Below are 120000 nucleotides of genomic sequence, written 5' to 3'. Positions count from 1 at the left end.
AGGGATGTTTGAAATAGAATAGGCTGGTGGTGTTGGCAGGAACACAGCTCGACTGCAAGAGTGGTAAAACAAAGAAATCATTATTGTTATTAACTGATAGCTTTTAACTGGTCCGTATAGGGAATGAATCTGGTCTCATGCAGATGAATAAGAAAACAAGTAAATAATATCAAAAACATTGACCCTGCAGTTTGGCAGATTAACAGCGTGTAGTGTGTAGTTCATGGTGGGAGTATAACAACTCAATAGTTGTACTGAGGACCCCCCAGGGGTCCCAGACCCCCTGTTGAAGACCCCTGCTCTAGACTCATAATGGCGACTTTAAGCTCGATGATTTTTAGGACGGCAACGCCAGGCGGACTACGGCTGCTATGACAAAATGGTTAAGCAAAGCCTCTGCGGCGATGGGTTCCCACCCCTTTCACTGAACGCTTTGGTTCCCATGGCGACGCGTACACGCAGCAGACGGAGTAGGCGCTACATGGGAAGGGACCTTCTGCCGTAGTAGAGAAGGCTAGGACGACGGCAGGTTTATCTATCGAGCGCGGATCATTTCCGGTTACCGTTGTCATCTGCCGTTGCCGTTGTGTTGCTTAAGGTCGCTAATAAGGAATAAGGAACCAACACATCGGTAACATTGACGTAACGTACCCATAAGTATGTTTCAGTATTAAACCTAATCTATTCTACACTGTAGAAGAGTTGAGCTCATTTTTCAGTGTTGTGATGTTTTTTTCAGATTTCATTTTTCCAGCCTCTGCACGAGAGCCTCAGACCAGAGAGGAGTTTCTGCAGTGTGAGTACATGTTGATCTGCCATCCTTGTATGAATATGTGAATGGGTGAATCTAATGCACAATCTAATGCAGTGTGAGTACATGTTGATCTGCCATCCTTGTATGAATATGTGAATGGGTGAATCTAATGCACAATCTAGGTAAAGCACATTGAAAAAAGGCGCTATAAATTAGGGCATTCACGAATAGTGATTTTTAGTATTCGAATTATTCAACCTCAAAGTATTTGAATAGTCGAATATTCGACAGGACTGGCCAAACTGTCAAATATCAAGTAAGCAAGAGGCAAACATTGTGAAAATAGCAGATCTACATGCTCACAACGCCTCGCGTTCAGATATTTATCTGTGGAACCGAGTCACATTAAATGTAATGCCTACAATTCCAAGTGCTTATCAGGGTGGGGGTCCCCAGTTCAAATATGTTTATTTTGGGGGTCACGGCCTAAAAAGGTTTGAGAAGCCCTGGTATAGAGCATTAACAAATTCCTCCACCAGCGGCATTGACAACTCATTCTTATGACTTCCTATCTCGCCAAGCTTTATATTATATTTAATTTTTTAAAGAGAAAAAAAAAAAAAAAAAAAAAAAAAAAGCGAATATTCGACTTCGGTGAACAACATCGAATAGTGACGTTGGTATTCGAATGTTCGAATATTTGGTGAATGCCCTACTATAAATGCACCATTTACAGACTCTCTCTCTCTCTGTCTCTCTCTTATATATATGTATATATATATTTATATATATATATATATATATATTTTTTTTTGGGGGGGGGGCTTGTTATAACTTTTTTATAGATTGGACAGTAGACTGACAGGAAATGGGGAGAGAGATGGGGAATGACATGTGGCAAAGGTCGTCCGGATCGGGAATCGAAGCGGCGACGCCAGCAGGCATCATAGCCTAGTATGTGGTATGCGCCTTGACCACCAGGCCAGTGGGCGCCCCCATCTCTCTCTTATATTTTCTGTCACGTGTTCTTCTCACAGATGCTCGGCCGCTCTCTCTGAACCTGAACACGGTGCACAACTGGGTGGCGCTGTCCGAGAACAACAGGAAGATGACGCACACCGAACAGGAGCCCCAGGGTTACCACGACGACGAGGAGAGGTTCATGGTGTACACCCAGGCCCTGTGCACCGAGGGCCTGACCGACCGCTGCTACTGGGAGGTAGTGGAAGAAATATCTAACAAAAATAGCGTCGTTGTCGGGCAGAAACCTCGTATCTCCAAGTTTCAGATGTGTATGTTCTTTCGCAAAGTAAAGCCCTGCTTCATCGTACAAGGCCGTCGCACAAAAGTAGTGAAAAAAGCAGATCTACAAGCACACAACGCCTCGCGGTGCGAGGCGTTGTGTGCTTGTAGATCGGCTGTTTTCACTAGTTCATCATTTTTAAAATGATAAATACAAAACGAACGGTTTTGGCCATACTAGGTTTTCACCGGACAACGATGATAGGCTAATGTGTTCACTTCCGGCAGAAAGCGTGAAAATCAGCACCTAGGGGGTATTTTTGTGTGCCGAATTCAAAAATTGACGTTCCCAAGCACTTTTCCCATCTGGTGGCTCTAATTCACTTACCATACTAGGGAAAAAAGACCCCCCCAAAAAAATCTTCTTTAAATAGCATGTGAGGGGTCTATCTAGGGGGTTTCCATGATTCTGAATCCATTGCAAGCATTTGTTTTGCACGAAAAACATTCCTTGGGCAAGAAATGGACCCTACACAACTGTGAAAAGTGATGACTCATCACTAAACCATAGTTTTTTTCGGGGGTCCATTTCTTGCCCAAGGAATGTTTTTGTGCAAAACAAATGCTTGGAATGGATTCGGAATCATGAAAACCCCCGGCCTAGATAGACCCCTCACATGCTACTTAAAGAAGATATTTGGCGGGTCTTTTTTTCTTTAAGTGAATTAGAGAAAAGTGAATTTGAGAAAAGTGCTTGGGACCGTCAATTTTTTGAATTCAGCGCACAAAAATACCCCTAGGTGCAAATTTTCACGCTTTCTGCCGGAAGTGAACTCCTTTTTCACATATTTCTCCCACTAAGGTGAAGTGGAGCAAGGGGGCGGTGGTGGCGGTCAGCTACAACGACATCGACAGGGACGAGGGCGAGTCCCTGTTTGGGCACAACATCAGGTCCTGGGCGTTGATTTGCATGAACACGGGCTTTGCGATCAAACACAGGAAAAAGGAGGTGACGGTGTGCGGCCCTCGTGAGTCCAGAGTGGTGGGAGTGTACCTGGACCACAGTGCAGGTACGCTGTCCTTCTACAGCGTTGAGCTGGACGGCATGAGCCTCATCCACAGAGTTAAGGCCTCGTTCAAACAACCTCTCCACCCGGGGATAGGGCCTTTTAAGGTGGGATCTACAGGAGAGCTGCGGGAGATATGGCCAAGTGGTTAGGGGGCGCATACAGAACACCTAGGGGCAGGGTTCCCACGGTCATGAATATTTTGAAATTAGAAAAATATTTTTCCAGTACTGTAAAAGTTTTGGAATTGATCAAGGGTCCTGGAAGGTCCTGGAAAAAATAGCTATGCATTGTCTTTGGTTATTGATTTTGTTAATACCTCTGAAATGGCAAATTAAACATTGGCCAAATTGTCTCATATTAGAGGCAGAAATTGTGAAAATAGCCGATCTACATGCTCACAACGCCTCGCGTTGCGAGGCGTTGTGAGCATGTAGATCTGCTATTTTCACAATAGAACCGTGTTATACAAAATTCCTCTACTCTTAGTGCTCGTCAGGGTGCTGGGGTCCCAGTTCAAATATGATCATTTGCGCATAGGAGTAAGTGACTCGTTATTGAGCTGAATTATTGTTATATAGTCCTGGAAATCGGGTTAAATATTCTGGAAAAGTCTTCGAAAAGTTTTGGAATTGAATTTGGTAAAGATGTGTGGGAACCCTGTAGGTGTGAGATATGGTATATACCGTTATACAACGAGGGAGCCATACGAAAACTCCTGTTGAATTGTTAATGCAGCAGATTCGTTGCAGAATTATTTACTATTTAAACCTACATTTTGGTCAACAGTAATTCAGTAGTTCTCAAACTTTAAAATGTCAAGGTCTCCTTAACTCTGACAGTATACAAATGGAACCAAATGGACCCGTAAGGGTCCATTTGGTTTCATTTGTATACTCTCAGAGTTACATACTTGTAAGGGTCAATTTAGACCTCGAAAAAAAGGAACCCTTGGACCCCACTTTGAGGACCACTGGTCTAAATGTCTGTTACTCCTTTTTCTTTTAGTTTTTGTTACCTTGTAGGTGGTTGTACTGTTACATAACTTGAAAAATAACCATAAAAACCAACATGAAAAAGAATCGTGGTAAGATTGTGTATCGTGATACAGCTTGGAAGAATATCGTGATATTGTATTTTTCCATATCGCACACCCCTAACCCTAACATACAGTACAGTATAGGCTCTAAGCACTGTTTCCCAAACAGTGGGTCTGGACCCATCTGTGGGTCACAGACTAATATTTATTGGGTCAAGTCTTGAGTAGTCTCACATTGCCAGACAACTATTCCACAACCTCTGAATGCTATGTATATGCTATATAGAGTCTGGAACTGCACCTCCCAAAATCCGTTCACAAAAATAGATATTTTTTATTTCTATTTCTGCTAAGCAGCAAGCTATGTAAGGGATAAATACTGGCTCCGCGGGGGTTGTTCATATATAACATCCCGACGGACTGATAACTCCCGAGGCGCTAGCCGAGGGGAGTTATCAGTTCGAAGGGATGTTATATATGAACAACCCCCAAGGAGCCAGTATTTATCCCGCTTATTACCCGGCTACTAAATCAAATTAATAATTTGACTCAAAACTAAAAACAAAACAAAGTATTTCCTTGTTTACAGACGGCTGGAAGTGTTCCACAAGTGTTGCGCTGGGCGTCCTCCCAGCGCGACACGGTCGCCTTGGAAAACAAGGAAGTGCTGATTAGATAAGGTCCATTTTCTGATACTACGTCGTCTATTTCTCACTTAAAATATTTTTAAAAACATTCTTCAGAGCAACGTTTAGTTGTAAATGTCGCTGTGTGTTTGTTTTCATGGCTGACATGTTGGATACAGCACAAGATTCACGCAGTGCAGCTTGACTGCAGCAGGTGCTCTGAGTCTTTGATTAGCCATCGGTCTGTTATTGAGCCGAGCGGTCTGCTATCCAGAAATAACAGACCTCTGATTTCAGCGCTCGACCAATCAGAATCAAGCATTGGAACAAGCCGGGTAATAAATATCGTCATTGTCGGGTGGAGACCTCGTATCTACAAGTTTCAAATGTGTTTGTTCTTTCACAAAGTAAAGTTCTGCTTTATCATGCAAGGCCGTCGCACAAAAGTAGTGAAAACAGCCGATCTTGTAGATCGGCTGTTTTCACTATAAATCATTTTTAAAATGATAAACCCAAAACGAACGGTTTTGGACATACAAGGTTTCCACCCGACAACGACGATTATAAATGCTTAGAAGGTTTATACTATGAAACATAGAAGTGGGGAGGAGGCTTCCGTTCTCCAGACTGCAGCCGCATTTGAAAATTGTGTGAGGAAACATTCAGGCCACGCGAGACTACGACTCCAGTAGCCTCGAGTAGTTTGTTTAGGAAAAAAAAAATGAGAACCTTATACATTTTCAAACAAAGAAACAAACACATCCAAGTAATCCCATACATAATATATACTAACAATTAAGTGAAATGAAAATAGCCAATATATAAGCTCTCAACATGGCACGATCTGCAATTTTCCCTTGTTTGGGTACCGGGTGAATGTGTCATTTCTCTTTTGGGTCCCTGGGTGAATGTGTCATTTCTCTTTTGGGTCGAAGGCTAAAAGGTTTGGGAACCACATTAATGCAGCCTGAAAGCAATCGCGGGTTCGATTACCGCAAGCCCGCCGGCCTTCGCTGCGTGTCACTTGCATGGATTTTAAGTATATTAATCAGAAGTATTGGTGGAATGCATCATGCAATTATGCTATAAAATAATAGTTCTATGCAACATGAATGGTTGTTATAATGTTGTAACACAGCTCTTTCTCCTTTTATGTAAGAATCAAATAAAGTTTCTACCCCAGTGAATACATTTTTGTTTTAATTAATCATTAAATATATCAACTCACTGCGTACTGTGCGTAGGCAGTTTGATCATTTAACTCAATGAGTAGGTTAGGTATAGGTGTAGCTTGATATACTAACAATGATAAATGATTGATAATGATTGATGAATGACTGAGTATAGGTACTAAGCAGTGTAGTTTGATCACTATGGAATTAAGGTCATTCAACCAGCTCAGGGCTAGGCAACATTAAGCAAGGTGCCAACATTGGCACAGGGGAGCGTGATCACTGGCACACTGGCAGAAATGTGGGGGAGATTTCATTTATTTTAGAATTAAATATTACATCCCATCACATCTCTATAGAAATGACAGGATGCACATAATTCTACATTCATTCAAACTGGGCAAGTTATTGCTAATGATCATTAAATATTATAAGAAATAAAGGTTGTACAGTATATACTGTAATGCAGTGTTTCTCAACCTTTTTTCTGCATGGGCACACTTTTCATGTCCCAAGAATCCATGGGCACACCAACATAATACGGGGGTGTAAATATCGTCACTGTCGGGAAGAAACCTTGCATCTCCACGTTTCAAATTTGTACGTTTCTTCGCAACTGCGAGGCGTTGTGTGCTTGTAGATCGGCTGTTTTCACTAGTTTAAATCATTTTTAAAATGATAAATACAATACTGTCTTTCAAGCAGTTTCAAGGGGCACACTTTACCCTTCTCAGGGGCACACTATAGTGGTTGAGAAACACTGTTGTAATGTATATGGACAATCAAAATGTTTAGCCTACGATTACAACAGCGAACTAAAAAAAACGAATGTTGTTATGTACAGTATATGGACAATCAAAGTGGTATGATGTGGCACACTGACTATCAACATCTGGTCTGTGTCTCAAACACTTGTCTGCCAGTGACGTCATCGATGGGGAATCCAAGCTAATAGAAACGACAGCCAGGCTTTAAGTAAACATACTTCGGTTCTTTCCACTACTGCCTGAACCTCTCAGTACTAGCACAAGTCAAGATGACATTCATTGTCTCTGCCAGGCCCAAAGGCATGGCCCAGACTGTTTTGCACCCTGCCCGTCCGCCCTTGTGTCCGTCTGTCTGTGTCCAGCTAATCTCTGGCACCGTTGAAACGATGGCAGCGAAACTGTAGGCTAAACATACACTCCGGGGTTCAAGAGCAGAACCTCTGCCCCAAATCTTTCACATTGTCCTGTTATAGCGTCAAAAGGAGGCCGATTTGTGCAAAATACGTTTTAGACAGCAGGCCTATACTCCTACAAAAACAGAAATCATGAAAATCGGTACACGGTATCTCTATAGTCATTAAACAAAACGGGTCAGATTTCTCATAGGCTGTTCCATCCTGAATGGCTAAGATTGGCTTCCAAAAGTTTTGCAAGAGTGTTCCGTTTTGAACAAAATGCCTCAAATCATGAACACTGCGTGAGACTTCCATTATATATATCAGGGTTCCCACGGTCATGAAATTCCTGGAAATATTTTGAAATTAGAAAAAAAAAATCAAGTACAGGAAAAGTTTTGGAATTGATTCTGGAAGGTCCTGGAAAAACTTGCTGTGCATTGTCTTTGGTTATTGATTTTGTTAATACCCCTGAAATGACAAATGAAACATTGGCCAAATTGTCAAATATTAGAGGCAGAAATTGTGAAAATAGCAGATCTGCATGCTGTCTTTGGGCATTGCGCATAGGAGTAAGCGACTCGTTATTGAGCTGAATTATTGTTATATAGTCCTGGAAATCGGGTTAAATATTCTGGAAAAGTTTTGGAATGGTTATGGAAATTAATTGGTAAAAATGTGTGGGAACCCTGTATGTGTGTATATATATATATATATATATATATTATATATATATATATATATATATATTTTTTTTTTTTTTTTTTCCTGCTTTAAATCCTATTGACTGAAGGAGTATAGCCTGACTGCAAGCGTCAGACTTTTCACACACTACGTTTCACTTCGTTTTGCACCACCCACCAACAGGGGGTGGTAATGTGCGGACTGATTTATCAGGCTACTATTAGTATACAGAATACAGGCAGCGGTTTCGTAGCTAGAGAAAACGAGACAAACCCAACGTCTCACGAGGAGTTTGTACGAGATCACAGTTATCTCTCTGGTGTTCACCTTCAGAGGTCGAGAACTTTGAACAAGTTATGGTCATGCATGGTGGAACAAAGCAAACATATGGTACCTTGTAATGTTGCCACGTAGGCAGGCAGCAGTCTTGGCTGGCGAGTTTGCCTTAACTCACAATAGTAATTTCTGTGGTCAGAGTACAGATATTTGGGTCACAGGAACACATCTTCTCATGTCCTGCTTGAGAAAATGTGGGATGGAAGCAGGGACATGCTGGGCCCCTGATTCAGCCAGGGAAAAAGAGTTGGAGAGGCCCTCATTGCGCGCTATAGGGAGAGATCTCTCTCTATAGCGCTGCTGCTGCTACTCAAAGATTTGTGATAAAGTGACAAGCCAGTGGGCCAATTACATGAGTTATATTTCGTCGTTGTCGGGTGGAAACCTTGCATGTCCAAAACCGTTTGTTTTGTATTTGTCATTTTAAACATGATTTCAACGGCTGTTTTCACTACTTTTGCGCGACAGCCTTGTATGATGAAGCAGGGCTTTGCTTGGCGAAAAAAATTACAAATTTGAAACTTGGAGATATGAGGTTTATGCCCGACAGTGACGATTTACTTTGTTGGCCGCCCAGCCCCCAAAATGGAACAAAGGCCGACATTGTATTTAATTTTTTTTCCTAATGGCCGGCCTGGACCGGCCGGGAATGAACCGGCAGTTCGGGAGTTGCCCCGCTTATCCCAATGGCCAGCACGTCCCTGGATGGAAGCGTTGCGTTGCAACGCGGTGTGAGCTGATATATATCGTCAATATTGGCAAATATATTTAGTGTAGAAGAGAGAAGAAAGGAGGGGTTGTGTTGGTTGGTTGAATATTTAGTTTAAAAGTAGGCCTATACAGCAGTACAAAAAAAAGCCAAATGGATAATCACAAAAAAGACCCAAAAGCTTGTTTCCATTTTGGTCCATAAACATTCAAACATATATCTAGAGTAGACAAACAACAGAACGACAAACAATGATCAATACAAAGGTGCATATATGCGGTTTAAACAATTCATGATGATTAAAAAAAAGTCTTAAAAAGAGGGATGCAAATAAAGACCCCATGCCCCATGGGACTGTTAATTATTTCAAAGATTGACTGAGTCTGGGGACTTCTTTCCTCTGATATCATGAAAGGGCAAAGATCACATGGGAGTGTTTTAGAGGTGGTCAAAAATATCAAAAAGCATAAGAATCGCAACAAATGTTCCTGTCCATTTCTAAACAAGTCCTTGTTTTCACCCACTGTCTGTCATCAAGACTAGGTCATATAGTGTAACTATAATCATTGTGATGTAGCTACAATAATAACATTCCTACATTTAAAGGAGTAGTTCACCACTTCATATAATAGGTCCTCACTAATGTTCATGATAAAATATCACAATTTTTTTTCTACTCCAAGTCTCCTAGGAGAGCTGTGGGAAGTTCAGAATCCATCGTCTTGTGACATCATCATTTTCCCCCCCAAAAAATGTAATCAATATTTTTGAAAAAAATATTTAGATTTATTATCGCGAGAACAATGGCTTCCACTTTAAAATTGCAACTTTTAAGGAATAGAAAGCCTGCAGTTTCTATAAGCTGGATTGGCAATTGATGATGTCACAAGACGATGGGTTTCTGACCTGCCCACAGCCCTCCTCTATTAAGCTATTTTTGAGTGAGGACCAATTATAATTATGAACATAGGTTGAAAAGTGGTGGAGTGCCCCTTTAAACATGCTTGTGAAACGTGGGTGGGGTTTGTATGTGTGTACAGTATGTGTGATTGTGTGTGTGTGTGTGTGTGTGTGTGTGTGTGTGTGTGTGTGTGTGTGTGTGTGTGTGTGTGTGTGTGTGTGTGTGTGTGTGTGTGTGTGTGTTTGTGTGTGTGTGTGTGTGTGTGTGTGTGTGAGTGTGTGCATGCATGCCTTACAGCAGATCAGCCCATTTCCCAGAAACGGCCTCCTGACTCAACTGAAAGTGAAAGCGCGCAGCTTGAGAGAGTGATGACCTAACGTTCAATGTTCACTGTGAGGACAGCTTAGATCATACATGGACAACTGGCGGCCCGGGGGCCACATGCGAATACCGATATATTATTGATTTCAGCTGTTACAATTCCAAACATGACCTGCTTTAATTCCTTCAGTCTATATTAGTAGCTTAATGACTAGTATTAAAATGTGTTTTTTATGTCCAATGTATTTATTTGTATTTAAGTTCATAAAGTTAACATGAGTATATAATTAAATGTGTTTGAAATTTATTCAAAATGTTACATTTCAGGATTCCAATTCAAAAATAACAAAAAATGATTCAGGATTCCAATTCAAAAGAAACAAAAATAGCCGATCTTTAAGCTCAAGAGCTTGTAGATCGGCTATTTTTGCTTCTTTTGTATGAGATACTAGAATGACAAAGTAGGACGTAGCAATATGCAATGTGGCCCTCTGCAGTGAAGGTGGAAATATAGTGGCCCTCACCATCATCAAAGTTGCCCACCCCTGGCTTAGATTATAAGGCAGTGGTTCCCAAACTTGGGGTCGGGACCCCAAGTGGGGTCCCCAAATTATTTTGTGGGGTCTCCAGATGATTAGTAATGTCCAATGTTTTTCTCACTCAACAGTAAACAAACTAACATACAGTATAAGTGTTTAAAGGGTGACTGCACATTTATAAAGTGACAATTTAAGGACTTTCAAGACTTTTTAATACCAAACTGGCCAAAGATGCGAACACTGTGAAAATAGCCGATCTCCAAGCTCACAACGCCTCGCACTGTGAGGCGTTGTGAGCTTGTAGATCGGCTATTTTCACAATACGTATCCGCGGAACCGAGTCAAACTAAATGTAATATAGCTACAATGCAAGTGCTTGTCAGGTTTTGGGGGTCACCACTCCCCAGCTCAAATGTGTTTATTTTGGGGGTCACGGCCTAATTGGGAACCCTTGGATTATGGGAACATAAACTGTTAAGGCCGCGACACCCCAAAAGGATCATATTTGAACTGTGGAAATCCCTGAATTCAAGTCTCCAATGGGGTGAGTAATCTATAGTAAAATAAATGCCGCTCTACAAGCACACAGCGCTTCTGCTATTTTTGAAAATGTGAAATAGTCCATTATTATCCATAATGAATACTTATACTTTGGAACTGTAAGTATTAGGCTTGTCACGATACTGGATTTCTAACTTCGATACGATATTTTGAAACATTTTGATACTCAATACCATTTTCGATACCACGCAACCACAGCGATTTTAATAATAATAATAATAATAATAGCTGGAATTTATATAGCGCTTTTCTGAGTACTCAAAGTCGCTTTACAACACTAAGTGTGTGTGTGTGTGTGTGTGTAAGTGGTAGGTAAAAACAACAACTTTAATAGGAAAAAAACTAGGATAAAAGATACAAAAGAGGTCTAAGAAATAAAAGAATAAAAACAAGAGTAGGTTCAAGGTCAGCTGGGAAAGGCGATGGTAAATAGGTAGGTTTTTAGGGCGGTTTTAAAGGTGGGGATGGAGGGGGCGTCTCTGATACGTTTAGGGAGTTCGTTCCAGAGGGTGGGGGCGGCTACAGAGAAGGCCCTGTCACCCCAGGTTCGGCGCTTGGGCTTGGGGACCACGAGGAGGCCAGCCTCACTGGACCTGAGCGAACGGGTTGGGACGTAAGGCTCGAGGAGGTCAGAGAGGTAAGGGGGGGCCAGATTGTGCAGTGCTTTGTAGGTGGTGAGGAGTATCTTGAAGTGGATTCGTTGTTTGACGGGGAGCCAGTGGAGGTCATGGAGGACAGGTGTAATGTGGTCTCTGGGGCGGGTGCTGGTGAGTAGACGGGCGGCTGAGTTTTGTACGTACTGGAGTTTATTGAGGGTTTTGGAGGTGATGCCGTAGAGTATACTGTTACAATAGTCCAACCGGGATGAGATGAAGGTGTGAATGAGGGTTTCGGCAGCAGAGAAAGTCAGGGAGGGGCGGAGGCGGGCGATGTTGCGAAGATGGAAGAATGCAGTTTTGGTTATGTTGTTTACGTGGGGGAGGAATGACAGAGTGGGGTCGAAGATTACTCCTAGGTTGCGGATGTGGGTGGAGGTTTTAACAGAGGTTCCATCGATGATGAGTGAGAATTCCTGGGTGGAGCGGGTGAGAGTGTCGGGGCCGATGATGATAATTTCTGACTTATTGCAGTTGAGTTTTAGAAAGTTCCTTTGCATCCAGGTTTTTATGTCGGTAAGGCAGTTGGTGAGGGTGGAGTGGGTGGCTGGGGTGATGGATGTGGTGGAGAGGTAGAGTTGTGTGTCGTCGGCGTAGCAGTGAAACTGGAGACCGTGGTGACGAAGGATTTGACCGAGGGGTAGGATGTAGATGGTGAAGAGTAAGGGACCGAGCACTGAGCCCTGAGGGACTCCGTGGGTGACTGGGGCAGTGGAGGAGGTGCAGTTGTTGATGGAGATGAAGTGATGGCGGTCGGAGAGATATGACTTCATCCAGGAGAGTGCTGTGCCGGATAAACCGAGGGAGGAGTGGAGGCGTGATATGAGGATGGAATGCTGGATGGTGTCAAAGGCTGCACTAAGATCTAGAAGGATGAGGATGGAGAGGGAGGTGTCGGCAGAGCGGAGGATGTCGTTGGTGACCTTGAGTAGAGCAGTTTCGGTACTGTGGTGTGAGCGGAAGCCGGACTGTGCAAAAATGTTTATTATCATTCAAAGAAAAATACAGAACTTCTTGAGGTAGATGGTAGTGCACTTTTTAAAGGCCTGCCTTTGATGTTTTCACATTCTAAGTACAAATAGGCCATTCAAATAACTAGGAATAAGTAGGATGGATACACATAAAAGTAACGTTGGTGTAAACCAACAACAGAGGTAAAAACTGAGTATCGATATTATCTATACTATGGAAAAGTCATATTGAAAATTGATACTATATTCAAAATCGATACTTTTCGATAAATCGATATTTTTTACAACACTAGTAAGTATATATGTTCATGCAGACACATTGTACTTTTACTCAAGTAAAATGTTGAATACAGGCCTCACAGCACTCGTAACAGCATATCTCCATATTGTGGTATTGATAAAACTCTCTGTTTAAGGCGGGCTCTAGGCGGATCACACTGGTCAGTTAAGAATAAAAATGAAACTAAACTCCACTATCAACTCGTGGTGTTGAGGAGGAGACAAGAGCAACCACTCTACTCTCATCTATTCCCCCTGTTCAGGTGAGTTACAAGTTTCTGTCAAATATTTATCAAATATGAAATCAAATAATCAAATATTAACCCATTTAGAACAGGTACACAAATTGTGTTTCATTATTTTATGCTTTAACTATTGAAAAATAGCAGATATACAAGCTCACAGCGTGGCACCGAGTGCCGCGCTGCGAGCTTGTAGATCTGCTATTTTTGAAAAATCATGAAAATTTGAATTTTGACCCGATTCTATAAGTGTCTTTTGAATCCTTCTAAGATTTTTTGAAAAACACATGTTTCTATGTCAGCAATCTGACCAGCCATCGTCAAAGAAAAGGTCCTTTTCACTTAACTGGAGCTCAGTTAGTCTGTTCTTGAGAGACTACTATGTCAGTGGTTTTCAAACCTTTTCATGTGAAGGACCCCCAAAATGATATTTATTTGGCCACGGACCCGCATCTCAAAATATTCAGTTCCAGGGACCGCCCAGAAGCAAAATTTGAGTTACAAACGTTTGCTTTGAAAACACATATATTCAAAGATTTGCACACATTTTCACGACTTTTTCAAAAATAGCAGATCTACAAGCTTGCAGCGCGGCACTCGGTGCCGCGCTGTGAGCTTGTATATCAGCTATTTTTCACTGGTTAAAGCATTCAATAATTCTAGGCCTAAATGGGTTAAATCAAATATAGGGATATATAATTTTGGGCGGATGAAAAGCATGTACGTAAAAATTCACATTTTTCCTGGAAATGGACAAAGAACCAGTGTTCCAGTGTGGTCATAGTTTAGTTCACAAGAAACAAATACTTGTCAGATAGACTTTGCCTCTTTCACTTAAACATCTATTTTTGTAAGTGTGTCTGATAAAAAAACTAATATATATAAACCACTAGAAAACTGTCGGGGTGCTCACAAAAGCAGCAAAAGAACTTCTGTAAAGTGCTTACATGTGTAATACATGTTAGCAATATAGTTGGCATAGTTCACCTCCTGTCTAATGATTAACAGGATATCCTGTAAATCATTAGCTCTGCTTCTTGTGGGGGATATCTCGTCTGCACACCTTGTAGGCTATAGTAAAAATAGTTTGATTTATCAGCTCTCTTTCTGTGATGCCAAACAGGGCCTACTGTATACTGTAGGCTACTTAATGACTTCCCAGCTAAAAGAGCTTTCTGAAGCTGGGTGGAGGTTGCTTGCTGAGCATGAGGCCTTTTCAGCTCCTTCCAATACACCGTCAGCCTCATGCCGGACTCTAACAGGTTACTCTCTGCTGTTTCCTGGTGCCAGGACAGAACAAACTCTCTGGTCAGCCATGAGGCTATTTTGTTTCCCAAGTGGGAGAACTTAGTTTGAATGTTCGAATTCAGGTGGTAAAAAAGAAAGAAAACCTTTAAGACTAAAGACCTAAAATCATGTCTTCTTTTTCAGTGTCTCCTCTGCAGATGAACGTCATCTTTGACCTGATCTGAACTTGAATTCACCAGGTAAGAATCCTACGAGAGAATCCTACGAGTAGGCATACGTTATGTGGTAGTAGTACATACCGGTAGTAATGGATGTATGGAATAATTGTTACGTTATGTCAATCCAGAAGCCAGGTTTAATGCTATTATTTAAAACACGTTCTTCCCTCATCATCTATTCTAATGTACTAGAGGTTCGCGGCCTTCGGCCGCTCACATCTAGAGTCCACGCCCGCTTCTTTATTAAAAAACGTTTTTTTTCAAAAAAAAAAGTTTTTTGAGAAAAAAAAAAGGAAAAAAAGAAAGCGGCAGCGCACGTTTCCGGTCGGACATATTTGACCGCCGGACGCACTGGAGAGAAGTGACTGTTATGCCTCTGCTATTTCTCTGCACTCAGTGTGGAGGCAGCAGCAGCAGCTGCACATGCAAACACAGTGGTGTCAAATTTCACTCTCTCTCTCTCTTGCTTGCCCGCCCCCCCTCCCCTGTTGCCTCCTCTCTCTCGTGCTTAGCGAATGAGCGGACGGCATAGGGTTATGGGCGGTATTCCTTACGTCCTGACGACTACCGACTACCTATGCGACGACTACCTATGCGACTACCTATGAGTTGAAGTCGATGTAAAGGGGGCGTGAATGGGCTTGGAAGTGGGATGCGGCAATAAGCCCATTGTAAATATAAGATAGGTTCTCTATGGCGCAATCATAAAAATGTATTATACATACATATTTTTTAAAAGTGTTGATTTCAACACTAGCACATTTTGTTATAAATGTAACATCGCTCTTATCTTTACCATGCAGGAACCTACCATGGTGCTTAGGGAACACATCTTGCTGACTCTGCAAGAGCTGCAAGAGGATGACTTCAAGATGTTCAGGTGGTATCTGCGAGAGCCCGAATACCTTGAAGGTCACAAGCCTATCCCCAGGTCAGAGCTGTCGAGCGCTGACCGGCTGGACACAGCCGACCTGATGGTGGAGGCGTACCCTGCTGCTGTAGCTCAGATCATGAAGAACGTCCTGAGGAAGATCAACAAGAACGACCTGGTGAAGACCTTTACCACAAACATATCCCAAGGTAGGTGAAGAGAGGGTAGATATACAGTACATTTACACATACTGTATGCAGGATATGAACAGGGGCGTCACAAGGGGAGGGAAAGTGGGACTGAGTTACTAGGGCCCAAGGTGGAGCCCCTCCTTAATTATTTTATACTTCAGCTATTGAAAAATAGCAGATCTACAAGCTCACAGTGCAGCATGCCGCGCTGCAAGCTTGTAGATCTGCTATTTTTTGAAAAGTCGTGAAAATGTGTGCAAATCTTTGAATATGTGAATTTTTTTAAGCGAACATTTGTAACTCAAATTTTGTTTCTTGGTGGTCCCTGGAACATATCATTTTGAGCACCACTGACATAGAAACGTAGGTTTAAAAAAAAAAAAAAAAACCTTAAAAGGATTTTAAATATTCAAATATTCATGTTCACGATTTTTCAAAAATAGCAGATCTACAAGCTCTCAGCGGCACTCCGTGAGCTTGTATATCTGCTATTTTTCAATAGTTAAAGCACAAAATAACGTGTAATAATGCGTTCTCAGTCTAAATGGGTTAGACCCTCCTCCGCCTATGAAGAACATTCATGGGGGGCCCGCAGTGAATCCTTGTACCCAGGGCCCAGAATGTGGTGCGACGCCCCTGTATATGAAATACACCTCTTTCAACAGGGCAGTCCAGAGATGTGGCGCCAGCTAGTGGTTCTGGACCTCCAACACAACCCTCACAGCAGCAGGTAAAACTATTTTTGGAGCTGTGTGAAACACAGGCTCCCTATACGTGGCTGTGTGGGTGTGATTAATATTGCATCCTACCAAGCATTATTTTGATTCACGGGCGCTGGGGCCTTTTAGCCCCAAAAGTTCTCCTCTGCCTACAAAATGATGTCAGACTTAACAGCCTCTATGCGTGATGAAAGATCATAATAGCTTATGACTTGTCTGACTTACTTCACACTCAACACTGCACTGACCTTGGAATAATGTGTCTATATGTGTCTCTCTGCTTCCAGTCTCCCTCCACTTCCACTGGATCTGCAGGTGAGATCAATATTTCAATGTTTTATTGTTTATATCAGTCATCCATCCATCCATCAATCTTTAACAACGAGTTGGAAAACACTCAAAACAAAATGTTATCCAAAAAGTAAAGGTAGTTCCGAGCTCCCAGACTGTGGTTACCTAACCTCGGTAAATAAAACCACAGCGTTGGGAAAACGGTTTAAATCGCTTATTTAGTCTCATTAAATTCAGAAAAGCCCCCGGCGGCAGGTGCAAGTACTGCATCTTTCCCATTGTAGCAAATACAGGCAACTGCCGCCGGAGGAGTTCCAGTTGAATGGGAAAACATTACAAAACTAGCGATTTAAGGGGTTGTTTCATGCCGTAGTTCATGTTTTATGTACCGATGTTAAGTAACCACAGTCTGGGAGCTCGGAACTACCTTTACTTTTTGATTAAAATTTCGTTTCGAGTGTTTTCCAACTCGTTGTTGCGGCAGTCCAGCGATCGCTATGCCACCTTTCTAGGACCTCATCTCGGAGCACAACAGTATGCAGCGACGGGTGAGGTTCTATATGGGGCTAGGCCTTGCTTTTTGTAAAACGGACAAGTACATTTTTAATGAGCTTGTCCGGGAAGATTTATTAGTTGTCCCAGACAACAGGACAAGCCATAATGTCAAGCCCTGCAGTTGAGGTCATTCTTCAGAGTTGTGTCGTGACGCATTTCTGATTTCTTATTTCCAGCGTCTGCAGGCGATCGTTCACGAGAGCCTCAGACCAGAGTGGACTTTTTGCAGTGTGAGTACATGTTGATCATGCACGCACACACACACGAGCACACACACGCCCGCACACGCATACACAGTACACACTACGATTTATACTGTTTTAAAGCAGAAATAAGCAGTTTCCTGCTGACATAAGCAGGAATCATGCAATTGCTTATTTTTATTTTATTATATTCAGGCGGCTAACAATGCTCCCTAAAGAAATCTAGTCTCTGTGGCGCTTCTAGGAGCCGCAGTCTACCTCCAAAATGATTATTATTTTATCTGTAAGAAGCTCTGTCATTAGCAGCTCATTGGTGCATGAACCAGCCGACCAGGGCTAAAAGGATTGACAGACAGGTCAACCAATCTGAACAAGAACAATTGGTCTGTTATTTTGGATGGGCACCCAGTTTAATCGACCAATAACAGAACTTCTCATAGATAAAAATAATAGTTTTGGAGGCAGATTGTAGCCCCAGGAAGTGTCACACACACAACATTTCTTTAGGAAGCAATGTTAGCCGCCTGAATAAAATAAAACAAATATATATTTTTTTAAATAAGCAATTGCATGATTCCTGCTTATGTCAGCAGAAAACTGCTTATTTCTGTTTTAATTTGTTCTGATCATACTTTTGTCTCGTGTTCTTCTCACAGATGCCCGGCAGCTCTCTGTAAACCTCAACACGGTGCACAACTGGGTCCGCCTGTCAGAGAAGAACAGGAAAGTGACGTTGACAGCACAAGAGTACCAGAGCTACCACGCCAACCCGGAGAGATTCACCTTGTACACCCAGGCCCTGTGCACAGAGGGCCTGACCGACCGCTGCTACTGGGAGGTGAAGTGGAACGGGAAGGTGGTCGTCGCGGTCAGCTATAACGACATCCACAGGGACGACAGCGAGTCACTGTTCGGAAACGACGACAGGTCCTGGGGGTTGATTTGCTCCGATCTAGGCTTTGCGTTGAAACACAAGAAGTTTGAGAGCCAAGTGTGCGGCCCTCGTACGTCCAGAGTGGTGGGAGTGTACCTGGACTACAGTGCAGGTACGCTGTCCTTCTACAGCGTTGAGCTGGACGGCATGAGCCTCATCCACACAGTGAAGACCTCTTTCACACGAGCTCTCCATCCAGGGTTAGGGCCTCATGAAGTTGTTGGTTCTGCAGGAGAGCTGCGGGAGATACGGTAGTCATGTTTAAATTTAGGCCTAGAATTATTGTATGCTTTAACCAGTGAAAAATAGCAGATATACAAGCTCGCAGCGCGGCACTCAGATCTGCTATTTTTGAAAAAGTCAAACTCAAATTTTGCTTCTGGGTGGTCCCTGGAACTAAATATTTTGAGATGGGGGGTCCGTGGCCAAATACATGTCATTTTGGGGTCCTTCACATGAAAAGGTTTGAGAACCACTGACATAGTAGTCTCTCAAGAACAGACTAACTGAGCTCCAGTTAAGTGAAAAGGACCTTTTCTTTGACGATGGCCGGCCAGATTGCTGAAATCTTTCAAAAAATCTTAGAAGGATTCAAAAGACACTTATAGAATCGGGTCAAAATTCAAATTTTCACGATTTTTCAAAAATAGCAAATCTGCTATTTTTCAATAGTTAAAGCATAAAACAATGATACACAATAATGTGTACCCGTTCTAAATGGGTTAAAGCCAGCTTATGTTCTGGGGTGCCAATGACCAAGAGGGTTAGGGCACATACAGTACCACACATAGGCTCTAATGCAGCCTGAAAGCAAGTCGTGGGCCCATAACGGCAGAAAAGCCCCGCCAAAACATATACAGTATAATTCAGCTGATGCTGATTATCAGTTGAAAACGTCCTCATTCATATAGGTTCATATAGATCATAGGACATCTGCTAGTTTCATTGAACCTGCGTGATTTGATCCATTGGTTTTGTCTTGGTTATCAACCTATTAAAGGAGTAGTTCACCCCCAAAATGACTTTTTTTCTATTGATTAGTCAACGCCATGGAGAGTAGAGTTCAATAATATTTTTTGGTTTTAGTCACATTCCTAAGACAAAAATGTGATAACAATAAATTTACCCCCATTCATTCCGGATGGTGACCCGTTTCGAAACGGGTCACCATCCGGAATCAATGGGGGTAAATTTACTCGAATCAAATTTTTGTCTTAGGAATGTGACAAAAAACTAAAAATATTATTGAACTCTAGTCACCATGGCGTGACTAATCAATAGAAAAAAAGTCATTTTGGGGGTGAACTACTCCTTTAAGCCCTTATCAGAGTCTGCGGTGAAGAGCCTGTCACCGCAAATTTCAGGTGATCAGCTATCCACCTAAAGTGAGAAAATCAGTGGAGGCCATCATAATCAGTCACGGTGAAGTCCTAACACTGTGACTGACTGGTCTAGATCGACCAATCAGTGAACGGGCTGATGGGTCGATCTGTCTGATACTAAAAACAGAGAGATGTGTCGGGTTCGCGATGGATAGCTCTTCACCGCGAGTAATGACGTAATGTTGTAGTTTTATGACTTAAAAAGACTACACCACGGTGGATAGCTTATCACCGCGGTGCTTACTATGATAGGGGCTTCATGCTGTCTCTTAAATTCATGTAATTGTGATATCAATCTTACAGACTATTAATGTCGTCAGTGATTATTAATGTAAAAAAAAGTATCCAAGGTGAAAATTGTCTTGATGACGGTTTTTAAGTATATTAATCAAAGTATGGGTGAAATGCATCATGCAATTATGCTTTAAATAATAGTGAATGGTTGTTAATGATGATAACACAGCTCTTTCTACTACTTTAATGTAAGAAATTAAGAATCAAATAAAGTTCTACCCCAGTGCATTCATCTTTGTTTTAATTAATGATTAAATAATAATACAACAGCTCACTGAGTAGATAGTGAACATTTAACTCTAAACCAGTGGTTCTCAAACTGGGGTTTGGGGACCCCCACGGGTGCTTGGAGGGGTTTCAGGAGGTCACCCCTGGGGGTGGGGGTCCCCAGCAAAATCTGTTAATACAGCATCACAATCATTTTAACCGCTTCATCCATATTTTATACGTTGGCAATTAAAATAATATCAGATGAACAAGCTCAAAGCGTGTCACTTTGTGCCGCGCTGAGAGTTTGTACATCTGCTATTTCTTTTCAATAATTTTGCATTCTAGAATCTTCTCTTGTGGAGGTCCCTGGCACAAAACATTTTCAGATGGGGGTGGGCAAGCAAATGCATATCGTTTTAGGGGTCCTAGTGTGCAGTGTGATCATTGAACTACTCACTCAGGAGATCACAAAGATCTTTAACTCTTAAGAGTGTAAAATGAAACCAAATAGAACCTTAAAGGACAACTTTGTTTTTTTACAACAAGGGTTCATATTTTAGATTGTAACAAGAGAAAAGAAAAAGTGAGCGTTAAAATGTTTTAATTTGCTTCGTTCTATTGTTTTATCGCTTTTACCGTACTAAAATGTGGGGCATGCGTACGCATGGGGGCATGCGTACAAGTGGCTAAATATGTCTTTTTAGACACAATAAGCCAGCAGTTTCTTTATTGCTATTTACAATAACACTTCTAGCCCCCATAAGTCACATCCAACCATGAAAGGTTGCGTTGCATCTTGGGAATGGGCTTATTCTGTGTACAATTACATATTTAGCCACTTGTACGCATGCCCCCAACCACTGAAATAAGAATCTCTAAAACAATAGAAAGAAGTAAATGAAATAATTTTAACACTCATCTTTTATATTCTTTAATTACAATCTAAAATATGAACCCTTGTTGTAAAAAACTAAAGTTGTCCTTTAAGGGTCCATTTGGTTTCATGTCACACTCACAAGAGTTCAAATATTGTTTAACATCTGCATTACTTAATTTACAGGAAGGCTACATAATTACAGAATGCAGAAGAACAAAATATTCTACGTTCTGGGTCTAAAGAGGCTATAAATCTCATCAAATAGTGGTTGCAGAATAAATAATGGTCCTTAATAAAGGTTGAAAACTACTCACTGAGTATCTAGTATTTAGTTTGTATGTTTTGAGTATGTAGGTCGTGTAATAGTGTGGTCACTTAATTACTCATCGAGTAGGTATAGTGTGTAGTTTGATCACAACAGAATAAATAGGTCATTCAACCAGCCAGCTTTATGTGCAACAGTGTTCTTTTGACACCTGGTGGACAAAGGGTGAAACTTCACGTGATGCTTTTTGAAAGGAGGTTCCATTTCTAGACATCAACATTCAGCAGACCAGAATCAAAATGTACACGTTTTCAAATAAATGTTGGGGAGTAAAAAGCAGCTTTGCAGTTAAGAGCACAACCCAAGATGCCATTCATTAATTCAAGTTATATTATTTTACTTACCATCAGCTCTACTGTAAATCAAGTGGCCGACACGTTTGTCTTCAAACATGAACACAAACTCAGAAGAATCCAGTCCAGTCTTTCAGGCGTCCACACCTTTGATAGATCTACTGTCACAACAGATTAGAAATCTCACTCTTGGGACATTTATTTGACAGTAAAAAAACAAGAAAACAAATTCAGGTGTAGAAGCATAATGTTTTACCACCATGTCTGACACCTCTTGATCTTCAGACAACCCGGAGCGTTGATGGAATGGATGAGAAGCCCTCCACATCACCGCAGGTTTATAATTAATAGTGTTAAGACCCTGGGGGCATTATGAGACCCCCCAAACACTCCTCAACATTGTCACTAACGCCACTAAAACTCAACATGTCACTGATGTCAGTGGTTCTCAACCTTTTCAGGCCGCGACCCCCAAAATAATCATATTTGAACTGGGAACCCCCACAACTTGCACGAGCACTTGGAATTGTAGGAGTTGGTTGGCATTACATTAAGGCCATGGCTACACGGAGCTGGATTTTTCATATATCCCGGTTTTTCAGTTATCCACATAGAAAAATATCTAGGTCCACACGGAGCTGGATATTTTATATATCCCGTTTTTTCAGATATCCACATAGAAAAATATCTAGGTCCACACGACAAAGATATCTAGGTCTAACAAGCACACACACAGTAAAGTCTTCAGAGATATCCGGGTTCCCCCTGTCTACACGGATCCAGTGAATCGGATATTTTTCAATCTCTCCACTTATTTATCCGGTTTCAAAAATATCCAGCTTTGCAGCCGAAACATCCAGCTTCGTGTGGCTGCAAGCCCCAAACGCATAAAAAAATGTCTAGCTTTAGAAATATCCAGCTCTGTGTAGCCAGCACCTTAGGTTGACTCTGTTCCAGCCGATCTGCATGCTCGAGGCATTGTGAGCATGCAGATCAGCTATTTTCACAATTTCAGCCTCTAATATTTGACAATTTGTCCAATGTTTGTCCAGAGGTACTACACAGGTTTGAGAACCACTGACTTGTCATCTAAAATAAGTCCGGGATGCCTCAACATCGCAGATCTTTCTGTGCATGATGATTCAATGAAACACAGTATAATATATACAGGTAGTCTGTCCCCACCTCAGTCAGTTGTTCCCAGAACAAACAGTGAGTTCTGATGCATGATATCCTGCTTTCAGGCCTAGAATTATTGAATGCTTTAACCAGTGAAAAATAGCAGATATACAAGCTCACGGCGCGGCACCGAGTGCCGCGCTGCGAGCTGGTAGATCTGCTATTTTTGAAAAAAGTCGTGAAAATGTGTGCAAATCTTTGAATATATGTATTTTCAAAGCGAACATTTGTAACTCAAATTTTGCTTCTGGGTGGTGGTCCCTGGAACTAAATATTGAGATGGGGGTCCGTGGCCAAATAAATATCAGTTTGGGGGTCCTTCACATGAAAAGGTTTGAGAACCACTGACATAGTAGTCTCTCAAGAACAGACTAACTGAGCTCCAGTTGAAGTGAAAAGGACCTTTTCTTTGACGATGGCTGGCCAGATTGCTGACACAGAAACAAAGGGTTTTCAAAAAAAAACCTTAGAAGGATTCAAAAGACACTTATAGAATCGGGTCAAAATTCTAATTTTCACCATTTTTCAAAAATAGCAGATCTACAAGCTCGCAGCGCGGCACTCGGTGCCGCGCTGTGAGCTTGTATATCTGCTATTTTTTCAATAGTTAAAGCATAAAATAATAATACACTATAATGTGTACCCGTTCTGAATGGGTTAATACAGAGTACAGCTTGTATTGTGGTTCCATTGCTTTGGTACAGTCGGTTTCCAGACACGTCCCCAGGCTTGCACAACGTTACACAGAGTACAGTTAGGTCGGGACAGTCCAACACAACGTCCCATCCTCTCCTAACACATTGTGGGATCTCTCCCAACCAAGTGAGACTTACAAAAAGTGTTTGGGCCAGTGGGACCCTCATCAGACGCCCGATGAAGGTCCCAACGGACCGAAACGTTGCATCTTTACCCCCTCTCCCCCTTCCCCCATTTCTTCTACCAATCAAGTTCATTACTCCGACCAGGCATGCACCCGTCCTTCTCCATAGGTGTGCAAAATGACTTTTTTTCCCTTCCTTCTCCATCTCTCCTAAAAGGGACATTTCTTTACAGTGTCTGGGTTCCCTGGTGGGGAGGCGTGGGATGCGGGGCCGTGTTAACGATGGGTCGTTCCGTATCGCAGTGCTGGACCTCTGGGGGTGGGGGGGTGGGGGGGGGAGGGCATGGGGGGGTAGTGTGCAAGTCTCTATAGAGGGCTGATCAGTCATTTTTTCAGTTCCTCTACCAGTGATGTCATTACGTGCGCATCCCGCATCAAAAACTCATTCAAGTCGCCCAGGGACTCATTCGTGTCATGGTCCTGGGGTCCCGGGGATGCGCCTCCATTGGAGTCCATGTCAAAATAATTTACCGGGTCGCGGTAAAAGAAAAACATTTTAAAATTCCACAGACACCACCATTGTTCATGGGTGAAAGCATCCTACTTTACCCTACGTTAACACAAAGTCTTAAACAGGCGATAGAAACGTCAATGTTTTGATTCCACTGACGTCCGACGCCATTTTGCGCGCCCAAATTCATTAGGGGCACATGTTTTAGTAGTTTTAGTAGTTCTAAGTTCAAGCATTAGCCAAATTGTAAAATACATATAAGAAATAGGCAAACATTTTGAAAATAGCCGATCTACAAGCTCACAGCGCTCGAAAACATTGTATTGAGGACTCATAAAACTTTTCTGGGACCCATTTGAATGACCACCTGTGGGTCCCGGGACCCATTACATTGAAAACCTAGTAACATCACTGCTCTACATTGTCAAACATTAAAAACAAGAATAATACATGGTAGTGTAACACTCTTAAGAACACCGTTGTTAAACCCCCCACAGCCAACGCGTGTAACAACCTACATTCGGAGGGAGGAATAGTTTGGCAGTGCTCTTTGCTCAGTGGAAATCGTTCCTTCTTCAAGTCTCTTCAGGATTTTTCAGTGCCTTCGGTACGCGGTTACACGTCACTGTGTGACAGAGAGTCTGTGTGAATGCCAATGATAAAACAGACAAAGCCCAAAGACAGCACGCTATTTGGAGGATGAGCAACACTACGGTAGTCCTCGCGCCAAAAGCAAACAGAACAGACCCACGAAGGGGACGAAATGAAACCTCTCTATAAACCCTTTAATGCAACGTTTCTTTTGTAACTTAAAAATGCACAACATGAAAGCAAAACATTCATCACTTTTTGAACATGGTTAAGCACAGCGGCAAATAGGCAAAGCTCATCTAAAACGTATAAAATGCACACAAAAGAAGACATTATTTCAGGGTTTGTTTTATGTCTTTTTGCTGTACACGTTTCCTTTAATTGATTCAGCATACAAGGCCTCTGTAAACCTCCATAGGCTAAACATATCCAATAGTCTCTATTTAAACCTCCATAGGCTAAACATATCCAATAGTCTCTATTTAAACCTCCATAGGCTAAACATATCCAATAGTCTCTATGGCACAGTTCTTTGCCACTCCGTCGAGAGAGAGAAAAATATAGATTAGCACAGACTGCAAACAAAACTAAAAATCTAACTACGTTTGCTTTATTTTCTTCCCATCATTTAAATATGAGGAGAACTTTGAAACTTCATCTAAAAAAAAAAGGGACAGAAAAAGGGCTTATCTGTTCTTTTGATTTCATGCATTTATCTTTTTAACCCATTTAGGGCTTGGAATTATTTTATGCTTTAGCTATTGAAAGATAGCAGATATACAAGCTCACAGTGTGGCTGCGAGCTTGTAGATCTGCTATTTTTTGAAAAATTGTGAAATCTTTTGCAAATCTTTGAATATATATTTTTGTAAAGCGAACATTTGTAACTAAAATATTTGCTTCTGGCGGGATGGGGGGGTCCCTGGGACAACATACTGTGAGATGGGGGGTCCACGGCCAAATACGTGTAATTTTGGGGGTCCTCGACACGAAAAGGTTTGAGAACCACTGATTATTTGGAAGACGTTTATAGAATCGGGGGTCAAAAAATATTCAAAGACTTTAGGCACCCATTTTCAAGATCTTTCAAAAACAGCAGATCTACGAGCTCGCAGCGCGGCACTCGGTGCCGCGCTGTGAGCTTGTATATCTGCTGTTTTTCACCAGCTAAAGCATAAAACGACGGTTAAAGTGGTTCAACTCGAACGTGACACATATTTGCCCTGGTCTGATTGGTTAAACTGGGTTGAGGGGGTCCCTGGCCCTCTCAGGACAGGCAGACCTCGGCCTTACAGATGGGGGGCGGGGCCGCGGCCGTGGCGACGTCGGCCGGCGGGGCGGCCGGCCCGCTGCCGCCGCCGTCGGCCCTCTCTGGCGCCGCCAGCTGGCCGGCCATGGTCCTGCGGAACAGACGCATGCTCAGCTGAATGAGGTCGTTGTCCACCACGGGAGCGCTGGGGTACATCTGCTTGGTCAGACCCTGAAACATGGAAGCACAGAATAAACACATTATTACTTAACTCTTTTACTGCTTCGGACGTTCCCGTTCGCCCCAATTTTGACCCTAGCTCGTTGCCAATACCAACGCTCGTTCATTTACTTACTTTTGATGACTGTAAGCTGATAACTGGTTCAGTAAAAACATCTCCCCTAACGCTGCTCTAAAATTTCCAGCGCACGTACAATAATGGAGTCCCAAATCACTTCCTGGCTGTTTTCTGTGGATCTGATCTAGAAATGCATTTCTATGCTCTGAATGGACGGCTAGCGGAGCGGCCCAATTGACATTCATTCTTTGCATAAGGCTGCCCTCTGCCGCCAGCTTGGCTAAAGTACACATATAATAGGTCCAATGAAAAAACAAATCGTTTGGAAATAATCAATAAATCTTTTTCTATAACATCGCAAATGTAAGCTGCTTTTTGCTGGCACCAGCCCCAATAAATAAATAATAAATCTGGCAGTAGAACTGTTAATACCAGTAAGATGCCATCTGGACAGTGATGTATATCAATTTACAATTTAGGCATTTTTAGCAGAAGCTTTTAAAGGAAGGGTAACAGAATGGGCTCTACTTTGTCTCCAATTAATTGTGATATAATTGTGAAAATATTTGCCAATGCAACTATACCCTGAAAGGGTTACTATTCAGAGCTGTAGGGAGAAGGCGGTCTCAACTCCCGAGGCACCGCCCAGCCGCCTCGGAAAGTGACGAGCAGAAACAGCGTGTCACTTGAGGAATGTTGGTCACGTGACCCAATGGAAGTCGGTGGAGAATTGGACGTGGGAATTACGATATATATATCCTAATAATACAGTAAATACATAACTTTGTCAGCGACGATGACCAACGATATGTATGCTATCACACGTTGTGTCATGTTTTGTAATTGTCCTGACTGATTTCGCTGTATTCATGCTGAAGCACAGCTCGCACGAGTCAAAGACTTTCTACAGTCGCGAGGGGCGGGTCTTAACTTCGCTCCAGGCTTTGTGGACAGCGGCTGCTGTTCGCTGTTCATGCCGCGATGAGAGGTTCATGTGTGGGATGAACAAGCCATTGTGACTCGGTGATTTTTATGGAGCTTTTCTTTCCCGGGCCGTTTCTGGGACAAATCATCATGACAAAATAAGATAAATAGGGGACAGCCGGACAGGGCGACTATTTGTGAGGATAAGTTAATAATAATTAGAAGATAGAGTTAAAATAAAACATTAAACCAAGCACTTTGACCGAGGCTTGCGCTCGCATCTAGGCTTGCATCTACGCTGGTGACTCGTGTGTAAAGTAACTAAGTAGCCAACATTTACTCAAGTACTAAACCAAGCACTTTGACCGAGGCTTGTCATCATTGTGAGTGGATGAGAGCCGCTCGCCCGCTCGCATCTACGTGCAGCCTGCTAGTGAGTCGAGTGTAAAGTAACTAAGTAGCCTACATTTACTCAAGTATTGATGTACTTTGAGGCGGAGATAGCCGCGACCAGCTCTTCTTCTAATCGGCTCGCCTGCAGTCGGTATCTAAGTAGGCTACATTTACTCAGATACTGTACTTAAGTAGGGCCCTACAATTTTGAGGTATTTTTACTTTACTGGAGTGTTTTACATTTTCAGTACTTTTATTTCTACTCCACTTCATCTCAAAATAAATCATTGTAGGCTACTTTTACTCCACTGCAGTTATTTAAAAAAAGTTATTAAAAATACTTTGTTTAATTATTATTACAAACCATTCATTAATCACTATATATACATCGGCCATTTGAAATTAGCCGATCTACAAGCTCACAGTGCGTGACGGACATTTTCTTGTAACGGTTTATTTCTACATTGTAGTATCGATACTTTTACTTGTTGATACTTTTACTTGAGTACAAAATATGAGTACTTCTTCCACCGCTGCGCTGTCAGTCCGTGCAGCCGTGCTGACAAGTAAACGGCGGGGGGGGGGGGGGGGGGGGGGGGGAGAAATGGGCGTGTCCAGCTTCCATTTCACCGAGACAAGAGGGCAAGAGAGATTCTCTTGTTTTCGTCATTTTCACGCGACAACTTTATTTCCGAAGTTATTTCCCAAAATGGCCACAGTTGGTCTTATTAATTTATAAACCTCAAATGTAACTATGTATTCTCAAACTAATATGACTCAAATATATGTAAAAAATACTTAGGGGGACCTTTAGAGACATGTGTCGACAGTTTTACAAGGCAAATTTCATGGTGCCTACACTTTAATCCAAAGCCACTTACAATAAGCAGGTAATACATCAATATAATAAGCAAGATAATATGTCAGTAAATCAACAACAATATAACAAATGCATAGGAATATCAATCTATCTAGAAAAACAATAGCATGGGGAGACCACGCACCTAATCAGTAAAGAATACTTTTCAAAAACCTAAAAATGCTATCTATCTTCATGTGTGGTCATCGAGGGAAGGGAGAGTGTTACAGTAGTGTTATGGGTTTAGGAGGAGTCTGAGGGGGTAAGTCTTCAGGCTACGGCGGAAGCTAGAGAGTGAGTCTTTAGTTCTAAGTACGACAGGGAGTTTATTCCACAGTTTCGGGGCCAGGAAGGCAAATTATATGACCAGTTACCCATATGGAGACTCCTGGAGATACTGTATGCTGTGAGAGCCCAAACATGGTTACTCAGTGACTCATGTGAAAGTCCTATGACGTCTATGACATCTGACATACAATCCCTTTTATGCCCATATATGGAGATCCCTGTCGGTAGAACCAGCCACACAGATATGGGCTGTCTTGACCATATATGGATTATGTTAGTGTGGTGGTATGTGGCTGATGTGGCCTCCATATATGGGCATTTCCATATTAAGTCCTGTTAGATATGGGCTTAATATTGATGCCATCAAGGATCCCCATATATGTTCATAAAAGGGATTATGTTAGCGTGGTCCCCCTGACATCACAGTGATGTCACGGACGGAGACATGATGTGCCGTTTCTCACACTAATAAAGCTAGTAATTTAACTACTACTGAAATAGAAGATATACAAGCTCACAGCGCAGTAACCGAGTGCCGCGCTGTGAGCTTGTAGATCTGTATTTTTGCTTTTAATCGTGAACATTTTGTGCAAGTCTTTGAATATTCTGACACGATTCTACAAATGTCTTCTAAAGTCAGTGGTTGTCAAACTCTTTCATGTCAAGGACCCCCAAAATTACATGTATAGGGCTGCGGACCCTCATCTCAAAATATGTTGTTCCAAACTTTTCCAAAACGTATCCAGAATATTTAACCCGATTTCCAGGACTATATAACAATAATTCAGTTCAATAACAAGTCGCTTAATCCTATGCGCAATGCCCAAAGACAGGTAGTGTATGCCAGTGGTTCTCAACCTTTTCAGGCCATGACCCCCGAAATAATCATATTTGAACCCAGGCACCCTGACGAGCACTAAGAGTTGAGGAATTTTTTATAACGCGGTTTATTGTGAAAATAGCCGATCTACATGCACACAACGCCTCGCGTTGCGAGGCGTTGTGAGCATGTAGAACTGCTATTTTCACAATTTCTGCCTCTAATATTTGACAATTTGGCCAATGTTTAATTTGTCATTTCAGAGGTATTAACAAAATCAATAACCAAAGACAATGCATAGCTATTTTTTCCAGGACCTTCCAGGACCCTTGATCAATTCCAAAACTTTTCCAGTACTGGAAAAATATTTTTCTAATTTCCTAGCTATACAACCATCTGTTTTTAAAATGAAAGGGGTGTAGAGCGTAGCGGCCACCTTGTCGTTCTTCAGCAGCTGCCTACGGATGGCGAAGTCCCTGCGTGCGCACAGGGCCTTGCAGCAGGGCCCCAGGTTCCTCAGCAGCCCCGCCCGCTCCACGCGCCTGTTCAGGGCCGCCATGTTCAGAGCTCCCAGGTCGTGTTCAAACAGCTTCTCTGCTTCTGGAAGGGACAGAGAGAACAGCACACTTTACACAAAACTAGAGTCAATGTGAGCTTGTAGATCGTCTATTTTCAAATGGCCGAAATGTATATATAGCCAGAATGTATATAGTGTTGAGGTGAATTGTAATTATAATCAAAATCTACAAAGTAACTATAGTAACTAAAATGAGCCAGTCTTTTGAACGGATCTTTGAAAGGAAGGGATCCCAGAGATCCAGCTCACTTCAAAGAGCCATAATTCCCATCTCTAACACAAACACAAAACAATGCAATTTTTATTTATAGAGGGTATGCATGTGTGACATCATCAGTGGCAAACAACTACTTTCTGGTCTTGACAGCCCATACATCCAAACAGAAAAGTCCTATCTGATTGCAATAAACAACGTTAAACGACATTTAACTCACTTTTCCACTCAGTTTGCCATTCACTTTATGCATGCGCAAACCCTCTATAGCACTTCACAAGATCAGTAGGGCCGATACTTAAGTTATTTGGTACAACAACAGTAAGTCTTTTAGTGAGGATTTTAGTTAATCCAACAGTGTTTGGTGAAATAGATTTGCACTTAAAGGACCAGGTCACCTCTGGGACAACCAGATCTTATTTTATTGTTGTGTGGGACACGATCAACACAATCCTGAGTTATTTTTTGTGTTCAATCTGTGTTTTTAGATATGTTAGTATTTCAGCATGCTACAACTGGTCATATGATGCATTTTGCATCATATGACCAGTTGTAGCATGCTGAAATCGGCTGAAATACTAAAATATCTCAAAACACAGATTGAACACAAAAAATAACTCAGGATTGTGTTGATCGTGTCCCACACAACAATAAAATAAGATCTGGTTGTCCCAGAGGTGACCTGGTCCTTTAATGATGAAGTCCATTTACAGACCTACTGCAGTGCCAACTGTAAACCACTGTACGCCGCCTCAACAGAAAATGATAGTGTATAGCATGATGGGTCTGCAACGTTTTTGACATGATGTGCTATTCTTTTTCTTCATAGTCATAACATAACTTTTCTTTCTCTTCTTTTGAAATATTTTCTTTCAGTTCAGAGTTTGAATGTAGAATTATGGGTGTCACAGCCCCACTAAAAGGAACCCCAATATGAACTAAGATAGCGAATCTGCTGCACGAGCATCCCACACCACCCAGGTATATCTGTGTCCAGCTTACAGAGAGACATCTCTCTTTACCTTTGGGGTCAGGGTTAAGCCTCGATCAGAGTCGACTCCGCGGTGGAACTCTAACCACCGCGGTGTAGTCTTTTTGAGTCATGAAACTACAACGTTACGTCATTCCTCACGGGGAAGAGCTTTCCACCGAGAGTCCCGACACATCTCTCTGTTTTCTGTTTACTATCAGACAGATCGGCTCTTCACCCCGTTCACTGATTGGTCGATCTAGACCAGTCAGTCACGGTGAATGGACTATGATGGCCTTCACTTATTTTCTGACTTGAGGTGGAAAGCTTTCCACCTCAAATTTGCGGTGGATAGCTCTTCACTGCAGACTCTGATAGAGGCTGGTTAGGGTGAGACCTCTCCTTACCTTTGGGGTCGTCCAGCTCTGCCTTGCACACCTCCCTGACCTGCTCCAGGAGCTCGGGGCCGGCCAGGCGCTTGGACACGCCGGCCCGGAGGAGCACGGCCCCCGGGGTGAAGCGCAGCAGCGCCGCACCGGGGGTCCGGGGCTCCTGCTTCTGCTTGGGCATCAAGCTGGACCAGTCCACGTCGATCACATCCACAGGACCTGGAGGAAGAGACACACCCACAGGTTCACTCCAAAGTTCTAGCTTTATACTCTTACACTGCGGCAGTGGCCGCTTGGCAATCGGAAGGTTCCCAGTTCGATCCCGGGCTCCCCCAGAGTTACTGTCGAAGTGTCCTTGAACAAGACTCTGAACCCTTAGTTGCTCCCGATGAGCAGGTTGGTGGTTGCATGGTTTCCTCTGCCATCGGTGAATGAATGTGTGAGAGAATGGGTGAATGTAATGCACTATCTCTGTAAAGAGCCTTGGATAAAGGCGCTGTATAAATGCACCATTTACCATTTACACTGCATTCATTTTCTTGTTTTACTTTTATACAAATAATTGTGATTAACAATTTAATTGCGTTTTTGTCGCGAGGATGTGTTTGTAATGACAACTAGTAACACATTCATAAATGTAAAAAAAATAAAAAAATAAAAAAAGAATTGACCGCAAAACAAATAGTGTAATATTGATAGGCTTATAGGCTCCATTCTATGCTATGAGAGCTGCTGGGTTCTGCTGGGGAAACTGGACAACAGGGGCATTTCTGCCTAATAGACCCCATGGACAGTCTTTTGGGATCAATATAAGTAGGAAAATGAGCCTAGAAGTTATTTAGGGCAGAGTTTTCCTTTAAAACACATAGTAAATGGTCCCGTGTGTGTGTGTGTGTGTGTGTGTGTGTGTGTGTGTGTGCGTGCGTTACCTGTGATCTTGTCCTCTTCCTGCGTCTCCTCTTTCTTCTGGCTGTCTGCCAGGATCTCGTCCAGTTCATCGTCACTGATTGGTTCGTACTCCTCTCCGCCCGACGCCGCCGACTGGCAGTCCTCCTCCTTACCATCGTCCTCTCCTGAGCACACAGACACAGGGTTCACACACACTTTAACAACGCTTCTTCAAAACATCTCCACAGGTTTTCCAATGTCCATGTTCAGGCGTATAGCAGTGCAATGATGAGACCCTTAAACCAGTGTGCTAATAGCCTCGGGATCCACACTTTTCAAGAAAGAAAATCCTGGGATAGCGTCCCTGTATCTGTGGCTCATGACATTTTAATTGTATAAATAAATGTATCCGTTCAGATATTTTATTTTACATCAGTATTGTTCATGTGAACTGGTTTGTTTAGGCTTATCCATTATACTTATAAAATCACAATGATTTATGACTCGTTTTCCACCACGGATCACTTTCTCATTTACTCAAAGCAGACAGCAGCAGGAGTCATGTTCCCTGCTGCGACCATTCCAGACGTCGGAGGAGCCGAGGTGTACGATTTTACTGTACACTGTACTTTTTCTTTCTTTTCTTACTTCTTTGTAACTTTGTAAATAACATTAAACTGCTGTGCTGCCTCCGGGCGACTGATTTCCACCCTTGGGATAATAAAGGTATCGATCTATCTATCTACAAAATGAGAAACAGCCAATTGAAAAATGGCAAAAATAAAAAAACCTACAATTTAGTTTTTTGACGATCTTTGTCTATGACATAATGGTTAATTTCAGGTGATCCAATTAAAGAATGTAATGTATAAGAATGACTACTCAGGTCATACGTTTCTCTCTCCCCACAGACAGTATATACACTTGTAGAATTATGTATTTAAAGGGTACTCCAAAAATTAAGAAAAACCTTGGTGAATGGAAGCAAAAATATGTCCACAAACCATAGAGGTATACAGTAATATAATAGAGGGCAGTGGCGTTTGAAGCACCCGGAAAACTGCCAGAAGTACCTCGATCGGCCTAGATAAGTAGCATAATTTTGCAGAAGTCTTGAGCACCGAGCAGGCACCCTGTTTTCTATCTGTTCAGTGTTATGACCATGACAACATGCTGGCTTCTATTGGAATCCAAATTACTTAAGTCTGAGAACTTTAAGCCATTTAGGCCTGAACGGAAATCTGTGTCACTTTAGAATTTGAACCTCTTTAACCATAATTTTATGCTTTGACTATTAAAAAAATAGCAGATCTACAAGCTCACTGCCGCGCTGCGAGCTAGTAGGTCTGCTATTTTTGAAAAATCTTGAAGATTTTTCCAAGACCCGATCCTATATCCTAACAGGTTTCTGAAATACGTTTTTATGTCAGTGGTGCTCAAACATTTTCAGGGCCCCCCAAAATGATATGTATTTGGCCACAGACCCCCCCCCCCCCCCCCCCCCCATCTCAAAATATTTAGTTCCAGGGACCCCCAGAAGCAAAATCGGAGTTACAAATGTTCGCTTTAAAGATTAGTTTTTTAGGGTTTTATGCCTTTATTGATAGGACAGTAGACTGACAGGAAATGGGGGGAGATGGTGAGAGACACGCGGCAAATGTCGTCCGGATCGGGAATCGAACCGGCGACGCCGCCAGGTATCCATGCCTATGTGGCAATGCCTAAGTGGTATGCGCCTGGACCAGTAGGCCAGCAGGCACCCCACAAGCGTTCGCTTTAAAAATATATATATATTCAAAAATGTGCACACATTTTCATGATCTACAAGCTTGCAGCACGGCACTCGGTGCCGCGCTTCGAGCTCGTATATCTGCTATTTTTTCAATAGCTATAGTATAAAATAATTCCTAAATGGTTTTTAATCCGTGCATATCTGACCATCCCTGCTCTCCCAGACCTACCGTCCACACTGTCAGGTTTGTCCACGGGGAGGCGCTGTTGCTCCCCCATAGGGAGGGGGTGGTGGTGGTGGTGGTGGCTGTTCCCCGGCCTCTCCGCCTCCAGGCCGAAGGCCTCCCGGGGCAGCAGGGGCTCGTAGTCGGGCCTCAGCATCATGTCCCCTCCTCCTCCTCCCCCTCCTCCCCCCCGGCCGGGGCCCCGGGGCCCCTCGCCAGCATGAGGCCCCGGCATGTCCAGCATCATCATCATGCGCTCCCTGTGGGGGTCGGGCCGGCCGTCACGCTCCCTCTCGCGCTCCCTCTCGTGCTGCTGCTGGAGCAGCAGGCCCTCGGGGAGCAGGCGCTCTCTCTCCCTGGAGACACACAGAGAGAGAGAGAGAGAGTTGGGACATTTTCGCTTGTCAATTTCATCGATTTCTTTTTGTCATTGAACCCTGGAACTTATAAATCAAAATTGCACTTCTGTTTGCCTTTTAAAGGGGTCATTACATAAAAATAAAAATAAAATAATAATAATAAGGCTCAGAAAAGTGAGTTCATTTTCCCCTGGACTAACGCATCGTCATCCAGGGGAGGATGTGGTTGTAGGGGAGGGTGTATCACCTTTGATGCCCCCTGTGGACAATATGCCTTCCGGTTGGTTCCAAGATTTCTAGCGGAAGTGCTGCGTTTAACGGAAGTTACGTTAGGGGAAAACCGGGGAAGCTCACTTCCTGGGAAGCTCACACGGCAACGCTTTATGCCTTATATTGTCACCAGGCTTTTCTCTTCGCAGATGAGTAAAGCCTGGCTACGCGAGGCTACCTTTGATGTTACTTTCCACTGTGTTTGCATCGTTCCAATGCACCATTTACCAGTTCAGTTGTTTCGTTCACCCTCACCTACAACCACCTCCTCCCCTGGATGATGATATGTACATCCAGAGGCAAATTAACCCACTTTTCTGAACTTATGTTCCAAAAACCACAGAATATTGAATGTTTGGGGTGTAATTGAGGTAAGGAAACAACAGACACAGGGCAGATATTACAATTAACTCAAATATGCAAAGAAATAACTGACAATGACCGCTAAACATCATCAAAATAAATAACGCGAGTGGCCATATTTAATCATTTTATACTTAAGATACAACGTGGAGATCTGATCTGCTCTCTCAAATACATTATTTATCATATACATGAATGGAAATTACTCAGTCGCAGTTACAATCAAAACCTCCACCGTCTGTCTGTCACACGTCACACTTTTGCCCTACTCATACAGTATCTCCGCCACCGTTGCCCCGATCCATGCCAAACTTTGCACACACAATCATTGGCTGCCAAACCACCTAATTTCTCACATGCCCCTCTTCTAGCGCCACCATGAGCCCCATTCTTGCAAAACTATTTTTTGGACACTGCTCCTACAGATTTTGCCCTATTTTGCCTACGCAAAGCGCTACACAGTATCTCTACAGTCATGTCATCAACATGGATCTGTCCCAGTTCCAATATTCCCTCCTGATTGGCTACCACTGCCTTCTAAAGTTTGTGTATGCAACCTGCCGGTCGCTTATCTATCTCCCCGATTAGGGAGTCTTACTGGTTTAGATATTATGTTATAATAACTGTGACATAGCGGCCCCTACCTCTCCCGCATGTCGCGCTCCCTCAGTAGAGGCTCTCGTCCCGGCCGCATCAGCAGGGGCTCGCGGCGGTCCCGTCCCCCGCCGGGACCCCACTCCCGTGGCTCGGGGGGCTCCCAGTCCCTCTGGGACTGCGGGTGCTGGGGGTGGGGGTGCGGGTGGGGGTGAGCAGGGTTCTGCTGCTGGAGCAGGAGCAAGGGGGGCTGTGGCTGGAGCCCCTGCTGCTGCTGCTGCTGCTGCAGGGGGAGGGGGGTCCCTGTCTGCTGCGGACCCCCTCCTCCCTGGGGCCGGAAGTCCTTCCTGTCCCGCTCCCGCTCAAACTGCTCCCTCTCGCGCTCACGCTCCCGGCTGTCGTAGGAGCCGGCGCGGGAGCGCGAGCGGCCCTGGCGCTCAGAGTCCGGGGAGCTGCGCCTGGAGCTGTGGCTGCGAGAGTCCTGACGGTCTGCAAGAACAGGGGGAGAGGAGACGGAAGATTCTGGTTTAGCGTTGTCAGGCGGAGACAGCCGTTCACTAACCCAGGGGTTTTCAAAGTGGGTGACGGGGCACCCTGGGGTGCCGCGACGGCAGTCCAGGGGTGCCGCGAGATAATTCGATAATATTTGGAATTTATATGGACACTTGAAAAAATATTTGGTATCATTTTAAACTTGAAGTACAAAGTTATTTGCATTAAGTTCTAACCAAAATGGCTATTATCTCAATGTTTTCCTCGCAACATAATCACTAAAATATCGTCACTGCCGGGCAGAAACCTCGGCTCGTATCTCCAAGTTTCAAATGTGTACGTGTGCTTTTGGTAAAGCAAAGCCCTGCTTCATCATACAAGAATGTCGCACAAAACTAGTGAAAACAGCCGATCTACAAGCACACAACGCCTCGCGATGCGAGACGTTGTGTGCTTGCAGATCGGCTGTTTTCACTAGTTTTTATAGATGATGATGATGATTACAAAACGAACAGTTTTGGACATAAAAGGTTTCCACCCGACAACGACGATATGCTATAAATATAAGGTGCTGGGAGTGAAAGTTATAATGTAGGGGTGCCTTGGATTAAAACAATATTTATGGTGTGCCCTGAGACAAAAATGTTTGGGAACCCCTGCACTAACCCACTTATACGTTATTTTACCTTTAAAGCTGTGAAAGGTAAAGCCTCCGTGTAATTTTAGTTGTTGCAATATATTTTTTTGTAAATTAACACATTCCATGGCATGCCGAGATCCCTCTTTCTAAATATAGCACTTTTGTGCCAAAAAAGAGATCTCTTTTCGTTTTCGGTCACTAGATGGTGCTGTTCACTAATCTATGAGTCGGCAATGGCTTCTGTGTGCCCTGCAGTCGCTGGGACAGTATTTTTTTGCAGGTCCTTCAGTCCGAATGCAGTGAAGTTACTAGGTTTTCAATGTAATGGGTCCCGGGACCCACAGGTGGTCATTCAAATGGGTCCCAGAAAAGTTTTATGAGTCCTCAATACAATGTTTTCGAGCGCTGTGAGCTTGTAGATCGGCTATTTTCAAAATGTTTGCCTATTTCTTATATTTAATTTACAATTTGGCTAATGTTTGAACTTAGAACTAGGATTTCTAAATACACTAGGCTACAGCCATTTAATTATATTTATATCACTGGGACCCCAATTTATATTAAATGTTAAAATACTAGAGTACAAATGGAACAGGTCCATTTGGTTCCATTTGTTCACCGAGTTACAGACCCATAAAGTTCTATTTGGTTCCTAACTATCATTTATCTGGGGACCCCCTGGAACTCCCTCAAGGACCCAGGACCCCACTTTGAGAACCACTAGTGAAAATATAGCAACTTAAGTAGAAGAAGTAAATTATTTTAACATGGACTCCAATGGAGGCGCATCCCCGGGACCCCAGGACCATGACATGAATGAGTCCCTGGGCGACTTGAATGAGTTTTTGATGCGGGATGCGCACGTAATGACATCACTGCGAATGTATCAAAACAGTATAATGGTAGTATGAGTCAACAGAAAAAAAGAGTGTTTTTGATGAATCCATCATGATTAGGACAACTTTGTTTTATTTACAACAAGGGTTCATATTTTAGATAGTTATTAAAGAATATAAAAGATGAGTTAAAATGTTTTAATTTACTCCTTTCTATCGTTTTAGAGATTTTAATTATTTTGATTTCAGTATGTGGGGGCATGCGTACAAGTGGCTAAATATGTCTTTTTACACAGAATAAGCCCATTCTCAAGATGATAGACGATAAAATTATAAAATGACTCGGTGCCGCCAGGTCTGCAAGAACTGGGAGAGGAGACGGAAGATTCTGGTTTAGTAGTCAGGCAGAGGCAGCGGTTCACAAGGATTAAATGGATTTAAAAGTGTATGTGAAAAATTAAAAATCGTTCTCAACTGAAGTGGAAGGTGGAAAGTGGAAGGACAACAATGATATCGTTATTATAGTTAGTGTGGTTGCCCCGCAGGGCAACACACTATTGTGATTGTGATTGGCACAGCCTTTCTCTCTAAGGGTTTTCCCATTGGATGATGTGTCTGAGGTACTCATCATCTGATGTAACCATTCACCCAATCAGACATCACAAGCATCCCCGTATATATACACCTTGATATTGGCTCCCCATTAGAGTCAACGACAACCACACTTGCAATTTCCAAATGCATCTTTCTAGTTATATAGTTCTATAACTTTGCCCTGTGGGAATGACGCTTTATACCTTTAAAGGTGATACACCATGAAATTTCACTTTTCCTATTTTAAAACCTTTTTTTGGGGTTCCACTAGCACCTTCTATCCTCACAAAGTCCCATTTCTGACCGTTGTCTTTCTCTGGTTTTGGGAAGGTGGAGGTTAAAAGCATCCCACGGGTTCTCAAAACAGGCTGTCCAGATTTGCTGCCGTTGCTGACGTCATCGACGGTTGTTTTTGAAGAAAAAGAAAAAAAAAATTCAACACATTTTTTTGGGTACTGCAGGTGGTACTGCAGCTGAAAATGCTCTGAGAGCCATTCAAAATGAGAGATGCTCTCTATTCAGGAGTGGTAATTTAGCCTCAAACCTTTTGAAAAACGTTTTTTTGGGACATAAACAATATGACATAAATACTTTTTAAATGCATGGTGTATCACCTTTAAGCATCACAGTGCATGTGTGTGTGTGTGAGTCTACCTGACGAGGTGCTGCGGCTGGGCTCTCCCCTCCTCAGCTGGTCGATGCGACTCTTCCTCTCTGCGCCGGGCGGCTCTCCCCCCGCCGCGGCCGCCCTGCCGTCCCTGGCGTCGCGCGGCTCCCTCTCGCGCTCTCTCTCGCGCTCCCTGTCGCGGGAGGAGGAGGAGTTGTTGGCGGCGGGCCCCGGCAGCCTCCCGCGGCGGGCCCTGGGCCCCTGGGGGTCCTCGCCCACCCGGTGGGCCGACTCGTTGGAGGGCGAGCGCAGGCGGCGCGAGGCGGAGCCGGAGCGGCCTCCTCCTCCACCTAGGGCTGTCACCATATGACATTTTACATGACGATTAATTGTCACTCAAATAATTGGCGATTAACGATTTAATTGTGTTTTTTGTCGTTGATAATTACATTTCTGTTTGGCTTTTAGGCTTTGAAGTTGCACATGGTAGATATGACACATAACCTAAATATACAAAGAAATTACTGACATATTTGACAACTTACTACTTAAAAAATAACTTTGATAGTGGAAATAGCCGATCTACAAGCTCACAACGCGTCGCGATGCGACGCGTTGTGAGCTTGTAGATCTGCTATTTCCAAAATTTTTGACCTTTTTTTTTTAAATATATGAAAATTTTTCAACATGGAAACGATTATGACGATTATGAAAAATAATCACGATTATGTCAAAAAAAATCACGATTAGACGATTATGTAATAATTGTGACAGCCCTACCTCCTCCCCCGGCGGCGGCGGCGGCGGCGCCGCGGCTCTGGTTGCTGCCCATGCTGCTGCTGCGCGCAGGGTGCTGCTCGGCCGGGGGCTTGCGCAGCAGCGGCTGGGACATGAGGGGCTGAGGGGTCCCCAGCAGCATGGGGGGCTCCTGGGGAAGCAGCGGGGCGATGAGGGGCCGGCCGGGCCCTCTGCCGTCCCGGACCCCTCCTCCTCCTCCTCCCGGCTGGAGCCCTAGGAGACCCCCTCCTGACCCTGGCCCTCCTCGCCTGGGCTGCTGAAGCTGCTGCTCAGTGGGGGTTCTGTCAGCGGGCAGCGGGGGAGGCGCGCTGGCCATGGCCGATTCCACACCTCCTACTCCTCCTCCAACACCTAGGACTGTTCATTATCAGAGTTTAAGTTGACCATGAATTGGCACGCGAATTAACTGCCATTAACGATTTGATTTATTTGTGTTCTTGGCTTTGAACATATTAACAAAAACAAGGCCAGAAGCAAAATGGAGGTCTATTCTCCATTGACTCCTGTTCAATACTGTAAAAAACATAAAACATAAAAACGTCTCTTCTGAATACAGAGCAAATAACGTTGAAAAGGCAGAAAACCGCTCTTTTTCACGGCTACACTCAATCATGATGGTCGGCCCTGGTTAAGATTTTAGTTTTGCGACAGTTTGTAAAGAAACTGACCTCCATTTTAGAATGGTCAGATTACATAACATGCACACGCACGTGTCTTCCGGGGCATAAACGACAGTCTATGGTGGCAGACAAAATGTTAAGATGTGACAAATAAATTACTTGATGTATATTTAATCATTTCACACAATGTATTTTTTTTTATAAATGCGAAAAATAGCAGATCTAAAAGCTTCCAGCACGTCACTTTGTGGCACGTTGTAAGCCGCTTCTGCATTTTTTTTTTTACATTTGAAAATGTATGTACATTTTTCAGCATGGAAATGACGATTATGACAACCATGATCGGACGATCATTACGTAATAATGATGACAAGCCTACCTCCTCCTCCTGCTCGTTCCGGCCCGACCTCCTCGTCCGACCAGTCGCTGAAGTTGGCGTCCATCTTGGGGAGGAGCAGCGAGGAAGGCTCCACGTTGCCCCCGGCGCCGGCGCTCCCTAGCGCCCCCCGGTGTTCCCCGGGCCTCATGGAGGAGGGAGGCGGCGTGCGCGGCCCGCGCTTCCTCTTCCCCGCTGGCTGGTGAGCAGCAGGGTCCTCGTCAGACGCGTCCGACTCCCCGCCTCGGGACCTCTTCCTCTTCCTGTCCAGGGCCTTCTTCTTGGCAGGGCTGTGGAACCAATCATGACATTTTACCAGGGGCATAGTTCCGCCGATTTAAAATGAGCCCAATACGGTACTAAAACTTCCTATGATTGGCCGCTAGTTGCGCTGTTTTCCCCCTGGCCGGTTGCAAAAAGAATTGTTCTCCATTGGATCCCATTCATTTCCCCTTTTGTGTTCTAACCTTAATTAACATTTTCATAAATACTTTATGGTTCCTATCGCTAGTTAAAAATTGCCTTTCAATCACGATGATATGCGTTTTGTGAAAATAAGGTCTCATTTATGTTACAATCGATGATAAAGTTGCGGGGGGCGTGGCCAACTAAACTGATACCAGCCGGCTGTGTTCTTCTTCGTGTGCTGTATTTCGGGAGGCTCCGACCACATTCTCCCATGTATCCCTGCGGTTGCACGTGACCGTTTGCAGCCAATAGCCTCCCTCGTTTGCATTTCAATCTATGATGGCAACACCCATGCCAAGGACCCATATTGTGCGCTGCATAGAAACCAATGGCTTCGCTTTGTCCATATCTTTTATACAGTCTATGCATTTTACTTGACGGTTAATTGTCACACAGATAATTGAAATTGTGTTTCCGTTGTTGTACATGACATTTCTGTTTTGCTTTTGGCCTTCGTAAACTAAATGTGCAAAGGGCAGATATGACAAATAACACATTTAATTACTTTAAACTTAACAATAAACATTACTCGTGGGAAATAGCCGATCTACATGCGACGCGTTTTCACCTTTAGATCTGCTATTGTAGTTTTCTTTGAGCGGTGCTCCTGGAAGGAGCTTTAAGCTCCAACATTTGGCTTTGTCTGGGCTCTGAAGCGTGGCCTACATCAAAGTTTGTCACATTGGCTTCGCGGATCACTTAAAGGACCACCTCACCTCTGGGACAACCAGATCTTATTTTATTCTTGTTTGGGACACGATCAACACAATCCTGAGTTAATTTTTTGTGTTCAATCTGTGTTTTTAGATATTTTAGTATTTCAGCATGCTACAAAGCATGATGCATTAGATGATGCAATATCATGCAACAACTGGTCATATTGAAATACTAAAATATCTAAAAACACAGATTGACCATAAAAAAATAACTCATGATTGTGTTGATCTTGTCCCAAACAACAATACAATAAGATCTGGTTGTCCCAGAGGTGAGGTGGTCCTTTAATGAAAAGCACCGCTCCCTTCACACTTCTTTTGAATTTTTTTAACATGGAAAGATGATGGCGATTATGCAAAAAAAGTCATGGTGACTACCGGTATATGTAGTAATTGTGACCTACTTCTTGGCTCCTTTGCGGGGGGAGTGCAGCAGAGGTTGGGGTGGGGGTCCCTCTGACCCGGGGACGTTGGCTCCGGGGGGCTCTGGGTTGAAGCGGTCCGAGGCTGCTCCTCCAGGGATGAGGGCTGTAGGGAGAGATCACGACAGGTTTACATCAAGGAAGCCAGCACGACTACAACTCGTAAGCTTACAACACCTTACTTTGTGACACTTTGTAAGCTTGTAGATCAGCCATTTCTGCTACTTCGGGAAAATGTTTGAAAATGTATTGAATGTAACATTTTTCAACATGGAAACCAATTCTGGCAAAACTGCACTTAAAAACCCACCTCTTCAATATCACTTTCCCCATCTAACTCCACCTCCCCCTTATTTCTTCTTTCCACTGTTTCCATTTTAGTTATTCTTAAGTGTCCCCCCCCCCCTCAATAAAACGAATGGTTCTATGAATACCGGATAACAGCCAGAGGCAGTGTTTTCAACACCTTGATATCCAGGTGTTGGTAGGTATGAAATAGAACCTTTTTTATTTGTTTTGTCATGTTCCCCCATGTCATGTATTTGAGCTGTGGGTAGTGTAGCTCTTGATTGCATTATGTATTAATATTATGTTCTGTCTGCCTGTACGTATACTCAGTTTCTACCTCTCTTGTTGGTTGAGACATGCATACAACATACTGTGTAATAAGTTAGTTACTATGAAAATACAGATTGCACAGCCTTATTTGTTCTTAGGAATGTGAAAACCCCAAAGGCAGGTTTTTGAAAAGTGCACTACCATCTACCTCAAAAAGTTCTGTGTTTCTCTTTCAATTAAAATAAACATGTTTGCACTAAAAGCGTGGTATGGAATATCGATATTTTTTTCAAAATATTGTATTGAAGTTAGAAATCAAGTATCGTGACAACACTAAATCAAATCAAATGTAAAGTGTCTTTGGGAACAAAATACGTAGTTTGGGTATAAATTCGAGATGTTATTATGACGCCAATGCAAAAATAATAATCGCTATTATCTGAAATAACTGCGTCAGAACTGAACCCACCTCCTCCGAGGGGGACTCCTCCCCCTCCCCCTGGCTCCTCCTCCTTGCGTCCTTTCTTCTGGCCCTTCCTCTGGGACTTGTTCCTCTTCTTGCCCTCCTCATGGCCCTGGAGCTCCTCTGGGGGTCCCCCCGCGCCGGGGGGCAGGAGGAGCAGAGGGGCTGCCGAGGGGGTCCCCGAGGCCACGGCCACCGGCGGTGGCAGCAGCCCTAGCCCCCCTGGGGGGCTGGCCGGCTCCCTCTGGTGGTCCCTGCTGTGACTGCGGGCGTCGCGTAGGAGGGAGGAGCCTCCCGCCCCGCCCTCCGAGAGCAGGAGGTGGTCCCCGACTCCGACTCCTCCTAGGGGTGCAACCATTTAACCATTTAGGCCTGAACACAGTATGACGCAATATTTTATGCTTTAAATATAAAAAAATAGCAGATATACAAGCTCACAGCGCGGCACCGAGTGCCGCGCTGCGAGCTTGTAGATCTGCTATTTTTTGAAAAATAGTGAAAATTAGAATTTCGACCCGATTCTATAAGTGTCTTTTGAATCCTTCTAAGATTTTTTGAAAAACCCAATGTTTCTATGTCAGCAATCTGGCCAGCCATCGTCAAAGAAAAGGTCCTTTTCACTCAACTGGAGCTCAGTTAGTCTGTTCTTGAGAGACTACTATGTCAGTGGTTCTCAAACCTTTTCATGTGAAGGACCCCCAAAATGATATTTATTTGGCCACGGACCCCCATCTCAAAATATTTAGTTCCAGGGACCACCCAGAAGCAAAATTTGAGTTCCAAACGTTCGCTTTGAAAATACAGTATATTCAAAGATTTGCACACATTTTCACGACTTTTTCAAAAATAGCAGATCTACAAGCTCGGTGCCGCGCTGTGAGCTTGTATATCTGCTATTTTTCACTGGTTAAAGCATTCAATAATTCTAGGCCTAAATGGGTTAATCATTTAGGCCTGAAAAATACCTAAAAATATTCTCTAAATCCTAACGGGAAAAACAGATTGTTTCTATGTCAGTGGTTCTCAAGCGTTTTCATGTCAATGACCCCCTGGAATTATATGCATTTGACCATGGACCCCCATCTGAAAATATTTGGTTCCAGTGACCAAAAGAAAGAAGGATTTGAGCTACAAATGTCTGCTATAAAAATATATATATATATTCAAAGATTTGCACTCAAGATTTTTCAAAACTAGCAGATCTAGAAGCTCGGAGCACTCGGTGACGTGCTGTGAGCTTGTAGATCTGCAATTTTTTTATCACGTATCCGTGTATCTCTGAAGGTCACGCCTGACACTGTGGTTCCCCTGACACATCACAGGTGATATCACAGGTGACATCACCTATGTAAACGTCCATATATGGGTATTTCCCAGAATCGCTTTATGCCCATATATGAAGATCCAGATGGCCAAGACATGGCCCATATCTGTTTGGCTGGCTCACATAGGGATCTCCATGTATGGGCATAAAAGGGATTGTATTTTTGATGTCAAATCGGAGCAGCAGGAGCGGTTTTGCAGTCGCTAAATCGCACTGTGGTGAAGAAAAAAAGAGTTGAGCCGGAAGGCAAAGCTCTCTTTCTACCGAGCAATCTTCGTTCCTTCTCTCACCTATGGTCATGAAGTGTGGGTCATGACCGAAAGTATAAGGTTGCGGGTGCAAGCGGCCGAAATGGGTTTCCTCAGGCGGGTGGCTGGTATCTCCCTTAGAGATAGGGTGAGAAGTTCAGTCACCCTAGACTAGAGGGACTTGGAGTAGAACCGCTGCTCCTACACTTGGAAAGGATTCAGCTTAGGTGGTTCGGGTATCTAGTACGGATGCCCCCCGAGCGCCTTCCTAGGAAGGTCCTCGATGCGCGTCCCACTGGGAGGAGACCCCGTGGCAGACCAAAGACCAGATGGAGGGATTGTATCTCCAAACTGGCCTGGGAACGCCTCGGTATACTCCCTGATGGAGTGGAGGAAGTTGCTCGGGATAAGGACATCTGGAGGTCTCATTTGGAACTGTTACCCCCGCGACACGATTCCGGATAAGCGGGGGTCTCCATATATGGGTAACTGGTCCGATATACATCAGTGGCCAGATGGCCAAGAATTCGCGCGACCTAGGTCGCATGTCGCCCTGAGGCGTCTTACTCGTAGTTAAGGCATAAAATAATGGTTAAAGTGGTGACGCAGATATGCGTTCCTGATCTAAATGGGTTGAATAATCGTCTGATTAATCAAATGTAAAAATAACAGTTATCTTGCAGTCCTACCTCCTCCTCTCCGGTCTCCTCCTCCCCTGCCCTCTGCTCCTCGGTCGTCGTGGCGACCCCCGCCGCCGCCGCGCCCCTCCCTCTTGTCGCCCGGGAGCGCCACTCCTCCCCCCCGCCGCTCCTCGTCCTTCCAGCGCCCGCCCCCGGGCCTCTCGTCCAATAGGAGTGCGGCGCTGGGGGGCGGCGAGCGGAGCAGAGGCTCCGCCGGGGGGCGGACCACCTGGCTGAGCAGGCGGTGCTTGTCCCCACCTGTAAGCACGCACGCACACACACACACACACACACACACACACACACACACACACAGTGTACAGCGTTAGCATCACAAACACCAACATCCTCATCATAGTTTTATGTGCATTAGACCCTCATTTCATATGATTTTCAAGAGGTGCTCCAAAACATATCCGGGCTCTGAAATGCGGCCTACATCTGGCCTGTGGCCTACATCAGGCCTGTGGCCTACATCTTGGCACGAATGGCTCAGAGTTTGTTGTACACCCAGCGCCATGCTTCACGTGACTCTTACCATGACATTAACTCATGAATAGCACCACTCACTTCACAATGGGTGTGTTTTACTAAAACACACCCAACACACCCAGTGGTGGTAGGTTTTCAGGTTATTTGTAATACTATATTGACTCTTGAAAATAAAGCATGGCATCGGGTGTTTTGCCAACTTTAGAAGCCATGAAAGGAGTTGATGATATTTAATGATAATATTTGTTACTTTTGACAGTTGTCATCTTCATAGATGGTGGTCAGCCACAAACTCACAGTGTCGACAACTGGCCAATAAAAAAAAGATAACAGTTCTGTTCAGAATTTGTCTTCCACAAAATATTAGAAAATGCTCAATAGTGGGCTCGATAAAGGTCCGGCTCAATAAGCAGGATCGACAAGTTGCTCATTATCGATAAGAATTAATTAGCTCCATCCCTACTTTTGGGAGAGCGCCCCTGGTTTAATAGGTCTAGTAGTCTAAAGAGCAGCGCACATCCCTAAAAGACAAGCATGACTTTAACATGTGGGTGGCCGTCCCTTTAAGAGGGGGTGTGCGAAAAGGAGCATGTGTCCCTTTAATAACATAATGTCCCTACTGTCAGGTGGAGGCAGACACACTGGGTTGGGGAGGAGGGGCTGGGGGTGGAGCTTGGCCTGCCCTCGACCAATCGGGCGCTCACTTTTCTCTTCCGCGCTGTTGTAGCCGTCGCTGTCTCCCGGCGTCAGGTCGCGCGCCGCGCGCTTGGGGGACGGCCGCGGGCTGGGGCTGCTCTCCACCCGGTGCCTCTTACGACTGGGAGGAGAGGGGGATAAGGGGAGAGAGGGGTATAAGGGAAGAGAAGGGTATAAGGGAAGGGAGAAACATAAGGGACGGAGAGGAGAAGGAAAGCCCTTTAACATGAGGCAATGTTTATGGTGACTGGTGCTTAACGTCTTTATGTAAGCCAGTTTCCGTGCACATAAGTAGTGGAGACACACAAACACCACAAAAAACGTATAGGGTAAGTTCAGGAGATTTTAGATGGCTCTGTACAGAATATTACTATCAAGCTGCTAACATGCATTCCAAACATGTTATGTCACACGTCTTGAGTTGACGCCATCTCGAACTAATATTCTCTGCAGATATGCAAGAGCCAAACATATACAGTAAAGTTCTAAAATCGAAGGTCAAAATGACAAATGTCATGATAAAACAATGACCTACAGTGAATACTAAAAAAAACGACTGCAGTCCTACAACAGGCTAGCTGGATCTGTGGCCTCACACACAGCTGTAGCTCAGGACTCACATAGCGTTGCCATCCAGGACTGGGGAAGGCAGGCGAATATGGATTATTTCTGTCCCAATTTCTAAATCTGTATTGTGCATTTTTTTTAAAAGGTAAAGACATATTCCTACAAATATCTGCAGTAAACGGTGTGTTTTATTTTATTTATTTTTTTGACAGCCTGTGCAAAACTTTCAATTCAAAGACACAGGAGCGTGTTTCCACGTTAAATTCTGCATACTTTTTAAAGTCTAATGCCTCATTCACACTACAGATATATAGTTGAACGTTTTGCTTGGTAATTCAATGTAATCTCAATGGAAACCAGCTTTAAAGGCTGGGCGTGTCGGCTGTCCTTGGAATCCAGCCTTTAAGGTTTCCATTGAGATTACATTGAATTACCAAGCAAAACGTTCAACTATATATCTGTAGTGTGAATGAGGCATCAGTTATTAAAAATGCCAGTCATGTTTTAGTATATTTAGGTTGTTTGCCATATCTGCCCTGTCTAACTTCAGAACCTAAAATCCTAACAGAAATGTTCAAATAAAACCAAAAAAAGAACCACAATTAAATCGTTGATCTGAAATTATTTGTGCAACAATCAATGGTAAGGTAAAAGGTCATAGTTTTTACAGCGCTGCTGATACGTGCCTGGTCTTGCGCTCCTCGTGGGCGTCCCGCGCCGGCCTCTCGTCCCGGGGGTCGTCCCTGCGGTCGCGGCGGTCCTCGCGTCCCTTCTCCCGCTCCTCCCACTCCCGCTGCCTCTCCCTCTCGCGCTCCCTCTCGCGCTGCTCGCGCTCCCTCTCCCGCTCCTTCCTCTCGCGGTCACGCTCCTCGCGCTCCCGCTCCCTCTCGCGCTCCTCCCGTTCCCGCTCCCTCTCGCGCTCCCTGGTCTCCCTCTCGCGCTCGCGGTCCCTCTCCCTGGCCCGCTCCCTCTCCCTCTCCGCCTCCTTCTCCCTCTCGCGCTCCTTCTCCCTCTCGCGCTCCTTCTCCTTCTCCCGCTCGCGCTCCCGCTCTCTGTCGCGGTCGCCCCGTCTGTCGTCCCGTCGCTCGTCCCTCCGGTCGTCTCTCTCCGAGTCCTCCCTGCTGCCCTGGTGCCTGCTGGGAGACGACGCTCTTGGCTCTGAAAGAAAACACAAGACAAGCAAACGGTTGAGAACAACCTGACGCATATCCTTTAGAATGTTGTCTGCTGCTCTGCACACGGTACACCATTTCATTTCCGTCAGCCGAGATCATTCACCCCGTCCTGTGTGTGTGTGTGTGTGTGTGTGTGTGTGTGTGTGTGTGGTGACGTGTTGTGAGCTTGTAGATCATACATGGGCCACATGCGGCCCCCACCTTCACTTAATGCGGCCCACAGGTTAATATCGGGTACCAATATCGGAATACTGATGTACTGTATTATTGATTTCAGCTGTTACAATTCCAAACATGCAAACATGACCCGCTTTAATTACTTCAGTCTATATCAGTAGCTAATGACTAGTACTAGCCTTTTTTTAGTGTCCAATGTATGTATTATGTATTTAAGTTCATAACATTAACATAAGAACATATAAAAAAATGCATTTGAATTAAATAAAAAAATTACTTTTCGGATTACAATTCAAAAATAGCTAAACATAATTCAGGATTCCTATTAAAAAATCACACCCGTGTGAAGTGGAGCTGTGTGTGTGTGTGTGTGTGTGTGTGTGTGTGTGTGTGTGTGTGTGTGTGTGTGTATCATGTGTACCGATTTTTGTGACATTTGAAGAAAATATGTAGGAAAAGGAGGAAAAAGGGTGTTTCGGAGAAAATTCAAGATGGCGGAAAATCTATCATGGCGCAAATGGGCGTGGCCTATATGGGGAGATGCGTCATGACCCAAGGAATCCAGGGAAAAAATATTTTTAATTTTCCGACCTACGGTTCAAGAGTTACAGGCCAAAACGTAAAGTGGGGTGTTATGGCGCCACCATGCGGCCAAATGACACAATTATTTTTTATTTAATCCTTGAAATCATTATGAACCTCCTCTCCAAGTCTTGAAACTCTAGCCCCTATGGTTTGCGAGAGACAAATAATTGAATGTGAGTTTTTGCGATTCCCATTATAAGTCAATGGGGAAAATTAATTCACTAATAAATTAATATCAATTAAACCTTTCTCTTAGCAAGTTACTAGCCCACGATTCCCGAGTAAGCCGGTCGATTTGACAAATGGCGCGAGTGTGTGGTGGCAAAACTGTGGGACTAGTAGCGTGCCGAAGTTTAGGAAGTTCAGGCTACATACACACAGATACACACACACACAGACACACACACACACACACACACAGACCCACACAGCCACGTATAGGGAGCCTGTGCTTCACACAGCTCCAAAAATAGCAGATCTACAAGCCGATCTACAAGCTCAAAACACGTCTCACTGCTATGTTTGCCATTTTTGACTGTATATGCATTGTAGCCCTCTGGAGTGAGTGTGGAAATATAGTGCCCCTCTCCATCATCAAAGTTGCCCCACCCCTGTTGTAGATCGTCTATTTTCAGCACGCAACCACGTGTAAAATCAGCCATTACAACACCATTAAGGCCTGCCAAAATAAATTCTTGTCGAGAAAATCAACTGTAGTCTGAAGATTTAGTCGAACAAAGAAATTCTATGATATTTAATTAACTAAAAGCAAAACATTTCAGATGACCAATATACAGGGTTCCCACACATTTTTTTCCAATGCATTTCCAAAACTTTTCCAAAATGTTTCCAGAATATTTAACCCAATTTCCAGGTCAGGACTATATTGTCGTTGTCGGGTGGAAACCTCATATCTCCAAGTTTAAAATGTGTACGTTCCTTCGCAAAGTAAAGCCCTGCTTCATCATACAAGGCCGTCGCAGAAAAGTAGTGAAAACAGCAGATCTACAAGCACACAACGCCTCGCGGTGCGAGGCGTTGTGTGCTTGTAGATCGGCTGTTTTCACTAGTTTAAATCATTTTTAAAATGATGAATGCAAAACGAATGGTTTTGGAAATACAAGGTTTTCACCCAGCAACAACGATATAACAATAATTCAGCGCAATAACGTGTTGCTTACTCCTATGTGCAATGCCCAAAGACAGGCATAGCAAAAATAAAAGTAGCTATTTTTCCCCAGACTTTCCAGGACTTTCCCTTGATCAATTTCAAAACTTTTCCAGTACTGGAAAAAAAAAATCTAATTTCAAAATATTTCCAGGAATTTCATGACCATGGGAACCCTGAATATATACAATGTTATTCAGAATGAACAGTGCTGTGCTCCCTACCTCTGTCTCTGTCCCCCCTGCGGTCGTGTCCTCCTCTCCTGTCGTAGGAGGAGTCTCGGCCCTGCTCCCGGCGCTCGCCCTCGTAGCGGTCGCGGTCTCCGCCCCTCTCAGAGCTCCTCTCAGAGCCGCGCTCCGCGCTCCTCTCGCGCACGCCGCCGCCGCCGCCCCGAGACTCCCAGCTCTCATGGCTGCTCTCCAGCTGGGAGCCTCGCGAGGTCCTGCCGGAGCCTGGAGGAAGAGAGACAATGTTACAGTTTGTGATGGAGCCTGAAGGAAGTGAGACATCTAGATGTTACAGTTTCGGAATGAAGATAGACATGTTACAGTTTCTGATGGGAGAGAGACACTCAACTCTTTTACCGCCGAACAAACGCTTGTTTCTTTTTCCCGCAGCGCCATAGCAAGCGTTCGTTTTTTCCGCGGCTGAGCAGATGAGATGGTGGCTGCTACTGTGTGTACAGTAGCAGCAGCTCCCGTAACGCTAGTCTCAAATCTGGAGCGCACATAAACAATGGCTCACTTTTTTCCTCCATTTCTATGCCTGCATCTAGTTTCTCCATTTCTACGCTACAACTGGTGCAACCTAGGGACAAACTTCAGCCTTGTTCATTGGAACGGCTGCGCCCGTTCGACTTTCTTTTTTTCTCTCTTTTTTTTTGAGCGATCGGTGAGCGATACGCCTGTCTTTTACAAGAGAGTGCAGTTGGAAATAATGGATGGATATTTTTTTATAAAATCGCAAAGGTAAGCTACTTTGATGGCGTTATAAGACATCCTTAGATCATTATAAATGGCAGTAAAGGAGCTCATGTTAGCTTCTGCTGGAGCCTGAAGGAAGAGGGACACATATGTACAGCCTACAGCGGTGGTTTGGGTGAGACATGGGTATATTTGTAATTGTTGTTGTTGTACGGCAGAAACCTCTTATCTCCATATTTTAACTTTGTCTTTAGTTTCATAAATGAACGCCATACTTGATCATCCTACAAGCGTCACACAAAAGCATCAAACGTAGAAGACAAACTAAAACTGGAAGTTTCATGTTGTGCTTGCTGTTTGACCGTGGGTCTCCTTCAAGGGATGACTAAACTATTTAACCAGTAAGACTCCCTAATCGGGAGATAAGCGACTCCGGGGGTCCTTGGAGGTTGTAGTTTGGCAGTCAAGGAGTGTGTGTGCAAAATTTGGCATGGATGGAGGCAACGGTTGTGGAGATATGAGCAGGGCAAAAGTGTGACTGACTGACTGACTGACTGACTCACTCACTCACTGACTGACAGACAGCCCGGGGAGGTTTTGGTAGTAAATGCGACCTACGGTCGCAATAAGGTGTATTTTTTGTCAGGCAGAAAAGCAAAGGCAGAGATAAACAAGAGACATGCAAGACAAGACAGGCATGGGATTTGCTGGCATGCTCACAGGGAGCTTAGTGACAAAGCCACAATATAAAGAACAGATTATTGTTTTAGCCTGCTGCAAATTCAAGACAGTCAGTATTTTCGGGTTTTATTATCTGCATAATTGTATTGTTTTTGTGATATAATCAATAAAAACTATTGATTAAAAATTAAAGGAAAACGATAGGGTCGTCACGATTATGACATTTTACTTGACGGTTAATTGTCGCTCAAATAACTGCAATGATTAACGATTGACTTGCGATTATGTAATAATTGTGACGGGATGGGAGCAACAATCTATTTCGCGTTCCTGACCTTTCTCTGAGGTGTCGGCAGCGCGGCCCCTCCCTCGGCCACTCCTCTCTGACCGGACGTCCCCGCTCCTCCCCTCGTCCCGTCCTCCTCCTCCGTGACCTGGGGGGGGGGGGATATGGAAGAACACAATATCACCAGATCTGTCAAAGCTGTATCATGTTACACCGTCTTATCAAGATACTTTTTCATGAAGGTTTTTAAGGTTATTACAAGGTAACAAAAACTAAAAGAAAAAGGAGTAACAGACCATTTAGACCAGTGGTCCTCAAAGTGGGGTCCAGAGACTCTCTGGGTTCCTTTTGGGAGGTCTAAATGGACCCTTACAAGTATGTAACTCTGACAGTATGCAAAAGAAACCAAATGTTGGTTTCATTTGTATACTGTCAGAGTTAAGGTGAGACCTTGACATTTTAAGGTTTGAGAACTACTGACTTAGACCAAAATGCAGGTTTAAAAGAAATCTGCACTGAATCTCTGTATTAACAATTCAACAGGATTTTCATTGTATGACGATATATACGATATCTCTGAAAAGGCATATCGTGGAACATTGTATCGTCTCAATAATATGTATCACCATATCGCCCACCCCTTCTAGGCCTGCCTGTCACAATTATTACAAAATCATCTAATCGCAATGATTTGACATAACCGCATTTATTTTGCCATAGTCGTTGTAATCATTTCCCTGTTTCCCAGGTAAATAAAACATTCAGGCAGCTGGAGTTTGCTTTCAGGTTGCCCGACCGGCCAAGTGCTCATTTGAACATGGCCAGCGCGGTCTGCCTTCTGGTATAAATATAACATATTTAGTTCCAGGGACCCCCCAGAAGCAAAATTTGAGTTACAAATTATTCGCTTAAAAAAATACATATATTCAAAGATTTGCATACATTTTCACGCTTTTCAAAAATAGAAGATCTACAAGCTCGCAGCGCGGCACTCGGGTGCCACGCTGTGAGCTTGTATATCTGCTATTTTTCAATAGCTAAAGTATAAAATAATTAAGGCCCCTCCACCTTGGGCCCTAGTAGCTCAGTCCCACTTTCCCCCCCCTTGTGACACCCCTGATGGTGACATCCCCAACCCCTACAGTACCTCCTCCTCTCCCTCCGTAGTTCTTGTCGTCCTGGGACGATGGAGGCGGCAGCTCCTCCTTACGCTCTCTCTCCTTGTCCCTGTCCCGGTCCTTGTTGTCCCGGGCATCCTTGGCGTCCCGCTCCCTCTCGCGTTCCCTGTCGCGCTCCCTCTCACGGCGCTCCAGGGACTCGCGGCCGGAGCGCGACGACGACGACGTCTCCGCCCCCCTGCCGTCCCGGGGGTCCTTGAGGTCGCGGTGGTCGCGGGACGCCTCCCGCCCTCGCTCGCGGCCGTCCCCCCGTCGCTCCCCGCGCCCGCCGTCCCTGCCGCCGTCCCGGTCGTCTCGGGACGACGACGCCTGCTCTGAGTCGTAGTCGCGGTCGTCGCGCCCGCCGTCCTTCTCGCGCTTGCCGCGGCTTTCTGTTCAGCAGGGATGGGAAAAGCAGAGGTTAAAACAGGACATGGGAAAACAACCAAAACCATGCACGACTGGAGTAGCTGATGGTGAAGAGAATAGAGATTGATTGGAAAAACAATCACTTTGATTGCTTTCAAAAGGGAAAAGCAGTACATATATCGACCACCTGCGAGTACCTGAAGGCTGCCAGCCTAGAATGAGGGCTGCGAAGACACCCAACTTCTAGTTGCATACTAGGCAATCACAAAGCCCGTTCGGCAACAAACTACTTATGTTACAGGTACATATTTTGTGTAATTTGTGTAAAAGTGTTTTAGATTTTTTTTTTTACAAAATCAATAGCCAAAAACTATGCATAGCTAAATATTTTCCACAACTTTCCAGTACTGGAAAAAAAAAATCTAAAATATTTCCAGGAAATGTCATGTGAACAGAAGAGCTGCAAGCAAACACTGGGACAAGGATACAAGTCGTACCCTCATCTTTTTTTCAGCTTTCTAATTAATCGTTGCATGCAAAAAATAGTGTTTATTGTCGTGATTCCTCACCAGCCGGGGTGGCTTTGTCAGAGGCTTAAAAGACGTTTAAATAAATACTTTATGAAATGTCTATGGATGAAATGCATGGAGGAAAACGCTTCCGACACCGGAGTGAGGGCGGGCGGGGCTTAAACTGCGACGCTCTATAAAAAAAAAAGAAACATTTACCGTCCCGTCTGTCGTGCCTGCGCTCCTGAGCGGGTGGGGGGCTACGGTCCCTCTCTCCGCGGCCGCGGCTCCTCTCGCGGCCCTGCGAGGAGTGGCGGCGGCCGGCCGGGGGGCTGGCCGCCCTGTCGGAGCGGCGGTGGGGCGACGCCGCCTCGCCGCGGGACGAGGAGGAGGGGAGGAGGGGCGAGCGGGAGCGCCTGGAGGAGGAGCCTCCTCCGCCTCCTCCGGGGGGAGGGGATGAGCCCGCCGCCGAGGTGGGGGCGTCGCCCCCGCCGCCGCTGCGGTGGTGGTGGTGGTGGTGGTGATGGTGGTGGGTGTAGCTCGGGGACAGAGAGGAGCGGCCGCGGCCTCCTCGCCGCGGCGACGGAGAGGAGTGTCTCTGGGCGGAGGAGCCCGAGTGGGAGGAGGGAGAGTGGTGGCGGGACGGGGAGGTGGGGGTCCGCTGGCGGTGGGGGGGGCTGGGAGACCTGCGGGGCAGAAGGAGGCGTTACGTCAGAGAAACAATACCTTAACTTTGTTTTTACCTGTGCAGCACTTTGGTCAGCTAAGGTTGTGTACACCTGTGGTTCTCAACCTTTTCAGGCCGTGACCTCCAAAATAATCATATTTGGACCGGGGACCCCCCACCCTGCACAAGCACTTGGAATTGTAGGAGTTGGTATTACATTTTAGTTTGACACAATCTATTCCATTGTGAAAATAGCTGATCTACATGCTCACAACGCCTCGTAGATTGGTTATTTTCACAGTTTGTGCCTCTAATATTTGACAATTTAACCAATGTTTGACCAGAGGTAGGCCTACTAAAAATGTCGTTAAAGTCCTTAAATTGTCACTTTAGAAATGTGCAGATAGCCTGTATACTCTTGTACTGTATGTTGTTCTGTTGAGTGAGAAAATAATGTTAACATAGCTAAACATCTGGGGACCCCCCAAAATAATTTGGGGACCCCCCTGGGGGTGCTGACCCACAGGTAGAGAACCACTGGTGTACATCACAACAGAGTAGTGATGTGACCGAACATTCGCCCATCGAATATTTCCAGCCGAAAAGTGCTAAAAATAGTTTTTAACGCCGAATAGTGTGAAGAATAGAGGTCTAGTATAATCACCATTATGAAACCATAATGGTGATTATTATTTAAGTTAAGAGTTTGTCATAATCATGTCTTTTGCCATAATCAGTAGCTTTACAACAAGGTACAGCAATGATAGCAATGGTACAAATTGGTAATAACAAATAAATTATACACAGTACATATATATAATATATATATTAATCATATTCAGATATGTTGGCCAAGAATTTTCCTGTCGGTACATCCCTACATCCGAGTCGACTAGAACTATGGTGAAAAAATGCCCGTCGACTAGTGGAGGACTAGTGGAGCTGACCTGCGAGGAGGGGAGGGCAGAGCGGGGGTCTTGGAGGAGGCTTTAGGAGAGGAGGGGGATTTCTTCCTGGCCGGGGGAGGAGACGGCTCTCTGCCCGGAGACGACACACTGCCTGAACGCTCCTCTGACATCACCGACCGCTTGGCCTTGTGGGAGCTGTGGGAGCGGTCCCTGAATGAACACACACACACACACACACACACACACACGCACGCACACACAGAACGAGAGAGCGGGAGAAAACATCCGTTTAAGACAAGAAATGGTTCCCAAAGTTTTCAGGCCGCGAGCCCCGCTAAAGATCATCATATTTGAACCCCCCCAACCGGACAAGCACTTGGAACTGTAGGCATTACATTTGTTTGACTCGGATCTACAGAAACGGCTTCTAAGTGTTCTGCTTACAAAAACTTCAAATATTTATTCAAAAATTACAAAAAGATTATGTTGCTATATACTGTGCATAGCAGCAAGAACCCCAAAAGAGTTGACGTGAATCCCGTTCTAAATGGGTCGATACAGATTAATTGTCTGATCCGATACCAGAGTGGTTCTCAAAGTGTGGTCTAGGCACCATCTGGGTTCCTTGAGGGGGTTCCACATGGACCCTTACAGGCCTGTAACTCTGAGAGTGTCCAAATGGAACCAAATGGACCCTTACAGGTCTGTAACTCTGAGAGTGTACAAATGGAACCAAATGGACCCTTACAGGTCTGTAACTCTGAGAGTGTACAAATGGAACCAAATGGACCCTTACAGATCAGTAACTCTGAGAGTGTACAAATGGAACCAAATGGACCCTTACAGATCAGTAACTCTGAGAGTGTACAAATGGAACCAAATGGACCCTTACAGATCAGTAACTCTGAGTGTACAAATGGAACCAAATTAGTCCCCCCAGGAATCCGCGATTCCGCGATCGCAGAATTTTTCGCGGAATTCGCGACCACCCGCGGATTTCTCGGCCGTTCGCGGACTTTTCTGACGTCCGCGGAATAGCGGTCGCGAGTGGCAGCAGAGCGGCGGGAGTAGTCATTATAAAACAATGTGTACATGGTCTGGCAAGTGGCCACTTCATACAGAGCCTCGGGAATAGCTTAGCTTCCCTCCTGCTAGTTGCACTGACGCTGTATTGGTCCGGTCCCACATTCGTTCCTGACAGAAACTGTGTCCTGAACTATAGTTCCTCTCTGCCTCTATAATGGTACTGGCAATAACAATGCTAATGCAGAAGAGAATAAATAAATATTACACCCATACTAGGTAGTAGGCAGGCTATCCTCTAAAATGTGGTTACTATGGGCATTGGTTAATTTGCATGACAATATAGTCTTTGCAACAGAAAGTAATTATTAAAAACAATAACAATTAAAAAAAGAATAGATTTAATATTAGATTTTTATTCTCAAAAATGATTATTTGATTATTCTAACCACTAATTACAATTAATTGTAGCTATTTCATGAAGGGTTTTACTTGATTATTAGAACTATATCATTTTTAGCTTGATAACTGGTCATTTTAGGTTGTTTATTAATGTCCGCGGAATCAAGAATTGTTCACCACAGAATTCCGCAGAATCAGGATTGTCCTCCGCGGAATCAGGAATTTTTCTCCGCGGATTCCTGGGGGGACTACCAAATGGACCCTTACAGATCAGTAACTCTGAGACTGAGAGTGTACAAATGGAACCAAATGGACCCTTACAGGTCTGTAACTCTGAGTGTACAAATGGAACCAAATGGACCCTTACAGCTCTGTAACTCTGAGTGTACAAATGGAACCAAATGGACCCTTACAGGTCTGTAACTCTGAGAGTGTACAAATGGAACCAAATGGACCCTTACAGGTCTGTAACTCTGAGTGTACAAATGGAACCAAATGGACCCTTACAGGTCTGTAACTCTGAGTGTACAAATGGAACCAAATGGACCCTTACAGATCAGTAACTCTGAGACTGAGAGTGTACAAATGGAACCAAATGGACCCTTACAGGTCTGTAACTCTGAGAGTATACAAATGGAACCAAATGGACCCTTACAGGTCTGTAACTCTGAGAGTGTACAAATGGAATCAAATGGACCCTTACAGGTCTGTAACTCTGAGAGTGTACAAATGGAATCAAATGGACCCTTACAGGTCTGTAACTCTGAGAGTGTACAAATGGAACCAAATGGACCCTTACAGGTCTGTAACTCTGAGAGTGTACAAATGGAACCAAATGGACCCTTACAGGTCTGTAACTCTGAGAGTGTACAAATGGAACCAAATGGACCCTTACAGTTCCTTTTGATCTAGGAATAAATACAAATTCCATTCATAGTTGTTAAATCAGCTACAAGTTAGTTAGTAAAATAATAATAATACAGTCGTCCAACATCAACTGAAGCATTCAAAATATGACATATCATGTGATAACTTAATTACATGGTATCGGAACAGCATAGACTGGCATACTGGCTGATACCGATACCAGTATCTAGGCAGAATTGCCAGATCTTCTCATACTGGTCTGGGTATGTGAACATTGAACAACTCTAACCATCTGTACCTGCGTTTCTCCTTCTTTTCTTTGTGTTTCTCAGCGTCTCTCCCGCGGTCCTTGCCCTCCTTGGGGGTCTTCTCGTCCGACTTGTCCTTGTTCTTGTGCTTGCCCTTGTGCTTCTTCCCCGTGACCGGGGGGTCCGCGGGGGGCCCCGGGGGCCCGGGCGGCAGCGGGCTGGGGGTGCGCGGACCCTTCTTCTTGCCGTGGCTCCCTTTGGAGGACCTGGAGAAGAGAAGTAGTCATTTATTTAGAATTTACAATTTAGGCATTTGGCAGATGCTCTTAATCCAAATCAAATCATCAAATGCATAGAAATAGTCGTTTAAGAAAAACTGTAGGTAGACCACAAACCTATTTAGTAAAAGAAATGTCATAAAAACAAAAAACAAAAGATGTAAAAAATGCTATCTAAATTAAATGTATGGTCATTTAGGGTAGGCAAGTGCTACAGTAAGTGCTATGGGCCGAGGTGGATTCTGAAGAGGTGAGTCTTCAGACCACGGTGGAAGCTAGGGAGTGAGTCTGTTGTTCTATCTGCAACAGTTTGGGGGCCAGGAGGGCAAAGAGTCTAGGACGAGTGGATCGTTGTCCTGGGCTGTTAACTACAGGCTGAAAGCGGTCAAATGAACTGGAACACAGATTAGATAAAGCAATTTGATTTAGTTCAGTCTTTTGAATGAAATGTGATTTAGTTTTGGTAATAATTTAATCATCTGAAAAGATTTCAGTCGACTACATCTACAGTTGATTTTACACTCAGTTGCAAGCTAAAAATGGCAGATCTACATTACAAGCAGTGTGACACGTTGTGAGCTTCTAGATCTGCTGTATATATTTTTTAGTGGATCTCTTCTCCACAAGTCTCTCTCTAACATTTTAGTCTAGTTTTTATTTGTTGATGCAATTGTCCGTCTTATTTAGCCATTCGTCATCATAGCTTTGATTTTATTTAGCTTTCATCAGTGGAAAAAGGTTAGTCGAGGAACATTTGGATGGAATGAACACTGCTATGCTAACCTGGCAGAGTCTGAAACTGGGGAGGACACAGATATCTTCTTCTCCTTCTTGCCAGATCCTGGGGTTTTGTTTCCACTCTTGTTGTGTTTGGGGGAACCGTTGGACTTCCTGGATGAAGGGGAGTCCTTGGAGCTGGAGCGCTCAGGAGACGCCTGGGAGCGGAGATGAGAAGGACAAGGCAGCTTTATTTGTACAGCACATTTCAACTGAACAACAAGACAATTCAATGTGCTTTAAGACCAGTCCACATCATTGCAACTCCTTGCAGCTGTCATTGGGGATAACGGTTGCAAGGAGTTGCGACTAGCCTCATTTGATTGGACTTGCCTTTAGTTTACTCAGATCATCAAGCAAAGGAAACACAATTATACGACAGAAATAACAGATACAGTTACAGGGCAGAAGAAAAAGAAAAGTAACTCAATCAAAGGCAGCGGCAAACAGAGAGGTATTTAGTTAGTGTGTTAAAAGAAATTGGCAGAGTTGGCAGCAGACCTGCAGTTTTCTGGGGGTTTGTTCCAGATTATGTGGTGCAAAATGTTTTTTTTTCTTTTAGGGACAGAAAGCAGGCCTTTTACCAGTTCACCCCAGAGATCTGGACAGTTCATGATATCAATCTAGTTGGTGTTTTTACCTTGGACGTGCTACCGGTAGGTCAGTAGGTCAGAAGGTTTACCTTGGAGGTGCTGCCGGTGCGTGCCTTGGCGGGCGGCTCCTCCTTCTTGATGATGATCTCCTCTCTCTTCTCCAGGTTCTCCTGCTCCAGCTTCATCAGCTCACGCTGGATCTTCTGCCGTTTCATCTCCAGGGACAACTCGTAGTCGTAGTCACCGATGTCCGAGTCTTAAAATAAATACACAGTCGCTCAGAGACACTCGGGCAACGGACATGACACGTGAAACATTGTTTTCTCACTCAACAGTAAACAACAAACCAACATACAGTATAAGTGTATAGAGCAGGGGTTCCCAAACGTTTTTGTCTCAGGGCACCCCATGATTTTCTTTTTAATCCGAGGTACTACCCTACATTATAATTTTCACTCCCAGCACCTTATATTATAGCATATCGTCGTTGTCGGGTGGAAACCTTGTATGTCCAAAACCGTTCGTTTTGTATTTATCATCTATAAAATGTACTAAACTAGTGAAAACAGCAGATCAACAAGCACACAACGCCTTGCATCTCGATGCGTTGTGTGCTTGTAGATCGGCTGTTTCCACTAGTTTTGTGCAACAGTCTTGTATGATGAAGCAGGGCTTTGCTTTACCAAAAGAAACTTGGAGATACAAGGTTTCTGCCCGACAGTGACGATATTTTAGTGATTATGTTGCGAGGAGATCACGTTGAGATCATAGCCATTTTGGTTGGAACTGACTGAAAATAACTTTGTACTTCAAGTTTAAAATTATACTAAATCATATTTTTTCAAGTGTCAAATAAATTCCAAATATGATCACATTATCTCGCGGCACCCATGGACTGCTGTCACGGCACCCCAGGGTGCCCCGTCACCCACTTTGAAAACCCCTGGTATAGAGGATATCTGCACATTTCTAAAGTGACAATTTAACGACTTTTAAATACAAAAATCAACATTGGCCATATTGTCAAATATTAGAGGCAGAAATTGTGAAAATAGCCCATGGGAACTGGACTTGTCACTTTTTCTAAGCAAAACGCTGCATTCAGGGGAGGGGGGGGGGGGTCTCGGCTTCAGTAATCACTATAATGGGGTACTGAGAACCACTGACGTTGAGAATCAGACCTGACAGTGTGATAAAAGAGAGGGAGACAGGACAGGAAGTGGTCAAACCTTCTCGGTTTCCTTCCCACTCAGCGGCCTCTTCCTCGCTGGCGGGCGTGCGTTCCTTCGTTATCTTTATGTCCTCCTTCTCTCTGTGGCGGCCTCTGGACGAATCTCTCTTCTGTCACACACACACACACACACACATACACTTAATACCTGATTGTTGAGCCCCCTAACCCCCTAACTGCACCAACTGGACGTGGACGATACTGAAGGTCAATACAACGTCTCAACTTGCAGTAGATATTCTTCAGAATTCAAAAGAAATGTGACACTAAACTCACTCTGACTGTAGGTGATGTGGGCTCTTCTAGTTCTCTCTTCAGATTCTCTGGGTCAACATCCTGTCGCTTGTTCTTCATCCTCTCCCGCAGATCACCAGTGGGTCTCTCTGCTGACCTGCTCCGTGCACGCGCACACACACACACACACACACACACACAGAGTTAGACAGTAATAAAACATGGACCAAGAATATTTACAATCTACAATTTAAGCATTCAGCAGACACTCTTAATCCAGAGCGATTTAAAGCAAGCATGGACAGCACAAGGCAATATATCAAGGGCATAGAAGTAATCATCTAAAAATGTAGGTAAACCAAGAACCTATTAGATCAAATCAAAACATCAATAATCCATACATCGAAGCTATACACAGGGTTCCCACACATTTTTACCAATTAATTTCCAAAACTTTTCCAAAACTTTTCCAGAATATTTAACCCAATTTCCAGGACTATATGATATGATATAGTACTTTATTGTCAGTTCACACTGAAATTTGTCTTACGACACAGCAGTCATGTATTCAAAACATATATACAAACATTTGTAACACATCAAGGCAAACGTGACACGCTGAGTCGCGGTGCAGCCCCTGTACCAGCGCACCAAAATCTATATCTATAACAATAACAATAATTCAGCTCAATAACAAGTCGTTTACTCCTATGCGCAGTGCCCAAAGACAGGTAGTGTATGCCAGTGGTTCTCAACCTTTTCAGGCCGTGACCCCCGAAATAATCATGTTTTAACTGGGGACCCGGCACCCTGACGAGCACTAAGAGTTAAGGAATTTTGTATAACACTGTTCTATTGTGAAAATATTTTCACAATTTCTGCCTCTAATATTTGACAATTTGGCCCATGTTTAATTTGTCATTTCAGAGGTGTTAACAAAATCAATAACCAAAGACAATGCATAGCTATTTTTTCCAGGATCTTACGGGACCCTTGATCAATTCCAAAACTTTTCCAGTACTGGAAAAATATGTTTCTAATTTCAAAATATTTCCAGGAATGTCATGACCATGGGAACCCTGTATACACAATATAGCTTGGATGTACGATAGGATGCCAAGTGGAAAATGGCCTAGCATCAGTCTATATAAAAATGCTATCTAAATAATTTTTGCCTTTGCATAAGCCTGTATGGTCATCGAGGGTAGCAACTGTTACACTAAGTGCAATGGGCCAAGGTGGAGTCTGAAGAAGTGAGTCGTCAGACCCCAGTGGAAGCTAGGGAGTTGAGTCTGCAGTTCTAATTACAATGGCGAGTTCAATTTAAACGCTAAAAGTGAAAGCCAAGTTGGAAAGAGCATCTTACCTGCTAAAACTAAATCCCTTGCCCCGTGGCTGAGTTCCATGTGTGTAGCGACAAGTGTTGCCGTAACTGCAAATACCGGTTTTCAGCCAATTTCTACAATGACTCTGGAAGTGACACAAAGACAAGACATTCATTACAATCCAGGCATTTAGCAGACGCTCTCTTATGCACAGCGACTCACACGTGAAGTGAGAAACCAGAGTATTAAACACGAATGAAGTCTAGACAACAAACTACAAAGTAAATCACACATCGCCTCTTATCTGTCGGGTGAAAACCTCATGTCCCAAACGGTTACTTTTCAGGATTAAATTCAAAGGCATAAAAGTAGCAGATCTACAAGCTCATTGTGGATCTACTGAATTAGCTTTTTTGTGACACTGTAGTTTGATCAAGTAAGGCGTTTATTTACAAAACAGATATGTAGAGTTGCAGAGAGAACAATGTATGTAGAGCCTCAAGAGCAACTAGGATAGCAGTGTAAACATTGAATCTAGCCTCTGTCTATAAACAGCATGCTATCTAAATAATATTCTTAAAATAATCATAATTTTTGTCAATCTAAAACAATTCTAAATGACAAAACAGAAAATAAACATGTGTGAACAAGTAGCCGAACAAAATATCTCTGCACAGTAAACTAGGATCTAACAACACTGTTACTATTACTGATTTTAGAACATGGCATTGCATCAGTTAAAATAACTTAAACTTTGCACCAAAACCACACATACAGGATACTTAGGATTAAGCCCATAACATGATAACAGCTCAGAACATTCTGAATAACACAGTGACTCCTCTTCACAATCACATTGTTGTGGGAGAAGGAATTCCCTGAATCACTCTCAACTACAAGCAAACACATCATGATGTTCTCAAAACTAGATGTAACACAAAGTGTGAGGAACTCGAATAGCAGAGAAGCCAACCATACCATCAGGATAGATGGGTTGTGGTGCCTGGCACAGAGCGCTAGGCCAGAGGGACTGCTAGCAGAGGGGCCACGGGCCACACCTGATGCCAATTATCCAATTAGCGCTTGTCCAGCCCTCCACTGGACTAGGAGGATGTTTTTACATACTAGTCCTTTTTTAAACAAACCAAAAAACTGGTGCTCCCAAGTAGAAATGAGTCTGAATGCTGTGTCAGTTCATTTGACAAGAGGACTCGCTCTCTGTTTAACTTGAGCTGTGATACTGAGCCTCAATCCAATTTCCTTCCACACCAGTTTTGTCCAGCGTCCCAGTCATGTGATCTGTCTACTCTACGGCAAGCCTAGGGGGCCAAAAATACAATGGCAAAGGGGCGAAGCAAACCCGGAGCGATTTGTGTTTACAATACACAGATTAAGTGATTTTTTAAAATGTTTTCCTGCTTATAGAGAAGAGAAAATAATAGAATAAATGGCAACGGCAGTAGGGGGCCCTAAGCCCCTTTCAGGTCCCCGTTTACCTTTTTTGCGTATTTGGGAAGGCAGTATCCAGCTTTGAAAGTCAATCCACTCTCGGCGGTACGCACGGGTACCACTGTCTGGTCGGGGACAAATATAACGTCTCCAACTTTCAAGGGACCCTGAGAAACCACCTTCCCAAATACAAAAAAGGGTCGCGAAAGGGGCTATAGCGGGCACGTAAGCCAGGCACACAATCACGCAGGTGGTGTGATTAGTCACCCCACGTCAATCACAAGCACCTGTCAATTGTGTGCCCCGTCCAACAGTCATTCAGGGCCCCTCGCCCGGTCGCAAAGTCGTCCGTATTGGCTCGTGGATGAGTGGAGATATTTTACAAAGTACACGTTTTCAGCCATAACTTTCAAATGGATATGACTCTATAGGACAATGTCTTTCTCCCAAGCTGAGGAATATATTATTGGGTGAGTACGCAAGTAACGCGCAACACTTTAGTGCCACGCAGATTAGCTGCTAACCGCCGCGGATAGGGACCGTTCTATGGCTGTGATCTGAAAGATCACAGACATTCTAGGGCTACAAGGCACCCTGCTTTGAATGACACTGGATAAGTTGTACGTACGTCAACAGCATTACTCCCAGTGCGAGTCTCTCTTTATTAACAGTTTTACTGCCAGATGTTATTTATTTATTGGGTCTTGTGCCAGCAAAAGCAGCTTACCTTTGCGAGGTTATAGGCAAAGATCTATTCGTTTTTTTTAATTTTTATTTTTCCTCATTACATAGTGCACTTAGGTCATACTAGCAGTAGAGGGCAGCCTCATGCAAGAATTAATGTGAAATGGCCGCGGTCGGCTTCCATCCGTCCAGACCACTAAATCGCTACAGAGCAATAGACCCAGAGAAAATAACAAGAAGTGTTTTGTTACTCCATTGATGCCAACGTCCAGTGGGTTTTTGAGAGCACTTTTACGGGAGATGTGTTAACGGTACACCCCCGCGGGACCCCTCATCAGTTTACAGACATCAAAACAAGGTACAAAAGAACGAGCCAAAGAACGTACAATTGGCATCGCGCCGCTGTGAAAAATGGGGCGAACGGGAACGTCCAAAGCGGTAAAAGAGTTAATGAACATGAATAATGATGAATACGTCAGTTGTACGTACGTCAACAGCATTACTCCCAGTGCTGGGGCCAAGTCTCTCGAACACGCTGGGCCTACGGGAGGGTGCTGCTGCTGCAGGGTTGGTGGTGCTGCTGCTGGGGGCGGCGGTGCTGCTGCTGCTGTCCGATATGGTCTTCGAATTCTCCACTGTTACCTTCCGCCTTATCTTGGACATTCTGCAGGACTGGAGCCACACCAGAGGAAAGGGTTAGTTTAACACATTCTGCAGGACTGGAACCACACCAAAGGCAACAGTTAGTTTAAACCCATTTAGGCCTAGAAATTAGAATTATTGAATGCTTTAACCAGTGAAAAATAGCAGATATACAAGCTCACAGCGCGGCACTGCGAGCTTGTAGATCTGCTTTTTTTTTTTTTTTTAAGTCGTGAAAATGTGTGCAAATCTTTGAATATGTGTATTTTCAAAGCGAACGTTTGTAACTCAAATTTTGCTTCTGGGGTGGTCCCTGGAACTAAATATTTTGAGATGCCCGTCCGTGGCCAAATACATATCTGACATTTTGGGGGTCCTTCACATGAAGAGGTTTGAGAACCACTGACATAGTAGTCTTTCAAGAACAGACTAACTGAGCTCCAGTTAAGTGAATCTGGCTGGCCAGATTGCTGACATAGAAACATAGGTTTTTCAAAAAATCTTATAGAATCGGGTCAAAATTCTAATTTTCACGATTTTTCAAAAATAGCAGATTTGCAAGCTTGCAGCGCGGATCTGCTATTTTTCAATAGTTAAAGCATTCAATAATCCTAGGCCTAAATGGGTTAACCCATTCCAGCATTCAAAGGCTACATTCTGCACAACTTCCACATCAAACTAAATCAAATCAATTGCAACAACAACAACTGGTTTTACAAATCTCTAGAAATGTTTTAATTCAATGCAACAGTTTCACTTTCTGCAGGACTTGAGACCAAGGCAATAACTTCCACATCAAACTAAATCAAATCAATCGCAACAATTAGTTTTACGTTATCTAGACATGTTAATCAGCAACACAGCGGTTTGTTTCGCACGCTGCACAACTTTGATTCGATGCAATAGTTTCACATTCTGCAAGTCTTGAGACCAAGGCAACAGTTTCTCATGCACTGCACAACCAACTACATCAAATGAAAGCAAATCCACCTGCTGCTCTCTCATGCAACAATTGGTTTTTCATTATCTAGAATTGTTAAATCAATGCAACGATAAAAGTAGTATATTCTGCAGGACTTTAAATCAATGAATGCAGCGCTGTTCATTTGACGCTCATCTCCTTTGATCAGAATGATGGCTAAATAAATACAATATGTACATGTTAATAATCCACTCGTGCCATAAGGATGCAGTCAGTGTGTCAGCACACAGTCATTTGTAAACATTATATTAGGTTAATGTATATCATCAGTTGTCCCTCTTAACATTAAGTGGTGAGTGAGGGACAGTGTTTATTATTTCACTATGGATATGGAGCAAAAACATATACAATTTCACAGCTTTAATTGAATGACAGAGCAGCAGTGGTTCTCAACAAGTGGTCCTTGAGGGGGTTTTACAGGTGGTCCCCAGCTAAACGATGGAGAGTTGGTAACCAAATGGACCCTTATTAGATCTCTTAGAGTTTAAAATCTTACACTCTCAAGAGATAAATTATTGTTATATAAACATCTGCATTTCTTAATTTACATGTTATCCAGGTTTGCCTGTTATCTCTCCTATGGAGAGGCACCACATCAATGCAGCATGGAAATTGTGGACATAATCTTCTTATTCTTATATTATAAGATTTTCTGTGTGGGTCTGGGGAGGCTCAAATGCCTTATAAATAATGGAAATTGCTATGCATAAAGGTGTCAATAATATTCACACCTTTATGCATAGCAAGTTCCATCATTGACTCAACGTGTAGCTGTAAATAGGGTTTGTTGTTAGCTCTCAATGCTAACTCTAGCAGCCTGTGGCTTAGCAGCGACTGTTCCTAATAAGTCATAACTAAATTATTAAAGTAGTACATTATTAAAAATTCATTTTCTTTTCATATCTGTGATTAAAACCTACCAGAACCTATATCTTTGAACAACACACAACAGTAACAACAACTGCAGCACATGCTAAAGCTACCTAGCATGCTTAAGCTAGCTTAGCTAAAGGCTAGCTAGCAAGTCACAAAGCTCCAGTCTCTCTTTCTCTCTCTCAGGATAATGAAGTGTTTTGGTCGCGTTAAAAGGAGTGCAAAGAAACGGAGCCACTCACTGCCTTCAAGAGAAATAAACACTGAAGGTTTATTCTTTTATCTCAGTGGAGGAGGAACAACAAGAGCAGGCAGAAACAGAAGATAAAGCGGCTTCCCGGAGCGCCTTCATGTTGGCAACGGACTGAGAGAGCAGCCTGTCTGTGTGGCGGCTGTGGCCGCTGGCGGCGGGACGTCCGCCAACGAACCGAGTCTTCTGAACGGCTCTTTGAAATGAACGATGATGGGATCCGGTTCGCAGTAGGGAGGGAGCCGTTCCTTTCTAAATTAACAGAATAACAGTTGTGGAAAAAGTACTAAAATTCTTAAAAGTATCAATACACTACAATGTGGAAATACTCTGCCACAAGTAGAAGTTTGGAATATTAATGCACTTGAGTCTGTCTTTCAATGTTATATGAGATACTTAAAAGTGTGGTTCCTGTGGAAATAAGCCTCGGCTTTCTAGGATCTCCTTTTAGTTGACCTTGTACCAGTGATTTGTACTGCCATGAAACTGTACTTTTTTCTATTGCAAACTTCTAATAAATTCTTCAATCAATCAATTCTTCAATCAATGAGTAAAAGTACAAAAGCCTATTCGTATCAAATACTAATGTAATTAAAGTAGACTAGTACTTAATAGTAGAAAGTACTCATTATGCAGAATGTCCTGTTTCACAAGTTTTCCAATGAATAAAATGTAGAAAAATCATTTGAAATAGCAGATCTACAAGCTCACAATGCGCAACACATTGTGAGCTTGTAGATCGGCTATTTTCAAATGGCAGGTATGTGCTATAGGCTATATATGTCCGAAATAAAATGTACATAGGGTTGAAGTTATTGGTAATTATAATCTAAATGTACAAAGTAACTAGTAGTCTAACTAGAATGAGCCGGTCTTTTGAACGGCTCTTTGAAAGGAACTGATCTCAGAGATCCGGCTCACTCTATAGAGCCATAAATCCCATCTCTGGCTGGCCGCGGTATCGCGCGAGCAGAGCCCTGAATACATGACGGTCATATACATGATGACCGTCATGTTTCCAGCTCAGCCTGGCTTCTAGCAAGGTAGATAAATAGCAACGGTTTGAGCTATAAACGTTAGATTTCAAAAAATAAAGTGCTTACCCAAGTCTCATTCTGGTCAGAAATAATGTCGTTTAACCGGAATTACAATCTGCTCTCGGATTGTTTAATAAAAAGCATTTTGCTTTCATCTCCGTCATCTCCGTTCATTTGAATGATATGACGTGACTCGCCACTAGAGGGCTATGGGAAGACCAGGAAAACAGAAATCTGTCGGATGAAAATTATTTTTATTAAACAATCCCGGAGCGGCATGTAATTCTGTTTGAACGGCATCATTTCAGACCAAAATGAGACTTGGATAAGCACTTTATTTTTTAAATTTGACGTTTGTAGCTCAAACTGTTGCCCTTTGTCCACCTCGCTAGAAGCCAGGTTGAAGTGGAAACATGACGGTCATGCATATTATATTCAGGGCTGCGCGCGATGTTATCCTTTTAGCCTTAAAGGAGTAGTTCACCGCCAAAATGGCTTTTTTTCTGTTGATTACTCATGCCATGGAGACTTGAGTTCAATAATATTTTTTTGTATTTTTAGCATTCGTAAGACAAACATTTGATAATAGTAAATTTACCCCCATTGATTCCGGATGGGACCGGGTCCCCATCTGGAATCAATGGAGGTAGGCCTACATTTATTGTAATGAAATTATTGTCTTTTAGGAATGTGACTAAAACTAAAATATATTATTGAACTCAAGTCTCCATGGCATGAGTAATCAACAGAAAAAAAGTCATTTTGGCGGTGAACTACTCCTTTAATGTCTGACTGTACCTCATGCTGTTTACGTTCCCTGTGTATTAAAGTATTCAATCAATCAAAAAAGAAAAGAAAATCAGGGACCAAGTCAACAACCACCAGCTCTGTTGCGTCCATGCATATCAGGTTTACAGAATGATTTGTTATTTTATTGTTTTGATTCCACAACATTTAGTAACATACAGACACTTTTCTGGGCAACAACACATATCGTTAGTAGCATAATTGCTTGAAGGTTTTCATGAAAGAAGGTGTTATGAAAAATGTACAAACCAGGTAGAAAAAAAGCAACCTTTTGACTCAGTCAACACACTCATTTAGCCTATAAGTCATGTTTGTCTTCCTTTATCTGCCTAACTCTACTCTCCTGCCAGAATGCTTGTTACATTCCAAATCATGTTTGCCAAGTCAAAAGTTAGTCTTATTGCATAATTGCCTATATATAAGTCATTTTTGGAATGAAACAAGCATTATGATATAGGCTGAGGACGTAGGCAATACTAGTGCTGTACAATATATCATTATCGTAATGGTATCGAGGTATGTTATCTTGAATAATGCTTAGTTTTCACTGTTGCAACACTTAAAATATTGAATATGAAATGTGTACAGTAATATCATGTATCGTATCGACATCTAAATTTGTCATAAATACAGAGATATGAAATGTGGTCCATATCGTGCAGCCTTGGGCAATATGGCACAATGAGGAGAGTTGAGTTAGGCAGAAATGTCAATTTGCCCAAAAAACTGCTTGAGCATGAGGGCTAATTACTACAAAAAATACTATAAAAGCATTGTGTATAATATAAGAGCATTAAAACACACAACGTAAAAACTTCATTGCACTTCTACCACAGACATTAACGCTGATCATTTTTCAAAGGACCATTAATGCATCACATTTCTAGCCCTATTTTCATAATATTTATCTGTGGAACCGATAAACCTCAACTCCTACAAAAGTGCTTGTCAGGGTGGTGGTGGTGGGGAGGTCTGCAGTTCAAATGTGATTATTTTGGGGAGTCTGCAGTAATTTTGGGGGGTCCCAGTTCAAATATGATGATTATTTTGGGGGAGGTCGCAAGCCTGAAAATGTTGAGAACAAATGATCTACAAGCTCGGCGCTGCTAAATACATATCGTTTTGGGGGTCCTTGACGTGAAAAGGTTTGAGGAGGACAGTGGTATATGTGGATCAGCCTTGTGTCTTCTCTATGACCCTCAGAGCGATGGTCTTGGTGGCCAGCAGCGCCTCGTCGCAGGCTCCTTTGATGTGGGAGGGGGGCAGCAGGAAGCCATAGCGGCCCTTGTCCTGAAGCTCGAAGGTGAAGGAGTACTTGATGCCAAGTTTGTAGGCCCAGTCGTCTGAGCCTCCGGGAGCCAAGTCTGGGGAGGGGAAGGGAGAGGTTATGCAAGAGAAGAGAAGAGAAGAGAAGAGAAGAGAAGAGAAGAGAAGAGAAGAGAAGAGAAGAGGAGAGGAGAGGAGAGGAGAGGAGAGGAGAGGAGAGAAGAGAAGAGAAGAGAAGAGAAGAGAAGAGAAGAGAAGAGAAGAGAAGAATACTACCCTACAAAGCCAGAGTGCGGTAACTATGAACAAGAAATGTACTGATAAATGGGTTTAAAAGTGTTTCAACTGGTCAGCCAAATGAGATTTATATTACACTGATTGTATCCAACGCTTCCGGTTAACAGCAGACAATGACATACAAGCTCACGTCACGTCGCAGATGCAACCGTTGTGAGCTTGTAGATCACACTCAGCTGTGGCACTGGAAGCTCCGTGCAACTTCTGCGCAATGCACAATGGGATGTTGGAAAGTTGTGGATACCTGTTCCTGAGGTAAATGTTTATCCCCCAGTATCATGAAGGCCAATCTGACCTTGGGATACACAAATAAGTCTGTGTGTCCAAAAACATAGTTACTGGACTCTGGCTTTCTAGGGCAGTATACTGCACTCATAATATATGTTGCTATGGTAACGACAATATTGTATACTCACATGGTGTTGTTATGGCAAAGACAATATTCTATAGCCTACTCACATATGGTGTTATGGCAAAGACAATATTCTATAGCCTACTCACATATGCTGTTATGGCAAAGACAATATTCTATGGTATACTCACATATGGTGCAATAGTAAAGACAATATTCTATACTCACATATGGTGCTAGCTCCTGCACCATATTTGTAGGGCGTACGGTAATACCTCCTGATTTTCTGGGCAGCTTCTTGGGCCATCGCAAGCTTAAAAAAAGTTGTAGTCGTCATTTATTGCAACAAATGGAATACAGTTAAACTTGACATGATTAAAGGCTCTGCTTCCAGATATGTTCCCTGAATTTTGTACAAGCGGCTTGCTGGGAAAATTCAGGGAATGTTGAGCATAGTAGTACAATAGCAATACATTGAGATATTAGCTTGAATCAGCAGACATAAAATCACATGTACCGGTATATGAGCCTATGCCAGACTCTGATCAAAAGGTGGAGGCTGGGGTGGAGGAGGCAGCTAAGCAGCAAAGCAGAGCTATAGTGAATGCAAGTCATATTTAAAGGAGCCTCCTTTATAGAGCGTGAGCTCTGATTGGACTATGACAGTGTGACGTAATGACCAGCAGATCTGTGAATGAGGAATAGGAATAGGCGCCGACTGACAGCTGATTACAGCTGAGGCGGGCCAGACTCACGTGCCCTGCATAAACTAACGCTATGCTTCATATCTCACCAGGTCCTGGTGGTTGTCTGCCAGGTCGTGGTTACAGGAGTATTAAACATATCTCACCAGGTCCTGGTGGTTGTCTGCCAGGTCCTGGCTACAGGAGTATTAAACATATCTCACCAGGTCCTGGCTACAGGAGTAGAATTATTGAATGCTTTAACCAGTGAAAAATAGCAGATATGCGAGCTTGTAGATCTGCTATTTTTGAAAAAGTCATGAAAATGTGTGCAAATCTTTGACTATATGTATTTTCAAAGCGAACGTTTGTAACTCAAATTTTGCTTCTGGGTGGTCCCTGGAACTAGATATTTTGAAATGGGGGTCCGTGGCCAAATAAATATAATTCTGGGGGTCCTTCACATGAAAAGGTGTATGTAAGGAGTATTAAACATATCTCACCAGGTCCATACAGGACTATTAAACATATCTCACCAGGTCCTGGTGGTTCTCTGCCAGGGCGTGGCTACAGGAGTAGGGGAACAGCAGCATCTGGGAGTAGGAGTGGATGGACAGGTACATGACCACAGTGTCCTTGTGGCTGCGCAGGAAGTTGGCCACCGCCTCCGACTCCGGCTCCGACTCAGGGAACTGACCGCAGTACGTCTCCATGCAGGGGTCATGGGACGCCCCCTCCGCTAAGCACAGCACAGTGAGTGGAACACAAGTACTGTAGTACTCTATTATACATTATACACTGTAGTACTCTATTGTACTTAAAGGAGAATTACAGATTAGTGCTTTTATTACCGTAATCTGATGTTATTCCATCCATTAAACCAGGGGTTCTCAAACCTTTTTAGGCTGTTACCCCCAAAATAATTTGAACTGGGGACCCCCACCCTGACAAGCACTTGGAATTGCAGGTATTACACTTAATGTGACTTGGTTCCACAGATATTCACCTCTTGCTTACTTAATATTTGACAGTTTGGTCAGTTTGGTATTAAAACAGATACCCTGTATTTACACTTATACTGTGTGTTGATTTGTTTATCGTTTACCGAAAAAATACATTAAGCTAATCACCTGGGGGACCCCACAAAATAATTCGGGGACACCACTTGGGGTCCCAACCCCAAGTTTGAGAACCACTGCATTAACCAGTGGCAGAGGCAAAATAATTACAATAAGAAGAAATACATTTCTAGTGCACCGCAGCTCTGAGCAAGGGGGTGAGATCTAGACAGTACCTGTTTGCCTTTTTACAGACATTTCCACCATTATGGAAATAAGATGTAAACCCCCAAAAATTAATGATACAAATTAAGCGATTTAGCATAATCCCACAGTTCGCGGTCGGAGCTGCGGTGGATGAAAAATACAAAACTATACAGATCTTGGTTCTCGTATATCATAAGATCAGATGAGCGTGGCAAGGACTTACTGCACCAGTTAGCATCAAAGTTCCTGTTGAGGTCCACTCCGATGCAGGGGCTGTCTCTGCTATAAGATCTGTTCTTCCTCCACATCCGCTTCTGCAGGGGACAAAAACAAAGCAACAAAGAAAAAAAGTTAAAACAAATGCTCTCATACAATGTGAGTTGAACTCCGCCTCTCACCGGTCCATTTGGTTTGGTCGTGCAATGCTGCAAGCTTGTACATCTGCTATCTTTTTCTTTTTCATTTATTTTAGTAATATTGAAATTTCTTATGAATAATTTAGATTTTCTTTTTTTCTTCTTCTTCTTCTTTTTTTTTTTACACAAATGTTATCTTATGGGGGAACAACATATTTTCAGAAGGGGGTCCACAGCCAAATACATGTAATTTTGGGGGTCCTTGACATGAAAAAGTTTGAGAACCACTGATTCAGAAGAAGGATTTAGAAGAGTTCTTACTGTAGTCAGGTGTACTTGTATCCATCAATGTTAGAATAATGTATTTATGTTTTATATAATAGAGTTCTTACTGAAGTCCAGGTGTACTTGTATCCATCAGGGTTCACCACAGGCAGGACGTACACATCCATGCTGTCCAGGATCTTAGTAATGTCTGGGTTTTCATTGTAAAACGCCAGCGACTGTCAGGGGAAGGAAGAGAACATAAGGGCAACCTGTCGACTTCCCTCATTGGTTCAAATAACGTTGTATTCCTTCAAATAAGTCTGTATTATTTATTATTAAAGTGCATTCTGCAGTGTATTATTACAATGATCTGAGATACTGTGTACTCAACCCATTTAGGCCTACAATTATTGAATGCTTTAACCAGTGAAAAATAGCAGATATACAAGCTCACAGCGCGGCACCGAGTGCCGCGCTGCGAGCTTGTAGATCTGCTATTTTTGAAAAAGTTGTGAAAATGTGTGTAAATCTTTGAATATATGTATTTTCAAAGCGAACGTTTGTAACTCAAATTTTGCTTCTGGGTGGTCCCTGGAACTAGATATTTTGAAATGGGGGTCCGTGGCCAAATAAATATCATTTTGGGGGTCCTTCACATGAAAAGGTTTGAGAACCTCTCAAGAACAGACTAACTGAGCTCCAGTTGAAGTGAAAAGGACCTTTTCGTTGACGATGGCTGGCCAGATTGCTGACATAGAAACGTAGGTTTTCTCCAAAAATCTTAGAAGGATTCAAAAGACACTTATAGAATCGGGTCAAAATTCTAATTTTCACGATTTTTCAAAAATAGCAGATCTACAAGCTCGCAGCGCGGCACTCGGTGCCACGCTGTGAGCTTGTATATCTGCTATTTTTTTAGCAGATAGTGTACGTGTACTCATAACTTACATATTGCACAAACCACAGACAGAAGGCAGGAGAGATCCACTCCCTGGCATGGATGCCACAGTCTATCCATATGGCTTTCTTGTCTGGTCTGTTGTCTACGGACAACTGACAACCACACACACACACACACACGCGCGCGCGCACGCACGCATGCATACACACACACACACGGTTAAACAGACAACTGACAACCACGTGCACACACATCTGGTTAGATCTGTAATCTATGGACACTAACAATTAGCGTTAATTTAACTCTCAGAGTTCCATTTGGTTCCATTTGGTTCCGTTTGTACAGTACAGTACAGTACAGTACAGTACAGTACAGTACAGTACAGTACAGTACAGAGTTCATCATTGAATGTAAAATGATCATGGGGTGGCCGTGGATCCCCCAGAGTTAGTGTCTAAGTGTCCTTGCGCAAGAATTGCTCCCGATGTGCAGGTTGGTGCCTTGCATGGTTTCCTATGCCATCTGTGTGTGAATGTGTGTTTGAATGGGTGAATGTAATAATGCACAATACTGTTTATTATCATTGACTGATAAATGGTCATCATTCAGTGCTACAACCTTCAGAGCGTAGAGAGGTCTCTTCTCATAGGATGAGCCAATCAGAATAGCTTTGACCTTGTCAAGATTTTCCTGCGTGGTCTTGTTGATCCAATCATAGATCTACAGAGGAGACAGCACGTACATACACACACACACATATATATACACACATTAAACTCATAAAAGGCACTGCTCACTTCACACTGAGTGTGATTTCATTTAATACCAAATTGGCCAGATTGTCAAATATTTAGTATTTAATATCTACACACTGCCTCAGCTTGTAGTAAAGCTGTTTTCGCAACATTTAGCTGTGGAACCGAGTCAAACTAAATGTAATGCCTCAACTCCTACAATCCCAAGAGCTTGTCAGGGTGGTCCCATCAGGGTAGTCCCTGTTCGCCAAAAAATGCCGATCCACAAGCTCACAACGTGATGCGTTGTGAGCTTGTAGATCTGCTATTTTTGGTGAAGGTTCCACCCAGAATAGGGATTCTGGTGGTTACATGTCAAGTACTGTATATGAAGTTATAATAAAAAAAGGGGGGGGGGGGCATGGGGGCTTAGTCTATTTACAAGTCACGGGTAGCAGCTGTCTGAAGGTGACTTTTCATACCAATTTTGAAGGAGGCTAGGGATTTGCTCTCCTTTAGGGCTTGAGGAAGGGCGTTCCACATGTTGATGGTGTAGCAGGAGAACGAGTTAGAGCCTTGTTTAGTGTTAAATCTACGTTGATGATGATTAGTGGAGCTGCCTCTGGTGTTGTGGTCGTGAACATCCTTGACCTTTAAGAAGTAGTTTGTCAGGTACATGGGAATCTTGGAGGTGTAGTGTATCTTGTACACCAGGCCCATTGCAAGATGCTGTACTCTGTCAGCTACTTTGAGCCATCCCACACTTTCGTGGTGATGATCGGTAAGGTGGGTCAGAGGAGGGAGACCAAGCACAACCCTAATTAGTTTGTTTTGGGCTGTTTGAAGCTTTAACTTTAAGGCGGCTGGGGCGTCGCGATACCAGACAAGGACTCCGTAATCAATGAGGGGCCCAATAAGAGCTCCTCCTAGTGTCTTTCGGGATTTAGTATTGATCAGCGGGGCAACCCTTTGCAAGAAGCGAATTCGTTGGTTGACTTTATTGATTATCTTGGTGGTCATTTTTTCACTGGATTGGTTAGCCTCCAGGATGCAACCCAGGTAGCAGATGTAGTTTTTTCTTTCTATCACAGTGTCACCTACTTTAATTATGAAGTTCTCAACTAGGCTAAGTTTCTGACTAGATCCAAAGAGGATACATTCAGTTTTGCCTAGGTGAATTGAGAGTCTGTTGTCATTGAGCCAGGTGCAGATCTTGTTAAGTTCACAGTTAAGGGCCTTTTCAACCTGTAATAATAAAGCAGGATGTAACCTACATCTTCCAGACTGTGTTATCTCTACTCTAAAGGAGATAAAGCAGGATGTAACCTACGTCTTCCGGACTGTGTTATCTCTACTCTAAAGGAGATAAAGCAGGATGTAACCTACGTCTTCCGGACTGTGTTATCTCTACTCTAAAGGAGATAAAGCAGGATGTAACCTACGTCTTCCGGACTGTGTTATCTCTACTCTAAAGGAGATAAAGCAGGATGTAACCTACGTCTTCCGGACTGTGGTATCTCTACTCTAAAGGAGATAAAGCAGGATGTAACCTACGTCTTCCGGACTGTGGTATCTCTACTCTAAAGGAGATAAAGCAGGATGTAACCTACGTCTTCCGGACTGTGGTATCTCTACTCTAAAGGAGATAGAGGATGTAACCTACGTCTTCCAGGCTGTGGTATCTCTCATAGTAGGACTGTCCACTGCGGGGGTCTGTGGAGTCATTCCTAGTCTGCATCTCTATCAGCTCCTCTGTGTTGTCTAGTAGCAACCTGAAAATACACGACACTCAGTGTCTATGTGTAGTAACAACCTGAAAATACACACCACTCAGTGTCTATGTGTAGTAACAACCTGAAAATACACAACACTCAGTGTCTATGTGTGATAACAACTTTAAAATACACAACACTCAGTGTCTATGTGTGATAACAACCTGAAAATACACAACACTCAGTGTCTATGTGTAGTAACAACCTGAAAATACACAACACTCAGTGTCTATGTGTGATAACATCCTGAGAAATACACAACACTCAGTGTCTATGTGTGATAACATCCTGAGAAATACACACACACCACTTAGTGTCTATGTGTAAAACAAACCTAATAATAACAACACACAAAAGGAGAGGGCAGAGGACAGAGCCTTGGGGGACCCTGGTTGTTAAAGTTTTCATAGAGTCTACAATGTTATTGTTTACTATCAGAACCGTCACAGCTTGTCTGTGACCGAATGGGTAATGCCTGACACTGTGGTTCCCTTGACACATCACTGTGACATCACAGGTGACATCACAGTGATGTCAGATACTCAGAGCAGGGATCTCCATATATGGGCATAAAAGGGATTCTGTTAGGGATCTCCATATATGGGCATAAAAGGGATTGTATTCCAGATGATGCCCTGTTAGGAGAACCACACTAACAAAATCCATATATGGCCAAGACAGATGAACAAGCCAGATGGTGCGACCTCGCCCTTCAGGGCGAAGTCGCGTCTTATAACAGAGCATAAGGTTTACACACTGGTGTGTGATGATATAAGTATAACTATAAGTAACAGATGACATAGAGTCTATACCAGGGGGTCTTCAACGTTTTCAGGCCAAGGACCCCTTAGTTGAGAGAGAGATGAAGCAGGGACCCCCCATAACCCATAGATACCATATAGTTTCATCGTTTGACAGCACAATCAGTGTATTTTGGATTCGTGTCAATGTACACCGTCAATACTTAATAAAGTTGACCTTTCACTCTGTACTTAGTTTGCTCTTTTTTCCCCTCTACACCAAACCTCTTTGCCAAAAATAGCAGATCTACAAGCTCACAACGCCTCGCGCTGCGAGGCGATGTGAGCTTGTAGATCTGCTATTTTCGGCTAAAGTTCTCCGAATATGGACGTTAAGGTTCAAATGGTTAATATAAAAAAGTAGAAAAAAATCACACAAACATTTGGAGGACCCCCTGTAGTAACTCTGAGGACCCCCTAGGGGTCCCGGACCCCCTGTTGAAGACCCCTGGTCGATACATACTGGTGAGTGATGCTGTGTCGGTGCAGCAGGTCCATCACAGTGTGAGAGCTGTTAGCAGGTACAAACAGGTGGACCTCACTGTCTGCTGAGATGTAATGAGGAGAGGCAGGCTGCCACAGCACTGTCTGGGACACACACACACACACACACACACACACAGACACACACACACACACACACACACACACACACACACACACACACACACACACACACACACACACACACACACACACACACACACACACACACACACACACACACACACACACACACAAATCCATAGTCATAATTTAACTCTTACAGTGTACAAGAGGAACCAAATGGACATTAAGGGTCCATTTGGTTCCATTTGTACACTGTCAGAGTTACAAAGCGTATTTGGGCCCTCTAAAGCCTCTATCAGAGTCCAGGGTGAAGAGCTATTCACTTCACCGCATTGTAGTTTCCTAGCTATCACCTAGGCTTTGTTTTGTATTTTTAGGTGATAGCTAGAAAACTACACCACGGTGAAGTGAATAGCTCTTCACCCTGGACTCTGATAGAGGCTTTAGGGTCCATCTGGTTCCGTTTGTAAAGATTGCACAACATTTTTTAAATATATCAAAGACATAAAGTCTTGATATATTTGATGTGTAGAGTGAAAAGTGTTTCTATAAAGTACCAGTAAAAATCTTCATCTCCCCAAAATGTGATTGATTATGAGAAAAGGAGAGCAAAGGTTAAGGTCATAACTATATCTAGGATACTAGAAATAAGAAAGTAAATAATTAAATCTACCTCATATAGCCTCCTCTGGAGGATACATTCTTAAATAAATAAATAAATACCTAAATATACTACCTCATACAGTCAGTGTGGATACATTCTTTACTATTTAAATGATCAAACAAACATAAAGTAATAAATTAATAGTACCTCATATAACGTAGACACATTCTTCAGAATGTCCACTTGCTCTGCGGTTTGGGGAGTGATGGACAGAACCTGGTCACTGAATGACAGACAAATGACAAAGAGTGATGTAATAAGTATTGTTTAGGTGTTATTCATGTGCCCTGACGACGTATATTCTGGGAAACAAGAAACTGTCAGCAATCAATCGTGTGTGTGTGTGTGTGTGTGTGTGTGTGTGTGTGTGTGTGTGTGTGTGTGTGTGTGTGTGTGTGTGTGTGTGTGTGTGTGTGTGTGTTTGTGTGTGTGCGCACACGTGCGCACAGTGCGCACAGTGTAGCCTATTGATGTGTACTGTGTAGCCAGTCTATTTACATTCAGCTAGTTGTGGTTCCCACAAACTGGCAGGTCCCCAAATGCATTTTGGGGGTCCCCAGATGATTAGCTTATTGTTTTCTAACAATGAACAAACCAACATATAGTTTACACATTTCTAAAGTTACATACTGTAGGCCTATAAGAGGCAAACATTGTGAAAGAGGCAAACTTTGTGAAAATAGCTAATCTACAAGCTCGGTGTGAGCTTTTCAAAATATAATTTATTTGTGGAACCAAGTCAAACTAACTCAACTCAACTCAACTCCTACAATTACAAGTGCTTGTCAGGATGTGGGGGTCCCCCAATGCAGTTCCAATATGATTATTTTGGGGTGTTGCGGCCTGAAAAGTCTGGGAACCTTTGAGCTACAGTTTAATCTCACAGCATAATGTCATACAGTGTAATCTAATCAATCTAATCTAACATGAGGTGAACTTACTGTAACAGTGAGCAGTGTCCGGTCAGTAGGAGGTTGTCCAGGTTCATAATAAAAGACAGCAGGATCAGAACAGTCTTCATAATGGCGGTTTGTATGTAGATCTCAGATCAGATGTCTGTCGGGACAAGAGAGGAGATATCGATTGAATCTGTGTTTGTTTTGTAAAGTTAAACTTTACTCCTATGAAGGGGGGTTGGGTCCACCCAGTTACGAGCAGGCATAGACATGAAAGGGGGCTTGAGCCCCTGCCCTTTTATCCGTCTGTAAAAGGTGCCCTCTCCAGTCCATGAAAGCAGTTTTTTTTTACGGTGAAAGAAATGCAAATGCCCCTCTTTCCATGCCATACCATAAGGCAGCATTCAAGATAATTGCCTTGTCCAAACTCTCCTGAACTTGAACGCAGCATCTTATGTTGAAAGAATTGCCCTCTCTGTGTAGAAAACCATGCCGTTACGCCACATCTCCAGTATTCACTTGATTATGTTTAGTTCAGTGTAGCCGACCTCCAAGCTCACAAGGCGTGAGCTTGGAGGTCTGCTATTTTTGATATTTTCACCAAAAGGGTCTTTTAGAAATGTCATCCCCTTTCTCTCTAACATTCTCTGCACGTCCCTGGGTCCACTGGTGGAAGAGAAGTACTCAGACCTTTGTTTTTGTTTTTACTGAAGTAAAATTACCAGTAACTGCTGGCATCAGAACAGAAAGAAGAGTAGCCTATAAGACATAATATTGTTAAATTGTTATGATAACTAATACAGTTAATGATCTAAATATGCAAACTAGTAAAAAAATAACTGTCAATCGTAAAACTGAGGTGGAGTTGAGTATAATAAGAACAAATAGGCTACGTGCCTCTGAAATGCAGAGGAATACACAGTATTTAAAAAAAGAAAGGAATACTTGAGTAAAAAAAAAGGTGTGTGTGTGTGTGTGTGTGTGTGTGTGTGTGTGTGTGTGTGTGTGTGTGTGTGAGAGAGAGAGAGAGAGAGAGAGAGAGAGAGAGAGAGAGAGAGAGAGAGAGAGAGAGAAAGCGGTACCGTCTCCGTCCAGCAGGTGGCGGTAAAGACAATCACTGCGGTGCCAGAGCACCGAGTTAAACCGGTTCAAAGGTCATGTTGTGTTGACATCGTCATCCAAGATGTCTGGCCACGATCAACTCGTTCTGTGTCTGTGTGAATTAACGAGGTAAATACTCCATAAAACACTATATTCATATATAAAACACTGTATTTATATGTGTCTGTGTGAATTAACTAGTTAAATACTCCATAAAACAATATATTTATATATTTTGTGTGAATGAACTATTTAAATACATGATAAAACACTATATTTATGTTTGAAATGTATTCATGAGTAGGCTACTAATGCTGCATGGTGTTGCAACATGTTGCATGTATGTCACTGTCAGTGCAGCTGACACTCTGGGGGAGCTAGTATGTGTAGTACTGTAGTTACTGTTAATCACACTGCTGGAAGAATATGCACATTCTATGTATCATTGCTGTCGGGTAGAAACCTCAGAACATCTCCATATTCTAACTGTTTAGAATATGGTTAGATACTATTACTGTATGTTTTGGTTCAGACTTCCATAATCGTCTGTGGGAGATAACAGTGTAACTGACAGTCAGAGTTCAGTAGGTGGTTCTCAAACTTTTTCATGCCTCTAAATTGACACTGTATGTATTTGTGGCCGCAGACCTCCACCTTAAAAGCTTCTGTGCCAGGGACCCCCAGAAGAGAAGAATTGTGTTTAAGAAAGAAAATGCAGATGCACAAGCTCGCAGCGCGGCACTGAGTGACACGCTGTGAGCCTGTAGATCTGCTATTTTTGAATAGCCAACTTATAAACAAATAAAGTGGTTAAGATGATTGTGATGCCAATGCAGTAAAGATCGTCAGGATCGGGACTCAAACCCGCGATGCACTGTCAGGCTGCTTTAGAGCCTAAGTGCCCGGACCGCTTATAGGCCAGCATAGATATACAGTATATACAGTAGTATATCAGTATTACGTGTCATTCCCACTGGGCACGATAAAGATAACTACAACCATAATTACGGTAACAACCGACAAAAGGACGCTACTAGATCCACTTTAGTTGAGAACCATTTTTAAAACTATATTTGTGTCTTTATGATTATCTTTATCGTGCCCGGTGGGAACGCCGCTTTCAGAGTTAATCCATATGGGGAGACATTGTTTGAGCACCACTGACTGACATAGAAACATAGGTTTTTCAAAAAACCTTAGTAGGATTCAGAAGACAAAGAAGATAACGACCTGAAAATATAATATCAACTGACTTGACTTGAGAGAAGTGTGGGCACTCCGTAGTACCCCCGCGTTCCCCCCCCCACTACATCCCTGCAGGTTGCTATGGAAGTAATTAGTCCATAACTACTGCTGTTTCCAGGTTGCTATGGAAGCTGCTGCTGCCGCTGCTGTTCCTGACCGTGCTGCTGGTGGCGCTGTTGGTGCTGCTGGTGATGAGCGTGAGGCTGTGGCTGCAGACCAATAGGAACGCACGGCGGGCGCGCGACGGCGGCCGGCCCGCCGTGGCCTTCTTCCACCCGTACTGCAACGCCGGGGGCGGCGGGGAGAGGGTGCTGTGGTGCGCTATCAGGGCCCTGCAGAACAGGTGACCTAAAAACGTCCTTCCTACACAGTTGTTACCACAGCAAACAGGAGAAAGAGATGGTCAAAACCAATCGGTTCTCACCAAATTAAAATGTGCTGCAGGCCTGGCAGAGCTTGCGTTTCAGAAGTACAAAGCAGCCGCCATATGCTTCCTACTAGGGATGTAAACGAATATTCGATTATTCGAATGTTCGTTTATGAGATCAAACTCGATTTTCAAAATGTAATAATCGATAATCGATAGGGGGATAATATAAATTGTATAAGTGTTGATTTCACAGAAGGACCTTATAGGAGTTATTGTTTGAGTGCTAAAAAACAAATCCCACTTGAAAATCATTTTTATGGTTTCTGGAGAATTTTTTTTTACCCCCCCCCCCCCCCCCCCTTATCGATTAATCGTTAATAATCCAATTATGGTAATCGATTTTCATTTTGGGCACCTTTTAACATCCCTACTTCCTACGAGCCTCTTTTGACCACTGTGATTTCCCAGAGCTTGTGTCTCCCAGTAACAGCCGTGTACGGAGGTTTCTGTGCACTGGCAACATTTGCTCCAACGAAATGTAATTTCCAGCAGCACCTTTAAGTTATTTCTAGAGTTAGAGCCACAAGTGTGTGATATCATCTTTACGTTCTACGAATCCAAGTACGCCTCAAACTACGGACAACCTTCTGCAGGACATGTATCTTGCTTCTCATGACAGAACACTGCACACACAGATCAGGAACACAACTAAATGATATTTTTTCTGGGAACTCCGGAAATAGAGATTCAGTAGTAGGTAACATTATCTGAATTAAATAATATGAAATATGACGTAGCGATCGGCATAGCCGTCTAAAGGGTTGGCAGCCGTCTAGCTGCCAAGGCCTTTACCTATTTTATTTACCCGATTTTCAGTGGCGCCGTGCACGCACCGCGAGCACTTTGTGTGCGCGGGTGTTTCCGTTCACGACCGCCGAAAGTCTTTTCTTTCACACAGAGAAGAAAAAATACAACCGCGATGATCAATGAGTAAGTTATGGTCCATAGAAAACAAGCCATTTTCACCAAACAGGCGAAATGGGAAGAGAGGTTAATACCATGACGCCGTTGACGAACCACCTCGTCACTGTTACTGTAAATACATTAAAAGTATTATTACTTACTGTACGTCGCTCCGGTCCAGTCCGCATTGGTAATGTCCGCGATTTGTTTACAACGCACGTTGGGCGTGCACGCGAGGTGAAGCTCCTCCATAGCAAATCCATTGAGAGACCCATAAACAGACTTCATTTACTCAAAAAAAGACATTTTAAACCCAAAGCTGGCGTGTTTACAGCACAAACTGCACTCGGATGGCGGCCGCCATGACACACTGTCACATGACACACGTCATGTGACTAGATGGTATGAACGTTGGAGGAAGAAAAGTGAAAATCCATCGGCGCAAAAACCCCACCCGGCCATTAAAGATAATAGCGGCGGCCTATGGAGGAAGCGGCACGGCACCAAGGAAAATTCATCCCTTCAAAGTAAGGGGCAGCAAAAGTGTTAATGGCCACTCCTTGTGTTCCAGGTACCCTGACCTCAACGTGGTGGTGTACACGGGCGACGGCGGCGTGACGCCCCAGCAGATGGCGGAGGGCGCGCGGCGGCGCTTCAACGTGGCGCTGCCGCGGCCCGTCCACTTCGTGTTCCTGCGTCACCGGGCGCTGGTGGAGCCGGGCACGTTCCCACACTTCACCCTGCTGTGCCAGAGCGTGGGCTCGCTGTTCCTGGGCTGGGAGGCCCTGGCGCAGTACGTACCCGACCTCTACGTGGACTCCATGGGCTACGCCTTCACGCTGCCCCTGTTCCGCTACCTGGGAGGGTGCCGCGTGGCCAGCTACGTCCACTACCCCACCATCAGCACCGACATGCTGTCTGTGGTCCGGGAGAGGAACCCCAGGTGAGTCCACTTTCAAAGTGGGTGCCTCGAGATAATGTGATAATATTTGGAATTTATTTGGACACTTGTATGTATGTATTTGGACACAAAATATTTGGTATCATTTTAAGTTAAGTTTTAAGTTCTAACCAAAATGGCGATTACCTCAACGTTTTCCTCGCAACATATGACTAAAATATGCCATAAATATAAGGTGTAAAGGAGTAAAGATGATGGATATAATGTAGTGGTGCCTCGGATGAAAAAAATATTTATAGGGGTGCCCTCCCTGAGCCAAAAACGTTTGGGAACCCCCGTTTCCCATTTTTACTGGTCCCTTAATTTTTTGTTTCATACATTTTGTTTTTAATTATTATTATTCCTAAACATTTTCAAAAGACATTTCCAAAAAGTGCCCAATTTTCATGAATAAAATAAAATCGAGTGTTTTCATGAAGAAATACAAAAAAACCAAAGAGATTCCATAAATTAGAAAACGGATGTTTAAGAAGTAGTGAAAATAGCAGATCTACAAGCTCACAACGCGGCATGAGGCCTCCGGGCAAACGTCTAATTTTTCTTTTGGGTCTTGAAATGAATGTTTGGGAACCACTGTGACTGCACTATACGTGTATGTATGCAGGGGTTGACACTAAGGTCTCAGATGCACTTGCCCATCGGGCAAGTACAGGTCATGTTCTACTTGCCCGAAGGTAATGCCCACTTGCCCGAAAAGTAAATCGTCCATTATAGGTACGATTTTAATTACCGCTCAATTTAACACTTATTTCTTTACTTTCTGGGGCTGTGCGATAATATGTCATACCTCAATACCTCCAAATCCAAATACCAAATACTTTAGCTAGGATTGAATAGGTCTATGGTTTCACACTTGTTATTTTATATTTTTAAATGTAGCAACAGTAAAAACAGCACATTATAGGTAAATAGTGCTCTTATTTTACATTCCACAGACCAAAAGACACAGCGCACTGGCCATGTTCAGGTGTTTAGACAGATATCTTGTGTTGTGTTTATAGACATTTATGTCCCCTCTTAAATGAGCACTTGCCCTGTCGGGCAACCTGAAAGCCAACTTCACCTGCCCTGACGTTTTATTTACCTGCCGGGGGCAGGTGGGCAAGCCTTAGTGTCAATGCCGATTAGGGAGATGCACCCTAGGAGAGTCCAGTGTATCTGTCTGTGGTCACTAGAGCAGGCTTTACCAAAGAGATGCACCCTAGGAGAGTCCAGTGTATCTGTCTGTGGTCACTAGAGCAGGCTTTACCAAAGAGATGCACCCTAGGAGAGTCCAGTGTATCTGTCTGTGGTCACTAGAGCAGGCTTTACCAAAGAGATGCACCCTAGGAGAGTCCAGTGTATCTGTCTGTGGTCACTAGAGCAGGCTTTACCAAAGAGATGCACCCTAGGAGAGTCCAGTGTATCTGTCTGTGGTCACTAGAGCAGGCTTTACCAAAGAGATGCACCCTAGGAGAGTCCAGTGTATCTGTCTGTGGTCACTAGAGCAGGCTTTACCAAAGAGATGCACCCTAGGAGAGTCCAGTGTATCTGTCTGTGGTCACTAGAGCAGGCTTTACCAAAGAGATGCACCCTAGGAGAGTCCAGTGTATCTGTCTGTGGTCACTAGAGCAGGCTTTACCAAAGAGATGCACCCTAGGAGAGTCCAGTGTATCTGTCTGTGGTCACTAGAGCAGGCTTTACCAAAGAGATGCACCCTAGGAGAGTCCAGTGTATCTGTCTGTGGTCACTAGAGCAGGCTTTACCAAAGAGATGCACCCTAGGAGAGTCCAGTGTATCTGTCTGTGGTCACTAGAGCAGGCTTTACCAAAGTGACCCTAGGAGAGTCCAGTGTATCTGTCTGTGGTCACTAGAGCAGGCTTTACCAAAGAGATGCACCCTAGGAGAGTCCAGTGTATCTGTCTGTGGTCACTAGAGCAGGCTTTACCAAAGTGACCCTAGGAGAGTCCAGTGTATCTGTCTGTGGTCACTAGAGCAGGCTTTACCAAAGTGACCCTAGGAGAGTCCAGTGTATCTGTCTGTGGTCACTAGAGCAGGCTTTACCAAAGTGACCCTAGGAGAGTCCAGTGTATCTGTCTGTGGTCACTAGAGCAGGCTTTACCAAAGAGATGCACCCTAGGAGAGTCCAGTGTATCTGTCTGTGGTCACTAGAGCAGGCTTTACCAAAGAGATGCACCCTAGGAGAGTCCAGTGTATCTGTCTGTGGTCACTAGAGCAGGCTTTACCAAAGAGATGCACCCTAGGAGAGTCCAGTGTATCTGTCTGTGGTCACTAGAGCAGGCTTTACCAAAGAGATGCACCCTAGGAGAGTCCAGTGTATCTGTCTGTGGTCACTAGAGCAGGCTTTACCAAAGAGATGCACCCTAGGAGAGTCCAGTGTATCTGTCTGTGGTCACTAGAGCAGGCTTTACCAAAGAGATGCACCCTAGGAGAGTCCAGTGTATCTGTCTGTGGTCACTAGAGCAGGCTTTACCAAAGAGATGCACCCTAGGAGAGTCCAGTGTATCTGTCTGTGGTCACTAGAGCAGGCTTTACCAAAGAGATGCACCCTAGGAGAGTCCAGTGTATCTGTCTGTGGTCACTAGAGCAGGCTTTACCAAAGTGACCCTAGGAGAGTCCAGTGTATCTGTCTGTGGTCACTAGAGCAGGCTTTACCAAAGTGACCCTAGGAGAGTCCAGTGTATCTGTCTGTGGTCACTAGAGCAGGCTTTACCAAAGAGATGCACCCTAGGAGAGTCCAGTGTATCTGTCTGTGGTCACTAGAGCAGGCTTTACCAAAGAGATGCACCCTAGGAGAGTCCAGTGTATCTGTCTGTGGTCACTAGAGCAGGCTTTACCAAAGTGACCCTAGGAGAGTCCAGTGTATCTGTCTGTGGTCACTAGAGCAGGCTTTACCAAAGTGATGCACCCTAGGAGAGTCCAGTGTATCTGTCTGTGGTCACTAGAGCAGGCTTTACCAAAGAGATGCACCCTAGGAGAGTCCAGTGTATCTGTCTGTGGTCACTAGAGCAGGCTTTACCAAAGAGATGCACCCTAGGAGAGTCCAGTGTATCTGTCTGTGGTCACTAGAGCAGGCTTTACCAAAGAGATGCACCCTAGGAGAGTCCAGTGTATCTGTCTGTGGTCACTAGAGCAGGCTTTACCAAAGAGATGCACCCTAGGAGAGTCCAGTGTATCTGTCTGTGGTCACTAGAGCAGGCTTTACCAAAGTGACCCTAGGAGAGTCCAGTGTATCTGTCTGTGGTCACTAGAGCAGGCTTTACCAAAGTGACCCTAGGAGAGTCCAGTGTATCTGTCTGTGGTCACTAGAGCAGGCTTTACCAAAGTGACCCTAGGAGAGTCCAGTGTATCTGTCTGTGGTCACTAGAGCAGGCTTTACCAAAGTGGGTGTCTGTGGTCACTAGAGCAGGCTTTACCAAAGTGGGTGTCTGTGGTCACTAGAGCAGGCTTTACCAAAGTGGGTGTCTGTGGTCACTAGAGCAGGCTTTACCAAAGTGGGTGTCTGTGGTCACTAGAGCAGGCTTTACCAAAGTGGGTGCCGTGATGCCAGTCCAGGGGTGACTCAGAATAATTTGATGATTTTTGGAATTCGTCAATATCACTTTATCAATATCACTACACTATGCTTAGTAAAACAGACCTGATTCACACTTTACTTGATGAGTTCCATCTACGACAACTCTTTCACCAAGAATAGCTGATCTACAAGCTCACCGTTGTGAGGTTGTAGATCAGCTAGTTTTGGTGAACCCCCCCTGGGGTTCAGGTCTCAAGTATAAAGTTATTTTCAGTCAGGAAAGATGGAAACTGATAATTCTCCGTGACGTAGCCTATCGTATATTGGATGGTGGAAAGATGTGCATATTTACATCACGCAATATGATGTAAGATTGTAAACATTAACAGTGTAATTCAGGGAGGAAAAAGTTATTTACAAGGGTGCCCTAAGTCAAATAAGTTTGAAACCCCCTCCACTAGTCTGTGGTCACTAGAGCAGGGGTTTTCAAAGTGGGTGACGGGGCACCCGGGGATGCCGTGACGGCAGTCCAGGGGTGCCGCGAGATCATTTGATAATATTTGGAATTTATTTGGACACACAAATATTTAGTATCATTTTAAACCTGAAGTACAAAGTTATTTTCAGTCAGTTCTAACCAAAATGGCTATTATCTCAACGTTTTCTTCACAACATAATCACTAAAATATCGTCACTGTCGGGCAGAAACCTCGTATCTCCAAGTTTCAAATGTGATCGTCTTTTGGTAAGCACTAAGCAAAGCCCTGCTTCATCATACAAGACTGTCGCACAAAACTAGTGAAAACAGCCGATCTACAAGCACACAAGGCGTTGTGTGTACACAACGCCTTGTGTGCTTGTAGATCGGCTGTTTTCACTAGTTTAGTACATTTTATAGATGATAAATACAAAACGAACGGTTTTGGACATACAAGGATATGACAACGACGATATGCTATAAATATAAGGTGCTGGGAGTGAAAGTTATAATGTTGGGGTGCCTCGGATTTAAAAAATATTTATGGGGTGCCCTGAGACAACAAAGTTTGGGAACCCCTGCACTATAGGATGCTGACTTGCATAAAGGGCTCTGGCTGAACCAGAGTGACTTACCCATTTCAAATGGGAGAGACAGAGAGACCTCAAGCCCCACTTCACGTGAACCCACGTGCCTAAAGGTCGTTGCACAGTGCTGCTATTTTTTTTCGGACAAATATCGGAGGGAATTTCGGAACACGTGAATAAAGAAATCAACCTCACGTTATGTCAATCACGTTTGCACACTGCCGCCCGTTTCGTATTTATTTCCGCACCACTCGGTCCCTTGCTCTCTCTCTCTCTCTCTCTCTGTCTCTCTCTCTCTCCTTGCCCTGAAAAACGCATTTCGCAACAAAAAAACGCAGCAGTGTGCAACCAGCTTCAGTCAGTGAGTCTGTTAGGGAGCGGATTGGAATTTTTATATGTAAGGATGATTGTTAGTGCTTAAACATGCAACTTTATATTTTAGTGGGACATAATATGCTGTATAGTTGTTCAAAAACTAACCATATTTTATACTTTGGATATTCAAAAATAGCCTATATACAAGCTCATAGTGCGTCACTTCATGCCTTGCTACTTTGAGCTTGTAGATCTGCTGTTTTTGAAACATTTTGCAAAATTGTGCAAAATGTGCAAATCTTTGAATATATATTACATTTGTGAATACTTTTAACTAAAATCTTGGCTTCTGGGGGTCCCTGGAACAAACTATTTTGAGATAGAGGCCTGCGGCCAAATACATATACATGTATCTTTCTTCAAATGAAAAAGTTTGAGCACCACTCGTATTATAGCATCATACGATTTTCAGAAAAACTGTTAGGATTTAGAAGAGCTTTTGTGGACTCAGCCTCAGGTCCTAATGTTGTCAAACACTGCCCTCTCCTGGTCAGGTTCAACAACGCAGACTACATCTCCAACAACCTGTTCCTCAGTGCAGTGAAGGTGGTTTATTACTGTGTGTTCGCCCTGCTCTACGGCACGGCGGGCTCCTGCTGTGACGTCATCATGGTCAACTCCTCCTGGACGCTGGCTCACATCCTGGCTCTGTGGCGCTCGCCCAACCGTACCAGCGTGGTCTACCCGCCCTGCGACGTCACCCGCCTTCCTGGACATCCCCCTGGATGACCAGGAGGACGAGAAGATGGAGGACAGGTAAGGATCCTGGCTGGATGTCAACGTTATTACCTAAAGCCCCTATCATAGTCGGCACCACTATGGTAAGCTATCCACCGCGGTGTAGTCTTTTTAACCGATTTAGTGCCATTCCCGAGATATCTCGCGAAATTCCCTTTGATGTTCGAGGTGCCATTCCCGAGATAACTCGCTAAAGTAATATATTAATATAACGGCGGTTATCCTACCGGGTACAATGGCGGATGGTCCCGAGCCGATCTCCGTCGCTGATTTCTGATCATCACGGATCCACGAGCACAAAATAGTAATCCCATAACATTGAGGCAGACGGGGAATCTCATCTTTAATGTTCATTATCTCCAAACAACACTTTCAAGTGGGAGGATGGCAATAGATGCTCGCTAATAAAACACATGTTGAAAAGCTCTGTTCCGCCATTACACAACACCACGTGGACGACGAGCGTCATGACGTCATGACGCGATGACGTCAGACCGGAAGTGTTAACGCTATGGACTTCTGGCCTTCAAAATAAGATACTGGCCGTTAATGGAGCCAGCGAGAGGCACTCTGGACATTATAATCCGTTAATTTCTGGGGCTCAGAATGGGTTAAGTCATAAAACTACAACATTACGTCATTACTAGCGGTGAAGAGCTTTCCACCGCGAGTCCCGACACATCTCTCTGTTTTTAGTTTCAGACAGATCGGCCCATCACCCCGTTCACTAATTGGTCGATCTAGACCGGTCAGTCACAGTGCTAGGACTTCACCGTGACTGACTATGATGGCCTCCACTTATTTTCTCACTTTAGGTGGATAGCTTTACACCTAAGATTTGCGGTGAATAGCTCTTCACCCTGGACTCTGATAGAGGCTTAATTATTATGTCAAACACGATTGTTATCGGAGGTGAATCGCGATTATTATTTTTGCGCAAACGCCGTTTTCATGTATCGGTATGAATTCATCTGTTTTCGAACACTTTACAAAATAGCGGAAATAGCAGATCTTCATGCTCTACAACGTGAGCTTTTAATTCGACCATTTCAACCATTCTGTTAAAAAAAATTGTGACTGTCCCATTTTGCCCCGTAATACATAATCTATTGATGAAAATCCTTAATCAGCAATATTTTCAATGCCAAAAACATGATAAAATCCTTAATCGCAATTATTTGTCTGCCGATTAATCGTCAACTAGACTCTCGTACACTGATCCCAGAAGCACCATACGTAAAGGATAATGTCTGGCTGCGTGGTCGTTATGTAAGGGATAAATACTGGCTCCGCGGGGGTTGTTCAGATATAACATCCCGACGGACTGATAACTCCCCGAGGCGCCAGCCGAGGGGAGTTATCAGTTCGAAGGGATGTTATATATGGACAACCCCCAAGGAGCCAGTATTTATCCCGCTTATTACCCGGCTACTAAATCAAATTAATAATTTGACTCAAAACTAAAAACAAAACAAAGTATTTCCTTGTTTACAGACGGCTGGAAGTGTTCCACAAGTGTTGCGCTGGGCGTCCTCCCAGCGTGACACGGTCGCCTTGGAAAACAAGGAAGTGCTGATTAGATAAGGTCCATTTTCTGACACTACGTCGTCTATTTCTCGCTTAAAATATTTTTAAAAACATTCTTCAGAGCAACGTTTAGTTGTAAATGTCGCTGTGTGTTTGTTTTCATGGCTGACATGTTGGATACAGCACAAGATTCACGCAGTGCAGCTTGACTGCAGCAGGTGTTCTGAGTCTTTGATTAGGCAGCGGTCTGTTATAGAGCGGAGCGGTCTGCTATCCAGAAATAACAGACCTCTGACTTCAGCGCTCGACCAATCAGAATCAAGCATTGAAACAGGCCGGGTAATAACGAGAAATAATGCTGTTAGACACTCCAGGTGTTAAAGGAGTAGTTCTCCCCCAAAATGATTTTTTTCCTATTGAGTACTCTCGCCATGGAGACTTGAGTTCAATAATATCTTGAGTTTTTGTTGCATTCCTAAGACAATAATTTGATAACAATAAATGTACCCCCATTGTTTCCAGATGGGGACCCAAATACATTCGGGTCCCCATCTGGAATCAATGGGGGTAAATTGACTAAAATCATTGTCTTAAAATTGTCTTAGCAATGTGACAAATGCAAAAAAGAAATTGAACTCACGTCTCCATGGTGAGCAGCAGGGGCGAGATCCACTACCAACACTGACGCGGCAGTGACAGGTCAATGGCGCGTCAGTGACGGCCGTTTATTCTACCGACCGTCGGTCAATAAAACGACCGTCAATATTTTTACTGGCTGTCGGAAAATTAAATGGCGGCCGGAAAAAAAAACCGACGGAGGCAGTTTTTTTTTGCCAGCGTCGGTGAATTATTATTCGTGTGGCTTCAAACGCTTACCTGTAGTTCCATTGGAGAGCTGGATCGATGGAGCGTCTGGAGCAGTGCTTTTGCACTCTCCCGCACCCACGCATGCACGCACGCACGTGTGAAACAGTTTGTTTAATTTCAGGGAAGCAAATATATTCCCAACTAGGCTTATACTTCTCGAGATCAAATGGCTCCTGAGTCCTGGGCAATCATTATTTAATGCATTAATGAATGACAAGCCCAATATATATATATTAAATACTGTACATTCCCTCTCGGCCTGAGCCATGCACAGAGCTGGACATGTTTTCTTTTTTTTTTTTCATCATAACATTTACATATTAAAACAGCGAAATAAAACAAATGTGTTTAGCTAAGCATCAACTATTGACCTTCAGTTAACTTAGCATTTGTTTAATACCTTGGCAAAATTATAGTATTATCCATGAGGACATTTTTCTAGCGTCGGTAAATCTCTCTCCAAATGTCGGCTAAATAATTTGTGTGTCATCTTTCCTGCAGCTGGCAGCTGCTGATCTCTCTAAACACTTATTAACTTATTGTTCACTCCATTAACGTCAAGTACATTTGTTGTTCATAGTGTCCAAAGCTACAGGCTTAGTAAAAAATAAAATATTAAAATGAAATGACGACACGCCATGATGCGGTGCATTCACTGGTGTCCGTCTTTTTTTCTTTTTCTTGATTTATTAGGCTACACCCAACAAATTACATCTGTAGCTGTAATGCCCACCAGTGCTTCATTTGTTAATTATTAGGAGAAATGAATAAAATACATAGAGTAGGTCCATAATATGCCTTCTTAGGCTCTGCCAAATCACAATATAAGGGTCCCCGTGACATGGCTTATTTAATCAGATCTTATTTAATCAAAGCGTTATAGGCAGCTCACCGAAAATAGCAGATCTGTTGTGTAAATCTGTGCTTGTGGATCGGCTATTTTTCGCTGTTTGGCGACCAATCCCGGTGGGAACAGGCCTACCAATATCAGGTCTGATCTGTCTGTAGCCTATACATCCATCACGGATAGCGCATCTCCAACTTGTTAACCAGCTGGGAATCATCAAACAAAGAATTGACGATGGCCTATTAAGCTACACGCCTGTACCTATTGGCCAATTTAGACATCAAAGGAGTGGAGATTACCCAAGGGAGTCGCGTGGGCGGTGGTTTAAAAACTTGTGCAGACACAGTGCAGACACCAGACAGACATAAGTGACCATGCTTTGTCTTGGAATTATAATAACTGCATGCACTTATTGCACTATAGAGCCTTTTCAGCAGAACCATCTGGCACTGGACAACACACACAGCTGACCAGGCCGCTATAGAGGAAAACGTCTTCAAAGGGGTCCCGATACTTTTACTTCTACTCCACTACATCTCGGAGCTAAATATTCTACTTCAACTCCCTACAACTATTTGAAAACTTTACTAGGCCTAGTCACTTTGCAGATATAAATGATTAAGCCTATTTTAGGCTGTTTGAATCTACGGACTTTTATTTAGGCCTATAACAAACGATTTGTACATAAGTTAGCCTATACTGGACACTTACTTTGGGACAAAATGTACTTTTTTGTTTTTCACCACTGATTAAATGCACTATTTGAAGGAAACCGAAGCCTATAAAGACAGTCCATGTTTTTTGTCTTATCTGAGTTTTATTTTATTTTATTATATGGTGGTTAACGTCTTGTTTTATTGGGGGAGCGTGGGCTGCGTGGCTGCATCTGCACAAAGCACTCAAAGTTTGTTATAATGGGCTTCAGTAGGCTGAGGACTGAGTAAAACAAACAAACAATTATGTTACAAAAAAACCTAATGGTCCAATTATGACTTCAAAGGAATAGAATCCACCGCAGACAATAGCAGACACTCACTCTCACTTTCTGTCTCTCTCTCTCTCTCTCTCTCTCTCTCTCTCTCCCTCTCCCCCCCTCTCTCTCTCTCTCTCTCTCTCTCTCTCTCTTTTGATGCGACGTTCGCGAACGAATCTTTTGAACGGCTCTTTGAAGTGAATGACTGTATTATGTCCATGTAAATATTTAAATGTTGGCTATTTTAAAATAGCCAACATTTAAATATTTATTTATTTGCTCACATGCCCACCCACATTGTGCCAGGCCTAGCCAGTTGGTAAATCCTGGCTATATACGCCGCTAGGGAGGAGCCTGCTTGCCTGCTTGTTAGGTGTTGCATGAATAACATTAAGGTAGCTTAATACACACATGTCTCGAGAGCGTAACATGAAAGATGCTTAACAATAATTACACGCACGAACGCGCGCGCACACACACACACACACACACACACACACACACACACACACACACACACACACACACACACACACACACACACACACACACACACACACACACACACACACACACACACACACACACACACACACACACACACACACACACACACACACACACACAGAGAGAGAGAGAGAGAGAGAGAGGAGGGGAGAGTAGGAGAGAGGGGGAGAGAGAGAGAGAGAAAAAACGGTAAACCGACTGTCAGAACTATTAGGCTACTGACGGTCTTTTGGGCAGTTGGTCAATAATAATTCACCGACGCTGGCAAAAAAAAACTGCCTCCGTCGTTTTTTTTTTCCGGCCGTCATTTAATTTTCCGACAGCCAGTAAAAATATTGACGGTCGTTTTATTGACCGACGGTCGGTAGAATAAACGGCCGTCACTGACGCGCCATTGACCTGTCACTGCCGCGTCAGTGTCGGTAGTGGATCTCGCTGGCTCTCATGGTGAGAGTACTCAATAGAAAAAAAGTCATTTTGGGGGTGAACTACTCCTTTAAGATGTTTTTTCTCTCCTGTGAGCATGCGGTTTGCCTCTGTGTTTAAACTGTCATACTTCTCCAGGAGGAGTCACTCTGTGGTCTCCATTGGTCAGTTCAGACCAGAGAAGGATTAGTAGTAAAGGCCTCAACATACTTCGACCGAAATGTTCGGTGAGTTGTGTTTTCCGACGTGCAAATTTCCGAACTCTCGTTCGGTCCAATGCTTTTCAGAAGTCCCGAGGGATATAATTTTATGGTAGAAAAGGACCTTTTGACCGAAAACGGTGGTTTAGGTCAAAGTATGGAACGGCCTTAACTCTAACCCCCTACGTTAACCCATTTAGGCCTAGAATTATTGAATGCCTTAACCAGTGAAAAATAGCAGATATACAAGCTCACAGCACGGCATTGTAGATTTGCTATTTTTGAAAAAGTCGTAAAAATGTGTGCAAATCTTTGAATATAATTAATTATGTATTTTCAAAGCGAACGTTTGTAACTCAAATTTTGCTTCTGGGGGAGTCCCTGGAACTAAATATGTTGAATGGGGGTCCGTGGCCAAATACATATCATTTTGGGGGTCCTTCACATGAAAAGGTTTGATAACCACTGTCATAGCAGTCTCTCAAGAACAGACTAACTGAGCTCCAGTTAAGTGAAAAGGACCTTTTCTTTGACGATGGCTGGCCAGATTGCTGACGTTTTTCAAAAAACGTATAGAATTGGGTCAGAATTCTAATTTTCACGATTTTTCAAAAATAGCAGATCTACAAGCTCTCTGTGAGCTTGTATATCTGATATGTTTCAATAGTTAAAGCATAAAATAATGATACATATTACACAATAATGTGTACCCGTTCTGAATACGTTAACAGGAGGAGTCATTCGGTGGTCTCCATCGACAGTTCAGACCAGAGAAGGACCAGTAGTAACTCTAACCCCCTATGTTAACAGGAGGAGTCATTCTGTGGTCTCCATTGGTCAGTTCAGACCAGAGAAGGACCAGTAGTAACTCTAACCCCCTATGTTAACAGGAGGAGTAATTCTGTGGTCTCCATTGGTCAGTTCAGACCAGAGAAGGACCAGTAGTAACTCTAACCTATGTTAACAGGAGGAGTCATTCTGTGGTCTTCATTGGTCAGTTCAGACCAGAGAAGGACCAGTAGTAACTCTAACCTACGTTAACAGGAGGAGTCATTCTGTGGTCTCCATTGGTCAGTTCAGACCAGAGAAGGATCAGTAGTAACTCTAACCTACGTTAACAGGAGGAGTCATTCTGTGGTCTCCATTGGTCAGTTCAGACCAGAGAAGGACCAGTAGTAACTCTAACCTACGTTAACAGGAGGAGTCATTCTGTGGTCTCCATTGGTCAGTTCAGACCAGAGAAGGATCAGTAGTAACTCTAACCTACGTTAACAGGAGGAGTCATTCTGTGGTCTCCATTGGTCAGTTCAGACCAGAGAAGGACCAGTAGTAACTCTAACCTACGTTAACAGGAGGAGTCATTCTGTGGTCTCCATTGGTCAGTTCAGACCAGAGAAGGATCAGTAGTAACTCTAACCTACGTTAACAGGAGGAGTCATTCTGTGGTCTCCATTGGTCAGTTCAGACCAGAGAAGGACCACCGGCTGCAGATCAGGGCCTTCAAGAAGCTGCTGGACCGTCGAGGAGGAGGAGGAGGGGAGGGGCCGGGGGGGCTGCGGCTGGTGCTGATTGGTGGATGCCGGAACCAGGAGGACGAGGATAGGTAGGATTAATTAATGAATAAGGTGTTTGTTCAAAATCGTTTTTTTCTGTTCTCTTTAAATAGCAGGCAGTCTTGTCACAATCTTCTGTTCATGTTATCAAGACAGTTTTGTTATTTCCCAAAGTGGGAAACCCTGTCCTGATAACATGATGCCGTGATGCCAGTCCAGGGTTGACTGAAAATAATCTAAAACATTTGGAATTCATCAATATCACTTCACTATGCTTAGTAAAAACAGACCTGATTTGCACTGGACTTGATGAGTTATTTGTCCATCTACGGCCAACTCTGTTCATCAAAAATAGCAGTCCCCCCCCCACCTCACTATTCTCTTTTGGCTGGATCAGCAATACCATTGATGGCGTCCATAACAAGCCTGTACCACACATCTTAGTGTTAACTTAACTTATTAGTGTCCATTTGACACTAAAGTGTCCAAGATGCTGGAAAGGGGGACAGAGAGAGGCATAGTGCTTATTGAGCCCTGCCCCTGGGTCTGTTGGGCTCTGTGAGTGATGATCATTCTCTTAAATAAAATGTTGTCAAACCTTTTATCCTAGTGAAAGATGCATATTGTTTCCCATCCTAACAGGGTCCTGATGCTGAAGGGTCTGTGTCAGGAGCTGGGCGTGGCCGACAGGGTGGAGTTCAAGGTCAACGTTTCCTTCCAGGAGCTGAAGAAAGAGCTGGGCGGGGCCAGCATCGGCCTGCACACCATGTGGAACGAGCACTTCGGCATCGGTGAAGTACAACCAAAGATTCTTAAAATACCAAGATAGTGCAACCTGGTTGGAGCCACTCAGGGGTGTCGCAACAAATATTCTGGGCCCCTGCACATTTATTTTGTGCTTTAACTATTGATAAATAGCAGATATACAAGCTCGCAGTGCGGCACCGAGTGAATATCTACAATTTTTTTTAAATCTTGGAACATTTTTGCAAGTCTTTTGAATATTTCAAATGCCTCTAAGGTTTTTTTAAAAAACGTATGCTTTTATGTCAGTGGTGCCACGGACCGCGAATGTCCCCATCTCCAAATACATTTATTTAGTTCCATGGGGCCACCCAGAAGCAACATTTGAGTTAAAAATGTTCACTTAAAAATACATATATTCAAAGATTTGCACACATTTTCACAACTTTTCAAAAATAGCACCGAGTGCCTTGCTGTGAGCTTTTATATCTGCTATTTTTCAATAGTTAAAGCACAAAATAAATGTGTGGGGGCCTGCAGTGAATCCTTGTACACAGGGCCCAGAATTTGGACCCTAGTAACTCAGTCCCACCCCCCTTCCTTGTGACGCCCCCGGAGCCACTAGAGTACGACATGCTACACAAATCCTACAAACAGCCTCCTTAGTGGGCGCCGACGTCTGATGGTAAATCTCACGAACGTCCTGTTTACCGGTTCTAGATCCCGCCACAGTGTGTTGCTGCCTTTCCGGGAGAGAGAAAGGACGATAATAAAGTAGAATTTCTCCTTATTTGTGTCTCTGAAAAAAGCCATTTTAGTATGAAAATGTTGGGAATTTTGTGTGGCTTGTGACGATCCCTTCCGTGATTTGTTTTGTCTCTCTGCATCACAGTCTGGAAATGATTCAGATGACTCGTATTTCTAAACGTCCGTTGTGACGTAGGCGCCGCCGTTGCTGATTGGATGTTGTTCCAACGAATCAGAGTGATTGGATGTTGTTCCAACGAATCAGAATAGGGTTAGGGTCATCAGCCAGCCAATACACACTGGTGTATTTGTCCCGCCCCGCACCACAAACCAATCGGAAGCTGCGGTTGTCTTCCAGCCGCTTTCTATGTCCCACCTCCCCTTGGAGATAGGAGGCTTTCCAGACTGTGGTGCGGAGAGACAAAACAAATCGCGGAACGGAGCGAACAGGCTGGCACCCTGTTCGCTTTGTAGGAACACAGTTGCGTTCCTAGGCCTAAATCATACATGGGCAACTGGCGGCCCGGGGGCCACCTTCACTTAATGCGGCCCGCAGGTTGATACCGGAATACTGATGTATTATTGATTTCAGCTGTTACAATTAAAACCATGACCTGCTTTAATTCCTTCAGTCTATAATAGTAGCTTAATGACTAATATAGTAGTATTTAAAATGTCTTCTTTTATGTCCAACGTATTTGTATTTAGGTTCATAATGTTAACATGAGTATATAACTAAATGAGTTTGAAATTAAATCAAAATATTACATTTCAGGATTCCAATTAAAAAATAACAAAAAAATTATTCAGGATTCCAATTCAAAAGAAGCAAAAAAAAAATGCTATTTTTGCTTCTTTTGTATGAGATACTGTAGAATGACAAAGTAGGACGTAGCAATATGCAATGCGGCCCTCTGGAGTGAAGGTGGGTAATATAGTGGCCCTCGCCATCATCAAAGTTGCCCACCCCTGGCCTAAATTAACAGCGGCCCTGTCACTGTGTCATGGCTCCTCTCCAGGTGTGGTGGAGTGCATGGCGGCGGGGACGGTGGTCCTGGCCCACAAGTCGGGCGGTCCCCGGCTGGACATCGTGGTGCCGTGGGACGGCGTCCAGACGGGCTTCCTGGCGGAGGACGAGGACGGCTACGCGGAGGCCATGGAGCGCATCCTGGCGCTGCCGCCCGCCCTCAGTGCGCAGATCAGACGCAGCGCGCGCCAGTCCGTCGCCCGCTTCTCTGACCAGGAGTTTGAGGCCTGCTTCCTGGCCGCCATGGAGCCTCTGATGGGGACGCTGGCTCGATGAGAGACTGGTGTGGGTGTACTGTGTGGGTGTGGGGGTTGGTGTACTGCAGGGTTCCCCAATAGGCGGCCCACGGGCCATTTGCGGCCCGCGGGGGGCTGCTGTCTGGCCCACACCAACCCCACTAATAATGGTGGTATAAGAGCAGCAACAACACTAGTATATCGTCGTTGTCGGGTGGAAATCCCCTATCTCCAAATTTGTACGTTCTTTCGCAAATCATACAAGGCTGTCGCACAAAAGTAGTGAAAACAGCAGATCTACAAGCACACAACGCCTCGCACCGCGAGGCGTTGTGTGCTTGTAGATCGGCTGTTTTAACTAGTTTAAATCATTTTTAAAATGATAAATTCAACGGTTTTAGACATACAAGATTTTCACCCGACAACGACGAAAACTGACGCTGGAGTAGTGGGAATGCCACCGTCGCCCCCTACAATGTTGTGGCCCTCGGCTTGGTAGCCTAGACATAATTCGGCCCTTGGGGAAAACTAATTGGGGAACCCTGGTGTACTGGGTGGGTGTCAACGGGTGTGCTGAGCCCTGGGCACAAGGATTCACTGCGGGCCCCCCATGAATGTTCTTCACAGGGGGAGGGGGTTTAACCCATTTAGACTGGGAACTCACTATTACGCTTTACTTTGTGCTTTAACTATTGAAAAATAGCAGATATACAAGCTCACAGATTGTATATCTAGCTGCGAGCTTGTAGATCTTCTATTTTTGAAAAGTTGTAAAAAAATGGTGCTTCTTTCTTTGAATATTTCTCCGTCTTTGAATATTTCAAATCCTTCTAAGGGTTTTTGAAAAAACCTATGTTTCTATGTCAGCGATGCTGCGAAATGTTGGCTTAAAAATACACATGTTCAAAGATTTGCACACATTTTCACGACTTTTCAAAAATGGCTGATCTACAAGCTCGCAACGCAGCACTCGGTGCTGCGCTGTTAGCTTGCATATTTGCCAATAGCTAAAGTATAAAATAAATGAAAGCTCCTCTACCTTGGGCCCTGGTAACTCAGTCCCACTCCCCCCCCCCCCCCCCCCCCCCTTGTGACGCCCCTGTGTGTGGTGTCAAAGGACATGTCTCACCTATAGACAAAGGATCTGACACGGATTCAATTTATCCCCTCATAGCAAGCAGGCACTGTTAGCTCGATGGCATAGATGTCCATTAGGGATGGGACGATAAGCGATATCATCGTAGGGGTGGGCGATATGGAAAAATACAATATCACAATATTTTCCCAAGCTGTATCACGATACACGATTTTATCACGATTCTTTTTCACGTTGGTTTTTATGTTTATTTTTCAAGTTACTTGACAAAAACTAGACTCTCTGGGTTCCTTTTGCTAGGTCTAAATTGAACTTTACACGTATGTAACTCTAACAGTATACAAATGAAACCAAATGGACCCTTACAGGTCCATTTGGTTTCATTTGTATACTGTCAGAGTTAAGTGGAGACCTTGACATTTTAAAGTTTGAGAACTACTGATTTAGACCAAAATGCAGGTTTAAATTGAATTCTGCAATGAATCTCTGTATTAACGATTAAACAGGATTTTTTACAAGGCTCCCTCAATTGTATCACGATATATACGATACCTCTGAAAAGGCATATCGTGGAGACATCCTATCGTCTCAACGATGATTATCACCATATCGCCCACCCCTATATTATCGTTTATCGTGATAAAAAAACACTCAAGATAATCGTATCGTGGGGATTTAATTTATTACGAAATCGTCCTCCGTTATGCACTGGGATCAATGCACCTTTTATTTGCCGAGCTGCATATCCGGTACCATTTAAACCCTCTATTGGTAAAACGTACTTATAATATACGTACTTGATACAGTCTTTCTTTTTTCACTCTATACCAAATCTCTTTGTCAAAAAATAGATCTGCTGTTTTTTGGCAAATGTTCCGCCTAGGATAATGGATGTTGGAGATAATTTGATTATCGTGATAATATTGTAAATTGTGATTTCTTTGGTCACAACAATGGTGATATGAAATGTTCATATGGTCCCATCCCTACTTCAGTGTATCCCTGATAGCAAGCAGGCTCTATTAGCTCAATGGCATGGATGTCCAGCTCATGTATGAGCAGGAAATCGGGGTAGAAGAGAGAAAGTTACATTTCATTTCCTCCATTTCTCTGTTCCGTCAGAAGATACAAATCTTATTTTTTTACTGCGCTACTTTTTTGTTTGTTGGACCTAAGCAGCCACAGGGACCAGAATGAAAGCAAAGATCCTCCCGAAAATATTTATATAAATTATTTTAGAGCCTGTTCGGAGATATGAAACAGTTACAGCACTCGCACGCACGCACACACAGACGTAGCTCTACTTATACTAATTAATACACAGCATACAATTTGTGAGAGTGATAAACGGGCTTTGCAGTCTGTTCATATGATAATGGACATGCCGATTCAGATCATTTGCTCCAGCCACCGAGCAGAAATGGGCATCATGGATCAGACAGACATTTGGAAAACTATCATAAATATATAGTACTGTATATAATGTAATTAAATATTCACATATTTTTGGGCACTGAATCATACATTTTCACCAGGATCCTGGATGGCTTTGATTACAGGCTTGAAATAATTTATATAAATATTTTCTGAAAAAAAGGGGGTTTTCTATGTGTGGCACCACAAAATGGCAGTCACTGCTATGCCCTATAGTCTAATAAAAAATGTGATTCACTGATTCTGTTTTGAAGAATGTGTATAAAATATGTATGTGTGATACGTGCAGTGTGAGTGACTGAGGATATGCTGTAGATTGTTTACATGGACCAAAATGGAGGCTTTACTGTACATAGCTATACTTTAACCCACAATGTGACCATGCTGAGTTTTATATTACTATTGATGATGAATGTAATAAATGGAAAACACTGTTGTTCCTCCTCAACCATCTGATGATTGTTCATGAAAAAAGACCATCCCAAAAGACCCAGTCATTTACAGCAATGGTCCAGGCCAGGGACCACCAGTGGTCCTTGAGGCAAAATCATTGAGTTATAAACCAAATGGACCCTTATAGGTCTTTGACCCCATGGAGACTTGGATATTGTTTTGTTTTTGTCACATTCCTAAGCCAATATTTCCAGCAGTGGTTCCCTATGGAGACACAAAGAGCCTGCTTTGTTCCCTATGGAGACACAAAGATCCTGCTTTGTTCCCTATGGAGACACAAAGAGTCTGCTTTGTTCTCTATGGAGACACAAAGAGCCTGCTTTGTTCCCTATGGAGACACAAAGAGCCTGCTTTGTTCCATATGGAGACACAAAGATGATCTCATTGATCTCATTGTTCCGTCATGGTGAATGCTAACCTGGTGAATGCCAACCTGCCAACGCTGGTGAATGCTACTATGCCTAAACCTAACCCTAATCCTAACCTCAGTAAAACTATGCCTACACCTAAACTGGTGAATGCTAACCTGGTGAATTCATGATAACCCTAACCTCATTAAAACTATTCCTAAATCTATAACCCTGTAGGACTAATTATGGGTAGTTCCCTTGAATAAGGCACCGCTTGCTCCACCTTGTGCCCAAAACGAGCGCTCCTGGTCTCAATCTCACTCTCAAAAACACACACACATGTTATGTGCTTGTAGATCTGCTATTTTCACTAGTTTGAGTCCCGGGCAAACGTCTTCATTTCTCTTTTGGGTCTCTCCCCTGAAAGGTTTGGGAAGCATTGCTCTAGAGTAGTAGAGCTACTGTTCTGTGCACTGGTGGTGCAGCCGGGCAATGCCCTTATGAAAGGCATTAGTCATTACTAGGGCATTCTTCTAAGCCTGGGAGTTGTTGTGGATTTGTAAGTTGCCTTTTACTTTCTTTACTCTTAGCATACATTTTGATTTTAACTGATTTGATGCTTTGTGACTGTTTTGAGTAAAATGAGAAAGAAGGAGAGGCTCGCACACCGTCATGGGCTCCCAGGTAAGTTTATTAGCAGCGTTTCGACCCCATGTGGGTCTTCATCAGGAATATTTTACAAGATGTGCGTGCTACTTGGTTCTTTCTGTTTGAGTAAAATGCCAGGACTCTTTCTGTCTTTGTATGTATTTTTACGTCAGATTTCAATACTCTGTTCATTGTTATATTATCAGTTGCATAATATTAAAGCTTTATTGTTACATCTTGTGTACAGGTACTGTACAGACAGGTAAAACTGTATTTCTCCTTCAGAGAACGGATGATGATGACACTGTTCTTATCTGATCTGTATTAAAAAAGAAAATCCATTTTCCCAAAGAATTATTCAAAAATAAAAGTGTACGGCCTGCTCACGTACTAGGAGGTTAGTATGAGTCACCAGAAAAAATAATCTGTGTTTTTAATGAATCTATCATGGTTAAAATGGAGGTTGAAGTTACAATGGGTGTGTATGGGGAGGCATCCTGCAGGAGGGCCTGATAACATTTACATCAAATATCTAAATATTGAATCAAGCAAATGAAAAACAGTTTCGGGTGTTCATAAAAGCCTGATTAGATGATAAAATGACCAAACGTTTTTTTTTTTAAAGTGAAAAATCCCTTTAATGTTGCATCACAATTATATAGTAGGGGTCCCTGCTTCATCTCTCTCACAGCTTAGGGGTCCTTGGCTGACAATTTTTGAAGACCCCTGAAGCTATTATATTGTTGTGCCAGTAGATGTCACTGTAACCCCACAAACCAGGCTGAGGCAATTCCAATACAGCGGAGCCTAGGTTTCCATTCCAACCTGACCAGTGTGATCCGGTCCTAGAGCCCGCCCTCCGTGTTCAGCCCTTTGTACGTCATTTAGACATATGCACCGTTTCCGTATCCGGTTTTAGACGCAGACCGGATCAACAACCAGAAACCAGGATCTAGTCGCTCGGATGAAATCCAAATGATTCAACATTTCAGTGAACAACAAAAGTTTAATCGTAACTTTTCAGGGAGGGGCAGTAGGAGAGAAGATGGCGGGTCGTTCTGTCTCACATTGTTCCTTCCAAGTCACTCTGTGGACTCTGAAGTCATGGATGGTGATTCATCTCTACATGTCATGGACCGACTGTTACAACGCTTCCGTCACAGGTAAAGTTACCGTTATCCGCTCCTTGCTGAACCTCTCCCTCTGCTAGGCAGCTCCGAGATGAGGTTCCTCATCCTCACCCTTTGGGGGGAAGCTCCGCGGTTCGTGAACACTTTAGTTCTTACCTTTTGTGAACATTCTTCTAAACAAAAACAAAGTAAATGTCCTATACCGGTCTCTCATCTGACCGTTTTCCTGAGCGCTCCCCTGGAAACAGCAGCCAGTGGTGGTGGAGTAGAAGTACAATGATTTGTTTAAAATGGGAAATAGGCCTGTAAACTGCTTTGAACCCCCCCCCCCCCTGACCCCCCCCCCCGTTTTGCGTATTGACCGTTATTCAAATGGGCGCAAATAAGTGTCAAAGAGTCAAAACCAACAAAGGGTCAAACTCGTTTTTCTGCTATACCACCAAAATGTGGAAAGCCTTAAAGGAGTGTGGATCACTAGCATCCTTTAAAATTGCCCTGAAAAACCACTTACAGGCAGCAGCCGTTCGCAACTGGTACAAAAACTAACCTAGCCCAACCCTACCCTCCCCTGCCCCTTCTGTGTATACACTTACTGTTTGTTTAGAATTACTGTTTTCTTTTTCTTTTTTTTGTTCTCTCATTTTTTTGTATATTTACATATCTACTGCATAGTAGCCTACTGTGTTCTATTCGTCTGTCATTCAATGTTATATGAGATACTTTAATGGTTTCCTGTGGAAATAAGCTTAGTCTTTTCATGGATCTCCTTTTAGTAGACCTTGTACCAGTGAACTGTACCATCATGAAACTGTACCTTTTCCTATGCAAACTTCTAATAAAGTCTTCAATCAACCAATCAATCAATAGCCGCCAGGTTCTTTTAAACTCCAGGGGGTTCAAATACATTTTGCAAACTAAACACCTCTAAACTAGTAATATCCATGACTACGTAAACTGAATGGTACAGGGGCGTACCCAGGAATGAGAGTCAGGGTAGGCGAGATGCCAGCCGAAATGCCAGCGAAGTGCCACCCGAAATGCCAGTACCCCCCCCCCCCCCCCCCCACCCCATAAAATTATAAAAAAATATTATTATTATTTAAAAATAAATAATAATAATTATTATCACACATTTTAAAATAGTTATAATAAAAAAAATATTCAAGTAGGCCTATATTCAATGTGGGACAGGTCGAAAATGCCATGACCCCTCCTAAAATCTAAGCTTATGCCTAACCTCAAAGTGAGAAAATAAAATGAAGAATTTGGAATTTGGGTTCGATTCCCGCCGGGGGACGCTGTGGGCACTGGCGGCGTGTTCCTCCTCTGCGTCATCAGCGCCCACACCCTAGGTGGGGTTGGCGATAGGGCCTTTCTGTGTGGAGTTTGCATGTTCTCCCTGTGTCTCCTAGGGTTGATACCCTCACCAAAACATGCACGTAATCCTGGTCTCAATAATGCCTCCCCCTGGCCAGCCGGGGCGCCTGATGGAGGGGAAAGGAACTGGTTGGAATTACGTGTTCCTTCCACGCGCTACGTCCAAACCAGGGAAATCTCCACTGTCAGGTGAAAAGAAGCAACTTGGACTCCTCATGCATAGAAGGAAGCATGAGGTCAGTCCGTTGCCTCCCCAGGTTGGCAGAGGGAGAGCAGAGCCCAGGATTACATAGGCAATTGGCACTGGGTGAAAAAATGGGTTACAAAATTGTGGGATAAAAATTTAGAAAAAAAAAAAAAAAAAAAGGATGGAGAATAAAATAAGTGGAAGTTTAGCATGAGGGAAAGTATATAGGCCTACCCAGTACAGGGAATTACTTGATATAGTCATAGACTACAGAGCAGTGGTGTAAAGTAACTAAGTACTTTTACTTAAGTACAGTTTTGTGGTATTTCTACTTTACCTGAGTATTTCCAATTTTCAATACTTTCACTTCTACTCCACTACATCTCGGATCCAAATATTGTACTTTTAATCCACTACATTTATTTGTAAACTTTTGTTAGTTACAATTTGAAGATATAAATTATGACATTATAAAACATATAGGCTACATTAACCAATTTAGCCCTATTTTATACCTTGGCTATTTGAAAATAGAAGATCTACAAGCTCACAATGTGTCATGATGGACACGTTGTGAGCTTGTAGATCTGCTATTTTCAAACGTATTGTACTTTAACTTTTGTTACTTTAAGTATATTTTGATGCCAATACTTTCATACTTTTACTCAAGTACATTTTGAACAGCCTATTGCCTGTAAGTATTGATACTTTTACTTAAGTAAAGAATGTAAGTACTTTTTCCACCACTGCAACAGAGAAAACAAAGTTACACACATGTAGACAATGACAATCATGCAGCAAAATAAGTGCCAATGTGCATTTTCCATCATTGAACTCCAGCCCCAGCTCCAGCTGACTGCATGGTGTTGAAAACTACTCGGTCAAATCTAAGCAACACTCTAGTGAATTTCAGAGGACAGTATAGCCTACCTTTCAGGTAGAGGTGATGGCCCAAACCCCCTCCCTTGTCACACCATGAGAACAGAAGGCAAGCCGAAATTAATTTACATCTCAATGAAGGACTTGATTAGTTGACAAGTGGTCGCCTTCCCCCGCATACCAGTGAATGGGCAAGGAACGGGTTGAGAAACATTATGTCGGTAAGCCGGGGGTTTTGGGGGGGGTTTATTTGTATTGTTAGACAGGATCAAAAATAAATAAAAGGCGAGTGCCTTTTCGCCTTAAAGGGATATTCCACTTGCAACAGGGAGCAGCCTGTCTCCCCACACACACCCATTGTAACTTCTAACTTCATTTTAACCATGACAGATTCATTAAAAACACCAATTATTTTTTCTGGTGACTCATACTACCCTCCTAATACGTGAGCAGGCCGTGTTTTTTCGATAACTTTTTTAATTTATTTTTAATAATTATTTGGGAAAATGGAAAAAATTAAATACAAAAAAATAATTATTAAAAATAAATGAAAAAAGTGATGGATAAAACACGGCCTGCTCACGTATTAGGAGAGTAGTATGAGTCACCAGAAAAAATAATGGGTGTTTTTAATGAATCTATCATGGTTAAAATGAAGTTTGAAGTTACAATGGGTGTGTGTGGGGAGAGGCCCTGGGACTGGAGGGCCTGGTAACATTTACATCAAATATCTAAATATTCAATCAAGCTAATTAAAAACTGTTCAGGGTATTCATAAAAACCTGATTAGATGATAAAATTACCAAAAGTTTTTTTGAAAGTGAAATATCCCTTTAATGAGCCGTACGCGCCTGATATGGTAAACATTTTTATGTTTATTTTCTCCTAAAAGGAATATTTCACTTTCAAACGTGTTTGTTATGGGGTCATTTTAGTAACTATCAGAGCCCACGTGATATGCGCCTGGACAAGTTGGCCAGTAGGTTTTGATTGATTGAAGACTTTATTAGAAGTTTGCATAGGAAAAGGTACAGTTTCATGACGGTACAGTTCACTGGTACAAGGTCTACTAAAAGGAGATCCATGAAAAGACTAGCTTATTTCCACAGGAAACCATTAAAGTATCTCATATAACATTGAATGACAGACGAATAGACAGTACTATGCAGTAGATATGTAAAGAAAAAAAAATGAGAGAACAAAAAAAGAAAACAGTACCCCTAGTTTTCACGTACCTATAATAAAACTGAATATCCATCGCCACGATCCGCCCACGGATGCTCAAAAAAGACACACGTCTCCTAGAGTGGGGGTGGTGGTGGTGGTGGTCCGGTCGTGTTAACATGCCTGCTGCATGTCAACAGAACAACAGTTTTACAGATTCCAATGATGTTTAACCCTCTAAAGTCCTATAGATAAATCTACAAAGTGAATGTTTAGACTATTCCTTCAGTTATTGACATGAATGACTAAACCCTTTTACAAGAAATGTAAAGTTAATAACAGTGATAATTCACATAAAGGCTCAGGTTTAGAGGCCCACTGTGCTACTGGGCCTCTGCACCTGGGCCCAGTAGACCTGTGTTAACGACCCCTGAGATCAGGCCAGGATTACCACCTCTGAGGGCCCCTGGGCACTGAAGCTCCAAGGGCCCCCCTCTGCGTACGCGCTACAGGGCTCCAGACTAACCGCTTTCAATATTTTAAAAAGTAACTTAACGATATCAGCAGCCAGTGAACACATTTAAGACAATAACAGTCTGAGGTAAGAAACAGTGGCAGTGTGGCCACTGATAATCAAAATAAATAACAATGTACTATTATTGCGACCGTCAGGGAGCAGTTTACTATGAAAACCTCCACCGGCCGTCCGTCCGTCCGTCCGTCCGTCCGTCCGTCCGTCACACGTCACACGTGACCATCAACAAACGTCACACCTTTGTTGATGTTTAAATCGAAGAGTCTTGGTCAAATACTTCTGTTGGTTTCTACACTGATCATTTATACAATTCAGCTGTGTTTGCTCGTGTCATCATGATGAGGTCATAAATCAGCCATGCCCAAATATAGATTTTACGGGTTTACATGCTTACTCAGTTATTCGTTATGTGAAAGTCCTATGACGTCTATGATATCTGACATCATCATACATACATTCCCTTTTATGCCCATAAATGGAGATCCCCTCTGTAGAACCAGCCACTGACATCACTGTAATGTCAGGGGAACCAAATCCCTTTTATGCCCATATATGGAGATCCCTGTGATGCCAGGGAACCAAATCCCTTTTATGCCCATATATGGAGATATGGAGATCCCCGTGTTGCCAGGGTAACCAAATCCATTTTATGCCCATATATGGAGATCCCTGTGATGCCAGGGGAACCAAATCCCTTTTACGCCCATATATGGAGATCCCTTATGTCATCAATATTAAGCCCATATCTGTGAATATCTTTGGGTACCAGATGTCTCCATATATGGTTAAATGGTCCGATATACATCACTGGCCAGAAGACCAAGAAATGGTGCAACCTCGCCCTTTGCTTTTCTCCCTTAATAAATGGACACAGGCAAACTAGATGGGCTGTATGGATATCCAGATGTGTGATGTAAGTGTTTTATTCCAAATGTGGCACCCCACAGACATATTTCCAGAAACAAAATCCCTTTCATGCCCATATATGGAGATTTCTGATGTCATCAATCCCAGGCCCTGTAAAAAACATGGTTGCTATGGTAAACAGTTGGTTGCTAGGGTAAACAGTTGGTTGCTAGGGTAAGAAAACATGGTTGCTATGGTAAACAATTGGTTGCTAGGGTAAACAGTTGGTTGCTAGGGTAAAAAAAACATGGTTGCTGTGGTAAAAAGTTGGTTGCTAGGGTAAACAGTTGGTTGCTAAGGTAAAAAACATGGTTGCTATGGTAAACAGTTGGTTAGTAGGGTAAACCTTCAATGATTTTGACATCTTGTTACTAATCTGTCGGTAGATAATGCCGGTCTTATATAAGGGTCATTTGTGTACGGTGTGATGTCATACTGATGTCAGCAGTGTGACAGGAGATAAGCGACCAACGGTCGCTTATCTCCCGATTAGGGAGTCTTACTGGTAGTACTACTATATGGTCAAAACAAGACATATCCTTCCCCCAAAAAATGACAAAATACCATTTGTGACCACCAAATCGGGGGTCTTGGGGGCATAATTTAATTAATTTCATTTGGATTAGATAACAACTAAAACTAAACTTTTTTTTTCTCTCGACATTTTTTTTTCCTTTTTTTTCTGGAGGGCCCCCTGGTGCCAAGGGCCTCTGGGCACGTGCCCAAAGTGCTCATATTGTAGATCCGGCCCTGCCTGAGATACAGTCAGTCAGGTGGAATGTATTGTCAGTTCAAGCTAAAACTAAAGGCTGTTTCAAAATGTTATTAAAATGATCTGCTATTTATTTAACTAAAGATGTGAGTAAACTAGTGAATTTCACTGGCCCTCATTTATCAATGGAGTGTAAAAAACAGTGTATTTTTTGCGTAGGGAAACGTTCACGTGGCATTTACGAACACATCCTAAATAGACACACCTGGCGTACATTTGATCCCAGCGTTGATAAATGTGCAGGCTGAAATTTAAATAACACGCCCTTAATTAGTCTCGAAACACCCCGGTTTTACCACTAGAACAACCCGAATACGACCTAACAACGAAAGGAAAGCCAATAGAAGAGGGTTTACGCCACACGCTTCAAGTTCACTCCCATGTCCGCGTCCCACACAGACCACGCACACATGCACGCACGCACACACCACCAAGCTCAGCAGCATTTGGTTCACTGTGGAACCATTATTGGGTCTACCATTTATTCTGTATAGTAAGCTTGCAGCCTACATGAGTGACACCAAACCAGTCATTGTCACGAATGGAATATATTAATTTAACCCAAAATCGGCGATGGCGCAGTGCGCGTTTGAGTATGTGGTTAAAAAAAAGAAAAAGCAAAATCATGTATTTCCCATAAACCACGGGCTGCGTACATGCGATCATATTACTGAGAGATACTGACAAAGAGGCAGTCATAATCTGAAGGAGCGTCGGGTTTGATTATCCTTAATACATAACTCCATATAGGACACACACTTGTATCAGTTGGATACCTCCAAAAGAAGCAGCTCCGCTTCCGACTCCTCAAAATGCTTGAGTCTCGCACAATCCGTCATATCATCACCTATAATTAAGCTTCTTCTGAGTCAGATCGGCAATTTGATCTGAATGTCTGTTAAAGTACTTGTGTTAGATTGTGTCATATATCGCTAGATTTGAATTGCTTGTCATTGTAACTTGGAATTAAAATCGGCGTGCATGTCCATGATAGTCTACAGAATATGCTTTTATAAAATTATATTTTATATCTCAGGGATTATTTATTAGTGTGTTAAATATACATTTTGGAGTGGATACATGTGTCAGATAGTTAGACAATGCTGCTACAATGGAATAAGAGGTATAAGATGAATCCTACACCAACTTGACGTGAGATTTGATCCTACCCTACACCAACGTCAAAGTCATGTTGAAATTATAAATGCAGAGACTTGCCTAAATTTTGGTGTACGCACAAAACAAATTTTGATCTGCACCACCTTGATAATGAGGGCCACTATGTGTAGAAAGGGAGCAGTGTATGGGTGGAGTCACATTGCCCTCTACTTGTCACAATGGTGTACTGCTGCTACTTGTGTACAGTCTGATGATCATTGCTTTGACTTTAGTAGGACCAGGGCTGCCAAGTTCCAGAAATGTTTAAGAGTGAGACATTTTTGGGGGGGGGGCGCGAAATTTTTTGGCCTTTTTAACATCGATTTAGAGCGATTTTGTGGCGTGTGGGGCTTAAGTTGGTTGGCGCAGACGGGGTCACTAACTCATGCTTATAAAGCATTCAAACTGAGTGACCAGCACAAGTAGAAATAAACTTGCAACAAGAATGACCAATAAATATACATTTATTAGTAAAACTACTAATACTGAATACAGTACTACTAGTAAGGCTAGTGGTTCTCAACCTTTTCAGACTGCGCCCCAAATAATCATATTTTAACTGGGGACCCCTCCACCCTATAAGCGTTCAGGCAACATTTTGTAGGCTATAACACGGTTCTACTGTGAAAATAGACATGTGAGCATGTAGATCTACTATTTTCACAATGTCTGCCTCTATTACTTGACAATTTGGCCAATGTTTAATTTGTCATCTTAGAGCTATTTTGTCACTTTAGAAATGTGCAGATACCCTCTATACACTTAAACTTTATGTTGGTTTGTTTACTGTTGAGTGAGAAAACAATGTTTCACATTAAGTTAATCATGGCGACCTCCACAAAATAATTTGGGGACCCCTGGGGGTCCCGACCCACATGTTGAGAACCACTGGACTACTGGGATTCTTCCCTCTAGTAGAGTAGTAGACTAGTAGGCCTAGTGTTGGTGCAAACCTCCCTATCTCTTCTAAAGCCCTCCTCAGAATATGGGGATATTAGGGTTCAAGACAAGTGGATATAACCCATGAAATTATTGCGCGTGGGCTCTTTCGTGCATGCGCTCGCGGGAGGCAAGAGCTGGATTGTGGTCATCTTTGTGAAATATTGCCCGGCGTTTACTCGCGGAGCGAGTGTGTTTCTCCACCGCGGGGGCGGCGCGATCCCCGGCCCCGCAGATCGAAGCGAGAAAGCCGCCGTCTGTAGGGCTCTCTCTCTCGCTCTGTCGCCTGCATGTGTGTATGTGTAGAGGGGAGAGAGAGTGGAGGAGCAGAGCAGCTGCATTCACTGCGCTTAGAATTCTCCGTGCGACTTTTACCGAGTGAGAAAACCCCCGCAACTTTCGGGAGAGGTCCGTGGGATGGCTGTAAAATTGCGTGAGAAATGGCATGTGTGGCGTGTGGCGTGAGAAGAGGTTAAATTGCGTGACTCTCACGCTCAAAGCGTGAGACTTGGCAGCCCTGGTAGGACTATTATGAATACTGCTACTGTACTGTACTGTACTGTACTGTACATAGTTTAACCTTTTAGATGTGCTATTGTCAAAACATTTAGTGTAATGATCTCAGAACTGTGTTTTCTTTAGCATGAACAGTTTTTTCCTGGTTGTGAACTGAAATATGGCACACATTTTACTCATGCTTTATGTATGGAGTTTTTGTTATAGTTTCTTTTCTTTCTTTCTTTTTTCTAGGTGTAGCTAATCATGTGTTACTGTTAAACCTCCACAAATCAAAACATGACTACTTAAAGCTATACTGTGTAAGTTGCTTAAAGGGCCTACACCATGCTTTTAAAACTATATTTTTTGTATAAATATATGCTCAAAATTGAGTCTTAGACAGGTTTTAACCCTCAACAAACACTCTGACCATTCTTTTTGTTTGTTCTAGCTCTACTATAATGAGGCTCTCCAGCTGCAATACCAAAACGGCCTCTGTTTGCTCAGGGGCGCATCTAGTGGGGTTTTTCCAGAAAAAAAAGAAGTTTTTTGAAAAAAAAGAGAAACAAAAGTTTTTGAAAAAAAAATTTTTTGAAAAAAAAAACTTTTTTGAAAAAAAAAATTTTTTTTGAAAAAAAATTTTTTTGAAAAAATTTTTTTTTTTACTCTGAAAAAAAAACGGGAAACGCGTGTGACGTCACATGCGTCAACTCTCAGAACAGCACTGTTCTGAGAACCCGTGGAAAGCTTTTCATCTCTGTCTTCCCAAAACCAGAGAAAGACACAATGTACAGAAATAGGACTTTGTGAGGATAGAAGGTGCCAGTGGGACCCCAAAAAAAGGTTTTAAAATAGAAAAAGTGAAAATTCATGGTGTAGGTCCTTTAACTAGTGGTCAGTAGCTCTATAGCAAACCGCGGTCGCGTCCGCGTCTTTCGGGCGTTTTTCGCCGCGGACCGGGCCTCACACCCCCTCCACCTCGCCAAGATCTATCTTTAGAGGGGTCCCTGGTTCCTGTGCGTTCAGGCATTCCGGAGAAACGGACTCCTTCACCCGAGTATATGCTGCTGTTTTGTTGAGGTAAGCTACTTCCTGAGAAGTCAGCAAGATGCGCTGTGATTGGTCGGCAGTGTATAACCCTCGCTGTGATTGGCCGGTAGTGTATGATGACGTAATTTTTCCGCGAAAACCGGACCCCGGCGAGGATCACAGAAAACATATAAAGAGAAGGCTTTAGAAGCTGAAAATAACGGAGTGGGTGTTCTAAAACTTTAGCGATTTAACAGTTAGGACAATTTTAAGATTTGTTTTATAAAAAAAGTTACATGGTATAACTTTAAACTGAAATTGACTGAAATAATCTTCTCTCCACAGCTCAACACAATGTGATTTACATTCCACCACAAGGAGTCCTTCGCCTGCTTCCAGATACCAGCTCTGTTACTGAACCCATCACTGGCATCCTGTGGAAACATGGACCCAATAAAGCAGCAGAATGGGATCTGGGTTTTGGTCCTGATGTGGATTACTACGGGATATTTAAAAAACACACAGAACTGGATAAAGAAACTGGACAGTTGGTCATCAACAATATGACCATAAACGACACTGGAGAATACTCTGTGCACATCAACGGTCGACTGCTGAGCAAGACAACAACGGTTAAACAGATGAGTGAGTATGAACTTTGTCTTGTGAAGGTCATGTGATCATCATGGGTCTATCATAATATACAATGTTTACTGTCCACAGAAATGTTCATTTGAATTGAAGTTTTAACTTTTAGTTAATAGAGTGTGTGAGGGTGGGGGATTGATTGATTGATTATGTTATTGGACAAAGATGGAGAACAGTGCAAGTATAGTCTATACAATAGAAATGTAGTACAGTACAAGTACAGTTAAACACCCTGTTTAAAAGCTAAAAGGAACATATCAAATAAGACCTTTTGTGGTCTTTTTTACATGAAAGCCCTCTATTATTTAATTGATGGACATAATAAATAGAAAGCAAAAATATTGCAGTTATAATCCAGAAAGAAAATGGGAAAACGAGAGAACAATGGGAAGATTATGTTTTGTCTGTTATGTCTGTTACTTGTGATGCTGAAGAGAATCGGTGCTTTGTTCTATTCTACAAAGCTGTAAAAGACCAGAACCTTTGTTAAGTTAAACTTGTCGTAACATTTGCATATGAAATGAACACGTATTAATGTGTGACTCATTGCAGTGTGACTATGGCTTTAACCATAACAGCACACATACATATACTGTACATAGTGGATCACATTGTTTGACGCTGGTGGGTGTGTTGATACGCAAACTGTGTTCAAAATGTGAATCCCTCTAACAGCGGTGTCCTGTTTGGCCCACATGATGATTTTGAGTAAAGTAAAAACATTACAACCTTTAATGATGCCACTAACCACCCATTGCTTCTATAGAAAATGAATATAAATATATCTGCAACAACCCTTACCTGAGGAAGATCATACAGCCAACATGTGTTTTGTTTTAACTGCAGTCTGGAGACAACATCAGCAGTAAGTTGTCTTTATTCTGTTTCCTCAACAGAGAAAGTCCCAAAGCCAGTGGTGGCCACCAAGGCACCTTGTGATTCTAACTCCACCAGCTGTGAAGTGCACTGTCTGCCTGTGCGTGGGGACTTCACAGAGTCAGGGCCAGTCACCTATCTCTGGAAGAAAGATGTAGGGGAATGGATGGTGTCTGACTCTGGACCAAACTCTAATCGGCTGAATGTTACCAGGGATAAAGATGGGAAAGTTAAGACATTAACTTGTGCAGTGAAGAACGTGTTCAGCATGGAGCGGAGTGAACCTAAACCCAACCATCTTTATCATGAAGGTATGTAGTTTACTACACCATGTGAACACATTGAATCACTGTTACAGTCTTTATCATGTGTATACCATGTAGTTTACTAATGCACATCATGTGAACACATTGAATAACAAACAGTGTTATATAACAGGATGCAGTGTTGAGCTGTTGACACATATTAGGCTCCTAATACGTGTGTGTGTGTGTGTGTGTGTGTGTGTGTGTGTGTGTGTGTGTGTGTGTGCGTGTGTGCGTGCGTGCGTGCGTGCGTGCGTGCGTGCGTGCGTGCGTGCGTGCGTGCGTGCGTGCGTGCGTGTGTGCGCATGCATGCGTATTAAATGAATTGACCACTTAAGCCTTATTGCAAATAAGTTAAAAAAAATGTATATAGCCTATATTTGTGGATATACAGCAGTGCATTGAAATTAGAACAAAAATATAGTCTATATTGTAATTTGCATTGCAAATGATTGAGAACTTTTACCCTAAAATCATCCTTCTTTCTAAAATGATATACAGAGCCAAGCAACAGGTTTTAGGTTTAATTTTAGTGAAGCAGCTCTTATTCATTCTAACAGCTAGACCAGACATACAGGGAAACCTGTTGCTTTCTGAAAATATGTTACTTTCTTGAGTGTGTTTAAAATAATTGCCATTATTTAACCAATTTGTCAACAAAATGCAGAACGTGTTTATTTTTCTTGAATTGAAGATCGATTAAACCCTTTTTTCTCCTCAGGACCTCCACCTGAACCTACACCCAAACCTACACCCACAGGAGGCATTGTTGGAGGCGTTATCGGTGCTCTCCTCCTTGCTGTTGGTTTGGTGGTGCTGGGGCTGATATTTCGTAGTAAGTTTCTCTACTGATTTTAAGTTACACATAACATACAACATTAGTTCATCAGACATTGCACTGCCTTTAATGTTATATGCTGTACAGTATGTGTGCTGTATGTGGGCTTATCTATACATGCTGGAATATGCCATACTTTAGAGATATGTGGAATTCATGCACTCAATTGTTTGTTTCGACCGTTAGGTTGCAGTTACTATCAAAACCTCCTCCTCATGTCCGTCAGTGAGTCTGTCACGCATCGCTAATACACAACATTTTGTTACATTTTGCTTGACTTCAGTTCCTCCCTCCCATTCCATCCATGAAGGCAGGTCACACTGTGGTGTAACACTCAGTCACATGGGTCTGTTGCGTGTCGCTGATTGGCTGTGGCTTGGCTCTTGCCCTCACTCAGCTGTGCCGGGGGCGCTCTCCATTCCGACATGTCGCCACTCCGACAGTGACTTTTTATTGTCAGAGTGGCAACACTTCCACAGAGGTTAAGGTTAGGGTTAGGGTAAGAGATAGTGTTAGTGTCGGAATGGAGACATGTCGGAAAGGAGACACGTCAGAATGGAGACATGCACTCAGCTGTGCCCATCCTCTCACAGTTGTATAACACAACACACAGTCTTGGCTGTGACTTTCACACAGTGTGTTGGAGGAATTTTTTTAAAGTATTGTTTTTATATGTGGAGGTAGACTAGCTGTGCCTTCGAACACAGCTAATGTTACTGTTTGTCATTGTCATATCATGTTGTCACTGTGTTTGAATTTCATCTCAGATCGTATCAGGAAGATGTTTTCATCACCTGAGTTTAAGCGTGAGCGTGATCCTGAAGGTGAGTGAGTTGAAAACTGCAGTTTGTGATGTAACCTGGTCTGGAGTTAAACCTCATACTAATTAATAATATTTTTTTCTGTGTCGAGATTACAACACAAAACACAACAACAATATGAAAAGAAAAAGAATACAGATAATAGAATATGTAAATGAATATAATAACATTTCATCACATGATTTATCATCAATTAAAACAAGTACTATTTAGATTGACCTTAGTAGATACATCTTAAAGTGACCTACAGGAGAACAAGAGAGTTATACTTAAGTGAAGCCTGTAAGGAGTTCCAGGTCTGTGAGGCACAACACCTGAAAGCTGACTTTCCATCCCTAGTGGAGACATGTGGAATCACAAGCATCAAATAGTCCTCAGAGCGTGTATGATAGATAATAGTTTTACACTGCAAAAGAGAATTTAAATTCTCTTTTGAAAACTGATGTAGTAAATAAATCCATATCATGAACATCCAATCAACATTTTAATCACACGTTGCATGGCCTCCAAATGAATTAAAATGTTTACATTTAATAATAAAACAATAACAACTTAATTGGATTTATGACCACTTTGTGCTATTGCATTTTAATTTTCACATTAATCTTCTACTTTGTTTTCAACAACCAACCGCAAGGCAAAAGGAAAGCTCACACATCAGCATGAACTAAGCTGGGTTTTAGATATGAAGCTGGGTGATAGAGAAATGAATGAAGCAGTGTATTATTAGAGTCTATAGGGGACAAAAAAATGAAAATGAAAACAAACAGGAAAAACAGAATAATCTTTTCTCTGATTAAAAAATGCCCTACTTTACTTTTTGTATTGTCAGGCGATGTGCAATTCCATTGTAAAACT

General features: G+C 43.2%; 4 protein-coding genes across 5 annotated transcripts in view; 2 read left to right on the top strand and 2 right to left on the bottom strand.

Moving 5' to 3' along the window:
* Positions 1-3215, top strand: part of LOC308279913 (stonustoxin subunit alpha-like) — a gene marked incomplete at both ends in the record, with an annotated part of 6829 nt that extends 3614 nt beyond the window's left edge. The window contains 3 exons of the mRNA XM_080720134.1: positions 740-796; positions 1792-1973; positions 2859-3215. Of these exons, the coding sequence (XP_080576260.1) occupies positions 740-796; positions 1792-1973; positions 2859-3215 (596 nt within the window). The remainder of the gene's footprint in view (positions 1-739; positions 797-1791; positions 1974-2858) is intronic.
* Positions 3216-24807: 21592 nt separating this feature from the next.
* On the bottom strand, positions 24808-68567 carry zc3h13 (zinc finger CCCH-type containing 13). Of its 2 annotated transcripts, XR_013961732.1 has the most exons (28): positions 68436-68567; positions 66186-66368; positions 63605-63708; positions 62281-62395; positions 62003-62114; positions 60863-61029; positions 60187-60338; positions 59176-59391; positions 56625-56795; positions 55230-55696; positions 54123-54524; positions 53025-53123; positions 51310-51537; positions 48667-49138; positions 47338-47534; positions 46235-46483; positions 43980-44315; positions 42935-43058; positions 41350-41636; positions 40333-40707; positions 39600-39908; positions 36434-36872; positions 34804-35153; positions 32884-33027; positions 31973-32173; positions 30241-30404; positions 25462-26453; positions 24808-25422 (listed from the first exon to the last, which is right to left on the bottom strand). XR_013961732.1 is itself a non-coding variant. In XM_080720710.1 (27 exons), the coding sequence occupies exons 2-27, from the start codon at positions 66357-66359 to the stop codon at positions 26241-26243; spliced, it is 6267 nt and encodes a 2088-aa protein (XP_080576836.1). In that variant the 5' UTR covers positions 66360-66368; positions 68436-68567; the 3' UTR covers positions 24808-26240. The 2 variants fall into 2 exon arrangements, 1 of the variants encoding a protein (XP_080576836.1); XM_080720710.1 differs by having other exon boundaries at positions 24808-26453.
* A 1799-nt stretch (positions 68568-70366) lies between these two features.
* On the bottom strand, positions 70367-81295 carry cpb2 (carboxypeptidase B2 (plasma)). The gene is made up of 11 exons (XM_080720731.1): positions 81156-81295; positions 80362-80437; positions 79444-79568; positions 78072-78180; positions 76293-76394; positions 75722-75826; positions 74899-75009; positions 74374-74464; positions 73422-73624; positions 72431-72515; positions 70367-71651 (listed from the first exon to the last, which is right to left on the bottom strand). Exons 1-11 carry the CDS (start codon positions 81233-81235, stop codon positions 71461-71463), a joined length of 1278 nt encoding a protein of 425 aa, XP_080576857.1. The 5' UTR covers positions 81236-81295; the 3' UTR covers positions 70367-71460.
* Positions 81296-82270: 975 nt separating this feature from the next.
* On the top strand, positions 82271-101367 carry LOC308280454 (GDP-Man:Man(3)GlcNAc(2)-PP-Dol alpha-1,2-mannosyltransferase-like). The gene is given in 8 exon segments (XM_080720730.1): positions 82271-82340; positions 83575-83799; positions 85361-85732; positions 91202-91406; positions 91408-91463; positions 98222-98395; positions 98988-99136; positions 100856-101367. Coding segments are annotated over 8 exon segments (1512 nt in total). The 5' UTR covers positions 82271-82293; the 3' UTR covers positions 101140-101367.
* Positions 101368-120000: the final 18633 nt, after the last annotated feature.

Source organism: Nannobrachium achirus (genome assembly GCF_963921795.1).
Source record: "Nannobrachium achirus genome assembly, chromosome: 24".
In the NCBI taxonomy this organism is placed as follows: Eukaryota; Metazoa; Chordata; class Actinopteri; order Myctophiformes; family Myctophidae; genus Nannobrachium; species Nannobrachium achirus.
The sequence above is the reverse complement of the archived record's forward strand: the minus strand, read 5'-3'. Positions and strand labels throughout refer to the sequence as shown.

What these genes read in the sequence shown, in the direction of transcription:
- zc3h13 (XM_080720710.1), bottom strand. Translation starts at nt 66,359, where the DNA reads ATGTCCAAGATAAGGCGGAAGGTAACAGTGGAGAATTCGAAGACCATA. An exon ending in GAGCGCGACATGCGGGAGAG is followed by an intron (nt 35,154 to 36,433) that starts GTAGGGGCCGCT and finishes GTGTGTCTCCAG; the next exon opens with GGAGAGAGAGCGCCTGCTCC. An exon ending in AGAGCTGGACGACCCCAAAG is followed by an intron (nt 30,405 to 31,972) that starts GTAAGGAGAGGT and finishes TGTCCCTTCCAG; the next exon opens with AAGCAGAGAAGCTGTTTGAA.
- cpb2 (XM_080720731.1), bottom strand. Translation starts at nt 81,235, where the DNA reads ATGAAGACTGTTCTGATCCTGCTGTCTTTTATTATGAACCTGGACAAC. An exon ending in GATACCACAGCCTGGAAGAC is followed by an intron (nt 76,395 to 78,071) that starts GTAGGTTACATC and finishes TCTCCTCTGTAG; the next exon opens with ATCTATGATTGGATCAACAA. An exon ending in GACCTCTCTACGCTCTGAAG is followed by an intron (nt 75,827 to 76,292) that starts GTTGTAGCACTG and finishes TGTGGTTGTCAG; the next exon opens with TTGTCCGTAGACAACAGACC.